Genomic DNA, 144,179 nt, shown 5'->3' with positions numbered 1-144,179 from the left:
TGCGGGATAGAGGGTGCCCACGGGAGGAATGTGCTGGAACTGAAGAGACGATGGAGCATTTCCTGGTGAGGTGCCCATTTACAGTCCAGGTCTCTGACCGGGTTTCCTCGTTGCTGCAGATCCCCAGTTTCCGCAACTACAGCTATGCGGACTGGGTGTATGGCCCAGAGGGTGGAGAGGGACGCGGGGATCCGGTAACACGCTTTCTGATTTCGGTGATATTGCGGTACTGCCTCTGGATGGCGCGCTGCAGGGTGTCCCTGTACCAGGAGGTCCGGCCGGCGGAGGTAGTCAGCTGGGATGTGGTAAGGGCGGTGCAGGAAGCGGCGAAGTGGGAAAGGGTGGAAAAAGGGGTGGGGGTGGCTTCGAGGTGGTGGAGACACGTGAGGCTTAAGCCGCCATGAGGGGACATGCTTCCCAGGGGATTGTGTGCCAGTTGTCTGAAGGGGTTGTGGGGGGTCGGGGGGGGGGGTTGATCCATTGTATTATTGAGGAGGGGGTGTACATAGATAGGCAGACCATGTCTAGCTAGGAGCCTGGGGTTTGATTTGCATGTCCGGTTTTTTTCTTTGGTCTTTCTAATAAACAGTTTCCACTGTACTATTGAGGAGGGGGAGGGGGTGTACATAGATAGGAGGACCGTGTATAGCTAGGGGCTTGGTTTTGATTTGTATGTTATTGTTTTTAGTTTTTTCCAATAAAAGAGTTTTCCAGTCTGCCCAACAAGACAACTCATGTTTGCTACTTTTTGTGTATACCCTACTTTGATTTGTACCTGTGCTCTTCAGGGCACAGACCATGTAAGTCTGCCCAGCACTAGCCCCGCTTCCCAACCACCAGCCCCGCCTCCCAACCACCGGCTCTGGCACAGACCGTATAAGTCTGCCCAGCACTATCCCTGCCTCCCAACCTCCAATCCCGCCTCCCACCACTGGCTCTGGCACAGACCGTATAAGTCTGCCCAGCACTATCCCCGCCTCCCAACCACCAGCCCCTCCTCCCAACCACCGGCTCTGGCACAGACCGTATAAGTCTGCCCAGCACTATCTCCGCCTCCCAACCACCAGTCCCGCTTCCCACCACCGGCTCTATAATGTTTCACCTTCCTAACATTATTGAGGTCGCAAATAAATGAAAGAAAAGTTCTGACAAACCTGTGACGGGAAACGTCACAGTCTCAACTTGGCTCCGGCCGAACGCCGGTGCATGCGCATAAGTTACACCTATCAGCCTTATGCGTTTGAAGTTCAAAAGAATGTTTTATTGACCCACATGTTGAGATAGGGACTCCTGTAGGACACATGGAGGGGCATAATCGAACGAAAACGTCTATCTCCATGGGCGTTTATCTCCGAGAACGGGTCCGTGAAGGGGCGGACCGAACCGTATTTTCGCAAAAAATAGACGTCCGTGTTTTATTCGACAATTTGTGAGCTGGGCGTTTTTGTTTTTCAGCGATAATGGAAAATGAAAGCGCCCAGCTCAAAAACGAATAAATCCAAGGCATTTGTTCGTGGGAGGGGCCAGGATTCGTAGTGCACTGTCCCCCCTCACATGCCAGGACATCAACCAGGCACCCTAGGGGGCACTTTTACAAAAACAAAAAAAAAAAAGGTAAAAGAGCTCCCAGGTGCATAGCACCCTTCCCTTGTGTGTTGAGCCCCCCAAATCCCCCTCAAAACCCACTGCCCACAAGTCTACACCATTACTATAGCCCTAAGGGGTGAAGGGGGGCACCTACATGTGGGTACAGTGGGTTTGGGAGGGTTGGACGACTAATAAGCATTAAGCAGCACAATTGTAACAGGTAGGGGAGGGATGGGCCTGGGTCCACCTGCCTGAAGTCCACTGCACCCCCTAACAACTGCTCCAGGGACCTGCATACTGCTGCCAGGGAGGTGGGTATGACATTTGAGGGTGAAAATAAACAGTTGTGAAACGGCATATTTTGTGGTGGGAGGGGGTTAGTGACCACTGGGGGAGTCAGGGGAGGTCATCCCCGATTCCCTCTGGGGGTAATCTGGTCATTTAGGGCACTTTTTGGGGCCTTATTTGTCAAAAAACAGGGTCCAGGAAAAGTGCCCTAAATTCTAGCTACAAACGCATACTTTTTTTCCATTATCGGCGAAAGGCGCCCATCTCTGTTCAGGTGATAACCATGCCCCAGTCCCGCCTTCACCACGCCTCCGACACGTCCCCGTCAACTTTGTACGCTTCCGCGATGGAGTGCAGTTGAAAACGTCCAAGTTCGGTTTTCGATTATACCGCGTTATTCGTTTTTGTGAGATAAACGTCCATCTCCCGATTTAGGTCGGAACTTGGGCGTTTTTCTCGTTCGATTATAAGCAGGATTGGCAGCACACCAAAAGATAAGTGGAATGTTCTATTGACTTTCTTAGCACTAAAATGCCAATATATTTTTGATGACTCATAGAGAGGGAGGTTGGAGTGCTATGAAGTCACTTTGGGCGATATAACACAGTCCATGTTGTGTATAAGTCCTGCAGGACAGCCCTTTCTCACTGAGCACTATTGCATATTTAAAAAAAGAAAAAAATACAGCACAATAACATCACGGACTAAGAATTTATATAGATTAATGGTTTTCATGAGGTACACTTAGGTAACACAATAAAAATCGAACGAGAAGAGATACCCCAGAGTTTGTTACTTGTATTACATTTTAACTGCCAGACCCTCGACCATTCTTATAACGTTCGGAGATCCCTTCTCATCGTTTCTACTCCCTCCAGGGTATCCACTCTATTGGCTATTTTCGTGTCATCCACAAAAAGGCACACCTTTCCTTCCAACCCTTCAGCAATATCTCCCACAAATATATTAAACAGAATAGGCCCCCAGCACCGACCCCTGAGGAACTCCACTGCTCACCATCCTTTCCTCTGAGCGGATTCCATTTACCACCACCCTCTGCCACCTGTCGGTCAACCAGTTTCTTATCCAGTTCACCACTTGCGGTCCTAAGTTCAACCCTTCCAGCTTATTCAGCTTAGTACACCATAGTAAAACACCCACTAGTGCACAAATGCTAGAACGCAAAACCGCAAGGGGGGGGGCCGTGCATGTGGGAGGGGCGTGGCTGGGTCAGGGGCGTGCCCAGCACTTATGCGCTAAGATTCTAGAATTCTGTCAGTTACTCCCACAACTGCAACATTTAGTAACGGTTATCCTAGCCATTGACATGGCATAAGCGTGAACGCCTAAATGTTGGTGCGTAAGTACCCACTTACACTAGAATTCTCTAGCAACAATTATGTGCGTAATTGACGATACAGAATTCATACTTAATGTGCAGCATCCTAGGGATAAATTCTATAAGTAGCACCTAAAAATTAGCGCTGACAATTTAGCGTGCTTAACATGATTCTATAAGGAGTAAGTGTCCTTTACAGAATCACGCTTAGGCATAAACTGCGCCTAACTGTGGGCACCTGCAATAAGCGTAGTTTGGCCATATTCTATATCAACATGCATAACATTTGGGAATGCCCCCCGGAAATGCCCCTATCCATGCCGCCAACTATGTACGCGCGTTAGGATTTACGTGCACAACATTTTAGAATATGATACGCGTGTACATTCTAATTATTGCCAATTAATGCTGATAATTGGTTGTTATCGCCCAATTATCAGTGCTGATTGGCTTATTACTCAATTTAACACGCGTAACTCATAGCGCCACATATAGAATCCGGCCCCTAGTGTCCAAATTTTGGCGACCTTTTCAGATTTATCCCTTACAATTCTTTCTGTCCATGGGGTAGCTCACCACCTGACTCGGTCCAGCACTGAACAGGCTCACCTGCAATGTAAATCCATATACATCAAAAAGAAATTCTGACGACCGAACTTAATTGGCAAAACCTGAATGATTTGGATACTTAATTCAACAGTAAAGGCTGGGATTCAGTTTGAAACTATTGTACAGATACTGCAAAACCCTAGACAAGAACCGGAGCAAGGATAATAAACTCATTCACCCCTTGGAATATAAGTCAGAATTGAGTTAACCCTACCCAACATTAATCTTCATATTGCCGTGCATATGTTCGACCTTCTAATTTCTTAAAATAATATCAACTGGGCATGGTAAGAGGTCACACATAGCTGTGTCCTGTTACGGTTTGTTTGGAATAATATTAATTTGTCCCCAGGGACCTTTGTGTTTGAAAGATCTAACAGTCTTTTAGAGAAATGCCTACCTCAGATCCAACACCCATTTGTATACATAAAGCAATATCTTTGTAAATGTATGGCCTACATGTTTCTCTAGTGAAAACGCTATGCATTTCGAGAGCGGTGCGCCTTGCATTGAAGTTTCCAATTGTTCTACCAGATATGGGTTACTGAGCTTGCTTCCTGTGTTCCCTGATGTACCTGGGCCTCACCGATTTTCAATTGTTTTAGCTCCCCTGCTGCTAAAGGCAAACACAGGAAGGCCAGAGGGGGAAGTCAGCATGAAGGCTTGAAGCAACAAAACCTTGTGTCAGAGCCCCCCCACCGCCCCTGCCCACATCACAGATCTTGAATGAGAGAAGAACTGGGCTGGCTGCACGTACCAGAACAAGCTGGTGTACTGCAGAGATGCCAAGGGGGCCCCATCTAAAAGCGAGATTTACAAACCTGATGAATGAAACAGTGGTGCAACTAGAATGGATTATTTTTTGGTAGGGACAGTGGTTAACATGAGCGGGCAATAGGCAGTGTGTGTGGATGCTGATGCTGCCTCCCGTTCCCTCATTGGCCTGTGCTGACTCCAAAGTGGATGGGCCATGGCCCACCCGTGCTATGCCACTAGAGTGCGATTTAAGGTCATGAGTGAGAATTTTCCCATGATGTGTTAGCTGTATAAAATGTACATGCTGCAATCTCTTCTGTTTGGCCTCAGTCAATCTCCGTCCTCCAGCAACTCCTCTTGTTCCTTGATCAGTTTGATACTCCGCTTAGTAAGCCTACCTTCACCGCTATCATCCTCACCCTACCAGCAAGCTGCCCCCTCTGCACTCAATCACTCCTCTCCAGGAAACAAAGAGAGGCATTTTCGATATGAAGTCTGACTTTGGACGTTTTGCAAAAAAAAAAACAAAACCCAAAAACATCTGAAATCTAAATAGGAAAGAAGATCATTTTTGAACAAGAAAAACGTTTATCTTTTTTTTCGAAGATGCTGTTTTGTGATTTGGACGTTGTTTTTTATTTTTTTTTTGGTCCATTTTCGAAAAAAAAACAAAAAAAAAAACCAAAACCCCATCCAAGTGCAAAACGCACAAAATCAAGTCATTGGGATGTAAGAGGAGCCAGCATTTTTAGTAGACTGGTCCACCTTACATCCCAGGAAAGCAATAGGGCACCCTGGGGGGCAATGCAGTAGACTTCATAAAATGCTTCCAGATACACAGATAAAGACCTCCATGGTCCATTCAGTCTGCTCAACGAGGTGTCCAGAAATGTATCTGGCTCTCTGCTTAGGTTCCAGTTCTTCAAGATTAAGCGCTGGCATCATAAAAAGGGCAGTCAGCAACTTGCTTGCCAACCTCGTTTGGGCAGTTATATGATACAGCAGTGGCATAGCTACGTGGGGCCAAGGGGGCCTGGGCCCCCATAGATTTGGCCCTGGACCCCCCTGCCAACGACCCTCTCGATCCCCCCCACTCCCGTCGTCGCCTACCTTTGCTGGCAGGGGACCCCAGCCCCCACCAGCCGAGGTCCTCTTCTTCCATCGTATGTACGTCAGACTCAGAAACAGAACAAAGCCGTGCGCTGGAAGAAGACGACGCTTGCTAGCGGGGGCTGGGGTTCCCCGCCATCAAAGGTAGGTGACGGCGACGGTGGGTTGGCAGCGGGAGGGGGGGTCGAGAGGGTTGGCGGCGGGGGGGGGTCAAACTTGTTGGTGGTGGTGGTAGCGGTGCCGGAGGGGGTCGGCAATGGCGGGGGGGGGGGGGGGGGGGCTAAAATGTGCCCCCTCACCTCGGGCTCTGGAACCCCCCTCCCGCCGAAGTCTGGCTACGCCCCTGTGATACAGTCTTGGAAGATAATGAATGTCACAATGCCATTGCTTTCAACCAGAAGAGCGTCTTCCCCTCCCCCACTGCTATCTAGCATCATTTATTCACTATCAATGTTATGATTTTCCCCCTCCCCCCATAGAGGTACACAGCACTCGCAGTCTTAGCATGTGGTGTGAATGTGTGAGCGTATCATATATCTCTTCCTGTCAATTTTGGGGCCCAGACCGTAGACATTTGCCCTGCACCGGTTTTCTTTCCCAACTGCTGGACTTCCTGTCAAAGTTCTATCTAGCCTTGATCTTAATCGGACTTTTTGCCATTTACGGGACTCAGAACATAGAAGTCTTCCTGGCATTAGTCTTACTTCCTAAACTCTAGAGCTACCTTCAAAGATTACTCCAGCTATGATGTCATTTAAGTTTTGTTTTAATTTGATTTCATCCATTTTATATATAAATATATATAGTGATCCCCTGTGTTTATCCCACTCATTCTTGAATTCTGTCATGGTTTTTGTCTTCACAACCTCCCCTGGGAGGGAATTCCAGGCATCCACCACCCTTTCTGTGAAAATGTATTTCCTGACATTTCTCCTAAGTCCCCCACCCTGCAATCTCAACTCATGACCTCTAGTCCTACTGCTTCTCTGTCTCCGAAAAAGATTAATTTGCACATTAATACCTGTCTGTATCATATCATCTCCCTCTGGCCTCAATCACCCCTTCACAGCCTTTAACACCCCCCCGACTCCCCCTCCCCCATATACACATCTATGGTCTGTGCCAGAGCCGGTGATGGGAGGCGGGACTGGTGGTTGGGAGGCGGGAAATACTGCTGGGTAGACTTGTACGGTCTGTGCCCTGAAAAAGGCAGGTACAAATCAAGGTAAGGTATACACATGAGTTTATCTTGTTGGGCAGACTGGATGGACCGTGCAGGTCTTTTTCTGCCGTCATCTACTATGTTACTATGTATGTTCTCTACCGGATTTGTCCAGGAAATCCTGCTGTCCCCCAGTGCTGATGCTCCAGAATCCGTACTACATTCATTGGCTGCAGGGCTTGAAGTATCCTGGGGTCTCAGTGACGCTGCTCCAATCTCCTTCCCATATTCATAGAAACGTAGAATTATGACGGCAGATAATGGCCTAATGGCCCATCCAGTCAGTGGCGTAGTGAGGGCGGCTGCCACCCGGAGCGGTTCTGCACCCCCCCCCCCGTCAGCACATCAAACCCTCCCTCGGCGCATCACCCAAGCCTCCCCCCCTCGGTGCATCAACCCCCCTCCTCGGCGCATCACCCAAGCCCCGCCCCCCTGAGTGCATTCTTGCCTGCCGTGTGCACGCCGCTGGAGAGGTGTCGGTTCCGCTGGTTCCCTGCTCCCTCTGCCCCGGAACAGCGGAACTAGCGGAACCTACACCCCCACCAGCGGCGTGCACCCGGGGCGGACTGTCCCCACCGCCCCGCCCTTGCTACGCCACTGCATCCAGTCAGCCCTTCCTCAGTAACCACTAGCTCCTTCTTTTCCTAAGGGATCCCACGTGCCTGTCCCACGCTTCCTTAAATTCCGACACAGTCCTCGTCTCCACGACCTCCACCGGGAGGCCATTCTACGCATCCACCACCCTTTCTGTGAAATAGTATTTTCTTAGATTCTTCCTAAGCCTGTTTCCTCTTAACTTTATCCTATGCCCTCTCATTCCAGAGTTTTCCTTCATTTGGCAAAGGCTCACTTCCTGTACATTAACGCTACTGAGGTATTTAAATGTCTCTATGATATCCCCACTCTCTCGCCTTTCTTCCAAAGTATACATATGCCTGTGATTGATACTGTTGAGAAAAGCTTGCGCTTTTTAGCTATTTGTCTGCAATCAATGAGGTTTGGATGAATGCTAGTAATTTCAGTTGAATTTCTCTGAATCACAGATTTCATTTTGGTTTCTCCTTCTTTGGTTCCAGAAACCTTTTTAATAGATTCTTTGAAAGTCCCCATTGTGAGGAGTTTGAAGCATCTTGGGGACATTTCGTCCTTTAGATTGTAAGCTCCTTTGAGCAGGGACTGTCCTTCTTTGTTAAACTGTACAGCGCTGCGTAACCCTAGTAGCACTTTAGAAATGTTAAGTAGTAGTAGTAGTAATTTGTCATTTTGAATTCAGGTTAGAACTACAGAAAGTATTTTTTTTTTAAACTGCAATTAATTAGAAGGCTAAAACACTTGCTATCGTTTGTCAATTCTGATTACATTACCTGACGTTACCTGACTCTCCCTCCCCTCTCCCTCTCTAAGTTTCCCCAATTGTACATACCTCATATGTACCTCATTCTTCCAACAAAAATCACTTTGTATTCATTCAAACCATGTATTTGTTCAGACCGAAATCGGCTAACGCCGATAACGGCAATATGTAAGCCACATTGAACGTGCAAAAAGGTGGGAAAATATGGGATACAAATGCAACAAATAAAATAAATAAATTACTGCAATGCTCTGTACCTTGGTTTACCTTTATGTAGGATTTGACCTAGGGGCGTAGCCAGACACCCAATTTTGGGTGGACCTGGGCACAAGATGGGTGGGCAGAAAAAAACCCTTCACGTCCCACAGGTGATTTGGAATCTCCTTCTCTCACCTGCATGCCATATGGAGTCTCAAACACCCCCCCCCCCCCCGCATACCTTTTAAATAGCAGATTTTCACTGGCAGCCAGCAGCAACTAATACACACTGCTCATGTTGACCCCACAGCCTTCCCACTGATGCAATCTCCTGTTTCCGCATAGGCGGGAATACGTCAGAGGGAAGGCTGTGGGGGCCGGTGCGAGTAGTATGTATCAGTCACTGCTCGCTGCAGGCGAAGCTCTGCTATTTTCAAGGTATGTAGGAGAGACAATTGTTGGAAGTTTTCAGCTGGTGGGGCTTGGGAATCCCTGCCAGTCACGTCATAGGTGTGCTGCTACTGGGTGGGCCTGAGACCAAAGTATGTGGGTCTGGGCCCACCCAGGCCCACCCTTGGCTACGCCACTGATTGACCCCTACAAATTGCTCAAAATGCTACTGTTTGCTTACTTACAGATACATCTCATATTACACCAGTACTTAAGGAGTTGCTTTGCTTGCCTATTTAATAGAAGATCAGATTTAAAGTCTAGATGTTCATTTTTAAGGCTCTGAGTAACGATGTTCAAAAGTTTCTGTTGCTAGTTCTTTGAGAATCTATCGACCCTCTTGAACCTTGCGTCCTTCAATAAACTTTTACTTGACATTCCTTCCTTTCATCAAATTAGACTAATTGAATACTGTTCTATTTTTTACTTTGAGGGAGCGAAACAATGGAATTCATTACCTTTCAGTTTATGAAATACGACTTCGCTTCTTCAGTTTCATAAATATTTGAAGGCTTTTTTTTTTTTTTGCTGACGCTTTTTCTTGCTGATCAGAGATAGGGGTTTAAACATGCTTAAGCTTTGTTGACTGATTATTTTTGCATTGGGTAAGAGTCCCCTTGTGGTTTCAATTTAAATGTATTTGAAATACGCTGTTTTTTAAAATTCCATAATTTCCTGTTCCAGTTTTGTCAATTTCAAAGATTCTTGTTTACACTTTTTTATTTATTTATGATTTTTTTTTTTTTTACATTTGATCAAGTAGAACACCTGTACAGAAAAGTAAACCGGCATTATCAACATGTTTTTTTTTTTATAAAAGGAAAAATTCTTAAAGAAATCAATACTTCTGTCAGTTTTTACTGAAGTCCACTACTGTAGATCCAAGATGTGAAACAAATGGAGATATAATATTAAGATACAATAAAGGAATTTGCTACGTCTGAGAGACCTAAAGAGATATCGAAAAATTATATTAGAGAGAGCTATTTATTGGGTCACCGGAGTGATCCTTTTAGATGTTAAGAAAACTGTAAGTTGGGGAGGATCAAAAAAAGACATATTTGGTTAATTGGTATTTAATGACACATTTACACGGGAATCTGAGGAAAAAGGTAGCACCCAGTTGAAGAACAGCTGGCCTCATCAATAAAAATTGTTGGCATCTCTTTTGAGTTTCCTTACAAACTGTCACTTCTGTGGCCGTGACCCCTCTCAGACTCACCGTATTTCCGGCGGTCAGCTTCTGAGCTGGCTCCTGTCTGTTCTTCCGGTGTTAGTTCTGTCTCTGTCTCTGTGTGCTGGCTGCACTGGTTTGTCTGCGTGCTGTTTCCCGTTCCAGACTTCAGCCCAGTCCGGTCCGGATCTTCCGGCCTGCCAGACCTGCTTGTTTTGTTTGAACCTGCTCAGCACCCATAGTTGCCTGGTGATTGCTGCAGCTGAGCCTCAACTGCTGCTGGGCTTATTAGCCATGTTGAAACTCTCTGCTTTGCCTTTGCATTGCCTAAGGCCCTGGTATGTTGGTGCTTGTTGCACTTCTGCCTAGTCCAGTTTGTAGTCTGTATTCTTGCCTGATTCTAGTTTAGTCTTTGTGTAGCTTTGTGTTCTGTACTGCTTGTTTACTGTATTGCTTGTTTCCCAGTCTTGCTCTTGTTTGTATGTCTTTGTCTAGTGCTAGGTTGTCTGTGTTTCTTGTTCAGTGGCTGCCTGGCAGCTTTCAGGTCTGTCTCTTATCTCTCTGTGTTTGTCCCCTGTTTCAGTGGCTGCTTGCAGCTTTCAGATCTGTCCCTTGTCTGTCTGAGAGTCCTAGTCTAGTTTTCTGCCTAGCCTCCCTGCGTGCTCTAGTCCCTGTGTGTATCCTGCTGGTATCCAGTTCCAGCCTTGTCCAGTAAGTCCTGCCGGCCACCTGCACTCAGGGGCTCAACTCCTGAGGAACAGTGGCTAAGTGCAGGTGAAGTCTAGCTGGCCCTGCCAGAGTTCTGCCTTAGCCCTATATGGGGTGGTTTTGCCTGCCACTCCTCGGCAGTGGCCCAAGAGCTCACAATCGTAGTTCCTGCTTTTTGGGAAAGCGTGACACAAACATCTGGAAAAATTTGAATTTGAAATCCCAAAAAGGCTTTATCTTTATTTTTAAAGAAAAGTTTCATTATCCAATCTTTATCTGGTTTCAGAGCAACAGTGGCAAAGTTGATGCCGTCACCATTTCATTATCTGAAAGTTCCAATAATGCGGAAACGTCCAATTCTTGATTATTTTGATCTTGTTGATTCATCTTTAATTTAGTAGGTAAATAGTAGACTTGTGAAAATGGTGGGATAATTCCTTCATCTACTCCCAATATTTCTTTTATATATTTTCTCCTCATGGGGTAATTGTGGGTTGTTTAGGAAAATTAAGAAATCGTAAACTATTACTTCTTATAGAGTTCTCAAGAGCTTGTTTACACTTACAAGATGTGAAACTTATGATTTCACCTCTTAAGGAGGCTTTGTATGTCTCCCGTGGAAGAATGATATTTACTTCCACAGCACAGTTAATCTCTAGAAATTTTTCAGGAAATAAAATCAGCGTCTATTAATAGAGAGTTATTAAGGGAGTCTTTTACAAAGCATCAGCAAGCCTAATGTGGGCTTACCGAACGCTAAATCAGGACTATGGCCGGCCCAACACGGTCACTGCCGGTAGTTCCGCCCCGAGTGCATGCCATTTCCGGGAGAAAAAGAACCCCTCCCCCCCCCCCGAAAATGGCTTGTGCGGCGGTAACCTGGCATAATCAGCCATTGCCGCGCACCGCCCGGTTACCGCCGGGTTACCACGGTAGCCCTTATCACTACCTCAATGGGTGGCGGTAAGGTCTCCTTCCCATATGGCCACAGAGTGAGCATTCTCTTACCACATGGCCATGTTTGTCAGGGGGCTTTTTATCCGCTGTGGTAAAAAGGGCCCTGGCGTGTGGCAAAAATGGCCCCCGCCACTAGTGCAAGGCCCTTCTATCCTGCAGCTTGCTAAATCACAAATGTACATATGGGAACCTGATATTTCACCTGGTCCAAAGCCCCTCGGTTGATGGCTTCATGCCAGAGGTCATGATTATTTCTCACACAAGGCTTTCATAGCAGGAAGAGGTCCTTGAGGGCCAGAGGGTGCAACTCAAAGAAGTTCATATATGCTGTGAACATAGATATACAGAGCTGCCAAGTTACCCAGTTCCAATAGGGAAAGGGAAACGGGACTTGATATACTGCCATTCTGAGGTTTTTGCAACTACATTCAATATTCAGGTACTTATTTTGTACCAGGGGCAATGGAGGGTTAAGTGACTTGCCTAGAGTCACAAGGAGCCGCAGTGGGAACTGAGCCCAGTTCCCCAGAATCAGAGTCTGCTGCACTAACCACTAGGCTACTCCTCCACTAGCAACGTTCCATGTAGAAGCCTGCCCTTGCAGATCACCAATGCGGCCACGCAGGCTTCTGTTTCTCTGAGTCTGATGTCCTGCATGCACGACTCACAGAAACAGAAGCCTGCGTGGCCGTGTTGCTGATCTGCAAGGGCAGGCTTCTACATGGAACGTTGCTAGTGGAATAGCAACATTCCAATCTCAAATAGTAGCAACATTCCATGTAGTATCTCCAATAGGGAAAGGGAAATGGGACTGGATATACCGCCTTTCTGTGGTATTTTGCAACTACATTCAAAGTGGTTTACATATATTCAGGTACTTATTTTGTACCAGGGGCAATGGAGGGTTAAGTGACTTGCCCAGAATCACAAGGAGCTGCAGTGGGAATCAAACCCAGGTCCCTAGGGTCAAAGTCCGCTGCACTAACCGCTAGGCTACTCCTCCACTAACAGCATTCCTTGTAGAAGTCTGCCCTTGCAGATCACCAATGCGGCTGTGCAGGCTTCTGTTTCTGTGAGTCTGACGTCCTGCACATACGTGCAGGACGTCACACTCACAGAAACAGAATCCTGCACGGCCGCGTTGCTGATCTGCAAGGGCAGGCTTCTACATGGAATGTTGCTAGTGGAATAGCAACATTCCATAGAATCTCAATAGTAGCAACATTCCATCTAGAATCTCCAATAGTAGCAACATTCCATGTAGAATCTCAAATAGGGAAAGGGAAATGGGACTTGATATACCGCCTTTCTGCGGTTTTTGCAACTACATTCAAAGCGGTTTACATATATTCAGGTACTTATTTTGTACCAGGGGCAATGGAGGGTTAAGTGACTTGCCCAGAGTCACAAGGAGCTGCAGTGGGAATCGAACTCAGTTCCCCAGGATCAAAGTCCACTGCACTAACCACTAGACTACTTTTGATAAAGCTATCATGATGCATTATGGGACCTGTAGCATGGATTTCAATGGGTGGAATCAGGGTCTATAAAGCCCCCACTGTTTTGGGGAGTAAATTCAAAACTGGGATTGGCCAAAAAGTCTCCCTCCTGGAACTGGTTAACTTGGCAGCTCAGGATAATTCTGAATGTGTGGATTTCTGGGTCAGGCTGCAGCTTTAAAAGGAAGATAAGGAAAAAGTTGCGAAAGCAGAATGTAGCAGAGAAGGGGTGGAACAGGGAAGGGATAGCTGGTAGTTCAAACACTGCTTCTCTGCCCATTACCAGAGGTGAAACCAGGACTGATCAGCTTGTCCCCAAAAAGGGGGATCTGCGTCATACCAAGCTCCCAGCTTACTGTCTCTACTGATTGGCAGGGCACCCGTGGGCGAGTCACACAGTGAGAGCCATCAAGTAACAGTAGGGGAGAGGACACGGGCTGAGAATTTGAAGGGGATCTTTGACCCTGGTCTTGAAAAACTAAAAACTAACCTGTTTAAAAAAGGCATACCCTACCGACCCAACATAAATGCCTGATCTCTGCAACACAACAAAACTAAAGTCCGAGCACTCTACCAAAACCCTCATCCACACCCTTGTCACCTCTCGTTTAGACTACTGCAATCTGCTTCTTGCTGGCCTCCCACTTAGTCACCTCTCCCCTCTCCAGTCGGTTCAAAACTCTGCTGCCCGTCTCGTCTTCTGCCAGGGTCGCTTTACTCATACTACCCCTCTCCTCAAGACCCTTCACTGGCTCCCTATCCGTTTTCACATCCTGTTCAAACTTCTTCTACTAACCTATAAATGTATTCACTCTGCTGCTCCCCAGTATCTCTCCACACTCGTCCTTCCCTACACCCCTTCCCGTGCACTCCGCTCCATGGATAAATCCTTCTTATCTGTTCCCTTCTCCACTACTGCCAACTCCAGACTTCGCGCCTTCTGTCTCGCTGCACCCTATGCCTGGAATAAACTTCCTGAGCCCCTACGTCTTGCCCCATCCTTGGCCACCTTTAAATCTAGACTGAAAGCCCACCTCTTTAACATTGCTTTTGACTCGTAACCACTTGTAACCACTCGCCTCCACCTACCCTCCTCTCTTCCTTCCCGTTCACATTAATTGATTTGATTTGCTTACTTTATTTATTTTTTTGTCTATTAGATTGTAAGCTCTTTGAGCATTGACTGTCTTTCTTCTATGTTTGTGCAGCGCTGCGTATGCCTTGTAGCGCTATAGAAATGCTAAATAGTAGTAGTAGTAGTAAAGTACGTAATGGACATAACACAACTCTTCCATTCTCCGATTCCCTAATGTGGCCACATGAACTTTATCTTACCACAACATCACTTTGTATTTGTTTACACCGCAGTCTGCAAACGCCTCTCCGGTACTATGTAAGCCACATTGAGCCTGCAAATTGGTGGGAAAATGTGGGCTACAAATAAATAAATAAATAAATAATGGACATGGGACTCTATGGTTATCATAGGGCAGGAGTGGGCAACCTCGGTCCTCAAGGGCCACGACTCAGTTGGGTTTTCAGGATTTCCCCCAATGAATACGCATGAGATCTCTTTGCACGCAAGACCTTCATTGTATGCAATTAGATCTCTTGCATATTCATTGGAGCAATCCTGAAAGCCTGACTGGGTTGCGGCCCTCACGGACTGAGGTTGTCTACCCCTATCCTAGGACAGGGTGGGATTGCAGACTCACTCTAGGTCATCTAAACAGGCCAAACCAGTCCTGGTTTCATCCCCACTGCATTGCAATTCCAGTTTCCTTACGAGACAGGCACTACAAGTCTCTATCAGGGGCGTAGCTACGGGTGGGCCTGGCTGGGCCCAGGCCCACCCAATTTCAGCCCAGGCCCGCCCAGCGCCAGCGCCAGCCCCAGCACCCATTGCCGGCCACTGCTGCTTTTCCTGTTGAGCAGCAGGGCCGGCGCTACAAAAAGAAGAAGCGCTAACGGCGCTAAGGACGAGAAATGTTAAAAAAAAAAGCGCGGCACCGGCAGGCACTGTCTCGGCAGCCTTGAGGCATTGGCTGCTGAGGCATTGGCTGCTGGCTCGCAGGCTCCTCCCGTCTGCGGGAGGAGCCTGCGAGCCAGCAGCCAATGCCTCAGCAGCCAATGCCTCAAGGCTGCCGAGACAGTGCCTGCCGGTGCCGCGCTTTTTTTTTTTTAACATTTCTCGTCCTACGGTCCTTAGCGCCATTAGCGCTTCTTCTTTTTGTAGCGCCGGCCCTGCTGCTCAACAGGAAAAGCAGCAGTGGCCGGCAATGGGAGCTGGCGCTGGCATGCAGGGCGGGCCTTGTCGAAGAAAAGAGGGAAAACATGGAAGGATGGGGAGAAAAAGAGGGAAAACAGATGGAAGGATGGGGTGACAGAGGGAAAACATGGAAGGATGGGGAGAAAAGAGGGAAAACAGATGGAAGGATGGCAGAGAATGAGGGAAAACATGGAAGGATGGGGAGAAAGAGGGAAACATGGAAGGATGGGGAGAATGAGGGAAAACATGGAAGGATGGGGAGAAAGAGGGAAAACAGATGGAAGGATGGCAGAGAATGAGGGAAAACATGGAAGGATGGGAAGAAAGAGGGAAAACATGGAAGGATGGGGAGAAAAGAGGGAAAACAGATGGAAGGATGGCAGAGAATGGGGGAAAACATGGAAGGATGGGGAGAAAGAGGGAAAACATGGAAGGATGGGGAGAAAAGATAGAAAACAGATGGAAGGATGGGGAGAGAAAGAGGGAAACATGGAAGGATGGGGAGAAAGAGGGAAAACAGATGGAAGGATGGCAGAGAATGAGGGAAAACATGGAAGGATGGGGAGAAAGAGGGAAAACATGGAAGGATGGGAGAAAAGAGGGAAAACAGATGGAAGGATGGCAGAGAATGAGGGAAAACATGGAAGGATGGGGAGAAAGAGGGAAAACATGGAAGGATGGGGAGAAAAGATAGAAAACAGATGGAAGGATGGGGAGAGAAAGAGGGAAAACGGATGGATGGGGAGAGAGACTCTGGAAGGAAGGATGGGGAGAGAAAGGGGAGAGACTGGAAGGATGGGGAGAGAAAGAGGAGAGCTGCTGGATGGAAAAGGAGAGTAGTGAAAGACTGGAGAATAAGAGGAAGGGGCATGGGGAGAACAAGGGTGAGAAAAAGATGAAAAGCCATAAGTAGATGAAGGAAATTAAAGAATGGATAGTAAGAATGAATTAAATCAGGACAGAGAGAGAGAGAGGCAGAAAAATATTGAAGAAAGCAAAGAAAAAGGAGAGAAAAATGAGAAATGGCCAGGAAACCGTGGCAGAAGAGTTAAGCGAAAACGAAGGAATGCAGAATCTAGAGACTGGGAGCGACACAATGAGAAAAAGTAAATGGCCATACAAGAAAGGTAAAGAAAATAATTTTATTTTTAATTTAGGATAAAGTAATATGGTACCTTTGTTAATAAAGTTTCAGAGACCAATACTTCCTTCCTTAGGTCAGGAGAGGATACCGTAACAGCATTATACTGACCTGAGGCAGGAGGTTTTGGCCTCTGAAAGCTCATTGAAAAGGGTGTTAGGCTATTAAATAAATTTTCTGAAATCTGATGCACTGAAAAGCAGCACTTTACCCTGTGTGACAAATGCATCTGATTAGCGTGACTAAATTTTGCTGGGGGAGGGGGGTAGAGAGAAAATTTTGTGCCCACCCACTTTGGGTTCAGGCCCATCCAAAATTGGCAGTCTGGCTACGCCACTGGTCTCTATACGCAAGGAACAGAAAATCGGAACCAGCTCGGCCTGTTCTTGCAGACATAGGGCTGGTTGTGAGCGGAGGGGGAGGACAGGGGCAAACAGAACAAGTGCCCCGGACCCCCAACACCACGGGCCCATTGGTGAAGCAGAGCAGTATCACTGGGACAGAGTCAGGGAACCAGGTGCCACCAAGAACAATTCTTAGTTTCTGCTGTAGATCCTATGGGTCTTATGCTGGTCCTCGGGACACACCCAGGCAGCTGGGTTTTCAGGATTTCCACAATGAATATCCATGAGAGAAACTGAATGCACTGCCTTCACTGTAAGCAAATCTCTTTCATTCATATTCTATATGGATATCCTGAAAACCCGACTGGCTGGGAATATCCCGAGGACTGGGTTTAAAATTCTGGTGGGCCATGAAGTTGTATGATAACTCAATTTACAAGTTACTAGAAGGATTATGTCAGTGGTTTCCAAATCTGGTCCTGGAAGCACCCCAGCCAGTCAGGTTTTTAGGGTATTCACCATGAATATTCATCAGAGAGATCTGCAGGCAGAGGAGGCAGTGCATGCAAATCTCTCTCATGAATATTCATTGTGGATATCCTGAAAACCTGACTGGCTGGGGTGCCTCCAGGACCAGGTTTGGGAACCACTGGATTTTGTTATTTTATTGTTTACACTTGGGAAGTACAATCTGTTCAAACAAGCCTATCCTAATGACCCAAACTAATCCTATGAACCCTACTACCCAACACGTATCCAGGAGACAACGACAATAACCTAGACTACTTCTCCCAGCAAAATTCCCTTGTTCATCCTGTAACCCATCCCCCTCCCGCCTCCTCCACCCTCTTCCAATGTTCACCTACCCTTGCTCACTCCTCTCCTACTCCCTACTCTACCTACCTATTCTCTTTTATTATTCTGCTATACTTAACTTTATTGTCTTTATCAATATTTTGTAATCCCTATTACTATGTAAGCCGCATTGAACCTGCTTTTAGTGGGAAAGCGCAGGGTACAAATGTAATAAATAAATACATTTATTGATGATTAACATAGAACAGCAGTTCTCAACCCAGCCCTTGGAACACACTTAGCCAATCTATGCAAGAGATAGATTTGCATAGAACAGAGGTTGTGCATGGACATTGATTGCATGCATATTCATTGTGGAAATCGGACTGACTGGGTGTGTCCTGGGAGCTGAGTTGACAACCTTTGACACAGAAGGAAATTGTTAAATAGTGTTGCAAATTATGAGGTATCATGCTTATAAATAAGTGAGAACATTTTTTATTCAGGATACCCACAATGAATATGCATGAGATAAATTTGCATACAATGGAGGTAGGGCATGCAAATCTCTCTCATGCATATTTATTGTGGGTATCCAGAAAACCCGACTGGCAGCTGTGTCTAGAGGACTGGGTTGAGAACACCCTGCCTTAGATTAAAAAACATTCAATAGGTTTCCATACTGAGTAGACCATGTTTTTGCCTACTAAGCATGACTAAGGGAACAAACCTAGTATCGCTCTTAACCAGCACATGCTCTCTTTGGAGACAGTCACAGCAAATAATCTGCTTGCATCATTCTTGCTAAAATGCTTAAAGGACACTATTTCTTTCCTGTGAGATCACTCCCCGGAGTCTGTGCAATATTATTTCCCAAATTCGTTCTTCTGAGGTGTGGTGTTTTCTTATTAAATAGGTCCATTTTTTAAAATCTTTTCCAGCAGCAGTGAAGGTAATAATTATTTTCACCATAAAATCAACCATTCTGCTCACTTTCTGTTAGTTTACTGTAATGCTGTAAAAGGTTTGTAGAACTGGGTTTTCATGCCCTCCGTGTAACGGAATTCAAACATGCGTGGGATAAACATAAAGGAATCCTGTTCCAAGGGAATGGATCCTCAGAAGCTTAGCTGAGATTAGCTGGCAGAGCCGGTGGTGGGAGGCGGGACTGGTGGTTGGGAGGCGGGGATAGTGCTGGGCAGACTTATACGGTCTGTGCTGGAGCCGGTGGTGGGAGGCGGGGCTGGTGGTTGGGAGGCGGGGATAGTGCTGGGCAGACTTATATGGTCTATGCCAGAGCCGGTGGTGGGAGGAGGGGCTGGTGGTTGGGAGGCGGGGATAGTGCTGGGCAGACTTATGCGGTCTGTGCCAGAGCCGGTGGTGGGAGGAGGGGCTGGTGGTTGGGAGGCGGGGATAGTGCTGGGCAGACTTATACGGTCTGTGCCAGAGCCGGTGGTGGGAGGAGGGGCTGGTGGTTGGGAGGCGGGGATAGTGCTGGGCAGACTTATATGGTCTGTGCCAGAGCCAGTGGTGGGAGGCAGGGCTGGTGGTTGGGAGGCGGGGAATACTGCTGGGCAGACTTATACGGTCTGTGCCAGAGCTGGTGGTGGGAGGAGGGGCTGGTGGTTGGGAGGCGGGGATAGTGCTGGGCAGACTTATACGGTCTGTGCCAGAGCCGGTGGTGGGAGGCGGGGCTGGTGGTTGGGAGGCGGGGATAGTGCTGGGCAGACTTATAGGTCTGTGCCCTGAAAAGGACAGGTACAAATCAAGGTAAGGTATACACAAAAAGTAGCACATATGAGTTTATCTTGTTGGGCAGACTGGATGGACCATGCAGATCTTTTTCTGCCGTCATCTTCTATGTTACTATTACTATATCCAAAAAGCAGCATCACAACGGAATTCTTAGAAAGCCAGGGGCGTAACCGCACCACCTCAGATTTAGAGAGTTAGAGGAAAACAAACATTTTGCAAGATTTTGTACCTGTTACTTCAAAAAGTGTAGCTATTTGCAGCGTCATCTTTTTATTAATATGGTGACTGTCCCGTTGGAGATGGTGAGGAACAGGCTATTTTTGTTTTGTATTCTTTTTTCAGTTTCTGTTTCATTCAAGACTTTCTAGATTTGCCCTCAAACACTCCCAGCCAATTGGCTATTCAAAGTATTCACAATGAATGTGCTGGAGATAGTTTTGCATGCACTGTGTCCAGCCTTTGCAAATCTTTCTCATGCATAGTCATTGAGGCTATCCTGAAAACCTGACTGGCTGAATGTGTCCTGAGGACTGGGATCAGAGATACTGCTTTACACTGTATGTTGGAAACCATCCAACTTGGAAGAAGCTTGTTGTGCTAATGAATGAATTTTGTTTATAGTTGTAAACTGTTTAATGCCTAGCTACTGGCATAATATCAAATGAAAAAATCACATGTCAATCGTAAATCACTGGGAATCTTTCAGTTTGAAAAGCCTTGGAAAACTCTGGACCGGTGCACCTGTTCCCTTTGATGCAGACCACAGGGGCGTAGCTACGTGGGGCCACGGGGGCATGGGCCCCTGTAGATTTGGCCCTGGCCCCCCGCTGCCAACCCCTTTGACCCCCCTCCCACTGCCAACCCTCTCCCGCCGCCGCAGTTGGGTACCTTTGCTGGCGGGGGACCCCCCCCCGCCAGCCAAAGTCCTCTTCTCCTGCAGGACGTCAGACTCACAGAAACAGAAGCCTTGCAGATCAGCAACGCGGCCGCGCCGGAGAAGGGGACTCGTCTTCTCCTGCAGGACGTCAGACTCACAGAAACAGAAGCCTTGCAGATCAGCAATGCGGCCGCGCCAGAGAAGAGGACTTTGGCTGGCGAGGGTTGGGGACCCCACCAGCAAAGGTACCCGTCGGTGACGGCGGCGGGGGAAGGTTGGCGGCGGGGGGAAGGGAGGGTCAAAGGTGGTGGTGGCACCGGTGGTGGCGGGGGGGGGGGGGGCAAAAATGGCGGGAGGGGTGGTGGCGTGGGGGGGCTAAAATGTGCCCCCTCACCTCAGGCTCTGGACCCCCCTCTCGCCGAAGTCTGTCTACACCCCTGCTCTAAAGAACGTTAACACTGACGTTGTGTATCTGTTTGATTCCAGGATTGGTGCGACAACAACCCCTTGACAAAGCCGAGTTGTGCGAAACAGGCACCTGTCGGGGAGAGTTGCGCACTTCAAGGATCAAGCTAAGTGAAGCTTTTGCATAAACAAAATTACAGCCTTGTCAGACAGTCAGATAGTTAATTAAGAAGCTCCCGATGAGTATGCAGTATTAAGAACAGTCATACCTCTGGTGTCAGTATAAGAAAAATAGAAAAGATAAAAGATATATCACCATTAAAGAGGAGGGTGGTAGGGTAAGTCGATGATTACAACTCTCGCGAAAGAGGGGTATGCAAGAGACCAGAATTAAACCCCTGTGACCATAGGCGCCCCGTATAAGAGGCTAGGGGAGGCTAAGCCTCCCCAGCCCAATCGTCGACTTCCGCTTGTGGTGCAGCCCACCCTCCCGTCCCATGCATTTTCATCTTTTATTTCCGTGGCAGCAACGTCAATGAAGAAAAAGACTACAGGCTCGCCGCCAGCTTCTCCCTTCTCTCTGCACACAGTGTCCCGCTCTCGCGGAAACAGGAAATGCATCACCGCAGAAGGCGGGACACTGTGTGCAGAGAGAAGGGAGAAGCTGGCGGCGAGCCTGTAGTCTTTTTCTTCATTGACGTCGCTGCCACGGAGCGTATGGAGGTAAGCTCCGCCACCTTTAGCCTCCCCAAACAGTTGGGCTACCGACCGTCTATGCCTGTGACCTATGAGATGTCCCTACTTAGAACAGTGCCTCACTGACTTTTGTTGGATTATTTGTAGTAAATAATTAGCAGATTTTAGTACACACAGCTTCAGCTTTAGAAATGTTAATTTCTTTCTTCATCTCTCTCTCATTCACCCCTGAATAATTCACTGCTGAGTCACTTTAAAGTTGAAGTAACAAAACATCTGTTTACTCACAGTTTGTAGTTAGATTATAATCAGACAGGCTTATATATACATATTACTATACATTTGTATTATCAGCTCCTTCCATGTGCTTAGATGGTAATGGATGCTCACACCACCATAGATCCTCTCAGGTTAGGAGAGATCATGAGCTCCATGTGCTCCATGTGCTGCATGTGCTGCATCTGCCCCCACAGGAAGTTGCATAGCTATGTGACCTCTCTAAGTAATTCACATCAGAGGTCACAGAGTAATCACAGAGAAATAATAGGTGACAGGCAATGCATGCAAAATACAATACATTCCAACAAACCCCTTCTCATGCATAACTGTCATGCAATTATTTATTCATACAAAGTCCAAGCTTTATACGCAGATTCACAAAATGTTCTCTGGGTAACGGTTTGGTCATGATGTCAGCTGTCATCTCACTGGTGTGACAATAGTGTAGACTGATGACCCCTTCTTTCACCAACTCTCGCACGTTGTGGTATTTCGTTGCGATGTGCTTGGTGCGTGACTGAACCTTGTCATTCTGTGACAGTCGGATGCAGCTCTGATTATCTTCCATTATCTGGATTGGTCTCTGTTCAGCTATTCCAAAATCCAGCAAAAGTTTTTTAATCCACATCAGTTCTCTGCACGCTTCCGATACTGCCACATATTCAGCTTCTGTAGAAGACAAACTCACAATACTTTGTTTATGACTGGCCCATGAAATTTGTACATTTCCATACATAAACACATATCCACTTGTGGATTTATAATCAGAATGATCCCCTGCCCAATCTGAATCACAGTAACATATTAGTTTTGGATTACTATTGGCTGAAATCTTTAATTTACAATCAATGGTACCCTTTAAATACCTTACCATCCTTTTAACTGCAGTCCAATCTGATTTGGTAGGTGAGCTGACCCTTCTGCTCAAAATTCCTACTGCATTTGCTATATCAGCCCTGTATGTGGTAGCTAGATATAAAAGCTTACCTATGGCTGATCTATATTGGATGTTATCTGGTAAAGGTTCTCTTACTGTTTCATCCTTCAGAAAATCAGTGATCATGGGAGTGCTTACAACTTGGGCATCTTGCATACCTAAACTTTCAATAAGCTCATTTATTTTCTGCTTCTGGCTTAGAAGATAAGAACCATCATTTTGTTTCTCAATTTCTATACCAAGATAGTATGACACATTTCCAAGTTCTTTTATCTCAACATTGAGGTTTAAACACTTTACAATGTCCTTGTACTCTTGCTCACTTTCGCTTGCAATGAGCAGATCATCAACAAAAGCTAAAATGTATGCATATTGTCCATTTGTGCACCTAGTGTACAAACATTTATCTGCTTCACCTTGCTTAAATCCTAAATTTGTCAATATTTCATGCAATTTATCATTCCAACATTTTGCACTTTGCTTTAATCCATAAAGACCTTTGTTTAATTTACACACTAGCTGTCTTTGTTTTGTATTTATGAAACCTGTTGGCTGTTCCATGTACAAGTCTTCAGTTATATCTCCGTGAAGAAATGCTGTTTTCACATCAATGTGGTTGACTTGCATGCCTTTTGAGACTGCAATGCTCAGAAGTGTTCTTATTGTCGTGTGTTTCACTACAGGTGCAAACACTTCATCAAAATCTTCTCCATAATTTTGAAGATATCCCTTTGCCACTAATCTGGCTTTATACCTTTCCACTTTTCCTTGTGCATTCCTTTTTAACTTGAATACCCATTTGCATCCTATAGCTTTCTTGCCAGGAGGTAATTTTGTAAGAATCCAAGTATTATTTTTTTTCAATGCATCAATTTCTTCTTGTGCAGCTTTATGCCATTCAGCAGCTTCTTCTGCTGGCATTTTCTCAATCTCATCCCATGTTAAGGGCTCTTGAGCTTCTGCTGACTTTGTTAGGTAAGACAGTCTTGGGGGTGGAACACCTTTGTTTTCCCTGGATGAGCGTCTGACTACAGGTTGGTCCGACCTTTCTGCATCCTCTATATCTGAGAGTTCTTCTCCAATTGATTCCCCTTCTCCAACTGTACTGTCTTCTTCAATGATCCTTTCTGTGTCTGTTTCCTCTGCCTGTTCCTCGTTAGATACAGATGAGTTGCTTTCAGACATCTGCCTTGGTATGGCATTTATATACACTGGCATGTCTATTATGGTTCTAGTTTCATATTCTGGATGATAAGGCTCATCTGGGATAATCCAGCCTTTATCAACCCTTTTGTTTTCATCAAAATATGTAACATGTCTTATGCCAACAATGCCAGTTTTCAGATTCAAAATTCTATATCCTTTGTGTCCTGGAGTATAGCCAACTAAAATGCCCCTTTCTGTTGTGGAATCCAGCTTATGCCTTCTTTGCTTTGGTACATGAGCATATGCTGTACTTCCAAATGTTCTTATGTGTGACAGGTTTGGCTTCCTACCATGCCATGTCTCATGTGGTGTGCGCTCCGCGCCTTTAGTTGGCATTCTGTTTTGTAGGTACACTGCTGTGAGAATGGCTTCCCCCCATAGTCTTTTAGGGAGATTGCTATCTGACAGCATACATCTGGTCATTTCCACAATTGACCTAAATTTTCTCTCTGCAACAGAATTTTGCTCTGGTGTATAAGCTACTGTTGTGATATGCTGAATGCCTTCTTGTTCTAGAAATGTGCGCATGCTTTGTGAAGTGAACTCACCACCATTGTCGGTCTGAAGAACCTTTGGTTTTCTTTCAAATTTATTGCTCACCATGGCTACGTATTTCTTCAGCATGTCTGTGACTTGACTTTTCTCTTTCAGCAAATAGGCCACACAATATCTAGAGAAATCATCCAAGAATATTAGCACAAATCTGTTATTTCCCAATGATGGGATATTAAACGGTCCACATAAGTCACTGTGTATTAAGTCCAGCACTTTATTACTCCTATTTCCTGTGTATGCAGGAAATGAGGGTCTCACACCTTTTTGAGTAACACAGTCTATGCATTTCTCCATTTTACCAGCATCTGCACTTATCTGAATGCCGGTGGCCAGTTGCTTACTGTAAAGATCCTGGATCACCTTAGAATCACGATGTCCCAGGCGGCGGTGCCAGATTTCCAGACTACATTTACCATCATTCTTCCTTACTTGCGCCATATGTGAGGCTTCACCTGAAATGTTCAGCTTATAAACATCATTATGCATAAAAGCTTCAGCATACACTTCATCATTTTTAGAGATTGTGCACTTACTTTTTTCAAAATGAATCACAAATCCCTTCTTATCTAATGTAGATACACTAAGCATATTGCAAACTGCTTGGGGAATATACAAGACATCACTTACAGGAATTTCTTTAACTTCATTAGACACTTTGCATTTTAAGAATCCAATACCTTTTGCTTGGATCTTAGCAGTCCCTGCGTTTGCAGTTTTAAGAATACCTTCCTCTGGACACATTTCCTGAAAGAAATCTTTACAATTGGTTAAATGGCATGTGCTCCCTGAATCCAAAATCCAAGTACTTTCATTTGAATTATTATTTACCATAGTCAAAGATTTTTCTGCCATTAGAAAGCCCTTGTGTTTATTATTGTCCTTCATACATTTCCTGGTTTGAAAATTCTTTAGTTCCATTGGCTTAGGTGAGCTAGAGGGAGTGTTTTGTGTTTCCTTACACCATTTAGATACATGTCCCTCCTTTCCACATGAGTAGCAAATCAGCTTGCCCTTGGGTGGAGTTTTACCATAGCTCCGCCTTCCTCTGTTCTTTGCCAAGAAATTTGTTTCATTTCTCTCTGACTTGCTTTGAGAACACATCTCCTCAGAATCATTTATTATGCATTCCTGCCTTAGTTTTGATGTTGCCTGTTCAAAAGATTGCCCTTCAATGGCCTCATTTACAGACCTAAAAACATCAAACTTCTTTGATAGTGAGGTAAAAAGAAATGCTCTTTTCAATGCATCACACATGGGAATTCCAGAAAGTTCTAGCTTTTGAAATGAAGACATAAGATGCATAATGTGATCATTACATTTACTTTTATCCCTTAATTTGGTTTCATTCAACTCTGCCAACCAAATTGGTTGCTGTTTTGCATATGTAGTTGCATACATAGTTCTCAGTTTATATAAAATGTCCTTTGGTGTATCTTTTCCCTCCACTAATATGGCTTGTTTCTCTGAGAGAGCTTCCAAAAGCATGCACTTCACATAATAGTTTGCATTGTCCCATTCAGCCATATTTTCAGCTGTTCTGTCTTGGTCTAAGCATATATCTAATCTTTTTGCTCGAAGGAAACATATGAATCTTAATTCCCATTGCTGATAATTAAACTCAGTTAATTTAGGCACCTTGAGAGAATAGAAAAATGGTGAATTTCCTCCCTCAGCCATTTTCTTAGCCTTCTGTCTGCTGTGTGGGGGGAGAGAGAGACAGACTGAATCTTTCCTTTAAAACTTAAGAGAAAAAAATGTGGCCTTTTTTTTTCTGCCTGGTAATATTTCTCTTCTTTTTCAATTCCTGGACCCTGGGCCCATAACCCTTTTGTTGGATTATTTGTAGTAAATAATTAGCAGATTTTAGTACACACAGCTTCAGCTTTAGAAATGTTAATTTCTTTCTTCATCTCTCTCTCATTCACCCCTGAATAATTCACTGCTGAGTCACTTTAAAGTTGAAGTAACAAAACATCTGTTTACTCACAGTTTGTAGTTAGATTATAATCAGACAGGCTTATATATACATATTACTATACATTTGTATTATCAGCTCCTTCCATGTGCTTAGATGGTAATGGATGCTCACACCACCATAGATCCTCTCAGGTTAGGAGAGATCATGAGCTCCATGTGCTCCATGTGCTGCATGTGCTGCATCTGCCCCCACAGGAAGTTGCATAGCTATGTGACCTCTCTAAGTAATTCACATCAGAGGTCACAGAGTAATCACAGAGAAATAATAGGTGACAGGCAATGCATGCAAAATACAATACATTCCAACAGACTGCACACCTGCATCCGTTCTACTGACTTGAGAAAGGTATCTCTACCCAGTTGTAGTAGAACTGAGCCATTGCAAGTTGAGAGTATTTCTAGGATAAGCAGCATAAAATCAGCTGGGATCTTGCCAGATATCTGTGACCTGGATTGGCCACTGTTGGAAATAGGATACTGGGCTTGTTGGACCTTACGTCTGTCCCAGTATGGCAACGCTTATGTGGAGGAGTGGAGGAGTAGCCTAGTGGTTAGTGCAGTGGACTTTGATCCTGGGGAACTGAGTTTGATTCCCACTGCAGCTCCTTGCGACTCTGGGCAAGTTACTTAACCCTCCATTGCCCCTGGTACAAAATAAGTACCTGAATATATGTATACCGCTTTGAATGTATTTGCAAAAACCTCAGAAAGGTGGTATATCAAGTCCCATTTCCCTTTCCCTATTTGAGATTCTACCTGGAATGTTGCTATTCCACTAGCAACATTCCATGTAGAAGCCTGCCCCTGCAGATCAGCAACACGGCCACGCAGGCTTCTTTTTCTGTGAGTCTGACGTCCTGCACATACGCGGCTGCGTTGCTGATCTGCAAGGGCAAGCTTCTATATGGAATGTTGCAAGTGGAGGAGTAGCCTAGGCTTGTTGGACCTTAGGTCTGTCCCAGTATGGCAACGCTTATGTGGAGGAGTGGAGGAGTAGCCTAGTGGTTAGTGTAGTGGACTTTGATCCTGGGGAACAGAGTTTGATTCCCACTGCAGCTCCTCGTGACTCTGGGCAAGTCACTTAACCCTCCATTGCCCCTGGTACAAAATAAGTACCTGAATGTACTACTACTACTATTTAGCATTTCTATAGCACTACAAAGCGTACGCAGCGCTGCACAAACATAGAAGAAAGACATTCCCTGCTCAAAGAGCTTACAATCTAATGTATGTAAACCGCTTTGAAAGTAGTTGTAAAAACCTCAGAAAGGCGGTATATCAAGTCCCATTTTCCCTTCCCTTCCCTTCTTACATATGGTGTCAAAAGTTTGGCATGAATCCAGGATGTGCACCCAAATTGGTTTACAAGCCATTAACTATCAATTAATTGACCTTAACAATCCATTACTGAAGTTCAGTGGCACTAATTTGGTTTTGCTCATACGCATCTGCTTGCACGCCGTTCTATAACACCGGGTGCTTAAATTCCACAGAGCACAACTCGAAAAGGGGGCGTGGCCAGGGGAGGGGCAGGTCATGGGCGTGCCAAAATGTTATGTACAGTATTACACAAAATAGCTCCATTTACACATCGAAATGCCATTAGTTGGGTGCTGGATTTACACCGGGTTTCAATTGACATAAATTCTGGCACTGGGCACAGGAATGGGGTCTAAGCGCTATTCTGTAAAGGGTGTTACTACTACTACTACTACTATTTAGCATTTCTATAGCGCTACAAGGCATACGCAGCGCTGCACAAACATAGAAGAAAGACAGTCCCTGCTCAAAGAGCTTACAATCTAATAGACAAGAAATAAATAAAGTAAGCAAATCAAATCAATTAATGTGTACAGGAAGGAGGAGAGGAGGGTAGGTGGAGTCGAGTGGTTACAAGTGGTTACGAGTCAAAAGCAATGTTAAAGAGGTGGGCTTTCAGTCTAGCTTTAAAGGTGGCCAAGGATGGGGCAAGATGTAGGGGCTCAGGAAGTTTATTCCAGGCGTAGGGTGCAACGAGACAGAAGGCACAAAGTCTGGAGTTGGCAGTAGTGGAGAAGGGAACAGATAAGAAGGATTTATCCATGGAGCGGAGTGCACGGGAAGGGGTGTAGGGAAGGAAGAGTGTGGAGAGATACTGGGGAGCAGCAGAGTGAGTACATTTATAGGTTAGTAGAAGAAGTTTGAACAGGATGCGAAAACGGATAGGGAGCCAGTGAAGCGACTTGAGGAGAGGGGTAGTATGAGTAAAGCGACCCTGGCGGAAGACGAGACGGGCCGCAGTGTTCATCCCATTGTGCTCTCTATAGAATTCTGCCTAGCGTGGATTTTTCTGGCACCCATTTTTGAGCACCATTTATAGAATTTCCCCTGCTATGTGCAAAATATGCATCTATTTTAAGAAGAACGCGCAGTGCGCACGGTGGGCTGGATTCTATAAATAGCACTGCAAATTAGGTACTAAGGGCCAGATTCTATATTGGACTAAAAGGTCCGCGCAGAAAACATTTCCACTTAAGCGCATTCTATAAGATTTAAGCACGGTATACAGAATACGCTTAGTTGATATCCCAGCGCCTAAAACTACGCGGCTCCATTTACACCAATGAAAATGTGGCATAAATCCCTGCACGTGGATTTATGTGGACTGGACCATATTCTATAACAGTGATGGCGAACCTTTCAGAGACCGAGTGCCCAAACAGCAACCCAAAATCGAATTATTTATCGCAAAGTGCCAACAGGGCAATTTAACCTGAATCACAGAACTTTAAAAACATTTGGCATGCTTTTGAGTAATGTGATTTTTGCTGTTGCCTCCCTTCCCCTCCATCCATGTGCATCTCCTTCCTGTCTTCCCTTCCCTCCCCTCCATCCGTCCGACAATTGCCCTCCCCTCCATCCACCCATGTCCAGCAACTCTCCTCTCCCCTGCCCTCCAACCATCCATCCATACCTAGCAATTCTCTTCTCTCCCCTGCCCCCCTCCATCCATCCATACCCAGCGATTCTCTTCTCTCCCCTGCCCTCCCCTCCTGCTCTCATCCATGCCCTGCATGTAACTCTTTTTTATTACCTCCGTCGAAGCGGCAGCATCTTTGAAATCCCTGCCCGTCTCTAGCCTTCCCTTCATGAGTTTGTTCCCTCAGAGTCAGTCCCTCCCTCGCGGGAATGATGTCAGAAGATGGGACTGACTCTGAGAGAACGAACTCACGAAGGGAAGGCTAGAGACGGGCAGGGATTTCAAAGACGCGGTCGCTTTGACAGAGATAATCAGCGCCGGCGGGGAGGACATGCGAGGAGATGTTGGGTGGGCGGACCTGGAGGGAAAGTGGCTGGGCCTGGGCCCATCCAGGCCCGCCCGTGGCTACGCCCCTGGCGACGGCGCGCATGTCAACAGAGAGGGCTCTGCGTGCCCTCTCTGGCACGCGTGCCAGAGGTTCGCCATCACTGTTCTATAACAATGTGCGTGAATTTGGGAACACCGACAAAATGCCCATTTCCCCGCCTATGGCCATGCCCCTTTTGAACTGCATGCTTTTGAATTTACGCGCAGTTCATTACAGAATATGCTTAGCAAGTTATGTGTGTAAATTCTAATTATTGCCAATTAGTGCTCATTATTGCTTGTTAAGTGCTGTTAAAAATGCTGATTGGCTTGTTAAGCCAATTGTTATGGAATACGCTTAGATTTCAGCACAGAACGCTAGGCGCGATATATAGAATCCGGCAGTGCCCTTATTAGAGCTTAAGCGTAGATCTTGCGCCTATGGGCACAACAAAGTGGAGGAACACTCAATCCCTACGAACGTCAACAGAAAGAGTCCAGAGTAGGCATAGGCGTAGACTGGGGGGGGGGGGGGGGGGGGCAGTGCCCCCCCAAACGACGCGAGGCGCTGCCGCGCCATTAGTTAAAAAAAAAAAAAAAAGTTAAAAAAAAAAAAAAAACACATGCAGGCACGCGCTCCTCTCCGTCCGCTTGGCTTCCCTGCCCTCTCTATCTGCGTCCCGCCTTCCTCTGACGTCATTTCCTTTCGGGCGGGACGCAGACAGAGAGGGCAGGGAAGCCAAGCGGACGGAGAGGAGCGTCTCCGTCTACTCCTCTCTCTTCCTCCCTCCCTTCGGCGCAGGCAGCAGTCTTTTCCAGCGTTCCTGGCAGCGGTAGCGTTGTACACGCTGCCTTTGGCTCTGCCCCGAAGCCTTCTCTTCAAGTTCCTGTTCCCGCATAGGTGGGAACAGGAACTTGAAGAGAAGGCTTCCGGGGCAGACCGAAGGCAGCGTGTATATCGCTACAGCTGCCAGGAACGCTGGAAAAGACTGCTGCCTGCGCCGGAGGGAGGGAGGGAGGAAGAGAGGGGGTAAACGGAGTCACCATCTTGGACCTCGCGCGGGGGGGAGGGGTGGGGAGATGGATAGTACTGGGAGGGGTGGGGAGCAGAGGGAAGGAGCAAGAGATGGATGGGACTGGGAGGGTGGGAAGCAGTGGGAAGGAGCAGGAGATGGATGGGACTGGGAGGGTGGGAAGGAGCAGGAGATGGATGGGACTGGGAGGGTGGGAAGCAGTGGGAAGGAGCAGGAGATGGATGGGACTGGGAGGGTGGGAAGGAGCAGGAGATGGTTGGGACTGGGAGGGGTGGGGAGCAGAGGGAAGGAGCAAGAGATGGATGGGACTGCGAGGGGTGGGGAGCAGAGGGATGGACCAGGAGATGGATGGGATTTGGAGAGGTCAGGCACAGCAGAGGGAAGGAGCAAGAGATGGATGGGACGGAGGGATGGTGAGCAGAGGGAAGGAACAGAAGATGGATGGGACTGGGAAGGGTGGGGAGCAGAGGGAAGCCTACTGGAAAGAAGACACTGCATAAAACAGAAGACACTGGGATCAAAGCGAATAGAAAAACTACATGATCAGACAACAAAGGTAAATAATAGTTTATTTTATTCATAATTTATTAATTGAAATGTCAGCTTTTTGAAATGTGCATCTGTGATATTTTGCCTGTAAATTTCATTTCCTTCCTCCATATTAGCATATTCATTTGCATATGTATATATGCAAATGATATGCTAATATGCTCCGCCCATTTTTTGCCCCCCCAAATGAAACAGTCAAACTACGCCTATGAGAGTAGGGTAGGCTGACTCTTCCAAAAAACAGCAAGGGAGACGCTTGCTCAAAAATATGATCTTTATTAAAAGTCACCGAATGACTCGACACAGCTGCCGTGTTTTGGTGCCAAAGTGCCTGCTTCAGAAGTCTTAGCGTGTAGGTTATGCAATGGTAAATGGTATTTCTAAAACCAAATGCAACAGTAAGCAGATTCCTTTTGGCTTATGCTGACATGTGTTGAAAGTGTTTGCTTTATACCTCCGACAACCATAATTTGCTTACTGTAGTATTTACTGTTAATGCCAAGATGCCATTATAGAATCAGCATTAGGTGAATGGTATTGGGGGAACAGAGAGCAGACTGCTGATGGTGCTGGCACATAGTGGAGAAGTGGCCTAGTGGTTAGAGCACAGAGGTGGCTGGTTCAAATCCCACTGCTGCTCCTTGTGACCTTGGGCAGGTCACTTAACCCTCCATTGCCTCAGGTACAAACTTAGATTGTGAGCCCTCCTGGGTCAGAGAAATATCCAGAGTACCTGAATGTAACTCACCTTGAGCTACTACTGAAAAAGGTGTGAGCAAAATCCAAATAAATCATAAGCAGATATTTAGTGGCTGTAATTAACAGCAGATAGCACTGATAACTGATCATTAGCACCTAATAATCACTGCTAATGGGCTCATTTGAAAATTAAATTGCACATTCCCAAATGCGAGCACCATATAGAATGAGTGTGTAAAAATATTTTACTCATTTAATTTTTATGTTGTATTCGCATATTTTATTGTTAACCACCTAGAATTGTAGATAGTGCGTCTCCACACAATTGCACTCCAGATTGGTTAAAAAAAAAAAAAAACCTTTGAGAAATGGATGTGGAAGCTCAGGATGTGTTCTTTGTACAGCACTGTCCGCTCTGCTTCACTCCACTGCTTTTCTGATGACAGCGGCTCCAGGAAGGATGCTGCCCTTTCCTATTGCGCCCTCCACGATGCACTTGAATGCATGTTATAAATAGATTCTCACTCACTACAGACAGAACAGCAGACACACACGAGCTGTAAATCACTAGTGGGGGACAGTAATTCCCTGCTCAGAATATTCTTCTTTCTTTGCAAACTGATTCCAGTTTGTCGTTTCATATAAATATATGGAATGTTGCTACTATTGAAGATTCTACATGGAATGTTGCCACTTTTGGAGATTCTGGAATGTTGCTACTATTTGAGATTCTAGACAGAATGTTGCTAGTGGGGGAGTGGCCTAGTTGTTAGAGCAGCAGTCTTGCAATCCAGAGATGGCCAGTTCAAATCCCACTGTTGCTCCTTGTGATCTTGGGCAAGTCACCTAACCGTCCATTGCCTCAGGTACAAACTTAGATTGTGAGCCCTCCTGGGACAGAGAAATATCCAGTGTACCTGAATGTAACTCACCTTGAGCTACTACTGAAAAAGGTGTGAGCAAAATCTTGGAATGTTGCTACTGTTGAAGATTCTACATGGAATGTTGCCACTTTTTGAGATTCTGAAATGTTGCTACTATTTGAGATTCTAGATGGAATGTTGCCAGTGGAGGAGTGGCCTAGTGGTTAGAGCACCGGTCTTGCAATCCAGAGGTGGCCAGTTCAAATCCCACTGCTGCTCCTTGTGATCTTGGGCAAGTCACTTAACCCTCCATTGCCTCAGGTACAAACTTAGATTGTGAGCCCTCCTGGGACAGAGAAATATCCAGAGTACCTGAATGTAACTCACCTTGAGCTACTACTGAAAAAGGTGTGAGCAAAATCTAAATAAATACATATCTTAAACACTGTTTAGAGGAGAGGCCACCTCTGTCTGCTCAAAGACCAGCTGTGCTGAATCAATCTAGTCTGACGAAAGTGTTGGAAAAGACAGTCTTGTGGGCTGACTAATGCAAATTGTATTTATTTATTCCAGATTATGTGGTATTCCGATCCTAACAGTAAGTAACAGAGAGGTTTACAATTTATTCAGAATCAAACCAATACAACATTGACATCATAATCATATGTATAAAACAAATAATATTGCAACTTTAAGGTGGGAAAGTGCAAAAGCACAACATATTCAGCCCAGCCTCTTTATATTTAACTGAACAGACATCAGGAATACTATAAACTGGCAAGAAGGAAACTGAGACACGGAGAGAGTGGTGGATGCTTGGAATGCCCTCCCGCGGGAGGTGGTGGAAATGAAAACGGTAACGGAATTCAAACGTGCGTGGGATAAGCATAAAGGAATCCTGTGCCGAAGGAATGGATCCTCAGGAGCTTAGTCAAGATCGGGAGGCGGGGCTGGAGGTTGGGAGGCGGGGATAGGGCTGGGCAGACTTATGCGGTCTGTGCCAGAGCCGGTGGTGGGAAGCGGGACTGGTGGTTGGGAGGTGGGGATAGTGCTGGACAGACTTGTACGGTCTGTGCCAGAGCCGGGGTTGGGAGGCAGGGATAGTGCTGGGCAGACTTATACGGTCTGTGCCAGAGCCGGGGTTGGGAGGCAGGGCTGGGGAGGTGAGGATAGTGCTGGGCAGACTTATACGGTCTGTGCCTGTGCCAGAGCCGGTGGTTGGGAGGCGGGGCTGGAGGTTGGGAGGCGGGGATAGTGCTGGACAGACTTGTACGGTCTGTGCCAGAGCCGGGGTTGGGAGGCAGGGCTGGGGAGGTGAGGATAGTGCTGGGCAGACTTATACGGTCTGTGCCTGTGCCAGAGCCGGTGGTTGGGAGGTGGGGCTGGTGGTTGGGAGGCGGGGATAGTGCGGGGCAGACTTATACGGTCTGTGCCATGAAGAGCATAAGTACAAATCAAAGTAGGGTATACACAAAAAGCAGCAAATATGAGTTATCTTGTTGGGCAGACTGGATGGACCGTGCAGGTCTTTTTCTGCCGTCATCTACTATGTTACTATTGAGGCTTATTTTCAAAGCACTTAGCCTCCCAAAGTTCCATAGAAACCTATGGAACTTAGCCTCCCAAAGTGCTTTGAAAATATGCCTCTATGAGACATAGAGGGACCCCATAAAAGAGGGTAATAAATTAGAATCAACATTTGCCATACCTTTTTGTGAGTGTGTGTGAATGTTCCTGCCTAACTTTGTAATGAAATTCAGTCACGCCATCCTGCGCAGGCAGGGTTCCGGGCAGACCACGGTATGGAAACTGTTTTGCTGACTTTGATGGACAGTATCAGAAAAAAGGCAGATTGCGGGGGTGGGGGGTGGGTGGGTGGGATGAAGGGATTTGGACCTAGTCCATCCTCTTGTAGGCACTAGCTCTGTGGGTGCTTGAGCACCCCCAATATTACGAAATGTCTTCTTCTTTGTCCAAGGAGGGGTAACGCAATGGGTTTATTACTACTACTACTAATCATTTCTATAGCTCTACTAGACGTACGTAGCACTGTACAGTTGAACATGAAGAGACAGTCCCTGCTCCACAGAGCTTACAATCTAATCAGGACAGACAAACAGAACAAATAAGGGATAAGGACAAAGAGTAGAAAGATTCTGGAATCCTAAAGAGTAGCAACATTCCGTGCAGAATCCCAAAGAGTAGCAAGATTCCGGAATCCCAAGACTACTACTACTTCTTATCATTTCTATAGCGCTACTAGACGTACGCAGTGCTGTACACTTGAACATGAAGAGACAGTCCCTGCTCCACAGAGCTTACAATCTAATCAGAGATTCTGTAAAGTTGGATCCTATGTCTCTGCTGCCTTTGACATTGTCCATCAAAGCTTACTATTCACAACTAAAGAACGGAGGACTACAGGATTTGCTGCTGAAGTGGTCTGGCTCTTTTTTTGGCAGGTAGACCTCAGTGTGCGGCCTTAAAGGGGAAGTCTTGGAGTGTCCCCTTTACATTGAGGAATCCCATTGTCTCCAAACTTGTTCGATTTATTTATTTATTATTTATGTATCACATTTGTATCCCACCTTTTCCCACTGATAGCAGGCTCAAAGTCCCTTACAAAAATATTGTAGTAAGTTAGAATGCAGGAAGTACAATTTTTCAAATTTAGCAGAATAAGAAAACTAACAGTTAAACAACGATGGGTATCGAAGTAGGATATAAACAACAATTAATCAGTAGTAAATATGAAAGATAAGATGTAATTAGAGTCTATTGGATCTTATAATAGTAAGGGATCATTCTGATTATGTTGAACCTGGGGGATAAGCCTTCTTGAACAATACTGTTTTCAATTCAACCCCCCCCCCCCCCACCCCGTGTGGACATTAAGTATTGTCAACTGTACGTATAATGTGTCTTCAGTTAAGCCATCCATCTCGGTTCCCGGCGCCATTTAGTATAGTAGTAGATGACGTTTTGCTTTGCATCCGTCAGTGCTTTTTGTTATTTGCACGGTAGCAAATCGTGCTGCATCGCACCGTGTTCTGCCTTCTTTGCACGCCAGTAAACGCGTTATGTTGTTGCATCCCTCGATGCCCCGCGTGACCGTCATTTGCATTGCGGTAAATCGTGTTGCATTGCGTCGTGCCCTGCATTTTTTGGGGGGAAGTAGAGACGGTTTGCGTTGCACCCCCCCCCCCCCTCAGTTCACCGCACTATTTGCACGCAAGGAGATGCCCCGTGCTGCATCCCTCGGCGCTCTGTGATTTGCACGGCGGTAGATGATGTCGCGTCGCATCACGCCGGGCCCTGCATTGATCGCCTGACAGTAGCCGCTTTGTGTCTTATATATTGCAACCCCTGGGCGCCGTTCCCGCATGGCCCGACCTCCTTCCGGGGCGGACCGCGCAGACTCCCTGCCCCCAGGCAGATAAGCTGCACAGTCCACACACAACACCGGGAAAGTTTCGGAGGCAGTGAGGAGGTGCGCGAGCCCGGCACAGAATCCGGGGAGGTGGGGGGAAGCCGCAGTGCTGCACCCACGTGAGTACCGGGGACGTGCGCCCCCCGATTGCCGCAGCGCACCCCTCCCCCCCCACGTGAGTCCAAGGCACCGGTGCGGGGAGCAGCCGGGGTACGTCCAGAGGTCTGGGTGGGATCGGTGCCGGGGAGCGGGCGGCTGTGCCTGCACGTGGTCCTGATACCCGCCTGTCTTTGGTGGTGGGTGGCCGAGGGCCAGGGGTACACTGGGGTCGGGGGGGGGTGTTGTTGTAATGTTGTAGCTTGTGCCCTGCCCGATCTCACCAGTAACATGCTGCTGCTGGGATGGACTGGGAGCCGCTGCAGGGGGTGATCAAAGGGTTTTTTTTTTATGCGCACAAGTACTTTGTCAAGTATTTCATCAACATTTAAAAAAAAGGCTACAGTTCCTAATTCTGTCTGATGATCATCATTTTATTTCTGGAACTTTGAGAACTTTTTGAATGGTAGATTTAGGGATGTCCGTTTTCTGCACGTATTTAAAAAAAAAAACAACCCTGGGAGGAATGACTTTAAATTGTGAGCAGTGAATCTATGGATTTTGACCTTCAGACTGTCCCCATATCTGTTAATTTTGTGTTTGCCACGTTTTTTTTTTCTTTTTCTGGATCTGTGCTGTGTGTGGTTTTCTGCTCTGTTATTTTGAGTTATTTTTTGCTGGGCCAGGAAAAGTGCCCAGGCTACAAACAAGCAGGCAGCGTTAACAAGCACCAGTTTGTGGCTACAGGAACCAGAGAGTGTAAGTCACCCACACAAGCACGTACTTTTATGACACAGCGTTGTCCTTTAGTCATGCTTGTTTTTGTCACTTATCTTCTAGCTAAATTCCTGCTACTCTCTTATCTGTCTAGTCTCAACCAGTGTGTCAGGACACACTGGTGTGCCCCCCCCCCCCCCAAGAGGTGGGAGGTGTGTCCCTTGAAATAAAATGGTAACTGGTCCCTATTTCTGGTTCTTGACTACCCGGCTGCCATCAGTCCCAAATAGAAATGGTGCAGGTCTGTTGTCCAGATGTTCTGTTTGCTACCTGGTTTGTGAGCGTTTGCAGGGTTTTGTGTTACTTCACAGCATCTGGCAGAAGAGGGATTTCTTGTTGCTGTTACTGAGGTGACACCAGAATTTGAAAATATATATTTGTTTTGTATGATAAGCCTTATAGACTCAAGAAAGTATAAAGGTTTCTTGCAATAAGGTTATTATGAATTTGCCTACTATACAGTCCCATATGGAAAAACGGCCTGCAAATTATCATGTCTAGATTTCTCACTGATAAAGTGAAGATCAAAACTTAAAACATTAATAACTATTTGTTTTATGAACAATTGTTAAAATTAAGTTCTGAAATATTTAATATTAAAATTTAGCATTTCTTCCCAAAAAGCATGGGAAGAAGATGTTGGTAAATATTTGTCAAACAAACGATGGTCTCTCTTCTGACCCCCTCCCTCTCCTCTTCTATCACTCAATCTTTATATTTCTTACAACAGAGCTCATTGGACGCCTATTAAATCATTTAATTAGCACCCAATGATTTATGTTAGTCTTGCTCCAATCAGAAGGGTACACTGGAACATATAGGGAGGGCCCTGTTTACTGAGCAGTATCATAGGCGCGTTAACTTTTTTTTAACGCGTGTTAACCATGTATGTGCCTACAATAACCCTCTAGGTGCCTACATGGTTAGTGTAGGCGTGCTAAAAGCATTAATGCACCTTAGTAAACAGGGCCTATATTGTTTGAATGTAATAATGTCTATACATTTTGTCTGGATATTTGGCCCAGTGGCGTAGCCACAGGTGGGCCTGGGTGGGCCAAGGCCCACCCACCTAGGGCTCAGGCCCACCCAACAGTAGCACACGTTTAGTGGTAGCTATTGAGGATCCCGAGCTCTATCAGCTGAAGACTTCCCCCTGATGGTAACAAAAATGCTGCTCTCCACGATACTGGTACCTGCACATGCTCAGTTTTCAGTGCATGCCTGCTGCAGACTGCCAAGGTAGAGAGAAGCATTTTCCCGCCAGCTAAGATATTTTTTTTGCTGTGTGGGGTGGGGAAGGACACTTGGTGCCCACCCACTTCTTGCCTAGGCCCACCCAAAATCTGCTGTCTGGCTACGCCCCTGATTTGGCCTAAAATATTAGCCATCTTTTTCAACTTTCTATTGGAAATCTATTGCCCTTTCAAACTCTTTCTGGTGAAGATGCTTCTTTGATTTTTTTTTAATTGCATTGTTCTTCTATTGATCAACATAGGATAATTCCAGTTTATCTAGTTTCATGTGCGTGTAATTGGACTGTGGAACTCGTTGCAGGAGAATGTAGTGACAGCAGCTGGCCTTACGGAGTTTAAGGGGGGGTTTGGACAGATTCCTGAGTGAAAAGTCCATTGAACATTATTAAAAATATATATATAATTTTTTGGGGGGTTTTGCCGGGTTCTTGAAGCCTGGATTGGCCGCTGTCGGAGACAGGATGCTGGGCTTGATGGACCCTTGGTCTTTTCTCAGTATGGCGGTGCTTATGTGTTGGAATACTGTTTCATTATTTAAGATATAGGATATTTTATTAAAATTTCTTCCTGCTACATGTAAATGTAAACGCAAGTGGGGTAAATTAGATTGATATTTATCCATTAATGAATCTTTGTAATTGATGCTAAAACATTCTGCTCGTATGTTTTGGCACAAAAAGTAGCACATATGAGTTTGTCTTGTTGGGCAGACTGGATGGACCATGCAGGTCTTTTTCTGCCGTCATCTACTATGTTACTATGTTCTGTTCATTGTGTTTCACATTTGAAGCCTATCATACCTGTGTTTATTGATGTTTACAATTCGGCTTACCTTATTACACTGTTTCTGTACAAAAACTAAATAAAAATGATTTAAAAAGAAAAAAGATAATTCTATTTCTCTTACATTTATTTTTAACATTGAAATATTTACTTTTCTTGTCCTTTTGCTAAGATGCATTAATGGATTTAGCGGTATAAAATGGGCTTCTATTAGTGTCAGCATTAGCGTGCGGCATAGTAAACAGGGGGGGGGGGGTTAAATCTGTTAGTGCACCTTGGTAAAAGGATCCCTTAGTGTTCAGAGTCGGCTGAGGGGGATACGATTGAGGTTTATAAAATCTTGAGTGGTGTAGAACGAGTAGAAGTAAATCGATTTATTTATTTATTTATTTTTTTTACTTGTTCCAAAAGTACAAAGACTAGGGGACACTCGAAGTTGCATGGAAATATTTTTTCACTCAACGAATAGTTAAGCTCTTGAACTCATTGCCGGAGGATGTGGTAAGAGCGTTAGAGTACCTGTGTTTAAAAAAAGGTTTGGACAAGTTCCTGGAGGAAAAGTCCATAGTTGCTATTGAGACAGACATGGGGAAGCCACTGCTTGCCCTGGGACTGGTAGCATGGCATGTTGCTACTCTTTAGGATTCTAGAATCTTGCTGTTCTTTAGGGTTCTATATGGAATGTTGCTACTCTTTGAGATTCTGGAACCTTGTTACTCTTTAGGATTCCAGAATCTTGCTATTCTTTAGGGTTCTACATGGAATGTTGCTACTGTCGGTTTCTGCCAGCTACTTGTGACCTGGATTGGCCACTGTTGGAAGCAGGATACTGGGCTAGACGGACCATTGAGCTGATCCAGTATGGCTGTTCTTATATTTAACTAGTAAAAAAGGCCCATTTCTGAAAGAAGTGAAACGGGCGCTAGCAAGGTTTTCCTCGGAGTGTGTATGTTTGAGAGAGTGTGTGTGAGAGTGACTGTGAGAGAGAGAGTGAATGTGCGAGTGTGAGTGTGTCTGAGAGAGTGAGAGTGTGTGTGTGAGATTGAGAGTGTGTGCCAGGGGCGTCCCCCCTTCCTCCGAGTTCCAGGGTCATCCCCTCCTTCCCTCTGTCAGTTCCAGGCCCCCTCCCTACGAAGTTTAAAAAAGTCATCTTGACTTACCTCGTTGGGGTTACTGTGGGCGCCAGCAGCGGTAAAAGGCGTGCAGACTCGGCCCTTCTCTCTCAGCTGTGGTCCTGCCCTCATTTCCTGTTTCCGTAAGGGCGGGACCACAGCTGAGAGAGAGAAAAGGGCCGAGGCTGCACGCGTTTTACCGCTATCGTGTGGTTGGTCAGTGCTGCTTGTGACGAACCAGGAAGCACGCTAACGCCAGGACAGGAGATGGATACAGTGTTACAGGCAGCACGAACCCTACAAACCTTTCACTGCCATGGAGTCAGCTTCAGAACGTTGGAGGTGCTTTTTATTATAGTAGATGTGTTGACATTAGTAATGGCTTTATCATGTTACAGTCTGTGCTATTATTAGAATGCTTTTTACTGCATTAATCACATACACCTGGATTCTATAAATGGCTCCCAAGAAGCGTGTTCAAATTAATTGAATAACGAATGCTGAACCATCAGTAATTGGATACTAACAGCCAATTATTGAATTAATTGCTACCCATTAGAATTTGCATGTACGTCTGGTTGCGTACTATTCTATAAGGCAGTGCGCCCAACTCCCATAGTGTGTATCTCAAAAGTGGGCATGGCCATAAGAGGGCATGGGAGTGTCAGAGGCAGTGATGTAGCTACAGGGGGCCCAGGCCCCCCCCCCCATGCTGGTGGCCAAGGAGGTGCCCGAGTTTTAGAAACCAACCTCTGTGTTACCAGTTCTGCAGTTTTCCAGCCCATTTGGGCTGCTTTTGAAAGTTGGTTGCAGGAAAATTTGAGCAGTTAGGGTACTTGGAGTGTGTGCAATATTCAGGGAGTGCTGTTCTGACTGTCTCTATGTGCATTTCAAGCCTCATTCTGGGGCTTCAGAAGCTTCTCGTGTTTTATTTCAAGCTTCATTCTGGTACCGTATTTACCAAGGGAGCGGGAGCAAAACTTTTTACTGGCTTGTGGGAGCGGTAAAATGTCTTCTCCCGCGGTAAAAAAACCCAAAAACCCTCTACTGTGGGTCCGGCGTCTCTTCTTTCCCTTCCTTACCTCCTTTCCCATCCCCTGATTCCCCTTGAAGATCCCCCACAGGCCTGCTCCAGGGCCTTCCCTACTCTGCCAACTCCCACCTTCTGATGTAACTTCCTGTTTCTCGAAACAGAAAGTTACAGTCGAAGGCGGGAGCCGGAGGAGGGAAGGCCTTTGAGCAGGCCTGTGGGGGATCTTTGCAGTGAAAAGAATGCTGGATCTGTCCGGGGGAAGGGGTTAGTGCTGGACTTGTAAAGGGGAGGGGGAAGGGGGCAGTGCTGGAGAGAAGGAGGGCTGGAACAGAGGGGGCAGTGCTGGAGGGAGGGCTGGAACTGAGGGGGGGGGACAGTGCTGGAGGGATGGCTGAAACTGAAGGGGACATGGAGGCAGTGCTGGAGGGAGGAAGGACTGGAACTGAGAGAGGGGCGGCGCTGAAGAGAGGACTATACTAGACAGTTGTACGGAATATTTTCTTTTTTTAATAAAATGATTTAAATATAAAATCATAACTGTTCGAGGCTTCTGCGGATGGGATGGGGACAAACTTTGTTCCCACTTCATTCTCTAGTAGTTACCCTCTTCTTTCTGGTTGATCAAGCTGAGGTTTGATGTCTCTAACCCTCTTTTTTTTTTTTTTTTCTGGTAGTTGATCGCTCCTCTTTAACGACACGAGGTCTGACGTCTCTACCTACTTACTTTCTGCACATTAGAGAGTTTTGGTTGTGAAAAAAAACACATGATGGCGAAATAACGCCGGTTTGTCATTTTGACGGGTTTTACACTTTTAGACGGTCGTTTGTTTGCACAGTGAAGAAAACGGAAAACTGACAGTTGCTTAGTGAGCTGCGGTTCTTAATCTGTGTTAACCGTAGGCTTGCGCTTGGGCAACCTGTATCGGTAGCCACCGGCGGCGTCTCTGAGGGGTCTGTTGTATTTTGATGGTGTTCTTGAGAGCAGAAGCAATTGCCTCTCGCATCTGAGAAGTTCTGCTTGGGTTTTGTGTGCTGTGAATAGAGCCAGAAGGGCAGGGCCGTGCCTAGGGTCTCTGGCGCCCCCCTGCAGACTATCAGTTGGCGGCCGCCCTCCCCCCCCCCCCCCCCCCCGTGAAAATGATCGCTCACCACTTGCCACACTGACAGGAATTGTCAGCAATATTCTTAGAAACAAATTGCTATACATTGCAAAATAAGATAGCAGATGTAAATTCTCAAAGTGGACATATTCCAAACACTAAAATGAAAATAAAATGATTTTTTTCTACCTTTATTGTCTGGTGACTTTCTTTTTCTGATCGTGCTGGCCCAGTATCTGATTCTGCTGCTATCTGTCCTCTTAACTCCGTTTCCAGGGCTTCCTTTCCATTTATTTCTTTCCTTTCCTCCTTTCTTCTTCATTTCTGGTCCTCAGCTTCTGCCTGTTTTCTTCATCCATGTGCAGTTTTTCTCCTCTCTTCCTTTTCCCTCATTTCATCTCCTTCATCTCTCTTCCCTCCCCTCTATGTCCAGCAATTTCTCCTCTCTCCCTGAACCCTGCCCTCCCATCCATGCTCCTCTGTCCCCTGCCCCCTCCATTCATCCTTTTCCAGCAATTCCCCTCTCTCCCTGAGCCCTGCCCCCTCCATTCATCCTTTTCCAGCAATTCCCCTCTCTCCCTTCCATGACCCCCCCCCTCGCATCCATGCTCCTCTCTCTCCTCTCGCTCCCATGTCCCAGTTGGCCTGGCCTGCCCTCTTCTCCCTTCCCCCTTCGCATCCATGTTCTCATCTCTCCCCTGCCCTCCCGCTCCCATTGTTCAACTGCCCATCCTCTTCTCTCCCCCCAACATCCCTTTTCTTTTTTTTTCTTTTAAATTTACCTCCTTGGCGGTTCCAGCAGCGCAGCGTCAGTGAAGGAGGCGGCGCTCCCGACGTCTCTAGCCTTCCCTTCGCTGTGTTCCGCCTTCTTCTGACGTCAAGGAAATGACGTCAGAAGAAGGCGGAACACAGCGAAGGGAAGGCTAGAGACGTCGGGAGCGCCGCCTCCTTCACTGACGCTGCGCTGCCGTAACCGCCACGGAGGTAAATTTAAAAAGGAAAAAAAAAAAGAAAAGGGATGTTGGGGGGGGGGGGGGGGAGAAGAGGGCGGGAAGTTGAACAATGGGAGCGGGAGGGCGAGCGAGGTGAGCATGGTGCGGAAGCGCCCCCCTGCCATGCTTACCTCGCTTACCGTGTTGGCACGGCCCTGCAGAAGGGAACCAAGGAACATAAACACACACACATATACAGTATATATTTTTTAAACGGTGTTGTGGGTTTGGCACATTCTTTTAACATTGTAGAATGTACTCAGGCGCTTCTTAAGATTTATTCTTAAATGGAATGCGTATTGCTTGACTATTAGAAATAATGTCATATACCATTGTTTGCCGTTTTATTTTACCCCCGATCTGAATTATTGGTCCTGTTGTAACGGCTGTGGATTATGCGGTCTATTAGTAGTATTTTCATGCTAAAGTACAAGCAATGAACGGGAGCTGGGCAGACTTCTACGGTCTACGCCCTGATCGTGACTGAATAGATAGGAATGGGCTGAGTGTAAATTTTAAGGGGCTTCGATGTTGGCTTCAGAACTTAGTACAGGTACAGTGCTGGGCAGACTTCTACGGTCTGTGTCCTGAGAATGGCAAGGACAAATCAAACTCAGGTTTACATATAAAGTATCACATACCATGTAAAATGAGTTTATCTTGCTGGGCAGACTGGTTGGACCGTTCAGGTCTTTATCTGCCATAATTTACTATGTTACTCTTTGGGGTTCTATTCTACATGGAATGTTGCTACTAATTGGGATTCCGGAATCTTGTAACTCTTTAGGATTCCAGAATCTTCAGAACTTAGTACAAGAACATTGCTGGGCAGACTTCTACAGTCTGTGCCCTGAGAAAGGCAGGGACAAATCAAACTCGGGTATACTAGGACAAGGGGGCATGTGATGAAGCTGCAGTGTGGTAAATTTAAAACGAATCGGAGGAAATGTTTCTTCACTCAATGCGTAGTTAAACTCTGGAATTCGCTGCCGGAAAAGGTGGTTAAGGCGGTTACCTTAGCGGACTTCAAAAAAGGGTTGGACGGCTTCCTGGAGGAAAAAGCCATAGAATGTTATTGAATGGATGAGGGAATAATACAGTATTTCTAGGATGGGCGGGACAAATTGCTTGTTCTTTTGGCTGCTGTCGGTGACAGGGTGCTGGGCTTGATGAACCCTTGGTCTGTCCCAGCATGGCGATGCTTATGTACTTATACACATAAAGTATCACATACCATGTAAAATGAGTTTATCTTGTTGGGCAGACTGGATGGGCTGTACTGGTCTTTATCAGCCATCATTTACTATGTTACTATGTTGTTTTAAGTTACCCTTTCAACGGTAGGATAAATTCTGAAATGTGTTTTGATGGGCAGTATAATTTGAATGCAAAATTTTGCTTCAAAATCTTAAAAAGACAAAAAATAGAACCTTCAGTGTTCCATTAGCACACATTTACATCTGAGCAAGGTTGTTAAGTTCTGGCTTATAATTTCAGGGTATGTCAGCTGAATCTGTGAAATATATTTCCGATAAAATGAAAATTTTTATCATTACAATTAAGTATGATTTTCATTTTGCAGTATGGTGTATATTTATCATATTTTTCAATATTTTGGTCTTTGTCTATACATGTAGGCCATATGATTTTGATGTATTCATATATGTGAATCATTTGTTGTTTTATAGACATGATTGCATGCCCCTGATACAGGTGATTGCTGAAAATGTGCCACATCGAGCTGCACTTCATTAAAGTATTATCCACTATATATTGCCTTGTTTTCTATTGCTTTCCAGCTTAAGAACATAAACGTTTGCCATACCGGGACAGACCGAAGATCCATCAAGCCCAGTATCCTGTTTCCAATAGTAGCCAACCCAGATCACAACTTCCTGGCAAGATCCCAAAACAGTAGAATACATTTTATGGTGCTTATCCTAGAAATAAGCAGTGGATTTTCCCCAAGGCCATGTTAATAATGGCTTTTGAACTTTCCTTTTAGGAAGTTATCCAATCCTTTTTTTTTTTTTTAAACCCTTCTAAGCTAACTGCTTTTACAACATTCTCTGGCAACGCATTCCAGAGTTTAATTACACAGTTGTGAGTTTAATTACACGTGTTGCCGATTTGTTTTAAAATGACTACTTTGTAGCTTCATTGTGTGCCCCCTAGTCCTAGTATTTTTGGAAAGAGTAAACAAGCTATTTTGTGGCCAGTGACGACTACAAAATGAGCAGAGCGGAAGACATGAGTGGGACTAACGGCGAAAAATAATAAAGGAGAGAGTAAGGCTTGTGAACGTCAGACTAGGGAGATAGGGATGAAGGAGGGGGGGCGGATGAAGTTGGAGCTGTTTTTTGTACGTGCACGGGTGTTCTGTTTTCCAAGCCTAATCGTTCAGAGTAGCAAACAGGAATCCTGCCCTCACACACTTCTTCCAGCTTGGGGGAGGGCTGTACCTGTCACCATTGCTGCCTCTAAAAAATAAATAAGTGACACATTCTGGCCTTCAGCAGTGAGCAAGTGGGATGATTCTAAGCATCGAAAGGCAGAGGCAAATTAAAACATCAGAAAATTCAATGTGCTGCATACTTGTCTGCTGAAAAGTACCAAAAGAAGTTTTTTAAAAACATAATAGTGACCGCTGGAAAGGTTACAAAACACAAGTGTTTAGACAAATTCAGCTTCGGAAGTTGGAGAACAGGGCCAGAGCACTGGGCAGGCGTCTTAAGTTCTGTGCCCGATCGTGGCTGAATAGATTTGGACGGGATGGAGTGGAGCTGTTCAGGGGCTTCGACGTTAACTTAAGAAATTTTAGAACAAGGGCAAACTTCTACAGTCTATGCCCTGAAAATGGCAAGGGCAAATCAAGATCAGGTATACATATTGTAAGGAGGTTGGAGGGTCTAAGCAGGTCAGGAGGAGGTATGGGGCCAGACTACATTCCCCACAAGGCCATGAGAGAAGGGATCGGGGTGGTAGGTCCCAAAACCCGGTATGGCCCCCACGTGGAAGGGAGGGGAAAAGGACTGGAAAGAGCAGCTGCTATAGCAGGCAAGGGCCAGAAGGGGGAGCAGGGATGACAAAGCTCAATACCCTTGGGTTAGACATCAGTACAAGATTCCTTCCACCTGGGAGGGGGTCTCCAACCAACAGCCTAGCAGAGAGGCAGAGTTAATGGAGTGCTTGGAGGAAGGAGAGGCTGGAGAGACCAACACACCAGGTTTGGAGGAACCAGTGGACATTGACTGTAATTGTACTTTGGGGCAGAGTTGCAGGGACTGAAGGCGGTGGGTGGTGGGCGGTGTACTGCCATTCTGCAACCACCTAAGCGGAAAGACTTTTAAAACTGAAACCCAGGCTGTTGAACTGGGGGAGAACTTGGATTTAAAGGGAAGTTTTTTTCTTGTTGCTTTATTTTTGGAAACTGAATGGGACTTTAACCCCCTTGAACTGAGATTTTGTGGAGGAGGGGAAATAAACTGTTTGGAACTAAAAGCTGTGTTGTCAGGAAGGACTTTGTTTGTGGACTGCTGAAGGGAGCCTACCACCCCTGAAGGTTTGCTACCGGGATTACAGATATTACAATATGACGTATCATAGAGGCATATTTTCAAAGCACTTAGCCTTCCAAAGTTCCATAGGTTTCTGTGGAACTTTGGAAGGCTAAGTGCTTTGAAAATATGCCTCTAGTAACATAGTAGATGACGGCAGAAAAAGACCTGCACGGTCCATCCAGTCTGCCCAACAAGATAACTCATATGTGCTACTTTTTGTGTATACCCTACTTTGATTTGTACCTGTCCTCTTCAGGGCACAGACCGTATAAGTCTGCCCAGCACTAGCCCCGCCTCCCAACCACCGGCTCTGGCACAGACCGTATAAGTCTGCCCAGCACTATCCCCGCCTCCCAACCACCAGCCCCGCCTCCCAACCACCGGCTCTGGCACTGACCATATAAGTCTGCCCAGCACTATCCTCACCTCCCAACTACCAGCCCCACCAGCCCTACCTCCCAACCACCGGCTCTGGCACAGACCGTACAAGTCTGCCCAGCACTATCCCCGCCTCCCAACCACCAGCCCCGCCTCCCAACCACCGGCTCTGGCACAGACCATATAAGTCTGCCCAGCACTATCCTCACCTCCCAACCACCAGCCCCACCAGCCCTGCCTCCCAACCACCGGCTCTGGCACAGACCGTACAAGTCTGCCCAGCACTATCCCCGCCTCCCAACCACCAGCCCCGCCTCCCACCACTGGCTCTGGCACAGACCGTATAAGTCTGCCCAGCACTATCTCCGCCTCCAAACCACCAGTCCTGCCTCCCACCACCGGCTCTGCCCCCCGATCTCGACAATGAGTTTATGTTGTTGGGCAGACTGGGTGGACCGTACAGGTCTTTATCTTCCGTTATCTACTATGTAAGTGTTTATAGAACTTCTCATTAGCTTTACAATTTATTTACTTATTTATTAGGATATATTTACTGCCTTTTTGAAGGAATTCACTCAAGGCGGTGTGCAGTAAGAATAGATAAAACATGAGCAATAGGCAATTATGGCATAGTATACTACTTACTATGTCATCACAATACGTAATAGAACATTTTAATTGATAGTGAAGGGTAAAGCAAATATGTAACACTAGTAAAAGAGGCCCGTTTCAGAGCAAATGAAACGGGGCTAGCAAGGTGTTCGTCGCCAACACCCCTCCCTGGCCAACCCCTTCGTTATTCTTCCATTGCTCCGCCCCAACGTCATGACGTTTGACACGAGGGCGGGGCCCGGAGCGATTTCCCACCCCCCCCCGCCTTTTTCCCTGCCAACCCCTTCATTGTTCTGCCATTGCTCTGCCCTCGAGGGCGGGGCCCGGAGCGATTTCCGACCCCCCCCCCTCCACGCCTCCCTGCCAACCCCTTCGTTGTTCTGCCATAGCTCCGCCCTCGAGGGCGGGGCCCAGACGATTTTGGTGGCTTCACCACCACGAACCTTCGAACCTTTTTGAATGAAGTCAGGGCTTGGCTTCACTGACGTCGGTGTCCTCAGAACGTTGAGGGTGAGTTTTATTATAGTAGATATAGATAGGTAAGAAAGTAAGTAAGAGGAGTTAGAAAATAAGGTGACTAATTTAAAGAAAGTTGCACATGAGATCAGAGAGATGGTTAATTATTATCTCAGCTAGGGTAGGAGTGGATAAACATGTCCCGCTGCGGTATGTGCAGCCCAAGTCACTCCTTGTGTGTGAGAGTGAGACTAAGAAGTTAGTTACTTCCTTCGTTAAAGGCTTGGTTGAAGATCCAAGTTTTTCACCTGCTTCCTGAAGTAGAGATAGTCTTGTGTTAAGCGCAGCCTTTCAGGCAATGCATTCCAGAATGTGGGGGCTACTCTGGAGAAGGCTCACTTGCAGGTATCACATCGTGTAATGTCTTTTGGAGAGGGTGGTGGTTAGGGATAGTCCTTGAGAGGTCCTTAATGCGCTTCACCACATTGCAGCCTTGAGGTGCATTGCTTCATTAATGTGACAATCTCATGTCTTCCTTAGCGTCGGCAGCAAATGAATTCAGACATTTGTGCACCAAAATTACCTCAGACCAGTGTGTCTTGGAAATTAAAGCAGGGTTACAAACTGGAGGTCTCCCTTTCTACCAGTGGCGTAGCTACGTGGGGCCTGAGGGGGCCGGGGCCCCCGCAGATTTACCCCAGGACCCCCCTCCCGGCGAACCCGCCCCCGCCGCCGCCTACCTTTACTTTTGCTGGTGGGGGATCCCACTCCCCGCCAGCCGACGTCTTCTCAGTCCTTCCTGCTCTTCAATTTGTTTGCTGACGTCCTGCACGTAATTGTACGTGCAGGACGTCAGACTCAGAGAACAGTTCTGTTCTCTGAGTCTGATGTCCTGTACGTACAACGTGCAGGACGTCAGCAAAGAAATTGAAGAACAGGAAGCGACTAAGAAGAAGACGTCGGCTGGCGGGGAGTGGGATCCCCCGCCAGCAAAAGTAAAGGTAGGCTGCAGCGGCGGCGGGTTCGCGGCGGGAGGGGGGGGCGGCAATGTCGGCGGTGGGGGGGCGGCGCCGGGGGGAGGGCTAAAATGTGCCCCCTCCCCCCGGGCTCTGGACCCCTCTCCCACGGAAGGCTGGCTACGCCCCTGCTTTCTACTACAGATTTTTTCTTGAATTTTCTTTGCAAAGTCCAACCGGAATATCGAGCAGTTCAAGCCACTTTGCAAATACTTCATCATTTAGGCACAGTCCAGACTGTCCCTGGTTGCAGTTGGGAACAGGAAGTTATTCCATTTACTTTGTAGTTCCAAAGAAGGAAACTTCCTTCCACCTCTGTTTGCACTTCAAAAGAGTCAGCTTGTTAAAGGTTTAACATTTCACAATGGGAACATTGCAGTCTGTAAGAGTTTCAATCCAGCAGGGAGTGTTTCTAACCTCCCTGGATCTCCAGGAAGCTGCTTTCATGTTCCCATTTCACCTTCCCCGCAGAAGATTTGTGATTTGAAATCATGGGAGAACATTATCAATTTATGACCATATCGTTCAGCCTTTCCACAGCACCAAGGACATTTTTTCAAGGTCTTTATTTATTTACTAGTAAAAAAAGGCCCGTTTCTGACACAAATGAAACGGGCGCTAGCAAGGTTTTCCTCGGAGTGTGTGTGTTTGAGAGAGTGTATGTTATAAGGGACTTCTGGGGACCATAAAAAAATGGTCCGTTATATCCAAACAAGGAACTTTAACACTCAATGAAAGCTTACTTTTTTTTTTTAAGCCTAGGTTTATTGTAAACAACAACATGTAAAGTACAGTACTGGGTATGTAACTGGCCAAAACACTGCAGCCAGGCTCATATTTGGAAAAGCGAAATACAAAAGCACCAAACCCCTAAGAGAAAAACTACACTGGCTCCCACTGAAAGAACGAACTGCGTTCAAAATCTGTACCCTGGTTCATAAAATCATTCATGGTGAGGCCCCGACATATATGTCAGACCTCATAGACTTACCAACCAGGAACACAGTAAGATCATCACGCACATTCTTGAACCTCCACTACCCCAGTTGTAAAGGACTTAAATATAAATCAATACATTCATCTTGCTTCTCCTACATCAGCACGCAACTGTGGAATTTTGGCAACAATTCTATAATGACGAATGGACGGCCCCAACAGATTCATACCAGTTTCTTCCTGAATGGGATAACAGATGCAGAATCGTGCTGGACAATATAGCCCCGCTTCAAACTAGAACCTCACACAGAAAAAAATTCAATACCAAATCTCGGCTAAGGAATGGATCCTAAGGAGCTTAGCCGAGATTGGGTGGCAGAGCCAGCCGGTGGTGGGAGGCGAGGATAGTGCTGGGCAGACTTATATGGTCTGTGCCAGAGCCAGTGGTGGGAGGCGGGACTAGAGGTTGGGAGGAAGGGATAGTGCTGGGGAGACTTATACGGTCTGTGCCAGAGCCAGTGGTGGGAGGCGGGACTGGAGGTTGGGAGGCAGGGATAGTGCTGGGGAGACTTATACGGTCTGTGCCAGAGCCAGTGGTGGGAGGCGGGGCTGGAGGTTGGGAGGGAGGGATAATGCGGGGCAGACTTATACGGTCTGTGCCAGAGCCGGTGGTGGGAGGTGGGGCTGGTGGTTGGGAGGCGGGGATAGTGCTGGACAGACTTATACGGTCTGTGCCCTGAAGAGGACAGGTACAAATCAAAGTAGGGTATACACAAAAAGTAGCACACATGAGTTTGTCTTGTTGGGCAGACTGGATGGACCATGCAGGTCTTTTTCTGCCGTCATTTACTATGTTACCATGGTCCAATGAAGAACTAAAAGAACTTAAGACACAAGTTAGAAGATTAGAGAGAGCATGGAATAAGAAACAAGATACCTCCACACTCAACAACTGGAAACAACTACAAAGAAAATACAAATATACCATTAGACAAACAAAGAACATATTATAAAACTAAAATTGGACCAAACTACAAAGATACACATAAACTCTTCCTACTCGTAAACAAACTACTAAATACCACACCGGTTACTACTAACAACACAGACACTCCATCAGCAACCAAACTTGCAAACCACTTCAAAGAGAAAATTATAAAGCTTCGACTCGTGATTCCTATCAACACAACAGATTATGTAGACCTCCTTGTAGACCCGTGGAATTTCCAGCAGACCGATCATGGACCAATTTTGACATACTTTTGATCGACAACATCTCCCAAGCGCTTGGGAGATACGCTAAGTCGCAATGCAAACTAGATACCTGCCCTATCACCCTTATAAAATCGGCTCCCCAGCAATTTAAAACAGACCTTACGGAGCACCTAAACTACATGCTACAAAACGGATTCTTCCCTAAGGATAAAGGAAACATTCTACTCACTCCTCTACCTAAAGACACAAAGAAAAGCACAAATGACCTAACCAACTATCGCCCAGTGGCGTCTATCCCATTGATAACCAAAATCATGGAAGGTGCAGTGACGAAACAACTCACGGACTACCTAAATAAATACTCAGTTCTACACGACTCACAATCAGGATTCCGCTCGAACCACAGTACTGAAACTGTACTGGTGTCCTTAATGAATTCATTCAAACAAACAATTGCAACTGGCAAAAACATACTCCGACTGCAATTCGACATGTCCAGCGCCTTCGACATGGTCAACCATGGAATATTACTAAACATTCTTGAATACTTTGGAATCTGAGGCAACGTTCTCAACTGGTTCAGAGGATTCTTAACCACAAGATCATACCAAGTAATAGCGAACGAAGATATCTCAACCCCATGGACACCGGAATGTGGAGGCCCCCAAGGATCCCCCCCTATCACCAACCCTCTTCAACCTAATGATGATACCCTTGGCCAAGTTACCAGTTATAACCTCAACCCCTATATATATGCAGGTGACGTCACGATTTACATCCCGTTTAAACATGATTTAAAGGAAATCACCAACGAGATTAATCAAAGCCTCCAAATCATGCACTCATGGGCCGATGCATTCCTGTTAAAACTTAACGCAGATAAAACACAATGCCTTATACTGACCTCACAACATAACACAAATAACTTCACCACCATAACCACACCAAACCTATCTCTTCCAGTCTCAAACAATCTGAAAATTCTGAGAGTGACCATAGACCGAAACCTCACACTCGTCACCCATGTGAAGAACACAACGAAAAAGATGTTCCACTCCATGTGGAAACTCAAAAGAGTAAAACCTTTCTTTCCAAGATCCATCTTCTGTACCCTGGTACAGTCAATGGTGATAAGTCACCTGGACTACTGCAACGCACTATATGCTGGCTGCAAAGAACAGACTATCAAGAAACTTCAAACAGCCCAGAATACCGCATCCAGAATCATATTTGGCAAAACAAAATATGAAAGTGCGAAACCTCTACGAAAAAAACTTCACTGGCTCCCACTCAAAGAGCGTATCACGTTCAAGATCTGCACGATTGTTCATAAAATCATCCATGGAGAAGCCCCGAGCTACATGTTAAACCTCGTAGACCTGCCTCCCAGAAATGCTAGAAGATCAGCCCGCAAATTCCTCAATCTGCACTTCCCCAATTGCAAAGGACTAAAATACAAGCTATCACATGCAACCAGCTTCTCTTACATGAGTACGCGACTATGGAATGCACTACCAACTGACTTGAAAACGATTAACGACATAACTACCTTTCATAAATCTTTGAAAACCTATTTCTTCAACAAGGCCTACAATGGGAACCCATAGCTAATCACAACACCTCACCACTTCACCCTATTCCGATATTTATCTTTCTATAACTTTACTCAGACCTTTTTTTCTTCACCCAGAATCTTCTTGTAACACCAATTGTATCTATCTCCTGGAATGGCGATGCAATAACAGGTGCTTGTAAGCCACATTGAGCCTGCAAATAGGTGGGAAAATGTGGGGTACAAATGCAATAAATAAATAAAATGCACTCCCAATGGTCCTGACAACAACACATGATTTAGCAGCCTTCAGGAAGTTACTAAAGACTTACCTGTTCAAGAAGACTTACCAGAATGAGCCATTATAAATGAGCCATCATAAATGACCTAACATCAAAAATATACATTCGGATTTAACTGGTTCTGCTGGAGTTTATTTTATATACATATACATATATACATATTTTGATGTGGAGTGGAGGAGTGGCCTAGTGGTTAGGGTGGTGGACTTTGGTCCTGAGGAACTGAGTTCGATTCCCACTTCAGGCACAGGCAGCTCCTTGTGACTCTGGGCAAGTCACTTAACCCTCCATTGCCCCATGTAAGCCACATTGAGCCTGCCATGAGTGGGAAAGAGCAGGGTACAAATGTAACAAAAATAAAATAGATACTATTGGAGATTCTACATGGAATGTTGCTATTCCACTAGCAACATTCCATGTAGAAGGCTGCGCAGGCTTCTGTTTCTGTGAGTCTGACATCCTGCACGTACGTGCAGGACGTCAGACTCACAGAAGCAGAAGCCTGCGCGGCCACATTGGTGATCTGCAAGGGCCGACTTCTACATGGAATGTAGAATCTCAAATAGTAGCAACAGTGGAGGCGTGGCCTAGTGGTTAGGGTGGTGGACCTTGGTCCTGGGGAACTGAGCTCGATTCCCACTTCAGGCACAGGCAGCTCCTTGTGACTCTGGGCAAGTCACTTAACCCTCCATTGCCTCAGGTACAAATAAGTACCTGTATACAATATGTAAGCCGCATTGAGCCTGCCATGAGTGGGAAAGCGCGGGGTACAAATGTAACTAAAATAAAATAAACTCCAGCAGAACCAGTTAAATCCGAATTCTCTACACCTGACTGTTTCAATCAATTTGTTACCAATGAACATTAATGCGTTACCCCCCCCCCTATCTCTTATGCCTGAAATGTGACTGTTTATCCAAATTGCTTTATTTTTTTGAAAATATTTTTATTGAACTGAGAGACACGCCGGCAAGCACAATAAATCACCTTTATTTTACAGCGAACGTATATCATAGACCATCAAAGAAAATCCAGGCTTTACTTATACATGTGTTTCTCACTTTTTTTTTGTACTTTTTCCCCCCAACTCCGTTAGCCTCTAAGCATCCCCCTTCCCCCGCTCTATAATTTAATTCTCTACACCTGACTGCTTCAATCAATGTGTTACTAATGAACACTAACGCATCTCCCCCTTATCTCTTATGCCTGAAATAAACTGTTTATCTAAATTAATTTATAGCTTACTTTTGTATCTGTGATCTTTAATGTAACACTACTTGGTATTTCTTAGTCCGGAAATGGCAATCGCCGTTACGACATAATGTAAGCCACATTGAGCCTGCAAAAAGGTGGGAAAATGTGGGATACAAATACAACAAATAAATAAATGCACTAATTACTACTACTACTATTTAGCATTTCTATAGCGCTACAAGGCGTACGCAGCGCTGCACAAACATAGAAGAAAGACAGTCCCTGCTCAAAGAGCTATGTAATAAAAGTGAGCCAAGTATAGGACAATCAAGCCATTGTGACATCACTGATGAGGTTGGCTCTTATTGGTGACCTGAGGCATTATGACATCACATTAGCTCTGTTTACAAGAGACTACTACTACTACTATTTAGCATTTCTATAGCGCTACAAGGCATACACAGTGCTGCACAAACATAGAAGAAAGGCAGTCCCTGCTCAAAGAGCTTACAATCTAATAGACAAAAATAAAGTGAGCAAATCAAATCAATTAATGTGTGTGCCAGAGCCAGTGGTTGGTAGGCGGGGCTGGTGGTTGGGAGGCGGGGATAGTGCTGGGCAGACTTATACGGTCTGTGCCAGAGCCGGTGGTTGGGAGGCAGGGCTGGTGGTTGGGAGGCGAGGATAGTGCTGGGCAGACTTATACGGTCTGTGCCAGAGCTGGTGGTTGGGAGGTGGGGCTGGTGGTTGGGAGGCGGGGATAGTGCTGGGCAGACTTATACAGTCTGTGCCAGAGCCAGTGGTTGGGAGGTGGGGCTGGTGGTTGGGAGGCGGGGATAGTGCTGGGCAGACTTGTACGGTCTGGTCTGTGCCAGAGCCGGTGGTTGGGAGGCGAGGATAGTGCTGGGCAGACTTATACGGTCTGTGCCCTGAAGAGCACAGGTACAAATCAAAGTAGGGTATACACAAAAAGCAGCAAATATGAGTTATCTTGTTGGGCAGACTGGATGGACCGTGCAGGTCTTTTTCTGCCGTCATCTACTATGTTACTATGTGTACCGGAAGGAGGAGAGGAGGGTAGGTGGAGGCGAGTGATTACGAGTCAAAAGCAATGTTAAAGAGGTGGGATTTCAGTCTAGATTTAAAGGTGGCCAAGGATGGGGCAAGACGTAGGGGCTCAGGAAGTTTATTCCAGGCGTAGGGTGCAGCGAGACAGAAGGCGCGAAGTCTGGAGTTGGCAGTAGTGGGGAAGGCAACAGATAAGAAGGATTTATCCATGGAGCGGAGTGCACGGGAAGGGGTGTAGGGAAGGACGAGTGTGGAGAGATACTGGGGAGCAGCAGAGTGAGTACATTTATAGGTTAGTAGAAGAAGTTTGAACAGGATGCGAAAACGGATAGGGAGCCTGAGAAGCGACTTGAGGAGAGGGGTAGTATGAGTAAAGCGACCCTGGCGGAAGACGAGACAGGCAGCAGAATTTTGAACCGATTGGAGGGGGGAGAGGTGACTAAGTGGGAGGCCAGCAAGAAGCAGATTGCAGTAGTCTAAACAAGAGGTGACAAGGGTGTGGATGAGGGTTTTGGTAGAGTGCTCGGAAAGAAAGGGGCGGGTATTGATATTCAATGAAATTGTGCATGCAAATTGGGAACACGCCTAAATTTGTGTGCATACTTTTTGGCGATCTTTATAGATTCAGGGGGTATACACGCCACGTTTACAGAATAGTGTTTAGCCCTGCGCGTGTAACTGCCAATCATGCCCATAAGTGCAGCTATTCTATAAACGTGGCGCATAATTGGCGCTTTACATTAGGCGTAACTTATAGAATTTCCTTTTATATATTGAACTCCTTTGTGTGTGTGTGTACGCAGAAAGAATTGGGTAAGTCCTTTCCAGCTGTGCACAGCTGTGGCCTGTTGAGGCACAGTACACTGCCAAATTAAGAGATGGGCGCCAGACATCCTTATGGGCCCTGTGGTGAGCCCAAGGTAAATGAATGGCCTTCAGGAGACTTTTTCAGCCTCATGAAACTAGTTTGTCACAGTACCCGTCTGAGATTCATTTTCCTCTTGCCTGCATACACTCCTCGCCCCATTTAGTGATTGTATCTTCCTTTTTCCTGTTTTCTTGGAGCAGCGTTTCCCAGATTGTGTGTCATGACCCCAGATGAGTACACAAAATCCTCATCTGGGATCACAACCATGTCTGCACTAAAAAGAAAAGACAGAACAGCAACATCATTGACTCATACAGGGCGGCAGAATGATGCCATAACTCGGCCTGCGTAGGTTGAACAGTAGCTGGGGGCTAGTCTGGAGCAGAGGCACCGTAGGAAAGAAACTTGATGCCAGAACTGAGGTAGGCCATGGGGGTCGCTGCTCCAACAGGGTCACACTGGGAAGGCCTGGCTTGGATGATCTGTGCACAGTCAATTGCCCCCGCCCTGGCTACCATCGGAAGCAGATGAAAAGGGGTTAAGGATGGGGGCTGGGCCTCTTCCTTAGTTTTAATTCACCTGCCCCCCGCCCCCCCCTTAGGAAAGAAGTTCAGGGGTTGCTGCCTTCAGACTAAGTTGAGTTCACCCAATAGAGCAGGAAGTAAAGAGCTAAGGGCCAATAAATATTTATTCCAGCTGGTTCACCGAGTCCCTTAAAAGCCAGAGTGGTCAGAGGTGAGTAGAATGCTTGAAAGTGAAAATGTGTGGTTTTTCTCTAATTTGAAGAGCCTGGGGCTTTCAATATTTATTGTACACTGTATCTGTCTTCAGCTGTTTTGAATCTGTGCCAGGTTTAAAAGGTTGCGTCGTCGTCCTGTTATCTGAGGAACGTCCAATCAGCAGATTTACCTGGACAAGATAGGGGGAAAAATTCTACACATGGCCTTGAAATGTCACTGTAGGATGAGAGAATATATTTTTTGACCAAAGTGGAGCAGGAACAAGCAATTAGCGTGGTACCGAATAAACTAAGCTCTCACCTGAGGAATTAAATGGAATGACAAGTTCTGATTTGCTGCCAGGGGCCGTGTACATATCGGTGAAATATTTTCTCCCAAAAAGCCAGTGTGCTGCGGGATGTGCTAACCCAGTGATTCTCAGGCTTCTTACAATGGCGGAATCCCTAAAATATTTTTTCATACACCGATGAACCCTCAATGAATGTAAACATATATATTCATACAAACAGATTCTACAATGTAATTTCTTGAGGAACCCCTGAAGAGAGTTTGAGTAACCCAGTCTTGGAATTGCTGCAGTAACCCCCTCTGCCTTAGAAATTGGCTGGTTCTGGTACAGTAGGCTGTTGTATCCTAACCTGTCTGCTGTTTATCTCTGGACCTAGTCGGTGCTAAAGATAGTCTGATCGATTTAATGCCCACAGAAACACACTTACTCCGCTTTTAAGTATTTGTAATGAGCTGAACCTGTTTTTCTGCATTTTTACATCCCTGTTGGAAGTTGCTCACTTTCCTTTGTAGATGACTTTAGACTTTGCTGTGGATTGTCTGAACTTGTGTACTTCAAATCCCTTTGACTGAGTGCTCTGTGTTTGGCTTGGAGAAGGTTTTAAAAAACATTTTGTGCAGTCATGGGCGGATGCATTCCAACGGAAGCTTAATGCAGAGAAGACACAGTGCCTTATCCTTGTTGACCTGAACATGTATACCCTGGAGGAAAGGAGAAACAGGGGTGATATGATACAGACATTCAAATATTTGAAAGGTATTAATCCGCAAACGAACCTTTTCCGGAGAGGGGAAGGCGGTAGAACGAGAGGACATGAAATGAGATTGAAGGGGGGCAGACTCAAGAAAAATGTCAGGAAGTATTTTTTCACGGAGAGAGTGGTGGATGCTTGGAATGCCCTCCCGCGGGAGGTGGTGGAGAGGAAAACGGTAACGGAATTCAAACATGCGTGGGATAAACATACAGGAATCCTCCTCAGAAGGAAGGGATCCCTAGAAGCTTAGCCGGTGGTGGGAGGCAGGGCTGGTGGTTCGGAGGTGGGGATAGTGCTGGGCAGACTTATACGGTCTGTGCCAGAGCCGGTGGTGGGAGGCGGGGTTGGTGGTTTGGAGGCGGGGATAGTGCTGGGCAGACTTATACGGTCTGTGCCCTGAAAAAGACAGGTACAAATCAAGGTAAGGTATACACAAAAAATGGCACATGTGAGTTTATCTTGTTGGGCAGACTGGGTGGACCGTGCAGGCCTTTTTCTGCTGTCATCTACTATGTTACTATGTTATTGCAATATAACAAGATCAACTATACCAATATAAATACCCCAAATTATACTCTTCCTGTTTCGGACCCCAAATTATACTCTTCCTGTTTCGGACACCTTGAAACTTCTGGGAGTCACAATTGATAGCAATCTTACACTAGAAAGGCCTGCGAAAAATGTTACAAAGAAAATGTTCCACGCAATGTGGAAACTCAAAAGAATAAAACCTTTCTTCCCAAGGGAGGTATTCCGCAATCTGGTGCAATCAATGGTGCTAAGCCATTTGGATTACTGTAATTCCGTATAGCCGGATGCAAAGCACAAATTATTAAGAAACTCCAAATAGCCCAAAACACTGCAGCCAGACTCGTATTTGGAAAGATGAAATACGAAAGAGCCAAACCCCTCAGAGAAAAATTACATTGGCTCCCACTAAAAGATCGACTTGCTTTCAAAACATGTACCCTGGTTCATAAAATTATCCATGGCGAATCCCCGATATATATGTCAGACCTCATACACCTACCAGCAAGGAACACAAAAAAAAAATCATCACGCACATTCCTGAACCTCCATTACCTCAACTGTAAAGGACTTAAATATAAATCAATAAATACATCCAACTTCTCCTACATCTGCACGCAACTATGGAATGTATTACCAAGTACCATAAAAACAACACATGATTTGGCAGCCTTCCGGAAATTATTAAAGACTAACCTGTTCAAAGAGACTTATCATTCTGTCCCTTCTTAAATGAACTGACTTCACAACTTTACAAGAACAAGTTAACATTAAACTCTTTTTTTTTTTAATTTTTTTTATTTGCTTACTTTAATCTCGTTGACATTATTGAATGTTTTAATGAATTGAATATCTATTCATGTCTAACTTATATTATATTTTCTGTACTTTAAATGCATAATACTCTGTATTTTTCATTCCGGTAGTGGCGATCGCCATTACTACATAATGTAAGCCAAGTGGTACCTAGAACCCGGAGGCTCAAGGAGAAGCCGTTGGACAGCACCCTGTGCCACCAAACTACTCCTTCACCTGTAATTTTCTGGGGCTGACATTTGGCTCAGATGGACTTGGCAGGAACATGTGCTGGAGGCGAGCATCGGTAATGTAGTTTCTGAGGTTGGACTTCCAAATATGCCTCTGATACTGGGAATGGGATGGATAGATCGTCTCGCTTGGGTTTCTGGCCCGCATTGTCCCATGTAATTCCACTCCAGAGCTGCAGTCTTAACTCATGCTTTGGTACATCCTGCTAACTGGTTTTAATAGCTGAACACATTTCCTACCAAAGAAACGGAGAATTTGACTTCAGATACGGAGTGTAAGGTTCACCTTGTTGGCCCAGTTGACTTCGGTTGCAGTACCACATGGATCCCTCCCCCACCTCCACTTGGTCCCAGTGAATGTTGGCTCTGACACCGCTTACTGCGTTACATTTCATACCTCGTTCATTGCAGTACAATGAAAAGTGCGCTTGGTTGCAGGCAGAGAAACCGCTACTGGTGCTTTCACACGGCGATTGGAACGTTCACATCCGTGGATACCTCATAAACTGGATCGTGCAGGGCTTATTCTGGCCTTTAAGGCAAGGGTGCAATTCCCTTTCCCCAAGGAAACTAAATTAAGAGCAGATGAAATTTCTCTGGGTTGGGTGCAGACCGAGGCTATTGGTTGGTAGAGTTGGAAAGGGAAGAGCATTTATCTGCTTAATCCTTGGCCACCTTTAAATCTAGACTGAAAGCCCACCTCTTTAACATTGCTTTTGACTTGTAACCACTCGCCTCCACCTACCCTCCTCTCCTCCTTCCTGTACACATTAATTGATTTGATTTGCTTACTTTATTTTTTTGTCTATTAGATTGTAAGCTCTTTGAGCAGGGACTGTCTTTCTTCTATGTTTGTGCAGCGCTGCGTACGCCTTGTAGCGCTATAGAAATGCTAAATAGTAGTAGTAGTAGTAGTAGTAATAATGAATACAGTGAAGGCTGTAGTTGGAATCTTATTGTTAACTTTTGATTGTATCGCTGTTTACTCTTAAAAATGCAGTTTAAGGGGTTTTTGTTTTCCTGCTTCGCCTTTTCTTTTTAAGAGATTGCTGGCTTCAGCTTCTCTCTTACTCCGGACACCACCATCTCTCTGCGGACTGTGGCAGCGCATTGCTGCCACGGGTCACCACCTATTCACGTAAATGCCTGAGTAGGTACAGCATACAGCAATCAAGGACATTTTGCCCAGCTAAAAGATTTGGTCATTACATCACTGGCTCTCAATTAAATGCAGAATCCAGCTTAAGTTGTTAATAATTGTCGTACAGCGTTTTGACTAACTCGCTTGCAGCTTGCACTTGTTTACTCATCTAATCCCATGTTCACCCTCGCAGGCTCCGAGGCCTGCTAATTTGAACCTTCTGACGATTTCCCTTTCTGCTTAGAATGTGTCTGGAAGCCACATGTAACCTGCTTTTAGTTTATAGGCCCTTCTGATTTGAATCTAATTACATTTAAGAGCGGGTGTATCCTGACCTGTTCAGCCTTTGATTTCCTGGTAAATCACTGCACTACCTGATAGTTATTGGAGTTGCAGTTACTCTGGCATTTAGTTAAGTGCTATGTTGGTATTTTAATATGTATTTTGTATTATTTTATATGGTTGTTTCCCGGCAGGTCAGAGCCAAATGGCCCATCCAATCTGCCCACCCACAGCAACCATTATCTCCTCCTTTCCCTAAGAGATCCCGTGTGCCTGTCCCATCCCACGCTTTCTTAAATTCAGACATGTCTGTTAGTGACTACTGACAGCTGCACATGCCACTGTTAGCTGCTAACCTGTCACTAAAATTACACAGTACACAATTTACTATCCAGGAAATCACACTTCAGTGCTACTCAAATTGTACATATTGTTGATGAATAATGTACCTGGGTGAAATTCTAAGTGACATTTTTAGCACGAGGAATTTACCCAGCTAACTATTAAGTTACTTGGTCAAATTCCTTTGAAACTGTCCTAATGACTGCCTTCAGTCTATCTAGAAGTGGGGTGGGCAACCTTTATATACACAGGGCCGCATGAATGTCTGTGCTGGCCGCATGCAAGAAGTTAAGAAATGCAGGACCTGCCGGGCCTCTTGCATTCAGTGGGAAACTCTCGCTTTTGCAGGTCATTTGCAGTTCCGCTGGGGAGCAATCTCCTGCTGAGCAGTCTCCCCCTCCATCGCAGCTGGAGGTGCGTTAAATAAGACATCATCTCCCGCTGCTTCAGGACCAGTCTTGCGACAACGACTGCAAAATCTCACAGCTCTTATGAGGCTGGTCTTGGCGGTAGCAGGAGGTGGCGTTTTATTAAGCCATCTGCTGCTGCTCAAGGGGGGAGGTGGCTTGTTGTTGGCTGAGGTCTGTCAGGAGGTGGAGCCAGGAGGTGGGTGGATCTGGAGAGCGCGACTGGGTGGGCTGGGGCGGGGCTTAAATTCTCTCAAAGGTCGGGCCCCCCTTGGCAGCTCTGCAAATGTGCCATATAATTCAATGTGATGACTGAATAAACATAAATTATTACCAGAAGGGTCCGTTGCTGTAATACTTCTTTCCAGACAGTTGCTAACAGGGACAGCAAAACACTGGTTAATAAAGATTGTATGGTCCGTTTTCTATGTATAATTCCCATGAATTATGTGAGCCACATAAAATTCAGTGGTGGGCTTTTCAAGACTGCTGCAGGTTGTTTAACATTGGTCTAGAAAGGTTTAGTACATTGCCTCAGATTTCAGGACCCTTCTCCGCACCTTGTTTGACCTTCTGGGTATGGTCACCGGGGCCACCAAGAGAGGGGAGGGGGCAAGATTGCCCCGGACCCGGCCTCCAAGGGGGCTCTGTCTCTCTCCCGCTCCTGACGGGACCGGGTGATCGCTTCCCGAAAGAAGCAGGAGAGAGAGAACTCCGGTGCCGGGCCTCCCTTAGAGGCTGGGGAGGAGCAGACACAGGAGCTTCGGGGCCTCTGGTTTGTCTGGCAGGGATTCCCAAGCCCTGCCAGCTTAAGCCTTCCTCCCTCCAGCACTGTTCTCCGCCGCATTGCCTGCCCTGCGGCTGCTTTTCCGAGCGTATGCGATGTGAGGGGAAAAGCAGGCAATGCAGCGGAGAACAGCGATGGAGGAAGTCTGCTGGCAGGACGGGGACCCCTGCCAGCCAAGGTATGTGGATTTGCGGCGGGGGGCAGGGAATTGGGGCAAAAGGTGTCCCCCACTTTGGTAGTGGCAGCCCTATCCCGGGCCCGGCTCAGTCTCTTGGTGGCCCTGATGGGCACCAGTGGTTAAGAACCTCTGCCATATTTAAATTCCTAGTTTAGTTTCATTGTCATGGCAAATAGCTACCAAACAGGTATACATCTTCTTTTCTTCTTTATATTTCTAACCAGAGCAGCGAGCCTCTCGTTTGCAATAATCCATATATCCTACCTTTTTATTATAAACCACTGATCAAACAACTTTAAAACTGCTCAAAACACAATTGGTGTGATGTCACGAAATACGACCACCTTACACCTTTGATGATTCGTTACCCTTGGCTTTCTGTTCGACAGGGAACACAAGTCAAAAGTTTCACCTTAACCCACAACACGTTGCATGCAGGATCTCCCTCCTACCTGCTTTCTTTAATCACTCCCTGTTCTCCTGCCCATCTCCTGCGCCTACAGCACGATTCCCCTGTCTCGTGAGCAGGAGTCGACGCCACTCACCGCTGTGCATTTCGTTGCACTGTACCGCTGCTCTGGGTTGCCCTCCCGCTCCGCTGCGCCTGGAATCCTAAAGAAATTTTAAGACTGCACTAAAACCCATCTTTTCACTCAGGCCTTTGGGATTTTGGCAGAGAGTGGAGCAGACTTCATTGTTTGTGGTTTGCTACATTGCTTCTAACTTTCTAGGCAGAGCAGAGCGGTGTTCAGGCTAAAAATGAGGTTAAGAAAATTAGAAAAAGAAAGAGAACACCATTAAAAATAGGAAAGATATTCATTCATTCGCAGAGGAAAGAAACATCCAGGAAGGCTAATATACATAAATACATAAGTTAATGCCACACTGGGTTAGCAATAGAAATCAAACAAAATAAAACATGGAAAAGAAAATAAGATGATACCTTTTTTATTGGACATAACTTAATACATTTCTTGATTAGCTTTCGAAGGTTGCCCTTCTTCCTCAGATCGGTTCCTAGCCCATTATAAACCATAAAGCTGTATTTCTCTGTTGATCACCCCACCCCTCACCTATCCACACCCATCCTGTTAGAATATCAATGATATGCTTTGATGTCCCCATGCATACCTCCGACCCACCCCCATCCTCCCACCCTGTCAGACTGTCATAGTAATGCTTGAATGTTTTCACTTATATACACTGTCAGCTAGCACATTTGCTTATTTCCGATCTGAGGAAGAAGGGCAACCTTCGAAAGCTAATCAAGAAATGTATTAAGTTATGTCCAATAAAAAAGGTATCATCTTATTTTCTTTTCCATGTTTTATTTTGTTTGATTTCTATTGATAACCTTAAGAGTGGACTAACACGGCTACCACACTCCTCTGCCACACTGGGAAAAGACCAAGGGTCCATCGAGCCCAGCATCCTGTCCACGACAGCGGCCAATCCAGGCCAAGGGCACCCAGCAAGCTTCCCAAACGTACAAACATTCTACACATGTTATTCCTGGAATTGTGGATTTTTCCCCAAGTCCATTTAGTAGTGGTTTTTGGACTTGGGAAAAGAATATATACTTGACCAGTCAGCAATTTCTGTTAAGAGCAAGCTTTAACCTTTGCATGCCTAAATCCACCCCAATATCAAATCCAGAGAAAATCTGATCATCTGCATATCGGGCTGATGCCAGTGTCTGTGTCTCCTCCCATGCTACAAAATGTCTTTGATGATAGATCTTATGAGCTTTTTTTATGCTTTGAGTTGTCTACAGTGACCTTCTGGTCTCCTTTCTCTCTCTCTCGTCTTTTCTGTCATTATGCTGTTATTCCTTTCAGTCTAAGAAAGCACGAAGGCAGATGGTCTGCAAACTCCAAGATGGAATGCAAAAAGAAGCAGATTGTGTAGAAATGAAATGTAATTTATTTAAACAATACAGCAATATTTATATGAATATTTATATGGGCTGTTTGTATTCATATAAATATTGCTGTATTGTTTAAATAAATTACATTTCATTTCTACACGATCTGCTTCTTTTTGCATTCCTTTCAGTCTGCCGTAGGATATAAACCACTTTGCTGTACATGGAACAGAGGAGGGAGAGAGGAGATATGACAGAGATGTTTACCTCATTAATGAGCCCTTTTCAACTGAAGGAAAACGATGAAATTAAGAGGGTATAAGCTTAGGAGTAATGTAAGAAAATATTATTTCACAGAAAGAGTGGTGGAAGCGTGGAATGGCCTCCTGATGGAGGTTGTGGAGTCGACGACTGTGTCAGAATTTAAGAAGGCGTGGGATCAGCACGTGGGATCGCTTAGGAAAAGGAAGAGTTAAGGGTTACAGAGGACGGGCAGACTGGATGGGCTATATGGCCTTTATCTGCCATCATGTTTCTACTGTACCTCGGAGGGACGGAAGGGGGGCCTGGAACTCGGAGGGAAGGAGGGGGTCATGGAACTCGGAGCCCCACACACACTCACTCTCTGTCTCTCACATTCACTCTCACACTCACACACACTCTCACACACACATACTCTGTATCACTCATTTTCTCTCTCTCTCACATACACACTCTGAGGAAAACTTTGCTACGCCCGTTTCATTTGTGTTAGAAACGGGCCTTTTTTTACTAGTGTTTCTGTGTCAGGAAAGGCAACATATACTAAAGGCAGTACATGGAGTCAATCAAACATATAAACAGTGAGTGACCGAACTCACTCGCAAATGCGCAGTAAAGACCCTCTCTGTCCCGCCCCCGCGTCAATACGTGATGACGGGGCGGGACAGAGAGGGTCTCTACTGCGCAAGGGGAGGGACAAAACTGCCGTCGCTACCGCTCCCCCCCAAGGTCGCCGCCACCACTCCCCGCACCCGGCGGTGGCGGGGGAGGGGGGCCTTGCAGCGGCGAGGAGAAGGGGCCTTTCAAACCCCCCCCCCCCCGTCCTATACTAGCCTGTTTTTACGGGCTGAATGGCTAGTCAAACATATAAACGGCGAGTGACCGAACTCACTCGCAAGTGCGCAGTAAAGATCCTCTTTGTCCCGCCCCCGCGTCAATACGTGATGACGGGGCGGGACAGAGAGGGTCTGTACTGCGCAAGGGGAGGGACGAAACCGCCGTCGCTACCGCTCCCCCCCCAAGGTCGCCGCCACCACTCCCCCCACCCGGCGGCGGTGGGGGAGGGGGGACTTGCGGCGGGCGGGGGAGGGGGGCCTTTCAACCCCCCCCCCCCCGTCCTATACTAGCCCGTTTTTACGGGCTCAACGGCTAGTAAACCATAAAACAGCAGCAGGGACTGAAAAATGTTATATTTAATTATTTTTACATTAGAGGGAGGAAGAGGGTTGGCAGAAAACGGTTTTAGGCTTGGCCTTGTGAGATGCCGCAGGGGTAGGATTGCCTGAGGAAAGCCAGGAGCAGAAGTGCAGTGAATTCTGCCCGATAGATAAATCCACGGGTGACCGACAAGATGACCCTTCCACGCCCACCCTCTGTACTGAAGCTGTTACAGAAGGTTAAAAAAATACAGAGAAGTTTAGGAAGTGTTCTAACAACTTCTCTCAAGAGTCTCTGGTGTATTTTTTTTGTTTCACATGATAAAATGCAGAGTCAGCTGCAAAACGATATTCTTCCGAGTAATGTGCTTGCCTGAGTTTATTGGAAGGAGAGGAAAATAGATTTCTTGGCTTGTTTAAAGCTCTCTTCGTGCCAGCTACTGAGATCCAAGACATCAGGCCCTTGTGGGTCAAAATCTAACAGCACTTAAGTCACTTATTAATGTTCAAGTTGTTTCCATCTCACTAGCTGTGGTTTCCCGTCTTTTTGTCTCTGCCTTTTTAGCAAACTGTACTGCAGTGTCTTCCAGCAATGAATGGAAAGTTTGTATGGTGTCTGCTGCCGCTGGTGAAACCCGGCTTTTATGAGAAATCGGTTCCCTCTACTGGAATGTAGAGACTCCCAGAAGGAAATCTGGAGGCCTGAGCGCCATTTAACATTTTAGAATGGTTAACGCTTGGCAACAGAAGTTCCTGGGTAGGCCGTTGGACTGCCCTGCGGGTCTTCACTGATCTGAACTGGGATATTTCTGCCATTTTCGTCTTCCAGGCCTGTTGAGTTTGAGATCATGGTGGTGTTTGCAATTCAAGTCCTGTTTTTGTCTGGTGGTAGGAGGTGGAAAAAATGCTTAGTGGGGTTTAAAAAAAAAAAAAAAAAAAAACAGGACTCAGATGATCCTCCAGGGCCACAAGGAGCTCCTTCCTCATTCTCTTCATTTTAACCTTGGCTCTGTTCCATAGTAGGGATTTGAGATTGTACTGATGTCTTTATGTGTCTGTGTCCCACCCCCTCCAACCCCCACCTTCAGCTCAGAAACAGCTTTGGGTACAGGCATAGGAGCCAAATTTTCAAAATGATTGGGGGTGCTGAAATTTTTTTTTTTTTACAGGTGGTGCATTCCCCCCTCCCTCTCCTCCCTTCGAGTTCCAGGCCCCTTCCCTCCGAATTTTAAAAGTAATCTTACCTCGTCGGGGTTACGGCGGCAGCAGCAGCAGTGAAAAGCGTGCAGGCTTGGCGCTTCAGCCTTCCCTTCTCTCACCTCTGGTCCCGCCCTCATTTCCTGTTTCCTGGAAGACAGTTGGGCTGTTAAGACAATCCCTGAAAGTGGGGAGGGGGGGGGGGGGGGGGAGGTTCCTAAGTGATTCTGATAGCCGTGTGAGAGGCCTGACTTAGCAAGAGGAAGCTCTGTAGGTCCACTCCAATATTATTCCCCTCCCCCCACCCCGTGATCCAAGATCATGCCAGAAGGGGGAGTGGAGACCTGACTCTTTAAGTGTGCTGTCCCTACATTGCATCCATGCTCTGACATATTGAACATCCTTGCTCAAATGCAGTTCTGTTTTTTTAGTGCTTTGGGTGCATTCTGGCGCTCGGAGGAGGCATGTTGGCAGAGTTACAGTTTGTGGTGTTAGACTGTTGGTGATCTTACAGTCTTAGGATGAGGGTTTGTGATAGCTGGAAACGCATTGTTCCCTTATTAATCTGCCCATAAATTACACACTGATCCTGCTGTGGGGGAGCTAGATTTGTGGAAAGCCAGTCTTCTAAGTAGGAGAGAGAATTGAATGAGGGTTGGCGAGGAGGCTGTCTCACCTGCATGTGAACAGGGGGGGGGGGGGGGGAGGGAGGTACTCATGTTTGCTTTTCATTGTGAAATGTACTGCTTTTGGCTGGGTTCAGCCTTCCTCCACACTTCACCTTCTGACCCAGTTGGAACCTGGCCCCTAGCTCTGATCACTTTCGTTTATATTGGGGGGGGGGGGGGGTGTTCCTTAAACAGAGGGACTGTGGCTGCCACGGGTTTAGCTGTACTCTACAGCCACTCTGAGCGGTGGTTCCTGGCATGGTACATGTGTACCCTTATTCCCACCTCTAGATTTTACTGTTTCACAATGGCAGGGATGCCATCCTCACCACCCCCTACCCACTGCTGCAGGGATCTCTCTCATGTGACATTTGTTACGGCTGTTAAGGGTGCAAAAGTCCCAGGTGCAGAGAAAAGACGCTGAAGGCCACTTTGCTTCTATCCGCCTGCCTGGTTTACCTGACCTTTTTAAATATTTAATTTTAACTTCACAATGAGGGTTGGAATTTCCAAGGTCTAAGTTACCCTGGCAGCAGTGACCTCGTTGTAGCCCAGTGTTAAAATAATGGTCAGTGTCTAGTGAATCCAGGTCTGTGAGGCCTTTGTGTCCTGAAGGGAAGGCCGGGACCAAGGATGCGCTCAGATTTTTGGCTGTTTTTGGTAAAAGTGTGTTTTACTCTTTTGCTTTAATCTTAGTTTTGCTTTTCAGGTTCTCTGCTTGAGGGGGGGGGGAGGGAAGTAGGGGCCTTGCGTTTAACAGCTTCTGTGTACATCTTTATCACAGTCACAATCCCCCCCCCTACTAAAAGGCATTGTTATTGGGTTTAACGAGCTATAGTGTAGGATTTTAACGCACGGCAAGCCTAAAACTTAACGTTGCATCAAGAAAGGGCGTCCCTTTATTTTTTATTGCAGGTCTTTCATTAACATTCGGATTAACATGTGGTACCTGCTTGTAGTTAATGCAGAAATAATTCCTGCCTCTTATTTAGGAGGTGGTCTCGCTTTGACTCTCTGCATTAGCCAGTTAGCATGTGGTAAGTGTACCATGCTAGTTGGTCCACTCTCCACCCATGCCACGCCCCTTGAGGGAAAAACCACTCTCCACCCATGCCACGCCCCTTGAGGGAAAAATGTGAAAAATGCAGTAACATAGTAGATGGCAGCAGATAAAGACCTGTCCAACAAGATAAACTCATAAGGTATGATGTAATACTACATATGTATTCTTACTACTACTACTACTTAGCATTTCTATAGCGCTACAAGGCGTACGCAGCGCTGCACAAACATAGAAGAAAGACAGACCCTGCTCAAAGAGCTTACAATCTAATAGACAAAAAATAAAGTAATCAAATCAATTGATGTGTACAGGATGGAGGAGAGGAGGGTAGGTGGAGGCTCAGTCCACCAATAAGAGCCAACCTCATCAGTGATGTCACAATGGCTTGATTGCCTGATACTTGGCTCACTTCTGATATTGTGATGTCATAAGGGAAAGGGAAATGGGACTTGATATACCGTCTTTCTGAGGTTTTTTCAACTACATTCAAAGCGGTTTACATATATTCAGGTACTTATTTTGTACCAGGGGCAATGGAGGGTTTAGTGACTTACCCAGAGTCACAAGGAGCTGCACTGCACTAACCAATAGGCTACTCCTCTACTACTACTATTATTTAGCATTTCTATAGCGCTACAAGGCGTACGCAGCGCTGCACAAACATAGAAGAAAGACAGTCCCTGCTCAAAGAGCTTACAATCTAATAGACAAAAAATAAAGTAAGCAAATCAAATCAATTAATGTGAACGGGAAGGAGGAGAGGAGGGTAGGTGGAGGCGAGTGGTTACAAGTGGTTATGAGTCAAAAGCAATGTTAAAGAGGTGGGATTTCAGTCTAGATTTAAAGATGGCCAAGGATGGGGCAAGACGTAGGGGCTAAGGAAGTTTATTCCAGGCTTAGGGTGCAGCGAGACAGAAGGCGCGGAGTCTGGAGTTGGCAGTAGTGGAGAAGGGAACAGATAAGAAGGATTTATCCATGGAGCGGAGTGCACGGGAAGGGGTGTAGGGATGGACGAGTGTGGAGAGATACTGGGGAGCAGCAGAGTGAGTACATTTATAGGTTAGTAGAAGAAGTTTGAACAGGATGCGAAAACGGATAGGGAGCCAGTGAAGCGAATTCTTGATCTTGATTTGTCCTTGTCATTTTCAGGGCACAGACTGTAGAAGTCTGCCCAGCACTTGCCTATCTGTCCATCCATGATCAGGGCACGGACTGAAGTCTGCCCAGCATTGACTTAACTGTCTAGCCATGATAGGGGTATGGACCGTAGAGGTCTGCCCCTGGCACTGGCCTTGTTCTCCAGCTAAGCCCTTTCTTGGGCCTAATCTGTGCAAAATATTTTGTGAATATTTATGCTGTGTATCCTGAAAAGCAGTCTAGTTGTGGTGATCAGTGCGGACTGGATTTAAACCTAAGAATACCAGATGTGCCTTGCTGGATCAGATCAAAGGTTCATCGAGCCCAGCATCCTGTGTCCGACAGTGACCAGTCTGGGTTGTTCAGAACTGCCTCACGGATCCTAGATCCATGCTGTGCAGTACCTGATAGGTCTGAAGGACTAATAATGTTTATGGACGTCTATGTTTAAACGTAGGTCTGTTGCTGTATCATTTTTTTTAAAGTTAAAAGGGGGGGGGGGGGTAGGTGGAATTTCCACTTCCTTTTGAAGGGTTTGAACAGCAGTGACGCACTAGATGGAGAGCCAAAGCCTGAAGGATTCTGATTCTCCCCCCCCCCCCCCCCCAAAAAAAAAAAAAAAATCCTTGGAACCCTAACTGGACTGTGGGAGTTTTCACAGTTGTAAGCGTTTTCTGTGGCCCCACCCCTCAGATTACCAGGAGGTATCGCAGTGAGTTGGCAGTTAGCCAGTGTTTATTACAAATTTCGATCTTTCTTGTCTGATCAGAGAGGAGCAGGCTTGAATTTTTTATTTATTTTTTTTATTGGGGGAGGGGGGATCCTTGTCATGGTTTTTTTTATAAGTGCAGTTCTCTCCCCATCCTCCTCTGCCCTTCAGTCTTCAAGGGCCGCAACCTGGGCTGCATTTCAGGAGTTTGACAAATGAATATATTTATTTATTTATTATTACATTTGTATCCCGCACAATTCCCACTCATCGCAAGCTCCGTGCGGCTTACATAGTAACAAATCACAAAATCATGACGTTAACAATGATTTAAAGTATTATATAAAACATAATTAGACTAAGGTAGGTAATAAGGAGTGGAGAGATAGTGAGGCAGGGAAGAACAGGGGAGAGAAGCAGGGAAAAGGGAAGGAGGGAGGGGATTATGGTGAGAGAGAGAGAGAGAGAGAGAGAGAGAGAGAGGGAAAGAGAGGGAAAGAGTGAGAGAGAGAGAGAGAGAGAGAGAGAGAGAGAGAGAGAGTGAGAGAGTGAGAGAGAGTGAGAGAGGGAGAGAGGGAGAGAGGGGAGAGAGGGAGAGAGGGAGAGAGAGTGAGAGAGTGAGGGGGAGAGAGAGAGAGAGAGAGTGAGAGAGAGAGAGGGAAAGAGTGAGAGAGAGAGAGGGAAAGAGTGAGAGAGAGAGAGAGGGAGAGGGAAAGAGAGGGAGAGAGAGAGAGAGAGGGAGAGAGAGTGAGAGAGGGAGAGAGAGTGAGAGAGTGAGAGAGAGTGAGAGAGTGAGGGGGAGAGGGGGAGAGGGAGAGAGAGAGAGAGTGAGAGAGTGAGAGAGAGAGGGAGAGAGGGGGAGAGGGAGAGAGAGTGAGAGAGTGAGAGAGAGTGAGAGAGTGAGAGAGAGGGAAAGAGTGAGAGAGAGGGAAAGAGGGGGGGAGAGAGAGAGAGAGTGTTTAATTTCTCTGTAAGATGTTTTGTAGCCTTGCCAGTTCTTGGAAAGGGTGAGCAGCTGACTGCAAGTGGTGCACATGGAAGACTGGAGGAATTTTAAAGTTCTGGCACTTTAAATTTAAAATGAATCGGAGGAAAATTTTCTTCACTCAACGCGTAGTTAAACTCTGGAATTTGCTGCCGGAAAAGGTGGTTAAGGCGGTTAACGTAGCGGTCTTCAAAAAAAAGGGTTGGACGGCTTCCTGGAGGAAAAAGCCATAGAATGTTATTGAATGGACGAGGGAATAATACAGTATTTCTAGGATGGGCGGGACAAATTGCTTGTTCTTTTGGCCGCTGTCGGTGACAGGGTGCTGGGCTCGATGGACCCTTGGTCTGTCCCAGCATGGCAATACTTATTTACTTATGTACTTACGCACTTTCTGTATCTTCTCCCTCATTTGTTAACCGTTTTGTATTTTGTCTGTTTCTTGATTTTTTCTGTTTAAAGATGTTATGTATGTTTTTTTTTATTGTCCTCCGCCTAGGATTTTAGATAATGTGGTTTATAAAATCTTAAATACTTTAATTAATTGAAGGGAAATGGACTTCTCGATTTCTGATTATGGCCAATGATAGTCTGTAGCTTGGGGGCGGCTGTTTTATCGTCTTGGCGCTGTCTCCACTCTCAGAAGGGTTCTGAGAAGCGTCGAGGTCTAATTAATAAGGAAGTATCATCTCTGAATCAAGTTTTGGTTCTTTAAGCCGAGGAGGACAGACACTGTGGTGGTTTGGTTTCAAAGGGAGCGGCACTTCATGCCAGGTTGGGGGAAAGAGGGCAACACATCGGTTGAGAAGTAGCGTATAGGACTTGATTCTGTATATGGCACCCGAAAAATCGGCACAGAAAATATCTCCGCCTAGGCGTATTCTGTAAACTGTGCCTAGATTTAAGCATGGTTTATTGAATATGCCTAGCGGCCATGCCTATGCCCAACTATAGGTCTGTTCATTTACCCAAGTAAAACTTGGGTGTAAATACTGGCGCCTAAGTTAGACACATAACTTGCACGTAGATTTTCAGAAAGCCCACAGTCTGCCCATTCCACGCCCAGTTTTTGGCAGCATGCATTAGAATTTACATGCACCATTTTACAGAATATGCCTAGTGGAGTTGAACAGGTAGATGTGAAGCGTCTGCTCATGCTTTCCAAAAATACTAGGACTAGGGGGCATGCGGTGAAGCTACAATGTAGTAAATTTAAAACAAATCGGAGAAAATCTTTCTTCACTCAACGTGTAATTAAACTCTGGAATTTGTTGCCAGAGAATGTGGTAAAGGCGGTTAGCTTAGCGGAGTTTAAAAAAGGTTTGGACGGCTTCCTAAAGGAAAAGTCCATAGACCATTATGTACTTGGGGAAAATCCACTGTTTCTGGGATAAGCAGTATAAAATGTTTTGAACATTTTGGGGATTTTGCTGGGTATTTGTGACCTGGATTGGCCACTGTTGGAAACAGGATGCTGGGCTCGATGGACCTTTGGTCTTTCCCAGTATGGCAATACTTATGTACAAGTTGTGCACGTAAATTCTAATTACTGCCAATTAGTGTCGGTAACTGCTTGTTGAGTGGCAATTATCGGCGCCCATTGGCTTGTTAAGTAATTTAAATTGCGTGCGCAAATCCAGACTATGACCGGTTGGGAAATTAGACCAGTGGTGCACAGTGTGAAGCTTTCTGGACTGCAACTAGAATTCGACTCATTAGATGAACTTAAAAGTCCAGATCAACGCGGAGGGCGCTTAAAAATGGTTTCATACTGTTCAAGCTGGTCATATGGTGGGATTTCTGTTTTTCTTGGCTGGTATTTGCTACTGCTAAACGCTGTGACATGAGAGAGGAGGCAGTAATGATTTATTTTCTCCATCTCCCCTCCCTGCCGCCTGCCAAAGTTCAGGATTCCTGTGGGAGGACGGACTGGAGGTGTTTTAAACCAGGCTGAGGTTTGACATTGAGCAGTTCTCGGTTTTCTGCTCTGGTTGCTGGTCCAGTGTGAGATCTGTTGTACTTGAATACTCCGACCGGGTAATTTTTCCCATTGATTTTTGGTTACCTTTACAAGCCGGGCCCAGTTATGCTGTGAATGGGATTGCAAACCACTTCCATAACTTGTCTGTAATATTTACTGAAGGAGATTCCTGCTGATTGATAGCTTTGGCTGGTGTTTTGAATGTGTTTTATTGTTATGCATTTGGTTTTATAACAAACTGCTCTGTCTCGCCTTGAGCTATTTTGGAAAGATGAGTTATATAAATTGAAATCAATAATTCAGATCCCTGCAGCCTGTGCCATTTGAAATGTTCCCAGGATGACAGCTGACAGCGGTGTCTTCCGAGTCCTGTCTGGGGTATCACCGGACAGGTCACACAGTTTTGGCCGAAGAGGGAGGGGGCAGATGATGGGGAGCGGGACCTCTTCGCATTATAGATATGGAATGGTGAGGGGGGGGGAGAGGGAATGAGGGAAACTGAACTCTTGTCACAGTCCCATCATCTGTTATATTTTTCTCTCTAAAACATCTGTAAATCTTGTGGTTTTTTTGGAAGGGGGGTTTGGGACAGGAAACGTATATTTTATCTGGGGGCTCTTGCAGCTGTGAGAGAAGCTTTTGGCATTCTGAGGGGTTTCTTCCTTTTTTTCATTACATTCTGGACGCCAGAACATGCCGGAGACGTGAATCCCCGGGAAAAGCTGCAGTGGGGGCAGCTGCCGTCACCCTTAACCCTGCAGGAGCCTGGCGCGTGACTTACCCGTGCTCCGGCTGTCATTGGTACATGAACCTGCCTTGGAATAGGAGGCATGCATGATAGGAGCAGAACATGCATTTCAGAGTCCTGCTTGACCTTCCTTTGACCACGCGGGAGGGGTATAGCTCATCCGTTCTAAAGTTCTGAACGGTGCGCTGTCTAGTGGCTGGCCCTTATGTGTTAATTTATTGGCCTGGGTAACAGATGGTTTTATGTTCAGCTGGTGGCTGGAAAGAGAAATCCTTAGAGAATGGACCTTACTTTTTAGGAACTGCTAAGCTGCCGTGCTGGGGGATTCCAGCAGCCCCTCTCATTTTGGATAGCGGTCAACATTTTCTCTAGACAGGAAGATTATTTTCATTTGCTTGTGGGGAAAAGCAGAACAAGGCAGCTGGCAGTTTTGGGATGCAGATTCAGATTGCTTCTCCTCTCGCCAAGGTGGCGTGCGTAATCTGGAAGCCGTTGCCTTATTTCCCCCTCTCCGTCACTTTCACCTCTATCTGTTCTTTGGTATTGTTGGTAACATTTAATTTCTTCTCCTTGTGCTCAAAGTACTACTACTGGTTCATCCACACCAGAGGTGGCTGCGTGTATGTTTCTAAAATGTAGCTGATTGGCATTGGGCGTGCAAATCTGAATTGGGCTTTATCAAAGTGTTACTGTAATGTGTGGGTTTTTGTGGGGGGGGGGGGGAGGAGGGGAGCAGAGGGGGTAGTTATTACATGTTTCCTAATGTTCTGCCGTGGACATTAATAATTCATGCTGGACATGGAAACATTGCTAGAAGCCATGAATTCAAGCCAGTCTCAGTGAGACTGATAAAATGTCCTAATGCTTCAGGGTGTCCGAAAAGGAGCTAGATCATATATAAACACCTCGGAGTAGTATGTCAAATAAAAATATTTATTGAAGATCTGAATTCACTCGATGTGGCCTTCTAAGGAGAAGCTAATGCCTTCTGTTTGATGAGTCTCTGTCCCTGCGATGCAGGCATAGGACTGAGTGTGTTGTATCCAAATTAGGTGCAATTAATTCATGCTGTTTTTGCAGCAACACTGCTGCCATTGGTTCTTGAAGATTTACATACTTCTGATGCAGGCGAAAACTGAAATGCAGCCGCGTTGGGTGATTTTAGTTCTGCAATAAATACTACTGCGTGCCATAGTTCTCCGGAGTGCTCGTGTGTGATCCAGTTCCTCTTATTCTGAGCTTGCTAGGGTAGGCCTCTCATATCCTAAACTTGCTGGGGTAGGCCTCTCTCATATTCTTGGGGTAGACCTCTCTCATAACTTGAGCTTGCTGGGGTAGGCCTCTCTCATATTCTTGGGGTAGACCTCTCTCATAACATGAACTTGCTGGGGTAGGCCTCTCTCATATTCTTGGGGTAGACCTCTCTCATAACGAGTTTGCTGGGGTAGGCCTCTCATATTCTTGGGGTAGACCTCTCTCATAACGAGTTTGCTGGGGTAGGCCTCTCTCATATTCTTGGGGTAGACCTCTCTCATAACCTGCACTTGCTGGGGTAGGCCTCTCTCATATTCTTGGGGTAGACCTCTCTCATAACCTGAACTTGCTGGGGTAGGCCTCTCTCATATTCTATAACCTGAACTTGCTGGGGTAGGCCTCTCTCATTCTTGGGGTAGACCTCTCTCATAACCTGAGCTTGCTGGGGTAGGCCTCTCTCATATTCTTGGGGTAGGCCTCATATCCTGAGATTGCTTTGGTAGGTTTCTTCTTGTTTCTGCCTGATTCTGGTTAGTAGACTGAAGATTGGATTTTAATACCATTGTCGTTTCTGCTTGCTGTCTCGGACTGGTTCTGTTTTTAGGTTTGTGAGGTTCTTGATTATCTGTTCGGGTCGGCCCTTCGTCCTTAAGGACACTTGGCCTTTTTGTGAGCCTCAGCCATGATGTGAGACATGAGTAGTGATCTCTGTGTTGTGGTGCTGCTGCAGGTTTATGCAGATGAGCAGAGTGGGACAGTATATTATCACGTTGTAGGTTTTAGTTTATGTTGAGAGGACCAAGGGCTCTGTGGGACAGACACAGAGGGTGGGGTGGGGGGGGGGGGGGGGGAAGAAGAGGCCTAGCTGCACAGATGGATAGAAGGGTTGGACCGGGTGGTATTTAGTGCCTTACCTCCTCAGTATTTCTGCCTCTGCTGTCACCCCAAGATCATAAATAATGCTATTTCTTATTAGGTGAGATTAATGGGAGGAGGGGAAGGGTCCCATTCTTTAATGTCCTCTGCTCCTTGGAGGGTGTCCTTGGAGCCTTTTAGGAGCAGTGCTGCAGGAGGGAACAAGGGTTTCTCTGACTCGAGTGGCATCTCTCGCTATCTTGGTGGAGGGCAGGGGGCACTGTCTGTGTGGATTTTCCAGAAATTTGGTAGGAGTATGCCTTCATGAGGTTCCAGTGGTGGTGCCAAATTTCAGCCAGATCTGTCCAAGGAGAGGACCCTCTTCCAGAGGTGCCAGCAGCAGCATTTCAGACCCCAGCCCTTGAGACACAAGGCTGCATTTTGTTTAGTGTTAGAAGGGAGCACATCCCGGCCTTGTGTACTTTTGTTTAGCATCTGGGTTCTGCCAGCATCTTTCTCTATCTTTCTTTAGCTCCCCTGGGTACGGGGCTGTTCCCTGGTTTGCCACAGAGCTGCCGCAGCCTTAAATCTGAAGGATAATGTTTGACTTTTGTCTTGTGTTTATTCAGATTTTGTTTGCAGGTGTGAAAGGCACAGTTGGGCCCTTTTGATATGAAACAGGATTAAACAAGGCCTCACGGTCTTATCTGCTCTCCTTTCCTCCACCCTGAGAACAGGCTTCGCATGTGACCTGTCTGGGTATTTTTGTAGCAGCACTGAACCAGGGCTTTACCTAACACATTCACTACAGACCAGCAAGTTCCTGTTCCAGAGAGCTTACCATTTAAGCGGGCTTGCGAGACAGGTCACAGTGTGTGACTTTGACAGACAGCAGCATTTGATGCCCCCCCCGCCCCCATCAGCTCCTGTAATGTGCACAGAGCTTCACTTTTGTTTGCAGAAAGTCTGGGTATAGTTTCACCCTCGGGGGGGGGGGGGGGGGGTGCAGCTAATTCCCCAGGGCTGTCCAGGTCCTTCCACGACAGGCAGCCCTGCTGCAGAGGATCACTGTTCTGAGAGCAGCAATCCTTGGGGACGTCCGCTGGAGGGAAGAACCAGTTCCTGAGCAGATCATGTGAGACCAGTTGCTGGCAAAGTGTCACTCAGGGACGTTTTCCACTCATCACTGGCTCCAAATTTGGTAGCTTTGTTCTGACCTTCAGAGTACTTTACTGTACGCTCAAACACATTGTGCTCCGAGGAACTTTAGATCCTGTGCTGGCCTTTCCCATTAATATGTAAGTTGCTTTTTTCTGTGTATAATGAGGACAACTTTGGTCCCTCTCTCTGTAGAAATAGAAACTTGGGTTTAAGACATCTGTGCTGTCTGTTTTATCATGTATCGTTTGCAGTGTGTTTCCTCTGTAAAAGTTTCTGAAACTTCCTCATCTACATTTTTTACTTTTTTTTTTTTTTAAGTAGATTTTGGAAGGCTGCATATTATCTCACCTTTAGGCTGCCCAGTATTTTGAGCATGTTTTTATGGCGTAGATAAGTGTGCACAAGTTTAAAAGACCATGAACGTGGGGTGGTCTAGTTGAGGGAATATTTTGTAGATGGCATCTTCCTTTGGGTTCATGATGTTACTATCTTTCTAAAGCAGTTTTCTTCCTTGCAAGGCCTGAGGGCCAATGGCGGCCTCCCCGTTATGTTTCTGGGATTTTTTTTTTCTGCTACTCTGCCTCTCTACCCAGGCTCAGGACAGAAAGTGGAAAGTGAATGGGGGGAGTGTGGGGGGAAGAGCCACATGCTTGAAGGACAAGACATATCTCTCAGTTGGCAAAAGAAGAATACATTTGGAAATGCTCATAACCTTGAGGATGCCCCCTCAAGGTTGAAGGTGGGATGGAGGGGATGGATGTCATTGGCACACACTGGTCAGCAGTGCTGTAGCCCCGCATGGGACGATATTTGGTGGCTCTCCTTCAGCTCGTTAGAATCCAAAGTGGCCCCAACTTAAAAATGAATGAAGACCACTGATCTATGAAATGCTGAAACTTTGCCTTAGATCTTGACGGCCGCTCATCATGTGACGTCTCGTGGGTAGTGGAATCGCCAGGCGTGGCAGTCCTTGACCAGTGCAGGTTGTACTGTGATGTGAGGTTTTGGACTGGTCGCTGCGCAAACCGTGATGAAGGGCCCCGATTCGATTCCTGAGTCAGCTTAGGGAGGAGGAGGAGGCTGATTTTCACAGCACCTAGGATGGGGGTGGGAAGAATGGCATCATGGTCTTCGTTAAGGGGGACGCTTGGCACCTTGATTGAGAGAGTCCATGGGACAGTGTTCTGGAGCCCTGGTCCATGATTCCTGGACTTGGGAGCGTTGCTGTAATGACCAGACAGGAAGAGTGAGAGACTGTGCTATATCTGTACTTCAGGAAGCAGGTGAAAGCTTGGCTCTTCAACCAGGCCTTTAATGGAAGAAGTAACTAACTTGTTAGTCTCTACAACCCACAAGGAATGACACGGGCTGCACATACTGCAGCGGGACATGTTTATCCACTCCTACCCTAGCTGAGATGATATTTAACCATCTCTCTGACCTCATGTGCAACTTTCTTCAAATCAGTCACCTTACTTTCTAATTCTTCCTACTTTCTTACTCATCTATATGTTACAACTTTACCTTACCCTTCGCTATCAATTATAATGTTCTAGTACATATTGTGTTGTCATTGCAAGAGGCATACCATGCCATACTTTGTATTGTTGTTCGAATATTTTTACTGCTCTAATTGCCTCCTGCTCATGTTTGATCTATTCTTACTGTACTCCGCCTTGAGTGAATTCCTTCAAAAAGGCGGTAAATAAATCCTAATAAATAAATAAGGAGGGATAACCCCCAGAGAGGGCAAATGAAGGGTCTGGATACCAGATTCCAGCATCGGTTGTACGTAGTAACATAGTAAATGACGACAGAGAAAGATCCATATGTTCCATCCAGTCTGCTGCACCTGCTGAGCTGATTGAGCTGGGTATAAAATGAGATAGGAAGAGTTACCAGACCAGAAAGAAAAAAAGAAATGTTTTTTTTTTTTTTTTTTTAATCTATTTGCATTCCACTTTCTGAGATGTATTAACTTGGGTTTCGCTCACACCTCTTCTCAGTAGTAGCTGAAAGCGAGTTATATTTAGGTACAGTAAGTAGTTCAATTTATTTGATATATTTTTATTTTTATTACATTTGTACCCCGCGCTTTCCCACTCATGGCAGACTCAATGCGGCTTACATGGGGCAATGGAGGGTTAAGTGACTTGCCCAGAGTCACAAGGAGCTGCCTGTGCCTGAAGTGGGAATCGAACTCAGTTCCTCAGTTCCCCAGGACCAAAGTCCACCACCCTAACCACTAGGCCACTCCTCCACTGTTGCTACTATTGGAGATTCTACATGGAATGTTGCTATTCCACTAGCAACACTCCATGTAGAAGTCGGCCCTTGCAGATCACCAATGTGGCCGCGCAGGCTTCTGCTTCTGTGAGTCTGACGTCCTGCACGTACGTGCAGGACGTCAGACTCACAGAAACAGAAGCCTGCGCAGCCTTCTACATGGAATGTTGCTAGTGGAATAGCAACATTCCATGTAGAATCTCCAATAGTAGCAACATTCCATGTAGAATCTCCAATAGTATCTATTTTATTTTTGTTACATTTGTACCCTGCACTTTCCCACTCATGGCAGGCTCAATATGGCTTACATGGGGCAATGGAGGGTTAAGTGACTTGCCCAGAGTCACAAGGAGCTGCCTGTGCCGGGAATCAAACTCAGTTCCTCAGGACCAAAGTCCACCACCCTAAGATAAGGAGGGCAAAAAAGGACTTTGAGAAGAAATTAGCTTTGGAAGCAAAAATACATAGTAAAAATTTTTTTAGATACATTAAAAGCAGGAAACCGGCCAAAGAGTCGGTTGGGCCGCTGGACGAAAATGGTGTTAAAGGGGCGATCAGGGAGGACAAAGCCGTAGCGGAGAAATTAAATGAATTCTTTGCTTCGGTCTTCACCGAGGAGGATTTGGGGGGGACACCGGTGCCGGAAAGAATATTTGAAGCGGGGGAGTCGGAGAAACTAAACAAATTCTCTGTAACCTTGGAGGATGTAATGGGTCAGTTCAGCAAGCTGAAGAGTAGTAAATCACCGGGACCTGATGGTATTCATCCCAGAGTATTAATAGAACTAAAAAATGAACTTGCGGAGCTACTGTTAGAAATATGCAATCTGTCCCTAAAATCGAGTGTAGTACCGGAAGACTGGAGGGTAGCCAATGTTACTCCGATTTTTAAGAAGGGTTCCAGAGGAGATCCGGGAAATTATAGACCGGTGAGTCTGACGTCGGTGCCGGGCAAGATGGTGGAGGCTATTATTAAGAATAAAATTGCAGAGCATATACAAAAACATGGACTGATGAGACAAAGTCAGCACGGATTTAGTGAAGGGAAGTCTTGCCTCACCAATCTAATGCATTTTTTTGAGGGGGTAAGCAAACATGTGGACAATGGGGAGCCGGTTGATATTGTATATCTGGATTTTCAGAAGGCGTTTGACAAAGTGCCGCACGAAAGACTCCTGAAGAAATTGCAGAGTCATGGAATCGGAGGTAGGGTATTATTATGGATTAAGAACTGGTTGAAAGATAGGAAGCAGAGAGTAGGATTGCGTGGCCAGTATTCTCAGTGGAGGAGGGTAGTTAGTGGGGTCCCGCAGGGGTCTGTGCTGGGTCCGTTGCTTTTTAATGTATTTATAAATGACCTAGAGATGGGAATAACTAGTGAGGTAATTAAATTCGCCGATGACACAAAATTATTCAGGGTCGTCAAGTCGCAGGAGGAATGTGAACGATTACAGGAGGACCTTGCGAGACTGGGAGATTGGGCGTGCAAGTGGCAGATGAAGTTCAATGTTGACAAGTGCAAAGTAATGCATGTGGGTAAGAGGAACCCGAATTATAGCTACGTCTTGCAAGGTTCCGCGTTAGGAGTTACGGATCAAGAAAGGGATCTGGGTGTCGTCGTCGATGATACGCTGAAACCTTCTGCTCAGTGTGCTGCTGCGGCTAGGAAAGCGAATAGAATGTTGGGTGTTATTAGGAAGGGTATGGAGTCCAGGTGTGCGGATGTTATAATGCCGTTGTATCGCTCCATGGTGCGACCGCACCTGGAGTATTGTGTTCAGTACTGGTCTCCGTATCTCAAAAAAGATATAGTAGAATTGGAAAAGGTACAGCGAAGGGCGACGAAAATGATAGTGGGGATGGGACGACTTTCCTATGAAGAGAGGCTGAGAAGGCTAGGGCTTTTCAGCTTGGAGAAGAGACGGCTGAGGGGAGATATGATAGAAGTGTATAAAATAATGAGTGGAATGGATCGGGTGGATGTGAAGCGACTGTTCACGCTATCCAAAAATACTAGGACTAGAGGGCATGAGTTGAAGCTACAGTGTGGTAAATTTAAAACGAATCGGAGAAAATGTTTCTTCACCCAACGTGTAATTAGACTCTGGAATTCGTTGCCGGAGAACGTGGTACGGGCGGTTAGCTTGACGGAGTTTAAAAAGGGGTTAGATAGATTCCTAAAGGACAAGTCCATAGACCGCTATTAAATGGACTTGGAAAAATTCCGCATTTTTAGGTATAACTTGTCTGGAATGTTTTTACGTTTGGGGAGCGTGCCAGGTGCCCTTGACCTGGATTGGCCACTGTCGGTGACAGGATGCTGGGCTAGATGGACCTTTGGTCTTTCCCAGTATGGCACTACTTATGTACTTATGTACTAGGCCACTCCTCCACTGTTGCTACTATTTGAGATTCTACATGGAATGTTGCTATTCCAGTAGCAACATTCCATGTAGAAGTCGGCCCTTGCAGATCACCAATGTGGCCGCGCAGGCTTCTGCTTCTGTGAGTCTGACGTCCTGCACGTACGTGCAGGATGTCAGACTCACAGAAACAGAAGCCTGCGCAGCCTTCTACATGGAATGTTGCTAGTGGAATAGCAACATTCCATGTAGAATCTCCAGTAATAGCAACATTCCATGTAGAATCTCCAATAGTATCTATTTTATTTTTGTTACATTTGTACCCTGCGCTTTCCCACTCATGGCAGGCTCAATGCGGCTTACATGGGGCAATGGAGGGTTAAGTGACTTGCCCAGAGTCACAAGGAGCTGCATGTGCCTGAAGTGGGAATTGAACTCAGTTCCTCAGGACCAAAGTCCACCACCCTAACCACCACTCCTCCACTGTTGCTACTATGTGGCCGCGCAGGCTTCTGCTTCTGTGAGTCTGACGTCCTGCACGTACGTGCAGGACGTCAGACTCACAGAAGCAGAAGCCTGTGCGGCCACATTGGTGATCTGCAAGGGCCGACTTTTACATTGAATGTTGCTAGTGGAATAGCAACATTCCATGTAGAATCTCCAATAGTAGCAACATTCCATGTAGAATCTCCAATAGTATCTATTTTATTTTTGTTACATTTGTACCCTGCGCTTTCCCACTCATGGCAGGCTCAATGCGGCAGGCAATGGAGGGTTAAGTGACTTGCCCAGAGTCACAAGGAGCTGCCTGTGCCGGGAATTGAACTCAGTTCCTCAGTTCCCCAGGACCAAAGTCCACCACCCTAACCACTAGGCCACTCCTCCACTCGCAAATCTATATTAAAAAAATCTAAGCAGTTTGTAAAGTTAAATGATGGGGGGGGGGGGGGGGGGAACAAGCAATTGAGAAACGAGACATTTCACAGTAAGACAGGACCAATAAAAATGCAGCTAAACAAAACAACATAGAAATTTTACACGGGAGAGAAAAAGCTACAGAGTAGAAATAGGGGAAGGGCATCATCGGCTCCGAATTTCCTTGTCCCCCAAGGATTTACAGTCTAATGGGGTCAACTGTATAAATTGACACCTCAGTCTAGGTGCCCCAGTGCCGTGTACTTAGTGCCCATTCTGTAGGGGGCATCTCGGCGCTAAGGTTCTGTTATAGAATGCGGGCATAAAAGTCAACATTTTGTGCACCTGCTTCCTCTTGTGCCATGTCCGTGGCGGGCTTAAGTTGGTGTGCCAAGTGACGTGTGTCATTTTATAATCTAATATAATAATTCGCACCTCCAACGTTCTGAAGCTGACTCCGTGGCAGGGTGGCAGTGAAGCCCTGTAGTGTCCGTAGGGTTCGTAATCGCCCCGCCCTCGAGGGAACTCTGTATAGTTGCCAGGTAAACACACACACACACACTGATGCAGGACATGGGGGAGGCTACGAAGGAAAAGAGACACCAGATTGGCGGGGAGAGGGGAGGAGCTGCGAAGACAGGAGTGGCGAATTCGGATGCATCAGGGCCGGAGGGAGGAGACGAGGGAAAGGAGACACCAGATTGGCTAGCAGAGGGAAGAGGGGAGGAGCCGCAATGACAGGAGCGGCGAATCCGGATGAGTCGGGGCTGAGCCAGTGTGAGGCCAGCTGTGACACTGAGCGCCAAAGAAAATAGCAAAACAGCCCAGCCTGTGTGTGCTGGAGGTGCGTGGCTACGGCAGCCCAGGCTCCGTGTTCCCCAATGACGCCACCTGGACAGGGGTAGGACGGAGGGAGGGACAGAGGGAGGGGGCCCTGGATCCTTGCTAGCGCCTTTTTCCTTTCTGTTCGAAACGGGTCTCTTTTACTAGTTTTCTATAAACTACACGGTTGATATTTAAAGTGATTTAACCAGCCGTAAATGGCTCCTGGCTGGTTGAATCACCTGTTTGGTGCTAACTGCTTATTTTCAGTAGCACTTAAATGTGCCGTTGAAAATAACCGGTTAGCACCAAACTGAAAACAGGCTGTTTTGAGGGTGTTCCAGTGGCCGATGTTCAGCACTTAACTGACCAGGTTAACCACATAAATAGGATGGACTTTTATGTGGGCCTATCTTTGTGGTGAACATTGCACTTAACCAGCTCCGCAAACCTGGAAATTCAATGCCGATGCCTGGACATGGACCTGGCGTTGAATTTCTGGGTTGCAATGCCAGCAGCATTCGGCAAAATGCTGATCGTCACTGGCTGAGTATCGGGCACTATGTTTGTAACTGAGAGAGACGCTCATGGGCCGCTCACACGTACGTCTTCCTTGCAGTTACTCACTGTGGTGCTTAGATCAGTGCTTCCCAATCTTTTTGTGGCCAAATAAAATTGTGATTCTCCCCCCCCCCCACCCCCACCACCCGGAGGTGCAAAGTATTGATGCATCTATGGAGAGCCCACCTCCCAAAGACAGGTTTTGACTCCATTTGGGGTCCCAACCCACAGTTTGGGAAGCTCTGATTATTTTGGGATTTTGCTCAAACCTTTTTCAATAGTAGCTCAAGGTGAATTACGTTCAGGTACACTGGGTATTTCTCACAGTCTAAGTTTGTACCTGAGGCAGTGGAGGGTTAAGTGACTTGCCCAAGATCACAAGGAGCAGCAGCGGGATTTAAAACCTGAGCTTCCCTGGTTGTCAGCCAGATTGTTCTAAGCGCTAGGCTCATATTTCATTGTTGTTCTGATTTTTTTTTTCTTCCTGAAATTACATTTTGTAGTTACGATCTAATACTGTAGTAACCTGGTTCAAATAGTCCTGTGTTTAATACGCCCTGCTTTTCCTCTCCCTTCCAGATATTTGAGTCTCAGCTGAGTTACCACCATCACCGAAGATGCCAGCAGCGGTTGGTGGTCCTCAGGGATATACCCCCCCAGAAGGAGGCTGGGGGTGGGCCGTGGTGGTGGGTGCATTCATCTCCATTGGATTCTCCTATGCCTTCGCCAAGTCCATCACTGTCTTCTTTAAGGACATTGAAGTCATCTTCAACGCCACAAGCAGCGAGGTGTCCTGGATCTCATCCATCATGCTGGCTGTCATGTATGGAGGAGGTAGGAAATGAGTCTGGTGCCTCAGGGGTGTAGCCGGAACTTGTTTTGAGGGGTGTGTGAGTGGGGGGGGGGGGGCTTAGCATTTCCTCTGTCTCCCCCCACCCTTGCTGCTGACGAATCATACCTTTGGTGGTAGGGATGCTTAAGCCCCACCAGCTGGGGGTTCTCTGCCGGAGCCCCCGCCCATGTTGCAGAAGCTGTGAGAAAGCCAGCAGAATGCTCCAACCTTCGAGGCCAGCATTTTCGCACATCGTCAGCTCAAATGAACTGAGCACGCGCGGAAGTGCCGGTATCGGTGGCTGGAAGCACCCCACCGACTTCCTGCTGCTGAGGCAGCATAGATGGGGGGGCTTGGGCCACAAATCCCGTCTTTGGCTGGCAGAGCTTGAGCATCCCTGCCAGACGATGAATCTGGTGCTGCAGTTTTTTTGAAGGTGGTCAGAGCCCAAACTGAGAGGATCGCCTAGGCCCCCAGGACCCTGCCCTGGCTAATGCCACTGTCGTGCGTACGTTGATCTGCTTACTGCAGAATCTTCACCGTTTTTTATGTGAGGGCTAGTCCGTCAAAAAAAAAAAAAAAAAGTACAGTGTGAGAACCAAGACCATCACCAGACAAAGTGACAGACACCCCTTTCAACCTCCAGTATCCTGTCGCCACCCCCATCCCCTTCAAGCTAGCTCTCCTCTTCCCCCTCCAGTTTTTTTTTTTAATTTTCATGAAGTCTTTATTAGTAAATAGTACACAAATCCTGAAACATAACGTATCATGCGTATCATGGCACAATCCGATAAGACAGTACACAACTTTCTAACACTGTGGCAAACAAGTAATAATAACATGGCTTTGCTCTCATTACAGATCACATGAGTATCTCTTAGTGCACTACTCCATCTATTGAACTGTTCAGAATAACCATTCCGGTACTTCAACCTTTTTCAGTTTTATGACATACCCCAAATTCCGTCCCCCTCTTACCTCTCAAAACCCCCACCCATCCCACCCCTCCTATCCCCCCCCCCCCCCCCAACACCACCGTAACTTATGGGATCAATCGAGTTATACATGAAGAATAAAAGAGTCCCAGATCATGTGCCATCAATACTACTACTACTACTACTATTTAGCATTTCTATAGCGCTACAAGGCGTACGCAGTGCTGCACAAACATAGAAGAAAGACAGTCCCTGCTCAAAGAGCCTACAATCTAATAGACAAAAAAAATAAATAAAGTAAGCAAATCAAATCAATTAATGTGAACGGGAAGGAAGAGAGGAGGGTAGGTGGAGGCGAGTGGTTACGAGTCAAAAGCAATGTTAAAGAGGTGGGCTTTCAGTCTAGATTTAAAGGTGGCCAAGGATGGGGCAAGACGTAGGGGCAAGTACCTGGCAGAAACCCAAATAGTAGCAACATTCCATGTAGAACCCCAAAGAGTAGCAAGATTCTAGAATTCTAAAGAATAACCAGATTCCATGCAGAATTTCAAAGTGTAGCAACATTCTATATAGAATCCCAAAGAGTAGCAAGATTCCATTCAGAATCCTAAGTACATAAGTATTGCCATACTGGGACAGACCGAAGGTCCATCAAGCCCAGCATCCTGTTTCCAACAGTGGCCAATCCAGGTCACAAGTACTACTACTACTATTTAGCATTTCTAAAGCGCTACAAGGCGTATGCAGCGCTGCACAAACATAGAAGAAAGACAGTCCCTGCTCAAAGAGCTTACAATCTAATAGACAAAAAATAAATAAAGTAAGCAAATCAATTAATGTGAACAGGAAGGAAGAGAGGAGGGTAGGTGGAGGCGAGTGGTTACGAGTCAAAAGCAATGTTAGAGGTGGGCTTTCAGTCTAGATTTAAAGGTGGCCAAGGATGGGGCAAGACGTAGGGGCTCAGGAAGTTTATTCCAGGCGTAGGGTGCAGCGAGACAGAAGGCGCGAAGTCTGGAGTTGGCAGTAGTGGAGAAGGCAACAGATAAGAAGGATTTATCCATGGAGCGGAGTGCACGGGAAGGGGTGTAGGGAAGGACGAGTGTGGAGAGATACTGGGGAGCAGCAGAGTGAGTACATTTATAGGTTAGTAGAAGAAGCTAGCAATCTTTCCATCTCACAGATATGCTTCAGTTTTTGGATCCACCGATATATCGGAGGGGTTGTGGGCCTGCTTCCAATGGGCAGCAAGTACAACTCTGGCGGCGCTTGTAGCCTGCTTCAAAAAAATTTGCTGGGTGTGAGGTCGACCCGCAACACCCGCAGAGAATAAGAAAAAGACTGGGCTCCACGGTATCGGACCCATCCCGTTCCCTCTCCAGTTTTTAATTCCCCCCCCCCCCCCACTGTACTATCTCCGGAGGCTTGTTACTGGTGCTACTTTTTCAAACAGCTATCATGTTTTGTCCAGCACCACATAGCTCACAGTAAGTTTGAGCTGTGTGGTGCTTTCTCAGTTTTATGAGAACAGAGTGGGATTTTGGGCAGCAATAGGTCAAACACGCCAAAAGCTGCAGTACAGGAACTAAACATAGTAGTGGTCGATATTTAAAGTGATTTCAACGGCCAGAAATGGTAACTCACCGTTTAAATTGTAAGCATATTTCAGTGCCACTGAAAATGCCCCTTAAGCCGAAACTAATTATGGGGGCGGAGTCAGGACTTAGCCAGTTACGTGCCGATATTCCACATAACCACAACAGAATTTGACTGGTCAACCTATTGGTCTAAAACTTGACGCCCAGCAAAATCAGCAGCTATATCTCGGTCATCCTTTTTCATAATCCTTTCTTGCCTACTTGGACCCCAATAAGACTGGCTAAGCTCTCCAATCAAATCTCCCTAACCTCCTGCTGGTCTTGTTCTTCCACTGAAGGTTCCCCATCTCGTACCATCTTCTATTGTCCAAATGTACATGCGTATTCGGAACTATATTTGGTCCAGAATTTCCAACATATTTCATCTACCTCCAGATTTACATATCTCCTACAACAATGTCGTCCTTCGCTCCTTCAGTTCAGAAATTTCCCTACCTCAATCCTCTGGTAAACTTTTCAACATTCTACTGGCAATTGCCTTGCATGTAATAATATGGAAATGAAAAGAGAACTCACTTCTGAACTTTTCTGAATATCTGCACTATAAAGGGGGAAATGGGACTTGATATACCGCCTTTCTGAGGTTTTTGCAACTACATTCAAAGCGGTTTACATATATTCAGGTACTTATTTTGTACCAGGGGCAATGGAGGGTTAAGTGACTTGCCCAGAGTCACAAGGAGCTGCAGTGGGAATCGAACCCAGTTCCCCAGAATCAGAGTCCGCTGCACTAACCACTAGGCTACTCCTCCACTAGCAGCATTCCATGTAGAAGCCTGGACATGCAGGACGTCAGACTCACAGAAACAGAAGCCTGCGTGGCCGCATTGCTGATCTGCAAGGGCAGGCTTCTACATGGAATGTTGCTAGTGGAATAGCAACATTCCATGTAGAATCTCAAATAGTAGCAACAGAATCTCAATAGTAGCAACATTCCATGTAGACTCTCAAATAGTAGCAACATTCCATGTAGAATCTCAAATAGGGAAAGGGAAATGGGACTTGATATACCGCCTTTCTGAGGTTTTTGCAACTACATTCAAAGCGGTTTACATATATTCAGGTACTTATTTTGTACCAGGGGCAATGGAGGGTTAAGTGACTTGCCCAGAGTCACAAGGAGTTGTAGTGGGAATCGAACCCAGTTCCCCAGAATCACAGTCCGCTGCACTAACCACTAGGCTACTCCTCCACTCCTAAGAAATATGAACTAATACTTGCTTACAAATGTCATTCATTTAAGTCCGTAATGGCCACCTGGCCACCTACAGACTTGTTTTGCTGTAAATGACCACAGAATTGACAACTGTCCTTACCTACTATAATGTTTATTGTAACGATGCGTTATTGATATTTTACGTATGCTATGTAGCTGACCTATTGTTTATTTATTTGTATCCCACATTTTCCCACCTATTTGCAGGCTTACATTGTTCGGTCATGGCGATCGCCATTTCCGGAGTGAGAGATACAAGTGGTATTACATTAAAGATCATGATTGACATAGTAGATTAAACAGTCAAGTGTAAAGAGTTCATATTCGGAATAAGAGATCAAGTGGTATTGCATTGAAGTTCATTCGTGGTAGAGTAGACCTTGGTAGTCGAGTATAGAGAGTTAGGTTTTATCCAGTTCAGGCTTGAGTTTCGTTGTCTGGTAATTAGAATGGATCATTGTGGTGTGCCTTGTTGAACAGGCTGGTCTTCAGTGATCTCCGAAAGTTAGTTAGGCCGCGCATTTTTTTACATCTGTTTGTTTATCTTGTTAGCTTAGATAAATCTAAGAAAATTTTCAACAAAAATATTGAAACAGAAGAATAACCACATAAACAGAACCACATAAAACACAGTCCTATCTTTATGTGGTTCATCATAACTGGTTATCTTCTGAATATCGCTGTGTTTTATTTGGCAACATATGCCTGAATGCTCCGTGCCGGTGCCCGGCATGGCCCAGCGTTGACTATCTGTGCGTAAAGTCAGTGGCAGACAAAAAAAAAACACTGATCACTGCCAAATGAATCTCTACCCCTCCTCTCAGTACCCTTCTCCACCACCGCCAACTCCAGACTCCGCCCTTTCTGCCTCGCCTCACCCTATGCTTGGAATAAACTCCCTGAGCCCATACGCCAAGCCCCCTCCCTACCCATCTTCCAATCCTTGCTCAAAGCCCACCTCTTCAATGTCGCTTTCGGCACCTAACCATTGTACCTCTAGCCAGGAAATCTAGACTGCCTCAATCTTGATTGACTGCACTTTTTGGTCCTTTAGATTGTAAGCTCCTTTGAGCAGGGACTGTCCTTCTTTGTTAGATTGTACAGCACTGCGCAACCCTGGTAGCGCTTTAGAAATGTTAAATAGTAGTAGTAGTGTACTACATCATGGAAACTAGTTAATAAAGTTTATGTGGTGTTGGCAGTTTTAACAAGCCTGACGGTATCCTGCTCGTCACTTGATGTCTGCCCTTTTCAGCTGTGTCCCAGCATGCGGGATAGCGTCTTTCCCTACCTCTTTCCCTCTGCTACGACCTTGACATTTGCTGGGCAAGAGAGCAGGAGAAAGAACAGAGTAAAAGCCGTAATGCATTGTTAGCCATCCAGGATTTTTGTTGGCAGGGTTTGCACGTGTGGCTGTCACCCAGGTGCTGGGCACAGTGGTATATGGGAGGCTATCACGTCTGTACGAAGGGTACAGCTAGCTGCATCAGAAATACAGAATCGGAGAGAATGACGGCAGGTAAAGATCACATGGCCTATCCACATTGCCTACTATCCCTGCCTCCCCTGTGAAGATCCGACGGGCTGGTCTTTTGCTTTCCTGGATTTAGATATAGTCATGTTTGTCTGTTTAGTGACCCAGCCAGCACCTCTTTTTGGGGTGAGGTTTCCGATGATGGCTTCCGCTGTGCGGTTCACATTTTATTTAGGTTTTATAATGGTGGAGATGGAGCCTTTTTGAAACCATTAAAGATTGATTTTTGCCTCTGGCAGGAAGAAGGAGGGAGGCCTTAATGTTTTCATCTGTCAGCTGAAAAAGAATTTTGCAGGTGCTGCGGTTTCGAATGCCTATTTTACACGTCTCTGCTCAAGGCATCGTTGTTGTTTACCCTGCATTTGGAGAAGTCTGGACCGTTTGCTTGTCGCAAGAAAATAGGACGGGAGACCCCCTTTTGAGAATAGGGACGGTGCTGGCACTCGGGTCGAGAGCCCTTTTCATGGATAAAGCAGGCAGACGTCTGTGTGTTTGAAAGAGAGGCCACAGTTGCAAAGATACCTAACATCACACTGCTGAGGTTTCCAACATAATGCCCTAGCTAAAAATACCCCCCCCCCCCCCCAAAAAAAAATCCCTTTTGGGTGCGTTGCTCCTGATGTCTCAAGAGACTAGCTGACCACATTAGAAAGCAGCTTTTCCTGGTGGTGGTGTTTGAACCGTATAATGCCTCGAGGTGCCCATTAATATCAGGGGCTCAGGGTTGCGGCGTATAACGGTTTCCCTGTAGCTAAAGTCAAGTTGCTGCAGCTGTTGGTGGGATTCTTTCTTCACTTCAACCTTTCTCACTAGTGTTTATGTGTGTACACACACACACACACACACACACATAAACAGACATAGCACCTGCTGCAGTAAGCCAATGATATTTTTATTTATTTTATTTTTGTTACATTTGTACCCCGCACTTTCCCACTCATGGCAGGCTCAATGCAGCTTACATGGGGCAATGAAGGGTTAAGTGACTTGCCCAGAGTCACAAGGAGCTGCCTGTGCCTGAAGTGGGAATCAAAGTCAGTTCCCCAGGACCAAAGTCCGCCACCCTAACCACTAGGCCACTCCTCCACTGTTGCTACTATTGGAGATTCTACATGGAATGTTGCTATTCCACTAGCAACATTCCATGTAGAAGTCGGCCCTTGCAGATCACCAATGTGTCCACGCAGGCTTCTACACGAAATGTTGCTAGTGGAATAGCAACATTCCATGTAGAATCTCCAATAGTAGCAACATTCCTTGTAGAATCTCCAATAGTATCTATTTTATTTTTGTTACATTTGTACCCTGCGCTTTCCCACTCATGGCAGGCTCAATGCGGCTTACATGGGGCAATGGAGGGTTAAGTGACTTGCCCAGAGTCACAAGGAGCTGCCTGTGCCTGAAGTGGGAATCGAACCCAGTTCCCCAGGACCAAAGTCCACCACTCTAACCACTAGGCCACTCCTCCACTCCTATGGTAATGCATCGCTTGTTATAAACTGGGGCTGCGGCTGGGGGGAAGTGTGCGCTTTAAAAATTATTTGCCGGCCCTTCTGGAGACAGGATGTTGGGCTCGCGGACCTTCTCCTGACTCAGCAGGGCTTCTGTTACGTTTCTCCTAAGAGCCATTTTCCGCATGTAAATGTGCTTTAGATGTGGGGAATGATGTATACGATTACTCCCCAAGTGAGCGTTTAAGGGGTAATTCTATAAGGGCCACCTAAATTTAGATGGCAAGAATGTGCAGAAATGACCATATTCTGACCACGTACTGTTCTGTAAGCACAGGCCACTTTTTGATAATAGTGTATGGAATAAAAGTGGAGGTGTTTTGGCCTGGAACCAGAGAAGACCCTAACCTCAACTCGCTCGCCTGCCCCTCTTCCCCATCTACTCTACAGGCTCTCTCTCACACTGAGGGTCCCCTCACAACCTCACCAAAGACACTGAATGCGGCCCCCTCATTCCTAGGTCGCTGTTACTTTGGTCAGCAGGGGCTTAGAGGGGGGTCCAAAGCCCGAGGTGAGGGGGCACGTTTTAGCCCCCTCCCTGTGCCGCCACCCCTCCCCCACCACTGCTGACCCTCCCCCGCCACCGCCAGGTACCTTTGCTGGCGGGGGTCCCCAACCCCCGCCAGCCGAAGTCCTCTTCAGCACGTTCGGTGATCTGTTTCTGTGAGTCTGCGAACGGCACGCGCCGGAGACCGGCGCTGAAGAGGAGTTCGGCTGGCGGGGTGGGGGACCCCTGGTGGTGGCAGCGGTGGGAGGGGGGGTGGGTCGAAAGTGGTGGGGGAGGGTCGGTGGTGGGGGGGTGAAAGTAGAGGGGGCCAGGACTAATTCTGTGGGGGCCCATGCCCTCATGGCCCCACCTGGCTACGCCCCTGGGGGTCAGTCCCTGTTAATGGTAATCAGTGACCTTGGCAGAAACACTACCATCTTGAAAATGGTGGCAGGCCCCAATAACGGACACCAGAAGGAGTGATTCAGCATCATTGGCAAGTTGGTGGAGACCACTGGTGGGGATGCCCCTGTAGTGTGTATGTGTGGGGTCCCAGCCCAGGGGTCTCTCTGGCATGGGTCTTCCAGCATTGGGTCCTCTGGGACCTGAGATCCTTAATTACAGATGCTGTTTCCAGGGCTCACCAACTTGAGAAGCCCAGGAGTCGAGATCTGTCTTTTTAATTTTCTTTTACTTTCCATTAAAGCAAGTTAAAGTTCAATCTTACATCACCTGTAGGACTGGCATTTAAAACTGGCACTAAATGGTGAAGTAAAGAAGTGGTTTAAGGTTAATGCCTGTCCCTGGGCTTTTATTTCTTTCTTTCAGACATTTAGAAATCGCTTCCCTGAATAATCGTCCACAGATTGCAGTGCAGCAGAGAGAGAGGCAGGGGCCACATCAGTACAGAGCACTTATCTGATGAAATATAATTGTTAACAGACGACCAGCCCAAAGAAATATGGACAATGCACAAACCTTAAAGGGATAAATTCAGAACAGTGAAATGTCTAAAGAGGGGTCTGTTTATGTGCCTTTATCAACCAGACTCCTACATTGTCCCTCTTGTAATGTGCACACTTACACCTGGTCCGAAGAAGCTGCAGATCAGTGGCATAGCTAGGTGGGGCCACAGGGGCCTGGGCCCCTCCAAATTTCATCTGGTCCCCTGGTTTTGCTGGCGGGGATCCCCAACCTTGTCCAGTGCCGGTGTCCAGCGCCACCCGCATTCTCTGCCCTGCTCTCCCTTCCTCCTCACGTCCTGCACGCTCCTTTCAGTGAAATTGAGCATGCTCAGTTTCACTTAAAGGAGCGTGCAGGACATCAGGAAGGAAGAGAGATCAGGGCAGGGAACGTGGTGGTGGCGGAGACCGGCGCTGGAGAAGGATTCTGCTGGCGGGGCTGGGGACCCCCGCCAGCCAAGGTATTTGCTGCTGTGGGGTACGGCGGGGGGGGGGGGGGGTAGCAGCAGGGCGGCAGACTAAAATGTGCCCCCCCCCCCACCGCGAGGTCTGGCTACGCCCCTGGTACAGATGTGGATGCGTTCATCTTAAACTAGTACTGATGTGTAAAACTTGTGCCTGTATCATTGAAAAAGTCCAAAGAGCAGGGGACACTCAACGAAGTTGCGTGGTAATACTTCTAAAACAAATTAGGAGGAAATATTTTGTTCACTCCGTGATTAGTTAAGCTCTGGAACTCGTTGCCGGAGGATGTGGTAACGGTGGTTAGCATATCTGGGTTTAAAAAAAAAAAAGGTTTGGACAAGTTAATTTCTAGCTATTCCTTGCTCGTAAAATGAAGAATCTGGCTTTCCTTGGCTGTTCATGATACATTCCTGCTTTGCTTGTGTCCCTGTGGTGGCAGCCTGGAGCTCTTGCCAAGGGCTGGCACAGCAGAGCCTTGATCCCTTCGGTCCCGTGAGGATAGAGAAAAGGGGGGGGAGGTGAGTTGCCTAATACCGGAACCACTGATGCTTCTGGAACAAACTCTGACTCATCCTTAACGTCTTGCCAGGGAGCAGGTGGCCTGTGGAAGGAAGTGACGATAAAAACGAACTGAAAATGTCGTTTCCCTCTGCTCGGTTTTATGTTTATTTTAATTGTAGGCATCATTATATATGCTTTATGTGGTAGCTCGCTTAGATTTGTGATGAGTGGGCTGTAAATGTACATAAATTGTGTTGCGGGGGTTTAATCGTTTTAGAATCCGTCTCCCTCTCCTCCCCTGCAGTTTCTCTTCCGTATTCGCTTGGACCTTTCACCTCCTGCAAGGACTCCGCGGGCTGTTAGGAATAGTAAATTGCTTTGGCCGAGAGCCTGTGTAGCTCGGACAATGTTCGCTTTGTCCCCTCTGGATTGGAGGACGTTTCGCAAATTGTTCCTGTAAGAGGCTGCCTTTGTTCTTCACTTAGATAGTTTCTTTTGCCTGTTGGTCCGAGATGTTTTCTTTACTCTTTAGAAATTCTGTACACCTTTTCCCGATATTTAGAGCGACTTGGAGCAGAGGTGCACAGCTGGAAATACATACCTTTATCTTCTTTATATATCTTTTATTTATTTCATTTCAACTTACAATACTAAATCTTTGGAGGAGGTGTGGCTTAATGGTTAGTACACTGGGCTTTAATCCTGGCAATCTGGGTTCAATTCCCGCTGCAGCTCCTTGTGACCTTGGGCAAGTCATTTAACCCTCTGTTGCCCCAGGTACAAAATCTTAGACTGTGAGCCTTTTAGGGACTGAGAAATGAGCTGTATATAATCTGTACAGTGCTGCCTACGTCTAGTAGCGCTATAGAAATGATGATTATTATTATTATTACTACTATTATAAATCATTTCTGTAGCACTACCAGTCGTACGCAGCGCTTCACAATTGAACATGAAGAAAAGACAGTCCCTGCTTAGTAGTCTTTAAATGATCTCGTAGCTGGACTGAGCTTTTGACAATAGCTTCAGAGGTTAGGAAGTAAGACAGATGCAGGGCGGATTCTACAGTCTGTCCCCCAAAATTGGCAGGGAGAGACGGAGATTAAGTTTACCAGGGTTTATTCATGAAGAAGTGGAGGAGTGGCCTAGTGGTTAGGGTGGTGGACTTTGGTCCTGGGGAACTGAGGAACTGAGTTGGATTCCCACTTCAGGCACAGGCAGCTCCTTGTGACTCTGGGCAAGTCACTTAACCCTCCATTGCCCCATGTAAGCCGCATTGAGCCTGCCATGAGTGGGAAAGCGCAGGGTACAAATGTAACAAAAATAAAATAGATACTATTGGAGATTCTGCATGGAATGTTGCTACTATTGGAGATTCTACATGGAATGTTGCTATTCCACTAGCAACATTCCATGTAGAAGGCTGCGCAGGCTTCTGTTTCTGCGAGTCTGACGTCCTGCACGTACGTGCAGGACGTCAGACTCACAGAAGCAGAAGCCTGCGCGGCCACATTGGTGATCTGCAAGGGCCGACTTCTACATGGAATGCTGCTAGTGGAATAGCAACATTCCATGTAGAATCTCAAATAGTAGCAACAGTGGAGGAGTGGCCTAGTGGTTAGGGTGGTGGACTTTGGTCCTGGGGAACTGAGGAACTGAGTTGGATTCCCACTTCAGGCACAGGCAGCTCCTTGTGACTCTGGGCAAGTCACTTAACCCTCCATTGCCCCATGTAAGCCGCATTGAGCCTGCCATGAGTGGGAAAGCGCAGGGTACAAATGTAACAAAAATAAAATAGATACTATTGGAGATTCTGCATGGAATGTTGCTACTATTGGAGATTCTACATAGAATGTTGCTACTATTGGAGATTCTACATGGAATGTTGCTATTCCACTAGCAACATTCCATGTAGAAGGCTGCGCAGGCTTCTGTTTCTGCGAGTCTGACGCAGGACGTCAGACTCACAGAAGCAGAAGCCTGCGCAGCCACATTGGTGATCTGCAAGGGCCGACTTCTACATGGAATGCTGCTAGTGGAATAGCAACATTCCATGTAGAATCTCAAATAGTAGCAACAGTGGAGGAGTGGCCTAGTGGTTAGGGTGGTGGACTTTGGTCCTGGGGAACTGAGGAACTGAGTTCGATTCCCACTTCAGGCACAGGCAGCTCCTTGTGACTCTGGGCAAGTCACTTAACCCTCCATTGCCCCATGTAAGCTGCATTGCGCCTGCCATGAGTGGGAAAGCGCGGGGTACAAATATAACAAACAAACCTGTGCAGAGCACTAGATTCAACTCTGGCCGCCTTAATGGGTAGACTGGATAGACCGTGCAGGTCTTTATCTGCCGACATTTACTATGTTACTGTGTTCAGTTAGAGCTACTTCAGGATGGTAGGAATTATTAGGAAAGGGATGCAAAATTAAGACCTAGAATATTATAATGCCTCTGTGTCACTCCATGGTGCGACCTCGCCTTGAGTATTTTGTTAAATTCTGGTCGCTATATCTCAAAAAAAGATATATATCGGAATTAGAAAAGGTTCTAAGAAGAGCGACCAAAATGATAAAGGGGGTGGAACTCTTCCCTTGGCCACCTTTAAATCTAGACTGAAAACCCACCTCTTTAACATTGCTTTTGACTCGTAACCACTCGCCTCCACCTACCCTCCTCTCTTCCTTCCCGTTCACATTAATTGATTTGATTTGCTTACTTTATTTATTTTTTGTCTATTAGATTGTAAGCTCTTTGAGCAGGGACTGTCTTTCTTCTATGTTTGTGCAGCGCTGCGTATGCCTTGTAGCGCTATGGAAATGCTAAATAGTAGTAGTAGTAGTAGTAGAAAGGCTAAAGAGGTTAGGGCTCTTCAGTTTGGGAAACAGGCGGCTGAAGTGGGGGGGAGATATATACATAGTAACATAGTAAATGACGGCAGAAAAAGACCTGCATGGTCCATCCAGTCTGCCCAACAAGACAAACTCATATGTGCTACTTTTTGTGTATACCTTACCTTGATTTGTACCTGTCCACAGACCGTGTAAGTCTGCCCAGCACTATCCCCGCCTCCCAACCACCAGCCCCGCCTCCCACCATCGGCTCTGGCACAGACCGTATAAGTCTGCCCAGCACTATCCCCGCCTCCCAACCACCAGCCCCGCCTCTCACCACCGGCTCTGGCACAGACTGTATAAGTCTACCCAGCACTATCCCCGCCTCCCAACCACCAGCCCCGCCTCTCACCACCGGCTCTGGCACAGACCGTATAAGTCTGCCCAGCACTATCCCCGCCTCCCAACCACCAGCCCCGCCTCTCACCACCGGCTCTGGCACAGACCGTATAAGTCTGCCCAGCACTAGCCCCGCCTCCCAACCACCAGCCCCGCCTCCCACCACCGGCTCTGGCACAGACCGTATAAGTCTGCTCAGAACTATCCCCGCCTCCCGCCACCAGCTCTGCCACCCAATCTTTTGAGGTCTATAAAATTCTGAATGGTGTAGAATGGGTGGAAGTGAATTTTTCATTTTTTCAAAAAATACAAAGACCAGGGGACACTCAATGAAATTACATGTAAATACTTGTAAACCAAATAGGAGGAAATATTTTTCACTCAAAGAATAGTCTGGGACTCGCTGCCAGAGGATGAGAGTTAGTCGGTCTAAATATCAGCACCATAATATCTAAAACGTGCACACGCACAGAACAACATAACATAGTACAGTACATATAGGGTTAAATATGTCCGGATTTCTCTGGACCTGTCCTCCTTTTCAGGAGACTGTCATGGGGGGGGGGGGGGGGGGGTCCGGGTGTTTTTTTCAGTCCTCCTGTTTGTCCGGGTTTCTGGACCGGCTGGCCTTCTCCTGCCCCCCCCCCCCCCCCCCCCCCCCCCCCGAACCTACTGTAATGCACCCTGGTGGTCTGGTGGCCTCTTCGGGACAGGAAGGAACCCCACTCTTTCGTGCCCTCTGCCGCCGCTTCTTCAAAATGGCTGCCGAGACTTCAAGCGGAATTGTTATGATGTTTTAATCTGTGGATGAATAATAAGTCGTCAACAATCTCGGGAATCAGTCTAGCTCTCCTGCCTTCTACAGTCCTTCCTGCAATAGAAAATGTCATCTCAGAAGTTGTGCTGGTAGCAGGAAAGCACAGGATCCCCCCCGTGCAAATTTTGGCAGTTGTGGCCAGCACTTTTGCTCGTGTTTCCAAGAAATGAAAACATTGTCGTCTGCATCACTCGAACATAAATAGCTGCAGCCTTCAAAGTAGAGAATGACACGGGGACAAAGTTTGTCCCTGTCCCTGCTGGGCTCTGTTCCCCATCCCCGCAGGCTCTGTTAACCACGTGTCCCCGACCCCATGGCATTCTCTACCGAGGACATAAGATAGGAAGTGGGGGCACCCACTTGTTTCCAACATGTGAGAAACTGGATCTGGTTGAAACGTCAGTTACTGATCTTTCCTTCCTTGTCAAAGCATGCCGATTGCCTCCGTGTTTGTGATGTGAGCTGAGGCACGTAGCTCCAAAGTGTCCGTAGCTGAGTCAGTCTGGGAGGAAGTGTCCTCCTCTTGACTAATTCAGGGCAGTCAGTTCACCTGGTTCTGCTTGCCTGAGAGATGGTCCTGGTTTCAGGTAGCCAGAACCTAATTCTGTCACTCTCCAGCCCTTCAGTGGACAGTGGGTGGGGTGAGGGGTGAATTAATTTGCTCTTGAGACAGACAAATGGAGCCTTGTGGTTGGGTTGTGAAAATATTTTGCAGAGAGGAGGAGTGAGACATTATCAGGTCTGAAACTCTTCCACCCCCCCCCCCCCCCCCCCCCCACTCCTTCCCTGCATCGATTTTCAGAGATGGCTAACCTCATGCATTTTATTTGAAACTCAGAACTGAAGTAGTATCCACATTTTTATGAGCAAAATAACTTTCAGGTGATCTGTCTGCAGCTAAAATAAGCCACCCTTCCCCCACCTCCACACCCAGCTCTAATTTTTCTGTTTCTCCTCTGAAGCGATGCCTGTGTGTAGAACTTAATGGAAGTTTCTGCTTAACCTGACCAACATTATAACTATATCAATGGGGGGAGGGGGAGGCGCTGCTGTGTTATATCTTTTGAGTCCCATGCAGTGCTGCACTTAGGCACGTAAAGCATGAAGACAGCACAGAGGGCTGAAGAGCAGATCTCTGATTCCCATGCAGACATCACACCGACACACACAAAGCATGAAGACAGCACAGAGGGCTGAAGAGCAGATCTCGGAATCCCATGCAGACATCACACCGACACACACAAAGCATGAAGACAGCATAGAGGGCTGAAGAGCAGATCTCAGAATCCCATGCAGACATCACAACGACACAAAGCATGAAGACAGCACAGAGGGCTGAAGAGCAGATCTCAGAATCCCATGCAGACATCACAACGACACAAAGCATGAAGACAGCACAGAGGGCTGAAGAGCAGATCTCAGAATCTCATGCAGACATCACACCAACACACACAAAGCATGAAGACAGCACAGAGGGCTGAAGAGCAGATCTCAGAATCCCATGCAGGCATCACAACGACACAAAGCATGAAGACAGCACAGAGGGCTGAAGAGCAGATCTCAGAATCCCATGCAGACATCACAACGACACAAAGCATGAAGACAGCACAGAGGGCTGAAGAGCAGATCTCGGAATCCCATGCAGACATCACACCGACACACACAAAGCATGAAGACAGCATAGAGGGCTGAAGAGCAGATCTCGGAATCCCATGCAGACATCACACCGACACACACAAAGCATGAAGACAGCATAGAGGGCTGAAGAGCAGATCTCAGAATCCCATGCAGACATCACAACGACACAAAGCATGAAGACAGCACAGAGGGCTGAAGAGCAGATCTCAGAATCTCATGCAGACATCACACCAACACACACAAAGCATGAAGACAGCACAGAGGGCTGAAGAGCAGATCTCAGAATCCCATGCAGGCATCACAACGACACAAAGCATGAAGACAGCACAGAGGGCTGAAGAGCAGATCTCAGAATCCCATGCAGACATCACAACGACACAAAGCATGAAGACAGCACAGAGGGCTGAAGAGCAGATCTCAGAATCCCATGCAGACATCACACCGACACACACAAAGCATGAAGACTGCACAGAGGGCTGAAGAGCAGAGATCTTCCTCAGAATCCTATAATAGTGACCCACGCAAAGCATGAAGAAAGAATGGACATCTGAGGAGTGGACCTGGCAACCTCAAAATAAGATTCTTAAAAAAGAAAAAGAAAAGTAAAAAGAAGGAAAAAGCCAAGATGAAGCAAAGGACAGGCTAGCTTTTCGGAGCACGGGCCTCACGTGATGATTTTAAGCAGCACAAGTCAGCATCATGCATAGCAGAAAGGTGGTTGCTCAGCGCTGTTTCTCTGCCAAGGATTAAACAGTGACTTCTGAGACTTGTTTCTTGGGAAAGCAGTGTGAAGGATAACATGGGTGGAGATCACTTTCTTTTTTTTTTCTCTCTCTCTCTCTCCACCTTGCCCTTTCTGAGGTCCTTGCTCTTCATTGCAAAACGCTGCTGTCTTGCTGTTTCAACAGCTCTCTAGTGGGACTCTGAGGAAATATGTCTGTTCTCTGCAGCTAGTATTAACGTGTGGCTGGTCCTATTTTAGGGGTTAATTATGGGGAACGTTTCGCGCTGGTTCTGCAGTTCCTTTACTGGCTTCCAGTTGAGCAGCTTGCTTATTAGGACTTACTTTGCCATCTTTTTGAAGGAATTCACTCAAGGCGGTGTACAGTAAGAATCTCAGCGGATTACAGTAAAAAAAAAAGAACTAGCTAATTTATCTAGAAGTACTCATTCAGTGTAATTCTCTCTTGTTTTAAAATGTGGGTTCTGGATATCCTTACAGAAGGTTACAAGTTGGAGTTCTTCTTGTTGAAAGGGAACGAAGGTGATTGAGGTTCAGGCCACTGCAGATTCCTTGCTGGTGTTCCAGTTCCCCAGGCCAAACAGGGACAAGACAGATATTCCATCGACTTCATTGTCCCAAAGAAGGGAAGGCACCTTTCATCTGGTCTTAGATCTCAAAGGTCTAAATCACTACCTCCCGAGTGTCCCGCTTTCCAATGGAAGCACCAAGAGCAGTCATAGCCTCTGTTCAAACAGGAGAATTTCTTACCGCAGTTGATCTCAAGGAGGCGTACTTGCATATACCCATATGGCCACCACATCAAAGATTTCTTCATTGTGCAGTTCTGGGCTGTCGCCTCCAGTTCTGGGCTTTGCCATGGTTATGGTGGTGGATGGTGGTGGGGGGGTGGGGGGCCCTTCCTTCAGTGCCTGGGAATCAGAGTTCACCTGTATCTCAACAACTGGCTCGTTTTGTACATCATTCGATTCGGACAGCATGGCAGCAACAAAGTTGTCCATCTTCTGCAGTCATTGGGTTGGGTGATCAATTTCGAGAAGAGCAGACTACCTGCCGTCATAGACGCTGGAGTATCTAGGCTTTCTATTTGACACGGCAAGGGAGAGGATCTGGGACTACGTCTTGGTTCTGGGATCAATGTCAGCATTGGAAATGGGTGCCAAGGGCAAAAGCTCATATGCAGCCATTACAGGAGTGTCTTCTCAGCTGCTGGTCTCCAGTGTCGCAGAAGTATGACCGTCGTCTTCCTCGGATGCTGGTTGCCAGACGGAGTATGCAGTGGTGGTGGTTGCCTAGGAATTTGACCGTTGGAGCTCCCTTTCTGATAACACAATGGGAGGTGGTTGACAACTGATGCCAGCAAGTCAGGTAGGGAGCTTATTATCTGGAACAAGGCACCTGGGTAGAACAAGATTCTCAGTTGTCCCTAAATCACTTGGCTCAGGGCAGTGTGGAATGCCTTATGTGACTTTGCTCCTTTTCTGGTGTTGGCCCCGGTCCGAGTTTTCTCCAATAATGCGACCGTGGTGTTGGGTGAAGAAAAGTATTCTCTGCTTTTTGTCAGCTCACATCGCTGGGTCCTGGAATGAGGAGGCAGAATTTCTTAGCAGGCACTCCTTGGACTCGGAACTGCCCAGCCAGGCTTTTCAGCTGATAGTGAGCTAACAGGATTCTCCAATTCTGGACTTAATGGTGATGGAAGGGAATGCCAAGGTGCCCAAGTTCTTCTGCCGTTGGAAAGAACTGGACTCGATGGGGATCGATGCCCTACTGTAGCCCTGGCCGGAGACGGATCTAATATGTCTTCCCTCCTTGGCACGTGGTAGGCTGTGTGATGAAAAGGATCGCATTGCGCCAGGGTTGAACAATTCTCTTAGCCCCGGATTGACCATGGAGGCCATGGTACGTGGACCTAATTCAAGTGGCAGTCATGAATGAGTTTCATAAATCGGACAGACTGTTTGTGCTTCTTGGTCAACAGAGGCTTAGCCTCATGGCTTCCAAGCCCACAATTGCTAGATGGCTGACGGAGACTATCACATCAAATTATTTGCTTGTGGGGAAGCCGGCTTCTTAGGCCTTCGGGCTCATTCTACAAGTCATACAGTGACATCCTGGGGAGATATTACTTTACTGTTCCCAGCGGATATTTGCAAGGCGGTGATGTGATTGGAGCTGCGTACCTTTGCCAAGCACTACAGGGTGGATGGTGCGGCATTCTCAGAAGCCAGAGTTTTGGGGCTTCTGTCCTCAGGGTGGCGGTGCCAGGATACCACCCACTCTAGGGATTGCTTTTAAACATTCCACAGGTTCTGGTATAGTGGGAAACTACGTAATAGAAGGAGAAATTAGGTCTTACTTGATAATTTTCTTTCCATTAGTCCTTCCCACTATTCAGAGGTGTACCTGAGGTTTCGGAGATATTTAATTAGTGCAAAGTAATGGGTTAAATAATGACTTGTCACCTTACATGGTGCTTCCTGTATATCTTTTGTTCTCTACAAGTTGTCCAGATATGAGAGAGGCCCACACGTTTGGTCCCGGTCAGTGTTAGGTTAGCGAGTTGTTTAAGGTTGTGTTGGTTTTGAGTTTCTCCTTACTGCTTGTCTACGTAAATACTGATGAGCTGGATTGGATGCCAAGAGAAATATGGCTCAGCTCAATTTTCAGTTCTCTATCGCCACCTGCAGGTTGATGGGACCCAACTAATCACATAGGTTCTGGAATCGTGGGAGGGACTAATGGAAAGAAAATGACCAGGTAAAACCTAGTTTCTTTATTTCACATGTTGTGCTAGTATTCTGTACAGGAAAGTAGATTCCTAAATATAGAGTTAACCCCATGGTGACCAGTACACACACATGTGGCAAATTTATTCATGGAGTATCGGAAGATGAACCAGGTATCATTTTAAATGCTTTATTGCGTGGTTTAGCAACAGGTGTTCACCCGTAACTAATTTTTTTTTTTTGCATTTTCTTGCAGGACCAGTGAGCAGTATCTTGGTGAACAAATATGGTAGCCGGCCCATCATGATGGCTGGTGGCCTCTTGTCTGGCTGTGGGCTGATAGCTGCATCCTTCTGTAACACTGTGGCTGAGCTCTATGTCTGTATAGGGGTTATTGGAGGTGAGTTATTGGGAACCATTCAGTAATTTACATGGAGTTCATATTTGGTACCACTTACCTGGGTGGGAGTGGCTCCTTTCCAGATTATTAGCGGGCCCCAGTGAGTGGCACTTAGGGGCATAGCTATGTGGGTAACCATTAAGATGTGTTATTTTATCACTAACTCCTGCTTTTTTAGCTTGGGTCCCATTTTTATGCAGTGAGACCTAGTCCTATATAATAATTCTGACCTCCAACGTTCTGTGCCTGGGACCGTGGCTTCCTAGGCTGGAGGTGGTCTGCTAGGCAGACACGCACTGACGTCACTGACGTCATGACAGCTGATTCCGAGGCAAGGGTAGGAATAGGGAAACATGCGCAGCGTGTTTCCCTACTCCTCCCCCTGCCTCGGAATCAGCTGTCACCCCCGTGCTATGGCCCCCTCGCCCCCCCCAGACTGCCGAAAACCCCCCCCCCCCCCCCGGCCGCCGTTGTGTACTATCTGTGCTGACGGGGGACCCAAACCCCCGACAACTGAAGTGTTGTTGTGCCCTTCGCGTTCCTTCCTCATCTTCTCTGGAAGTTCCTCTGCGTGCGTCTGACATCAGATGCACGCAGAGGAACTTCCAGAGAAGATGAGGAAGGAACGCGAAGGGCACAACAACACTTCGGCTGACAGGGGGTTTGGGTCCCCCGTCAGCACAGGTGGTACAGAACGGCGGGGGGGGGGGGGCGGTTTTAGGCGGTCCGGGGGGGGCGACAGGTTCGCCGAAGGGGGGGGCGAGGGGGCCGTAGCACGGGGGGAGGGGAGGAAGTGCCTGCCTAGGGTCTGTTTCCTTGCCTTCAGAAACGGGCCTTTTTTACTACTTACTAATAACTGGGGCTAACAGTAAAATAACACATCTTAACGGTAGCCCACGTTGATAACTTCCCCCCTTAATTTAAGAAAAAAGAAATATCTGTACACATCGAAATAATATGTAAAGAAAGTGAGCCAAGTATAAGACGGTCAAGCCATTGTGACATCACTGATGAGGCTGCCTCTTAGGCATTGGTGGAGTGAGGCATTGTGACATCACAATATCGGCTCTGGTTACCAGAGACTGAAATTCTTCACATTAAGAGGGAAAGTTATTAACGTGGGCTACAGTTAAAACCAGGTAACAGTAAAATAATGGGGGTTATTAGAAGTTCTATTTGTGTTTTGGACTTCTGAAAACCAGCATTTAGACATCCATATTGCATGGACATCCATATCCCAATTTTAAAAAGCCGAGATATGGCCGTCTGAGGCTGCAGTATATCTATATGGTAAGGGGGTGTGGTCTGGGCTTGTTTGGGGTAGCACTAGGGAGGGGCCAAAATATGAACGTTCGACTGCAGAAGGGGAAAGGACATCCGTCTCCAAAAAGATGGATGTCTCTATTTAGACCTGGTACTTAGGACGTTCCAGGATACAGAAAAGTGCTCCGAGTAAGCAGTTCTCAAGTGGAGTGGAGGAAGGTATTTTTCTGTCCCTGGAGGGCTCACAGTTTAAAAAAAAAAAAAAAACAACAGAGATGCAGTGGGATTTGAGCTGGCAACCTCTGGTTCTCTGCCTTGGTTTTCAACTGTCTGCTTAAACCATTACTCTTCCACACAGATGTCTCTGTGGCCGTTGTATTATGCCACCGAGATGTTCACTTTTCTTCTTTTGCCCCTTTCGTAATTTGGACCTTTCAGTTTGTAAAAGGGACGTTCATGCTGGACATCACCAGATGCGTGTCGGCACATCCTGTTCTAAAATACATGTGACATGGACATCCATATTCTGAGTTGAATGTCCCAACGGTAGCCCATGTTGATAACTTCCTCCTTGCTCTGGATATTAACGGTACCCAGGTAACTTCCTGTGGCTGCTTTTATACTGGGATAGTCGGCATTGGCATCCTGGTATGGCCCAGCACCGAGGGCCTCTTTTACAAAGCCGCACTGCCGATTCTCGATGCGGGAAATGAGTGGAACCCCATTCAGTTCCTATGGGCTTCCTCTCATTTACCGCGCAGACCTTATAATGGGGAAATTCTGAGCAAAGAAATTTATCACGGCAGCAGGAGAAAGGCAGAACAAAACGAGTAGTAGTTAAAAGTAAAGCGTTTATTGATACTGTGACAAAATTTGAGGGGTTAAAAACATGTGTCCGACATGGCTACGTTTCGCCCTACTGAGGACTGCATCAGGGGCAAGTGATGCCTGATAGGTTTGTGAATCAGCTATCGCCAATCTGATTGAAGCAGACGCTCCCTCAATCTCAACTGTTTTTAGTTCTGTGCTCCATTCTCAGTGCTATAGTGGGATTGTGTGGGCCATGTGGCATTGCAGAAGGATGGGGGGCATGGCAAGTCTAACTGGGTCCTACAGAGGTTTAATGGACACGCCATGAAGCTAGAAAGTAGTAAATTTAAAATGAATCAGAGAAAATATTTCTTCACTCAACGTGTAATTAAACTCTGGAAATCGTTGCCAGAGAATGTTGTAAAAGCAGTTAGCTTAGCAAGGTTTAAAAAAAGGTTTGGATGGCTCCCTAAAGGAAAAGTCCATAGACCATTATTAAAATGGACTTGGGGAAAATCCACTGCTTATTTGTAGAATACTGTCAAAACAAGAACTGAGCCAACACTCTGTCGAGTGTGCAATATCACAAAATATTCAAACAAATGTGAATGCAGGTTATTTATATATAAAGTGGAGTGAAGTCTCATATAAACAACACGAATAGAGTAATTTTATCACTCAATTGCTGAATGTAAAATTCGTGTGTATGATCTAATCATTGACTTGACCTCCACCAACCTTTACTTTTAACCAACTTATAACTTATATTAATGAATCTCTCACAATCTCATCGTAGTCAACAAAATATATGCAGCACTTAACTTAGGCAGGTTGGTGCAGGAAGGGGTTCTTGAGTGCACCAACCTGCCTAAGTTAAGTGCTGCATATATTTTGTTGACTACGATGAGATTGTGAGAGATTCATTAATATAAGTTATAAGTTGGTTAAAAGTAAAGGTTGGTGGAGGTCAAGTCAATGATTAGATCATACACACAAATTTTACATTCATCAATTGAGTGATAAAATTACTCTATTCGTGTTGTTTATATGAGACTTCACTCCACTTTATATATAAATAACCTGCATTCACATTTGTTTGAATATTTGTAGAATAAGCAGCATCAAATGTACTGTTTTGGAATCTTGCCGTGTACTTGTGTCCTGGATTGGCCACTGTTGAAAACAGGATGCTGGGCTTGATGGACCTTCGGTCTGTCCCAGTATGGCAATACTTATGTACTTACGTTATGGGTCATAGGGTCATGGATTTGATATACTGCCCTTCTGTGGTACATCCAAAAGAGTTTACATTTATTATTTATGCAGGTACTTTTTCTGTCTCTAGTGGGTTTGTGTACCTGGGGCCACAAATGTTCTGTCCATGTAAATGTTCTTGAACATAAGCAGTTGAGAATTTGGTAAGCAGTAAACAACCACTCTGAAAACAAAAGCAAAAGTTTCCTTTCAGACAGTCACGTTCTGTAAAATACAGAAATTGTGGCTAGATGAAAGTTGAAAAACACAGCATCATGGCCAGTTTTGTTCCTGTGGGCTGCCATTCTGCAGTAGTGTAGCTTCATCTTATGTGAATTAACATTGCGCCTAATTATTTTGTTGTTTACAAAATACTTCCTTTTAAAATGTAGACACTAACCTTTTATTTATTTTCTCGTTGAAGGTCTTGGACTTGCATTTAACTTGAACCCAGCCTTGACCATGATTGGTCGATACTTCTACAAGAAGCGACCGCTGGCCAACGGACTTGCCATGGCGGGGAGCCCTGTTTTCTTGTCGACATTGGCGCCCTTGAACCAGAAGTTCTACAGCATTTTTGGCTGGAGAGGCAGTTTCTTAATTTTGGGTGGCCTTCTCTTGAACTGTTGTGTGGCGGGCTCTTTGATGCGGCCTATAGGTCTTAAGCCTGGGGCTGCGAAGAAGGAGGTGGCCCTGGAAGAGGCAGGCAAGAAATCGAAGGAGGAAGGTGGTGGAGATGCCAATACGGACCTTCTTGGAGGAAAGCCAAAGACCAAACCAACCGTTTTCCAGAAAATCAACCAATTCTTGGATTTAACTTTGTTCACTCACAGAGGCTTTTTACTCTATCTTTCTGGCCATATGATAATGTTTTTTGGACTCTTTGCTCCACTTGTGTTTCTCAGTAACTATGGCAAGAGCAAGGGTCATTCCAGTGAAGCGTCTGCTTTCCTTCTTTCCATTCTGGCCTTTGTAGACATGGTGGCAAGACCATCCATGGGACTCGTAGCCAATACCAAGTGGGTGAGGCCAAGGATTCAATATTTCTTTGCCGTCGCTGTCCTCTATAACGGACTGTGCCATCTCTTAGTGCCTTTATCCTCCAGTTATGCCGGCTTCTGTATCTACGCCGGCTTCTTTGGGTTTGCTTTTGGTTGGCTGAGCTCGGTGCTTTTCGAGACACTGATGGACCTGGTTGGCGCACAGAGGTTCTCTAGTGCAGTTGGCCTGGTGACCATTATGGAGTGTTGTCCGGTGCTGCTGGGTCCACCACTTCTAGGTACAGTAAAATTCTTTTGTACCATTTAAAAATATTATCACTGTGACACTGCAATATTCATTGAAAGCCCAGAGAGGCAAACCTGTCCCGGGGGACGAACATCAAGTTGGGTTTCAGGATAATCCCTATTGATGTGCACGAAAGAACTTAGCATATAATGGAAGTGGTACGAAGGCAAATCTATCTCGTGTGTATGTTTATTGGGATTTATTGTGTCACCTTTCATTCTAGGGTTATTAATGTAGTTTGCAGTCCGAGTACAAAAGTAGATTAAAGGAAACTTGAAAATGTTTGATTACAGGGGCGTAGCCAGACTTCGACGGGAGGGGGGTCCAGAGCCCGAAGTGAGGGGGCACATTTTAGCCCCCCCCCCCCGGCGCCGCCACCCTCTCGACCCCCTCCTCCTTTCTGCCGCCAACCCTCTCCCGCCGCGTACCTTTGCTGGCGGGGGACCCCAACCGCCAGCCGAGGTCCTCTTCTCGGCCGCGCGGCGTTGTTGACCCCCCCCTCCTGCCGCCGCAACCCTCTCGACCCCCCCCTTCCCACTGCCAACCCTCTCCTGCCGCGTACCTTTGCTGGCGGTGGACCCCAACCCCCGCCAGCCGAAGTCCTCTTCTCGGCCGCGCAGCGTTGCCGAATGAGCTGATCAAGTTTGAATCTTTCTGTGCATGCGTCTGACGTCCTGCACGTACAACGTACAGGACGTCAGATGCATGCACAGAAACTTGATCAGATCATTCAGCAAGCAACGCCGTGCGGCCGTGGAGAGAACTTCGGCTGGCGGTGGTTGGGGTCCCCCGCCAGCAAAGGTACACGACGGCGGCGGGGGAGGGTTGGCGGCGGGAAGGGGGGGTCAAGAGGGTCGCAGCAGGGGGGTCCAGGGCCAGATCTACGGGGGCCCATGCCCCCGTGCCCCATGATAGCTACGCCCCTGGTTTGATAGGACAGGAAAGAAAATAAGCGAACTTAGAAGCTTGGTAGAAGCTGCAGAATGGAAGAGAAATACAGACAGACGACTCCAAGATCGCCACACCCCGCATCACCTATGACCTGCCAAATGCCTGAGCGAAGAAACAGGTTTTCAGAGCAGCTCCGTGTAGAAGGTGGCATGATACCTAGTAGATTCCAGAGACTGGAAAAGATTGCTAACCTATAATCTTTGGAGGAGCAGAGCATGTGGGAAGACTTGTAAGGGTGATAAGGAACCTAGATAATGTAGGTAACTTGTATAAAAAGCTCTGTGCATTAAAAGTCAGAATCTTAAACGGAGTCCTGAATTGGTCTAAGCATATTCATTTTGTATAGTCTGAAAACTGGACTGGTCTAGAAAGGAGCCTCCCCTGAGCACCCCTCCCCCTTTGCAAAAAAAAAAAAAAAAAAAAACCCAAAAAGCATACTACATTTCTGTCCACCAGGAGCTCTTCAGTCACTTAAAATATATCAATAAGATAGAATTTTCAGAGGTCGGTATGCAATGTGATTTAGCCGTTTAACCAGCCACACACTGTTCCTGGCTGGTTAAATCATCAGTTTGAAGCTCACTGGTCATTGAAAATAACCGGTTAACGCCAAACTCAGAACCGAACTGTTTTGGGGGCATTCCAGGGGCAGAGTGAGCACTTGGCTGGTTAAGTGCCGACATTCAGCACTTAACCCCATAGATAGGACTGACTTCTCTGTGGTCCTATATTTTTGCGGTAACCCATAGCTAGTTAAGTCCTGAATAGCGCAATTCATTGGCTATGTGTTAGTTCCACAAACTCGGAAATTCAGTGCTGATGCCCGGACATGGCCTGGCGTTGAATTTCCGGGTTCAGTGCCAGCGGCGGTCAGCAAAATGCTGATCGCCGCCGACTGAATATCGGGCCCTCAAGAGTTCGGCTCTGCTCCTGTCCTTACGGGAGGATGTTCTAGGTGGTGTTTCCTAGTGATGTTCTAGAGTCTGTTCTAAAGCTCAGATTCAGAGTGTAGAATTATCTTTCTAGAAACAAAGGGGTCAATACCTTCCTGTTCTGAGCTCTGGTATCTGTGGAAAAAGGGAAGCTGCAGTCAAAAGTAATGACATTTTGCTGTGTTCAGCAGTATTCCCCCCCCCCCCCCCCCTCATATGCCTGAGGAGGACCAGCAGGATCCAATAAAAGTCATAAGCAGAACACTGAAGTTAATCAACAAAGTGGGCGTGCCCATGCCAAAATCTCAGTCAAATGAAGAGTCATCTGATTGGACGAAGTTTGCAGGTGGCAAGTTTTCTGAGAAGCAGTGCCAGCCCGTCCTGTCTCCCTACTGGGAATTGGGGTTCAGTAGGACATGATGTACCTGCTCTCCCCATCACCCTTCCTCTCCCCCCCCCCCAACAACCTCAGAAAGTCCCCTTCAGTGAACATTAATCCATGACCACCATGGCCATAAGGCTCAAGTTTAAAAAAAAAACCAGCTTTGAATTTTGGGTGCAGGGACCCTGAGATCCAGTCCCTGAGGTTTGCAAGCTACTCTGATTTTTCAGGATTTCCACCATGAATATGCGTGATAGATGTTTACGTACAATGGAAGCTGTGCATGTAGGTTTATCTCATACATATTCATGGTAGAAGTCCTGAAAACCAGCCTGATTTATGGCCCTGCAGGGCTGGACTTAGGGACTCCTTACATAAGTATTGCCGTACTGGGAAAGACCAAAGGTCCATCAAGCCCAGCATCCTGTTTCCAACAGTGGCCAATCCAGATCACAAATACCTGGCAAGATGCCAAAAAAGTACAAAACATTTTATACTGCTTATCCCAGAAATAGTGGATTTTCCCCAAGTCCATTTAATAATGGTCTATGGACTTTTCCTTTAGGAAGTCGTCCAAACCTTTTTAAAACTCCGCTAAGCCAACCGCCTTTACCACATTCTCTGGCAACGAATTCCAGAGTTTAATTACACGTTGAGTGAAGAAACATTTTCTCCGATTCGTTTTAAATTTACTACATTGTAGCTTCATCGCATGCCCCCTAGTCCTAGTATTTTTGGAAAGCGTGAACAGACGCTTCACATCTACCCGTTCAACTCCACTCATTATTTTATAGACCTGTATCATATCTCCCCTCAGCCGCCTTTTCTCCAAGCTGAAGAGCCCTAGCCGCTTTAGCCTTTCCTCATAGGGAAGTCGTCCCATCCCCTTTATCATTTTCGTCGCCCTTCTCTGCACCTTTTCTAATTCCACTGTATCTTTTTTGAGATACGGCGACCAGAATTGAACACAATATTCGAGGTGCGGTCGCACCATGGAGCGATACAAAGGCATTATAACATCCTCCTTGTCCACTGTAAGCAGCAAACTAATAGAAGACATATTCACTGAGATGGACTAATACATTTTCCTGCCCAATGAAAAGTGAACTTAGCAGCTCTGGAGATGGTACCTGACAGTCACATTTCCCTGTCTGACAGTACTCTATGGCAGTGGTCCCCTGACCTGGTCCTGGAGGCATCCCAGCCAGTCAGGTTTTTGGAATATCCACAATGAATATCCATGAGAGAAGATGTGCATGGACTGCCTTTACTGCATGCAAATCTCTCATGAATATTCATTGTGGCTAGCCTGAAAACCTGACTGGCTGAGGTGCCTCCAGGACCAGGTTTGGGAACCACTGCTTTATGACCTGACTAGTAAAAAAGGCCCGTTTCTGACACAAATGAAACGGGCTCTAGCAAGGTTTTCCTCGGAGTGTGTATGTTTGAGAGAGTGTATGTGAGAGTGACTGTGTGTGAGAGAGAGTGTGTATGTGAGAGTGACTGTGTGTGTGTGAGAGAGAGAGTGAGTGTGTGTGTGTGTGTGTGTGTGAGAAAGAGTGTGTGCAAGTGCGTATGTGAGACACAGTGTGAGAGAGAGAGTGTGTTTCACACAGATACAGTGTGTGCGAGAGAGAGAGTGGGTGTGAGACACAGACTCTCTGTGAGACTGAGTATATGAGACCAAGAGAGTGTGTGAGTGACTGTGTGACACATAGAGAGTGAATGTGATACAGTGTGAGACATAGAGTGTGTGAGAGACAGTGTGTGAGAACTGAGAGAGAGAGTGTGTGTGTGTGTGACAGAGATACCTCCCCCCCCCCCCCCCCTCTGGTGTCAGGTCCCCCCCTCTCTGTCTCTGGTGTCTGAGCGTTACTGTGCAGGACGCTGAGCTCTGGCTGTGCTACAAGGAGCTGACCAATCCTATTTAATAGAATGCACCTCCAACATTCTGAAGCCGAGAAACCTCGTGTGGTTGGTCACTTCTGCGTGTGACGAACCCGGAAGTACGTGATGTCAATTCAGGAGATGGATACAGAGAGCAGGAATGCCTCAGCCATGCAGTCAGCTTCAGAATGTTGGAGGTGCCTTTTATTATATAGGATTCGTGCATATGAACTTCGGCACCTGGGAATGACCTACCCAGTCTCTGTTCTTCCATCTGAAGTTTATAATGCTGCCTTATGGAAGGGATCTTGCTTCTACGGCTGCCAAAAGCCAGTACTTGTTAGCATTGTGCGAGGTATGGTACTTGCCCAAAGTTGTGTGCTGTATACGACAACTGTATTTAGTGTTTGTAGAAGGGTTTTGGGCCAATGAATCTCCTCCAGTCTTTCTATGTGGTGGGAATGTTGAAGGAGATGTGGTTGGCCAAGGTTCTCAATCCAGTCCTCAGGACACACATAACTAGTCAGATTTTCCGGATTCCCACAATGAATATGCATGAGTATATAAGTATTGCCACACTGGGACAGACCAAAGGCCCATCAAGCCCAGCATCCTGTTGCCAGCAGTGGCCAATCCAGGTCACAAATACCTGGTAAGATCTCGAAAAAGTTCAATACATTTTATGCTGCTTATCCCAGAAATAAGCAGTGGATTTTCCCCAAGTCAATTTAATAATGGTCTATGGACTTTTCCTTTTAGGAAGCCGTCCAGACCTTTTTTAAACCCTGCTAAGCTAACCACCTTTACCACATTCTCTGGCAATGAATTCCAGAGTTTAATTACACGTTGAGTGAAGAAACATTTTCTCCGATTTGTTTTAAATTTACTACTTTGTAGCTTCATCGCATGCCCCCTAGTCCTAGTATTTTTGGACAGAGTAAACAAACGATTCACGTCTACCCGTTCCACGCCACTCAATATTTTTTAGACCTCTATCATATCCCCCCTCAGCCGTCTTTTCTCCAAGCTGAACAGTCCTAGCCGCTTCAGCCTTTCCTGATAGGGAAGTCGTCCCATCCCCTTTATCGTTTTCATCGCAAATCTCTCTCATTCGTATTTTACTGTGGGTATCCTGAAAACCTGACTGGTTGAGTGTGTCCTGAGGACTGGATTTGAGAACCCCTGGGTTAGGTCTTGATTTGTTGGTGTTACCAATACTTTTCAGTACCAATGAGATATAGATCTTGGGATGGGGAGAGTGAAGAAACAGTGCAGACTATTTATTTCTTTTTGAGTCCTTTTTTTTTTACCAACAGCTGAACTTAACCAGAAATTTCACTCGTATGCTGGCCCTGAAGTGGAATGGATGGGAAAGGGAAGATTTTATATGGAAATGTTTTTGAGCACTTGATGATGGTGCTGGGCAGGGAATAGAAGCCCGGTCTCTAATGTGTTTTCTTTGCTGTTCTAGGTAAACTGCAGGTCATGTACGGGGATTATAAGTACACGTACATAGGGTGCGGCATTATCCTTCTCTTCGCTGGCGTCTACCTCTTCATCGGCATGGGTATCAACTACCGGCTGACGGCGAAAGAGCAGAAGGAAGAGGAGAGGAAACAAAGCCAGCAGAAGGCGGAAGAAGCTAGCAAGGAGCACGAGGACAAGCGGGACACGTTGAATAGCGATGCTGCCGTCATACCTCTGAAACCCGTGGAAGATGGGGTGAAGGAGGAAGAAAGTCAAATATGAGATTTTTGCTAGAGAGAGGGAGGGATTTTTTTTTTTTAATTTTAAATAGGATTTGTGGGTGCAGTAAACTATATCGGCACCCCCGAGAATGTGTATGTGTGTTCGGCCTCCTGTGCCACAGCCCCGAAGACAGTATTTTAGTCGTCGTAATATCGAGCAGGTAATATTTCCTGCTGGTCTTCCGTCTTCTCCTCCCCACTTCTCTCCTTTTAACCTCCACTCCCCCCCCCCCCCCGCTTCATTTTGAGTCTCATTTCCCTTCCACAGACCTATCAGCTACACCAGGCCATCCACCCCCTTCTGTTATTTAATTTCATATGTGAAGGGAAGGAGTGGGGAGAAGGTTTTGGGCTCATTACCGTGGTATGACTTTTCTAAGCTGTGCCTTGGGTGAGATGCTCTTTCTTTGCAACGAGAAGAAATGTTTGATCAAATTTTATTGTAAATGTACTTACCTAGGGGCTGAAATAGCAGCCTGTCTTCTGGCTTTTATTTTTTTAAAAAACAAAAGAAACTGATCAAATAAAATTTGAAAAACGTGGAGAGAGAAAATGCAAGAGAGGACCCCTAAAATTGCAAACTCAGTTGCAATAAATCCAAGAAAAGAGATAAGGCGATTGAAGGTTCAAACTTGTGAGCATTGAGAGGTCTTAGGATCCTCTGACCCTGTATCCCGAACAAGGAGACCCCCCCAAAGCTTCCAGCTTCATTAGCCTGACCTGGGTATTGTCTCTATTATTCTGTTTTATTGGTTCTGTTTTAAACAAGTGTCATATATATATATATTTTTTATAATCTTGCTGGGAGGAGTTGGCTGCAATCATTGCGTTCCTGGAGGTGGGAAGGGGGGGGGGCAGGGGTGTCATGCCAACTTCCACTATCCTCCGTTCCTTGACCAGATGGTGAGCACTCTGCTGGAACCAGCCCACCATGGCCGTTGGATTGAGCTCAGCAAAGCAACGGGCTAAAATCCATAACGGATTTGTTGTTTTGGAAGCGAAGAATGAAGATTAACAGGTTTACTAAAAAAAAATGCCTGAATTCCCAGCTTGTACAAGTCTGTACCCCTGCACCCTACCCCCCAGAAGAAACTTGGCATGATTTGTGATGGCAAGATAAGAAGGGGCCAACCCTTATTCTAGGAATGTTGATAGCAAAGTGAGGATGGATTACAGTTCATGACACTCTTATACCGATCCCTGGCAGACTTCCTGTTTTAAAGAATAATTGTATTTTTTTTCATTCCATGTTTTTAATACCTACATATTTTGCATAGAGCTGTAGAATCCTGAGCACCTGTGGGGCCGATGACACCCTCTACACGAGAGGCTTGTTCGTATCTCCATGGTCTGTCAAATCCTTCTTGGTGACCCCACTTCCCAGATGCCAGTGGGGGTTTTAGGGGGCCCACCGCAGTGGATAAGCATGATACAAATTTGCATAAAATAGCTCTGTCAGTGTATGCAAAGTTGATCTGATGTATATTCATTGCAAATATTTTGAAAAAACTGCCAAAGGAAGCCCTACTGTCTTTGGGGCCCTTGTACTAAGCCGCGCAGGCACCTGTGCGCACCCAATGCACGCCAATTCAGTACTGGCTACCATGTGGGCCGGGCCGGTAATTTCATTTTTTACGTGCGCCGGAAACTTTCCGGCATGCGACGCTAACCGGCATTGTATGCGCGCTGACTGTTACCGCCCGGTTAACGCGTGAGACCTTACCGCTAAGTGAATGGGTGGCGGTAAGGCCTCGGGCCCAAAATGGACGTGTGCCAGTTTTCATTTTGCTGCATGTCCATTTTTGGCCCCCCCCCCCCCCCAAAAAAAAAGAAAGGGGTTTTTTTTTGCAGGTGCGCTGAAAAATGGACCGGCGTGCGCGTCCAATACACGCATCCACACCGGCACGGGCCACCTTTCGGCGCGCCTTAGTAAAAGGTCCCCTTTGCCTCTTTGAATCCTGTTGCGCTCACTGGAGTACAGCTGCAGTACAGATGTTGGGGTTGAGAGAACTCCGGCACTCTGTAGCTGATGTTTTTCTGATAAATGGGCTGCATTCTTCTCGCATGGACTGTGGTTTCCAAATGTGTTTTTGGGGGACCCCCCCCCCAGCCGGTCGGGCTTTCATGATATCTTCAATGAATAGGCATGAGAAAGATTTGCATTCGTGGTCTCCATTGCATGCAAATCGTTACAGGGGAAATTTTAGTGGCCTGAAATCACTATGGGGGTGCGTTTACTGAACATTAACTGTTTGGGACATTGCCAACATGTTCCTGTACACTTAACGGCCCAGAAGAAGTACCACACCATAAGCGTATTGACGGCTCAGATGTGCTTAGCATGGTAGGTGATAGTATCTCTAGCTGTAACAGAGGAAGGTAAGCTACCGTGCATTGACTGTGGTGAACAGTCCACGTTCTCATCACAGGGTATGCAGCTAATGTATGAATTAGTGCATGCTGTCATGCCAGCGATCTAATTGTTAGCGTGACTGCGTGCTAGCTGTTACTGTGTGCTCATTCACATGCTAATTGCTTAGCCCCTACCCTGTTTCCCCGAAAATAAGGCCTAGTAGAGGTTTTCCTGAATTGGTAGATATAAGGCCTCCCCCGAAAGTAAGACCTAGCAAATTTTTGTTTGAAAGCAGGGCCGCCGAGAGCCGGACAAGGCCGCCCCCGGGCCGTCCCCCACCCACCCTCCGTCACTCTCGGAACTAACCTTAAACGCCTCCTTTCACCTTCGCAGCAAGCAGCAGCAGGGCAGACCTCTCCTTCCTTCCATGCCCCGCCCTCGCGGACGTTACATCAGGCGAGGGCGGGACACGGAAGGAAGGAGTGGCCTGCCGTGCAGCTGCTTGCTGAGAAGGTGAAAGGAGGCGTTTAAGGTTAGTTCCGAGAGCGACGGAGGGCGGGCGGGCCAACCCCGATGTTTTCCCGAAAAATAAGACAGTCCCTGAAAATAAGACCTAGTGCATTTTTGGGGGCAAAAATTAATATAAGACAGTGTCTTATTTTCAGGGAAACACGGTATGTATTAATAGATGGGAAAACCTCTTCAGTAACAAATATTTTTTTAACTAGTTGAGCTATGTTGTACAAAATAGCTGTATGTTTTTCTTGGAGACAAACAGACAAACATATTTTTACTTTTTATAGAGAAAATGTGAAGAATACCAGTTTTCATGTTGGTGAAAGTAGCCATTGACCGACTCATCTTGAGCTGACCTAGAGGCGTATTTTCAAAGCACTTAGCCGTACAAAGTTACATAGAGGGGCATTTTCGATATGATGTCTAAGTCCGACTCTGGACGTTTTGCAAAATCGTCCAAACTCTGAATAGGAAAGGTGGTCATTTTCAAAGCAGAAAAACATATTTATGTATTTATTTTCCCCAAAAATACTGTTTTGGACAAGGTTTCGGATTTGGACGTTTTGTTTTTTGATCCATTAAAAAAAAAAAAAAGTCCAGTTCTGAACGCACAAAATTAAGCCATGGGGATATAGGAGGAGCCAGCATTTTTGGTAGACGTGTTCCCCAGACATCACAGGACAGCAGTAGGGCACCCTAGGGGGCACCGCAGTGGACTTCATAAAATGCTCCCAGGTACACATCTCACCATTGCTCTCTTACCTTGTCTGCTGAGACCCCCAAAACCCACTACTCCCAACTGTACACCACTACAACAGCCCTTAAGGGTGAAGAGGGCACCTATATATGGGTACAGTGGGTTTCTGCTGAGTTTTGGAGGGCTCAAAGTTTCCTTCACAAGTGTAACAAGTAGGGGGAGGTATGGGCCTGGGTTCACCTGTCTGCTGTGCACTGCACCCACCACTAGACTACTCCAGCGACCTGCATGGTGTTCTAATGGACCTGAGTATAATATCTGAGGCTTAGAGGCTGGCAAGTAATGATTTTAATCACAATTTTGGGGTGGGTGGGTGGGAGGGGTTAGTGACCACTGGGGGAGTAAGGGGAGGTCATCCCTGATTCCCTCCAGCGGTCATGTGGTCATTTAGGGCACCTTTTTGTGCCTTATTCGTTATAAAAACAGGTCTAGCTTAAAACGTTTTAGTTTTAGTGCTGGCCGTTTTTTTTTTTTTCCCCCCATTATAGCTCAAAAACGTCCAAGTGTCAGGAACGTCCAGATCCTACCCTTAACACACCCCGCCTTGTGATTTGAATGCGCTTCTGACGGACTTCATAGAAAAACGTCTAAAAATTGGTTTTGAAAATACCAATTTGGATGTTTTTGTGAGAGAAACGTCCAAATGCAGATGTATGCCACTTCTGGGGTGTTTTTTTTTTCTCTTTTGAAAATGAGCTCCATAGTAACCTATGGAACTTTGTAAGTCTAAATGCTTTGAAAAACGAGCCCCTTGGTCTGATATTATTGTTGGTGGATGAACTGGTTGAGTGTTCAACTGGTTCCCGCTAGAGAAATGGGCACGTGCTGACCTGTTGACTCGTGTTCAGCTGAAATTTCTGAAATGAGTTCAATCCAGCATTTAAACTATGTACAACTGCCTCTGGGCTAGGTGGTCCATCTTGTCAACCTTGATGCCTATGTGATGGATCAATGAGGGTGTTAACCCTAATGCAACTGGTGCAGCTTTGATACAGGTAGTTAACATTTTGCCCAAGGTTAGATATGGTCTTTGAGAGAGAACTTGAGCTGACGAGTCCATACACATTGCTTAGTGTTGCATTCATTGCAGAGTCCCGTAGCTTGGAAGCCTTTCAAACTGCGGATTAAAATCTGTTTGTGGGTCTCTAGACCGGAGCGTGCTGTAGGGTTTTGTTAGAAAGAATGAATGCCATGACTTAGAGTGGAGGAGTAACCTAGGGCTTAGTGCAGCAGCCTGAGAACCTGGGGAACTGGGTTCAGTTCCCACTCGGGTCCTTGCGACTCTGGGCAAGTCACTTAACCCTCCATTGCCCCTGGTACAAAATAAGTACCTGTATATAATATGTAAACTGCTTTGAATGTAACCAGAGAAAGGCAGTATATCACTTTTGCAAGTGTCATCTCAGTAGCGTTGACGTGATGTAAGGAGGGTGAATGAGATCACACCTCTGTGAAAGCATATTCCAGTATTACTGATCTACACGCTCTCCAGGTGTCTTCTACTCGATGGCAGACTGCAGTGAACGTTCTAGCTTTTTGTAAAATTTGCCATAGTTCTAGGTCATCTGAAAGGAATTGAGTTCCTGCTTGAAGGCGTGAAATGGAAAATGACGGATCTGCTGGCATGAGCTCCCTCACCCCCCCCCCCTTTTTTTTTCTTTTTGTTAAACCTTAAGCTAAAATGTAATTTTAGGATTCCTGGGTTTCCTGGCTCCTGAACTCTCTCAGGAAGAACAAAAATGGATTTACTATAGTAATGAATAGTTGTGTTACAGTATATTTACATACCATCTTGCGTATTAATACATTTACGTCTTGCTCAACCTAATGAGGTTTACATCAAATGCTGTAACAGACTAAACCAAATACTTGTGTGTGTTTTCACTGTAAATCAGCAATCAATTATTAGTGTCAAGGAGATCTGGAAAACTCCAGGTTTTGTATGTTGCATTGATGAGTTGATTTTTTTTTTTCTAATACAGTGTTTGTTTTATTTCCTGGGTTGTCATTTCTGCTGGTTTTTATTTCTCACCTGAGGACTCCGGTTGTTTTTTTAAATTTAAAAACGTAACAAAAACACAAAACCCCCTCACAATAGTACGTATACGCGTTGGACTAGTATTGCTTCTGGAGTGGATTCTGGCCTTTTATTTTCCAAAGAAAAGAGGGAAAACCAGAGGCCGGCTGCTGCCAGCGCCATAGCTGCAAGAAACGTTCCTCTCTAACCGGGAATATGGGAGACGAGCCAAGTCCCTGGATCACCAGTTGTGTTTATGATTTGCTTTACGCCTCTTTAGTCTAACTCAAGGCGCGTTTACGTTCAGTGACCGCAGCCCAACGCTGATCAGGTCTTCCTGTGCAGTTGAACAAATGCTGAGAAATAATTCCAGATGTTGAAAGCGTCCAGTGGTGGTTGGTGATTTTCTGGTATTGTTAACCTGCGCCGCTGTGGCCAGTGAAACAGTGGTGTGAGTTCATAGGTCTTTTAAAAACATATATCTGAATTATCCCTGTAAGGAAAGTATTGATATACAATCTGGGTGTTGAATTATCTGGACATTATAGTGTTCCTTGCATGGTTGCTTCCTGAGCTCAAGTCAGTCCGTAACAACAGATTCAGTTGGGCTCAAACACTGGACTGTGCACATTGTAATGGACAAAGAATACACCTTTATCATCTTGTGTAAATTCATAGTCAATGGGAAATATATAAATATCTATTGATATTATGTAGATGAATAATGATTTTGTAAAGGAACATTTACCTCACGGGAGTTCTGGAATGTTCTAAGATGCCACTGGGAAGCCCGGCTCCGTCCTAGGGTCACGTGGCACCATGAGCCATGCATTCTGCCACCCTGCTTTTTTTATTGTTTTATATAGCCCTCCCGCATTTTACTTTGTTTAATTTATTAAAAAAGGGAGCGCTTCAAAGATTAATGCAACCTCCCCCCCCCCCCCCCCCCCCATCAAAAAAATGTCTATTTTGAAGGATTTCCCCCTGTGGGGTGTAGTTTTTAATTATTCACACTTAATGAAATGTGGACAGGGGAGAGCATAGCAGTGTCTCCCCTGGGCTAATCGCTCCTCCATCCCCAGATTTCTTTTCTTTTACGCTCATGGCGGGGAGTGTGACCAATTTGCAGGAGCTCTTTTAAAAATCAGTGCGCACTCATTTCCTCATTAGATGGGGAGGGGGAGATATATTCTGATAAAATTCTCTTTTATTGCGCAAATGAGTTGAAAGCAGAGTGAGCATTTCATGAAGGAAACAAATTAACTTTAAAATATTTGATTGAGGTGTTTTGTGATAGCTTTGACCTAGCTAGCATATTTCAGCCAGATACATGCTCTGAATACTTTATGATTTTACCTGCCTCCACATAGCTGTGGCGTAAACCTTCACTCAGCAACTCTTGGTGCCTGTTACCTAAGGTAGATGCACTCATACCCAGCCATAGTTATGCAGACTGAAAATTGGGGAGGGGAGGGGAGGGTTATACCATGTCTACCTTCTCCTCTCCAAAATAAAAAAACACTAATACAAATGTCTATTTTTTTAAACCTTAGTCTGTGTGTTCTGGATACAAGTTTAGCCCTCAAAACAAACTTATATTTTCTAATCTTTGGTGCTTTAGTTCCTCTCCCTCGTAGGTGAATATACTTCAGTATCTCTCCTCTTCCCTCTAGAATGTTATTTCCCTCATCAATCATTTCAACTGTGGCGACTTTGCTTGAGGAGGTGTCCATATGTCAGTATCCCATGTCCACGGTACCCCTGTTTATGTCTGTCACAGTTGCCTTTGAAGAGCAGCAGGAATGAGAATGGGTAGTAGTCTTGATGAGGGGGGGGGGGGGAGAACAGCTTTTATTTTCTAAAGGTAGTGGAATATTTTTGTTCGTCATTTTACTGTACTGTGCTGAGTTGTGACATTGTAAAGGAAAACGTATTTTTTAAGTACCCGGTGTCTGCTATGGCACTGGGTCAGATTTCAATAAACTAACAAGTAAACACATTGTGGTGTGGTCTGTACTTTGAAAGACTTTTCTGACTGTCGAGATTGTCTTTTTAACTTTGACCATAGAGTATGAAGAATTCATAAGAACATGGAATAGCAATACTGGGTCAGACCGATGGTCCGTCTAGCCTAATAACCTGTTCAAACTGTGGCCAGTCCTAAAGAGGAACAGGATTCTGGAATCCCAAAGAGTAACAACATTCCGGAATCCCAAAGAGTAGCAACATTCCGGAATCTCAGAGTAACAAGGTTCTGGAATCCCAGAGAGTAGCAACATTCCGGAATCCCAGAGAGTACCAAGATTTTGGAATCCCAAAGAGTAGCAACATTCTGGAATCCCAAAGAGTAACAAGATTCCAGAATCCAAAAGAGTAGTAAGATTCCATGCTACCAATTCCAGGGAAAAGTATTCTTGCTCAGCTGAAGAAGATTTGGATTTAAAAAGCTATTCATTCCTTTAACCCCAAAGAGCTCAATAACAGTGGCACTTGGAAGGATGGGGTTGGGTGGGGGAATGATGCTGTTGTGTCTAGGATGGATAGGTTAGTGCAGTGGTTCTCAACCTAGTTCTTGAGACATATTTCCGTAGTCAGGCCTTCAGGATACCCACAAAGAATATGCAAGAGGTAAATTTGCATAGGAGGGAGATAACTGCATGCAAATTTATCTCATGCATATTCATTGTGGATATCCTGAAGACCTGACTGGCTGGGTATGTCCCGAAGACTGGGTTGAGAAATATTGGGCTTTTGAGATGCAGGGAACACAGTCCATGGGAACGCTACCCTTCAGCATGGATAGTGCAACAGAAGAGGCCTGTTTTTGAAGGGGCGATTGGTCAGACCACCGGACAGATGGCACGATGGGGGTTGAACTGAGAATTTAGCTCATACCTTTTCTCCAGGAACTCAAGGTGTGTTACATTCAGATACAATTATTCCCTGTCCACAGAGGGCTCACCATCTAAGTTTGCACCTGAGGTAGGAGAAGGTTAAATGATTGTCTTAAGTTGCAAGGAGCAGCAGTGGGATTTAAATCCTGGGTTCCTTGGTTCTTATCCAGGCACGATAACCACTAGGCTACTCCCCACTCTGCCCAGTTAGATTACATTGTGTAATGCCCACTAGGCCATGCCCTTATTTTATGTAAAACACTGGCATCACTGCCATATTACCTGTGGTTTTCGATGAGAAGATCTATACTGTGCCATTCAACGTTCAGTCTGCACAGCAGGGGGAGCGGAGCACTGGAGATGGTGCTGGTGGAACAGGTTCAATCTTTGTGGGCCATCGTCCCCAACAACACAAGCCTATGATGTATTGGTGTAGAGAGTTAATGATCCACATGCAAACTGGCCCAGTTATCTTTTGCATTGTCACATGGCCTGGACCATAAACCATGTGGCCAGTTCATTCCTAACAAGAGGTCTATGGAACATTCATGGTAACAAACTGACTTGAACTGGTAAAAACCAGGGCATGAAAAGAAGGGTATATCATATGTTCCCTAATGAGATCACTGAACTTCTTGGAACGCATCGGCTGTTTTAATGCGGGGGCAACCACACTTGAGAAATAAAGTTGCATGCTGGTTGTTCTCTATGCCAGGGGTGTGCATTACTTTCACGTTGCATCTGGGCCCAATCCGACCCTCTTTCAGGAAGAAAGGTCACCTGTTGCCGCTTACGGGTAAAGTTTTCTTCCGCAGTCAAGGTGCTGTGACCTGAAAGTTTGTGTGAGGTTTGTGGTCTGGAATTAGCAGTTCTTTTGGAACCTCCTCCTTTCTAAATATGTAACCAGGCAACAAATTCCTTCCTTGTGTAACCTGCGTTATGGAAAGGTCACTGGAACGCGTGGATGCTCTTAGGTGTCATTTGCAGCATGCCTCTAGAGTTCACAAATTCTGGGGTTGGCTTTGTTGTTTCAGTATATAAAAAGGAATGTTTTCCATTTAGCCCTCATTATTGTAAATGAAATCCAGGTTTCCAGGACAGAGCTGGGTTGTGGTTTTTCACATGCTTTGTTCCAGCTGTAATTTGTACTACTAATTTATATTCGTGCTGTGTGGCTGTACAGCAAGAAAAAGCTGGACGTAGACAATAAGTGATTAGTAAAAAAATAATAAGAATAAGAAGGGTCCAATATTTAACCTATGGCAATAAACAGCTTGTAAGCTGCTGACAGCCATGGGCTGAATTAACCCTGGACCTTCAATGCCAGAGCATGTCCAGCCTCCGGAATTAAGTATCTGGATTAATGTGGCAATCCTGAAGTTAACTGGTTACCAACTGATACTGAAACTGGTGCCCAGTTAATTCGGCAGATAGAGTAAGGCAGTGGTGTGCTGGTAAATGTTTAACAACAGGCTCTCTCCCCGGTCCACATCTGCGCCCCCCCCCCCCCCTCAATTGCAGAGCTGGCTATAGCTGGGGAGAGACTCTGAGGAAAAAAAATTAAATGATCCCAGGTTCCAATCTAATTCATGTTTAATGTGGGATAAAATGCCATAAATAAGTAAAAAATATAAACTTTTAATGTTGAGCACCTGATTCTCAAAGTGGACATATTCCAAACACTATAATGAAAATAAAATGATTTTTTTCTACCTTTGTTGTCTGGTGACTTTGTTTTTCTGATCATGCTGGCCCAGTATCCGATTCTGCTGCTATCTGTCCTCTTAACTCCGTTTCCAGGGCTTCCTTTCCATTTATTTCTTTACTTTCCGCCTTTCTTCTTCATTTCTTGCCCTACATCCACCCCCCTCTCCAGCCACCCCCTCTCCCCTCCATCTACCCATGTCCAGCAACCCTCCTCTCCCCCTGCTGTCCCCTCCCCTCCAGCCACTCATACCCAGCGATTCTCTTTGCTCCCCTGCCCCCCTCCAGCCACCCATACCCAGTGATTGCCCTCTCTCCCCTGCCCCTCTCCAGCCACCCATGCCATCAATTGTCTTCTCTCCCCTGCCGCTCCTCCAGCCACCCATGTCCAGCAACTCCCTTCTCTCCCCTGCCACCCCCTCCAGCTACCGAGGTTGTTCAGCTAATTCTTCGGGGCAGGCAATCTTGCCTGCCCGCTGCCGGATCGCTATTCAAAATGGCCACCGAGACTTACAAGGGCGGCCTCCAAGACTTCAGCAGAAGTCTCGCGAGGCCGCTGATGGAAGTCTCGGCTGCCATTTTTAAAGGGCAATCTGGCAGTGGGGGAAGGTCGGCAGTGGGCAGGCAAGACTGCCTGCCCCGAAGAATTCACTTGACAAGGAGGACCACTGGACCCTGTAGGAGGGAGGGAGGGAGGAAGGAAGGAAGGAGCCGGCTCGCTCTTAGGAACAACCGGCTCGCAAGTTGGTAAAAAATTTAACAACCGGCTCTTGTGAGCCGGTGTGAGCCAGCTCCAGCACACCACTGGAGTAAGGGCAGCCTTCCAGTTGTCCTAACTTTATCTGCTTGCTTAACTGGTTAGCAGACTGAATATTGCTGCTAATCATTCCAAGTGCTGGCTATGCCCAGGCTTTGTCCCCAGACCACTCCTAACCTAGGCAAATAGTGCTGTGGTGGTCAAAGAGGATATTCAGTGGCATAAGAACAGCCATACTGGGTCAGACCAACGGTCCATATAGCCCAGTATCCTGCTTTCAACAGTGGCCAATCCAGGTCACAAGTACCTGACAGAATCTGAAAGAGTATCAAGATTCCAGATTCCCAAAGAGTAGCAAAGATTCCTGATTCCCAAAGAGTAACAAGATTCCGGAATCCCAAAGAGTAGCACAGAATTCATGCTACCAATCCCAGGGCAAGCAGAGGCTTCCACCATGTCTATCTTGTTTACAGTTTTATTAAATTTAATATACCACATTACATAATACTATAACCAAAGCAGTTTACATTAAAATTATATATGAAAACAAAACAAAAATACAGAAAAGGAACTACAATAGTATAGGAAAGCCCACAGCCCTCAAGACACACACAGAGGAAGCACTAATAAAATCAGCTACACCCTCAAGCTAAGACCCCGGAAATGCAGTAGAAAACAAGTATGCTTTCAATAGATGCTTAAAACGCTGTAAACTATGTTCCATCCTCAAAGCTAAAGAAATCTTATTCCATAAATCAATGGCAACCACAGAAAATGCCCATTTACGCGTTGTAGGTCGGATGAACTTCCTTAAGCCCAGGTACCACTAGATTAAAAGACTCCCTGGAATGCAATTCCCTATTTGGGGCACAGGCTTGTATGAGCTACCAAAGCGGCAATGGCACGTGCTTGTAATATGCCTTATCAGTCAGGACTAAAATTTTAAATTGTACTCTATAAGGAGTGAAGGAGTGACCTAGTGGTTAGAGCACCAGTCTTGCAATCCACAGGTGGCCAGTTCAAATCCCACTGCTGTTCCGTGTGATCTTGGGCAAGTCACTTACTACTACTACTAACTAACATTTCTAAAGCGCTACTAGGGTTACGCAGCGCTGTACAATTTAAACATAGAAGGACAGTCCCTGCTCAAAGAGCTTACAATCTAAAAGACAAGAGAACAATTTAAAGACAAGTGAACAATCTAGAGGATGAGTGAACAGTTAATCTGATAGGGTGGATAGATTGGAGGACGAGTGAACAGTTAATCTGATAGGGTGGATAGATTGGGCCATTTCATATTTCTAGAGCGGTTAGGCGCCGAAGGCAGCATTGAAAAGGTGAGTTTTAAGCAGAGATTTGAAGATGGGTAGGGAGGGGGCATGGCGTATGGGTAAAGGAAGATTGTTCCAGGCATAGGGTGAGGCAAGGCAGAATGAGCGGAGCCTGGAGTTGGCAGTAGTGGAGAAGGGTACTGAGAGAAGGGCTTTGTCCTGTGAGCGGAGGTTGTGGGCGGGAACATAGGGGGAGATGAGGGTGGAGAGGTAGTGAGGAGCCGCAGACTGAGTGCATTTGTAGGTAAGGAGGAGGAGCTTGAATTGTATGCGATATCTGATCGGAAGCCAATGAAGTGATTTGAGGAGAGGGATGATATGAGTATATCGGTTTTGGCGGAATATAAGACGTGCAGCAGCGTTCTGAACGGATTGAAGGGGGGATAGGTGGCCGAGTGGTAGGCCGGTGAGGAGTAAGTTGCAGTAATCAAGGCGAGAGGTAATGAGAGCGTGGACGAGAGTTCTGGTGGTATGCTCAGAGAGGAAAGGGCGAATTTTGCTGATGTTGAAGAGGAAGAAGCGACAGGTCTTGGCAGTTTGTTGGATATGCGCAGAGAAGGAGAGGGAGGAGTCGAAGATGACTCCGAGGTTGCGGGCAGATGGGACGGGAAGGATGAGGGTGTTATCAACAGAGATAGAGAGTGGAGGAAGAGGAGAGGTGGGTTTAGGAGGAAAGACGAGGAGCTCGGTCTTGGACATGTTCAGCTTCAGGTGGCGGTTGGACATCCATGCCGCAATGTCGGATAAACAGGCCGATACCTTGGCCTGGGTCTCCGCGGTGATGTCAGGTGTGGAGAGGTATAGCTGGGTGTCATCAGCATAAAGATGATACTGAAAACCATGAGACGAGATCAGCGAGCCCAGGGAAGAGGTGTAGATTGAGAAGAGAAGGGGTCCAAGGACAGATCCCTGGGGAACTCCAACAGATAGTGGGATGGGAGTGGAGGAAGATCCATGGGAGTGTACCCTGAAGGTGCGGTGGGAGAGATAAGAGGAGAACCAGGAGAGGACAGGGCCTTGGAACCCAAAAGAGGACAGCGTGGCAAGAAGTAAATCATGATTGACAGTGTCAAACGCGGCGGAAAGATCGAGGAGGATGAGGATGGAGTAGTGACCTCTGGATTTGGCCAGGAGCAGGTCATTGCAAACTTTAGAGAGTGCCGTTTCAGTCAAGTGCAGGGGGCAAAAACCGGATTGAAGTGGATCGAGGATGGCATGAGAGGAGAGAAAATCAAGGCAGCGGCTATGAACGGCACGCTCAAGTAATTTGGAAAGGAAGGGTAAAAGAGAGATGGGGCGGTAGTTGGAGGGGCAGGTAGGGTCAAGTGAAGGTTTTTTGAGGAGAGGTGTGACAACGGCGTGCTTGAAGGTGTCAGGGACAGTTGCAGTGGAGAGAGAGAGGTTGAGGATGCGACAGATGGCGGGGGTGACAGCATGGGAGATGGTGTTGAGTAGGTTGGTGGGGATGGGATCAGAGGAACAGGTGGTGCATTTCGAGGAGGAAAGAAGGCGGGAAGTTTCATCCTCGGTGATCTCAGGAAAAGAGGAGAAAGAGACCTGGGTAGGTTGGTTGAGGGAGAGGGTTAAAGGATGAGGAGGTGGTGGTGGCTTGGTCGTGAACTCAAGGTTGATCTTATGCACTTTGTCGCGGAAATAGTCGGCCAGTGATTGAGGAGAGAGAGAAGGGGGAGTAGGAGCGGGGGGCACTTTTAGGAGGGAGTTAAGGGTGGTGAAGAGACGACGAGGGTTGGAGCTGAGAGAATTGGTCAATTGGGTGTAATAGTCCTGTTTTGCACGGAATAGGGAGGAGTGGAGGGAGGATAGCATGAATTTGTAGTGGAGGAAGTCTGAAAGGGTACGAGATTTCCTCCAGAGGCGCTCAGCGGATCGGGTGCAGGAGCGAAGGTAACGGATGCAAGGAGTCAGCCAGGGCTGGGGATTGGTGTGTTTTGTGGGACGGGAGATGGATGGCGCGAGGGTGTCCAAAGCAGAGGAGAGAGTGGTATTGTAAGCGGAGACCGCTTTGTCGACAGTTGCGGAGGACGTGATGGAGGGGAGGAGATTAGAGATAGTAGATGATAAGGTGGAGGGGTCAATAGCCTGGAGGTTCCTGGAGGTGGTGGTTAAAGTTGGACGGGGTGGAGGGGGGGGGGGTGAAGAAGTGTGAATGTGATCAGGTGATGGTCGGAGAGAGGAAGAGCTGAGATGTGGAAATTGGAGGGTGAGCCGGAGGAGGAGAGGATGAGGTCAAGACAATGGCCGTCACGGTGAGTAGGGGTGGTGGAGCACAGCTGGAGGTTGAAGGAGGATGCCTGGGACAGAGACATACCCAAAATACCTGAATGTAACTCGCCTTGAGCCACCACTGAAAAAGGTGTGAGCAAAATCTAAATAAATAAATAAACAAACTTACAGGCACCTAGTGGTAATGGACATAAAGCAGAGTCACATGATCCTGACTTGTTTTACCTAATACCCACATTGCAACATTTTGTATTGTCTGAAGATACTTCGGATGATACTGAGCCAATCCACCTGACACTGCATTTGTACAATCTAATTGTGACATAAACAAGGCATAAAACAATAAAAAGCTTTCGCATCCATATACCCTCATATTGCACGTAATTTACCTAAAGTCATAAAACCACGACCAATCTATCTGCCTTGAGAAGTCCAATCAGTAGTCCAGCCAAACTCCTAAATATTTAAATTCATCTCTGGTAAAGTTTCCCTACCCAGCTGCACTGTAGTACTCTGTATAAGACGTTGATGAGGCCCCACCTGGAGTATTGTGTTCAGTTTTGGAGGCCGTACCTTGCGAAGGATGTCAAAAAAATGGAAGCGGTGCAAAGAAAAGCTACGAGATTGGTATGGGATTTGCGTTCCAAGACGTATGAAGAGAGACTTGCTGACCTGAACATGTATACCCTGGAGGAAAGGAGGAACAGGGGTGATATGATACAGACGTTTAAATATTTGAAAGGTATTAATCCGCAAACGAATCTTTTCCGGAGATGGGAAGGCGGTAGAACGAGAGGACATGAAATGAGATTGAAGGGGGGCAGACTCAGGAAAGATGTCAGGAAGTATTTTTTCACGGAGAGGGTGGTGGATGCTTGGAATGCCCTCCCGCGGGAGGTGGTGGAGATGAAAACGGTAACGGAATTCAAACATGCGTGGGATAGGCATAAAGGAATCCTGTGCAGTAGGAATGGATCCTCAGAAGCTTAGCCAAAATTGGGTGGCGGAGCAGGTGGGGGGAAGAGGGGTTGGTGGTTCGGAGGCGAGAATAGGGGAGGGCAGACTTATATGGTCTGTGCCAGAGCCGGTGATGGGAGGCGGGACAGGTGGTTGGGAGGCGGGAAAAACTGCTGGGCAGACTTATACGGTCTGTGCCCTGAGAAAGACAGGTACAAATCAAGGTAAGGTATACACATGAGTTTATCTTGGGCAGACTGGATGGACCATGCAGGTCTTTTTATTTATTTATTTATTTTTATTTTTGTTACATTTGTACCCCGCGATTTCCCACTCATGGCAGGCTCAATGCGGCGGGCAATGGAGGGTTAAGTGACTTGCCCAGAGTCACAAGGAGCTGCCTGTGCCGGGAATTGAACTCAGTTCCTCAGTTCCCCAGGACCAAAGTCCACCACCCTAACCACTTTTCTGCCGTCATTACTATGTATGTTACTGGTCTCTCAAAGCCGCGTTGTTACCCAGCAGGCCACTGTCTTCTTCACATTCAAAACCATTTTATTACTCCCTAACCAATGACAAATCTCTTGAAAGCCATCTTGAATGGGGCCAAATTAACAGCTACCAGTGAAACCCTTACCACCAACAAGATGTCATCTGGTTAAATGCCACTGAATATCCAAACATGGCCAGCTCAGTGCGGCTTAATGGTTAAAGCCTTTTGAATATTGACCCCTTAAAAAAAAACCCCAAAACATAATGTGCTACACACAATGTTGACACAATACACATTAAAAAATCTTAATAGCACAGGGGGGGTAATTTCTTTTGATTTTATTATTGTCATTGTATTTTTGAAGTTGGTAGTAGGAGTTTGTTCTGGATGGATTCTCTGCAGCAAGGGCGTAGCCTGACTTCGGCGGGAGGGGGGTCCAGAGCCCGAGGTGAGGGGGCACATTTTAGCCCCCCCCCGATGCCGCTAACCCCCCTGTCATTGCCGACCCCCCCCACCACCAACTTTGACCCCCCCTGCCAACGACCCTCTCGACCCCCCCCTCCACTGATGACCCTCTCGACCCCCCCCTCCTGCTGCCAACCCTCCCCCGCCATCACCTACCTTTGCTGGCGGGGGACCCCAACCCCCGCCAGCCGAGGTCCTCTTCTTCCTTCGTTCTGTTTCTGAGTCTGACGTCCTGCGGCCGCTGGCTGATCTGCAAGGCTTCGTTCTGTTTCTGACGTACGTGCAGGATGTCAGACTCACAGAAACAGAACGAAGCCTTGCGCCGGAAGAAGAGGACCTCGGCTGGCGGGGGTTGGGGTCCCCCGCCAGCAAAGGTAGCAGTAGGTTTATCGTTTGACCAACTGTTTCACTACTGCTGACTTTCTGTGATCAGGCAGAGGGCTTGAGGTTTCATTGCTGCCCACCCAGAATCTTTCCAAAAAGCATCATTTTAAATACTAAAGCCCCACATTTCCTAGGAATAACTAAACCAGGCAAAACACAAAAAATGACTTTCTGAATGGGAAAGCGTAAACTCTAATAAAAAAAAAAAAGGTAAAGAGGCAAACGCCACCGATGTAGCTATGAATGATTTGCGTTTTCTTGTTTTAAATGATGTGTTTTGCGCGTTCCTTTATTTTAACGGAGTTCTTTTATGTTGCCTGTTTTTATATATTACATAGTAACATAGTAAATGACGGCAGCTAAAGACCTGAACGGTCCATCCAGTCTGCCCAAAAAGATAAATTCATTTTACATGGTATGTGATACTTTATATGTATACCTGAGTTTGATTTGTCCTTGCCTTTCTCAGGGCACAGACCGTAGAAGTCTGCCCAGCACTGTTCTTGTACTAAAAGTTCTGAAGATTCTGGAATCCTAAAGATTTACAAGATTCTGGAATCCCAATTAGCAGCAACATTCCATGTAGAACCCCAAAGAGTAACATAGTAAATGACAGCAGATAAAGACCTGAGCGGACCATCCAGTCTGCCCAACAAGATAAACTCATTTTACATGGTATGTGATACTTTATACCCGAGTTTGATTTGTCCCTGCCTTTCTCAGGGCACAGACCGTAGAAGTCTGCCCAGCACTGTTCTTGTACTAAAAGTTCTGAAGCTAACGTCGAAGCCCCTTAAAATTTACACTCAGCCCATCCCTATCTATTCAGTCACGATCAGGGCGTAGACCGTAGAAGTCTGCCCAGCTCCCGTTCATTGCTTGCACTTTAGCATGAAAATACTACTAATAGACCGCATAATCCACAGCCGTTATAACAGGACCAATAATTCAGATTGGGAGTAAAATAAAACGGCAAACAATGGTATATGACATTATTTCTAATAGTCAAGCAATACGCATTCCATTTAAGAATAAATCTTAAGAAGCGCCTGGGTACATTCTACAATGTTAAAAGAATGTGCCAAACCCACAACACCGTTTAAAAAATATATACCGTATATGTGTGTGTGTTTATGTTCCTTGGTTCCCTTCTGGCTCTATTCACAGCACACAAAACCCAAGCAGAACTTCTCAGATGCGAGAGGCGATTGCTTCTGCTCTCAAGAACACCATCAAAATACAACAGACCCCTCAGAGACGCCGCCGGTGGCTACCGATACAGGTTGCCCAAGCGCAAGCCTACGGTTAACACAGATTAAGAACCGCAGCTCACTAAGCAACTGTCACTTTACCGTTTTCTTCAATGTCTTGTAAAGCGATTAATGTCGGTAGAGAAAAAAATCTAATAAAAGATAAATGATAATTGTGGAGTTACACTCCATATTGAACTGCCATTATAGAATTCATGATTATTTGGTGCCTAATTTTAGGTGACCTTTCTTGAATTTACCCCCATTCAAACGATTGTTGACAATTTGCAATCTCAGTAAAACACTAGGAGACACAGAGCAGATGGACACAACCATGACCTGGGCCATGGAGACCCTCTAATATGTCTACCTTAAGAATTGGCTTGTCTGTGATTGGCTGTTCCCGTGAGTGTTTGGTATAAAAGCTGGCGGCCATTTTGGACAATCTTTTAAGCTCTCTGGTTCTACTTGGTGAAGCAGCGGGTTTGTGGGTTTTTGGACAGCTGGAATTTGTTCATGTTCTGCAGCATTTGAAGAGAGTTGCTCTTGTGTGCTGGAATAGCAGCAACTTGAGGAGCTAATATTGGGAAAAGATACCTCTTCAGTCAAGGTAAGTACTTGTGGGACTTTATTTTGATATAAATCATGAACTACCCAGTGGTGTGTGTTGGAGCTTTGGAGATCTGATCTGGATAGTTTTGTTTTTTGATGACTAAAACTGACAGGGTGGGTTTTGGCTATTGTTCTCTGGTTTTTTAGTTAGCAACTTTTTTTCTCCATTTCTGGAGTTTTTTTGTTGCTCTCTTTTTCCCTGGCGATAGATAATTTAGTGGGGCCAAAGATAATATCTCGGAACCCCTTTGCGGATACACTGGCACGTTTGATCAGACCATTGTTCTTTGAGGCCTTGTTTGTTTAAATTGTGAGATTTTTTATAGCTCCCACAGTCTGGGTTAGCCATCCTGTTAGCAAAGTGTAGGCCCTGTTTACTAAGCTGCGCCAAGGGCACGCTAGCATTTTTAGAATGTGCTAAATACTGAAGACATCCATATGGGTGTCTCTAGCATTTAGCATGCGCTAAAAACGCTTGCGCACCTCAGGGGCATAGCCAGACCGGCTGGAGGGGGGGTCCAGAGCCCGAGGTGAGGGGCACATTTCAGTCCCCCCTGGTGCCGTCGACCCCCCCCCCCCCCCGCTGCCGCCATTGCCGCCACCCGCCACCGCCAGCACCACCAACAACAACTTTGACCCCCGCCCGCCATCGCCTACCTTTGCTGGCAGGGGACCCCAACCCCCGCCAGCCGAAGTCGTCTTCCTTCGTTTTGTTTCCGAGTCTGACGTCCTGCATGTACAGCATGCATTACGTCAGACTCGGAAATAAAACGAAGGAAGAAGACTTCGGTTGGCGGGGATTGGGGTCCCCCACCAGTAAAGGTAGGAGACGGCGACGGCGGGTTGGCGGCGGGAGGGGGGGTTGAGAGGGTCATCGGCAGAGGGTCCAGGGCCAAATCTATGGGGGCCCAGGCCCCCGTGGCCCCTTAGTAGCTACGCCCCTGGCGCACCTTAGTGAACAGGGCCCTGCATGTTTCATGCTCTTTTTGGGATCCTCCTATTGGTACATAGGAGAAGAATGCATAGGACAACAGCATCTTCCAGGAAACAAGCGTTACAGAGCCCGTCACAACCAGCCCTAGTGGTGCTCCAATTGCCACCTGCTCTGAAGATATAAATTTGTGTGTGTACATTGGTGTTCCAGGGACACAGTTTATAACTCTGCCCCCTGCTCCAACCAATGTGCAGATTGAGTAAAAGTGGGCATGGTTTTTTCCATTTCCTTTTTACATACATGTACCTCTGCACAGCTTTATAAGAGTTTTTTCTCTCACCTGAAAACTAGGCTTTATATGCATAATAAACATTAGAAAAATTACCCCTAGACTGCTAGAAATAGATTTGGGGGGAATTGGTCAAGCCGCGTTATAGCCTTAATGCGCGTTAAAGGAATTAGCGTGTGCTAAATGTTAAAAGTCCATTCTATACCTAGTGCACGCTAATTCTTGTAACATGCATTAAGGCCATAGCGCAATTCCCCCCCCCCCTTAGTACCTCGGGTCCCCAGTATAGTAATTAGAATCTGAATCTTTGGCTCAGAATCTGCCGTAACAGCCTTATAAAATGAGATTTAAGAAACAAATATTTTATTTCAAAGGAGGGAATGCTTTAGAACGAGCCCCAAGGTGCTAAACTCCGGAGAAACCTCCAGGAGATATTTCCAGGGAAGTGGCTGAGGCAGAAACCGTAAGGAATTGAGGAAAACGGGGGGATGGGCGCAGAGGATCCCCAGTTGCGAAGAGGTGAACAGCAAGTCGAAGACTAAGTCATGCTATTGCAACAGGAGTGGGGTAACGATCCTTCCCTGCCATCAGTTTCTACCAGCGTCCACGCCTTGCGAAGGACTTCGACCACCTCTGCGGTCATGTGGGAAGTCTTCCAGAAAGTTCTTGCATGCTAACACTCAGGGCAGTGTTAAAGGTTTGGCTCAGGCCTTTATTATGACACTGGCTGCGCTCTCTCTGTATCACAAGAATGGGTGTAAAGTAAGGTTACCTTGAGAAGGGTAGAGTGTCTGGACAGCCTGTGTGGGACTGACCACTGCTGTCCTTGCAACGCTCCACATTTATTAATAGAACAATTGTGAAAGTGTTGATGGTTAATTTTTCAGGATGTGACACTTCTTTCGGCAGTGACTCGTCTTTCTGTGCATTCTCTGTCCTCACAGACCCGGAGCTGTTAACTTTGCGCCAATTGCAGGGTAGGAAAAGTCAGAGAGAGGTAGTGGTTCTTTCAAATACGCACAGGATGCTGTGGTTGCATGTCTTCCTTATCAACTGGTTCATTGTGGAACGTCATTGCATCTCTTGGAGTTTCTAGGAGGGGGGGGGGGGACTTGTTAATGAGCTCCCAGGAGAGACATAATGCTGCATCCATCCAGCGGATGTGTTGATGTGTTCTGTCTGATTCTTATCTAAGAATGTGGCAATGTGAGACATCACAAAAAAAAATCTCTAGTGATTGAGAACCAGAGAAATCGGGTTCAAATCCCACTGCAGCTCCTTGTGATCTTGGGCAAGTCACTTAACCCTCCACTGTCTCAGGTACAAAGTTAAATTGTGAGCCCTCCAAGAACAGGGAAATACCTTGTGTGCTTCAATGTAACTCATGTAGAGCTACAACCAAAAGAGGCATGAGCTAAATCCCAATCACAATTCCATTTCATTGAATTAAAACTCAAAATAGCAGTTTACCTGTTTCTCGGCTTTGTTGCTTTGTTCTTCAACCCCCCCTCCCCTTTCCTCGTTTGCCTTTCTTATACTGTAACGTTGTTTTAGGGGTTTAAGTTGATCCCTTGGCTCTTTCAAAACCACTTCCTGGAAACCACTCTTCCGCCATCCTTTTTATCTGTGTGGGGGTGGGGGGGGGGGGGGGAGAGGGGGGTGGCAGCTTTGGGGGCTCTGCTGATGATCAGATTTAGTTCATTCAGGGCTTTTTCAGTTGTAGCTCAAGGTGGTTTACTTACATTCAGGTCCATTGATTGATTTGATTTTGCTCACACCTTTTCAGTAGTAGCTCAAGGTGAGTTACGTTCAGGTACGCTGGGTATTTGTCACAATCTAAGTTTGTACCTGAGGCAATGGAGGGTTAAGTGACTTGCCCAAGATCACAAGGAGCAGCAGTGGGATTTGAACTGGCCACCTCTGGATTGCAAGACCGGTGCTCTAACCATTAGGCCACTCCCTACAGGTATTTTCCTATTTCCAGAGGGTTTACACTCTAAGGATCATGTTTATTGTACAGATATCCCGGATTTTACCACATTAGATGTTAATGTCTCCCATACCAACTGTACTAATTGCTTACCATGACTAGGGGCAGTGTCCAGGTGTGATAGGAGTGGAGCAGAGGAGTGGCCCGTGTGTCAGCACATGGGTCAGCTCCGTGCACTACTGTTAGCAGGGCTGCTTTTAATGCCACCTCTGTGCAAAATATGAGGCCACTGTGGCAGCTGTTCTCCTGATACGATCCCCCCCCAGAAGCCCCTCCCACCGGAACTCACACCTTAGTTGAAGCCTCATCCCTTTTGCAAAGCCCTTACCCTCATACCAACCTGACCCTACTCCCACCTGCCCGGTTAAATCATGCTGAGCTGGTCAGGAAGGGACATTGTGGCACTTAGCTCAGCAGTTCCGGTTGAGCATCTGACCCCTGTGGCATTATCAGAGCAGTGATGGGCAGTCTGGGGGTGGAGTCTGGGCAGAACCAGCTAGCTGGACAAGTAGGACCACATAAAGGGCAGTTAGTTATGCAGATATGGCATTGAACACTAGCTGTGCCCGCATAACTTCCCGGTGCCACTGCTCACCCAGGCATTCGCTGTTGCCCAGATCTGGCCTGGCACTGAATATCTGGGTCTGTATTAGTACAGTAATAGTAGTATAGTAAATGATGGCAGATAAAGACCTGAATGCTTCATCCAGTCTGCCCAACAAGATAAACTCATTTTACATGGTATGTGATACTTTATACCCGAGTTTGATTTGTCCTTGCCATTCTCAGGGCACAGACTGTAGAAGTCTGCCCAGCACTGTTCTTGTACTAAAAGTTCTGAAGATTCTGGAATCCTAAAGAGTTACAAGATTCCGGAATCCCAATTAGTAGCAACATTCCATGTAGAACCCCAAAGAGTAACATAGTAACATAGTAAATGACAGCAGATAAAGACCTGAACGGTCCATCCAGTCTGCCCAACAAGATAAACTCATTTTACATGGTATGTGATACTTTATACTCGAGTTTGATTTGTCCCTGCCTTTCTCAGGGCACAGAACGTAGAAGTCTGCCCAGCACTGTTCCTGTACTAAAAGTTCTGAAGCTAACGTCAAAGCCCCTTAAAATTTACACTCCAACCCATCTATATCTATTCAGTTACGATCAGGGCGTAGACCATAGAAGTCTGCCCAGCACCGGTTTTGCTTCCCAATTACTGGCGTCGCCACCCAATCTCCGCTAAGATTCCGTGGATCCATTCCTTCTAAACAGGATTCCTTTGTGTTTATCCCACGCATGTTTGAATTCCATGACCGTTTTCATCTCCACCACCTCCTGTGGGAGAGCATTCCACATATCCACCACCCTTTCCGTGAAAACAATACTTCCTGATATTACTCCTGAGTCTGCCCCCCTTCAACCTCATTCATGTCCTCTAGTTCTTCCTCCTTCCCGTCTCCAGAAAAGGTTCATTTGCCGATTAATACCTTTCAAATATTTGGAACGTCTGTATCATGTCACCCCTGTTTCTCCTTTCCTCCAAGGTATACATGTTCAAGTCTGCAAGTATTAGCTGATGGTGATCACTGACCACTGCGGGCTCAATATCGAGCCGTAAACATTTTTCTGGTATAACCTTTGCATGCTTTTCTGTTCATTGAATGTTTCTCTTGTCTGTAAGAGGTTTTTCCCCTTAACTTTTTTTTACCACTGGCTGCCTCCGGTACCTGGTTAGCCATTCGCTTATTTTGCTGTGTTTCATCAATGCTTTATGTCCTTTTTTTCTTTTTTTTATTCCTGGACATCTTTAACTGTACCATGTAATTATAATTAATGATTAGTGATGAGCTTTTAAAAAGTGCCTTAATAAATAATGATTATTAGAGCAGGTTAGTGATTTTTTCCTGATCAGCAGCTCACTGTATATAACACAGTGTTAAATCTCTCCAGAGCAGTATAATACTTCCTCGACCAGCTCCAATTGTGCAATACTGTATTGAATTGTTCAGGGAGGGGGGTGGATAGAGACATAAGTACATAAGTAATGCCATACTGGGAAAAGACCAAAGGTCCATCGAGTCCAGCATCCTGTCCATGACAGTTGCCAATCCAGGCCAAGGACACCTGGCAAGTTTCCCAAACGTACAAACATTCTATACATGTTATTCCTGGAATTGTGGATTTTTCCCAAGTCCATTTAGTAGCGGTTTATGGACTTGTCCTTTAGGAAACCGATAAGTACATAAGTAATGTACATGACCCCCCATAATACAGCATTATGGCGACTGGCTCATAGGGGACGGGAGAGGGGTGGTATAATGATTGAAGCATTACAAACTTTGGCTCCTTTACTCAATCATACACTAATTATTGGTGGGAGCGCCTGATAATCTCATTCATATTTGAGGAGGCAGTAACAAGGGGGTCTCTCTATTTCTTGTGAATCCGAGTTTAGCCCTTTAACAGAGATTTATAGTTACTTGTAGGATGAAAGTTTTAGCACAAGCAGGTTCTCCGGATTTGTTTCTTCTCTGTCTCTTGTCAAGAATCTCTTGGAAGTGGTTAGACCACACAGAAGAGAGAGAGCAAAACCTCGAAAGCAAAGTCCAGTCCCATAAAGTTTGAGAAGGGCGTGTGCTGGGTTGCAGTACCCACCCCTAGCCAGCTGTAAACCTTTTACTGTGAGTTGCTGGGTGCTGAAATTCCTCAGGGTTATAGTGGTATGATCCTATGGAGGAGGCATGCTTGGAACTGAGTCAAAATTAAACCGCATTTCTGCCTGGCTCGTGATATATCATTTATTAGGTGATCTGCAGAGTACTTTTATCCAGTGTGAGGACTGTTTCAGTGCATTAAGCCTATGCACTTCCAAAACGGGGCAGGGAGTTTTTCTAAACCAACTATTTGGGGGTCTTGCTTCAGGGACTGAATGCTGCGACTCGAGGCACCATTTAGCCATGACTAGAAGCTTCGTATCCCGGCCTTCCTAGTTTTGGTTTTCAGGTTAATTTCTCATGAATATGCATAAGATGTAGGCTAAGTCTCTAATTAAAGAATGACGTAGGGATGGGGACAGAGCCCGTGAGGACAGAGTCAAACATTTTCCCTGTGTCACTTTCTACTTTGAAGCCCGTTAATGAACTGGACTGTTAATGTTTGATGCAGGCAACAATATTTTGATTTTTTGGAAAAAAAACAAGCCAACATGGTGGCCACAGCTAATAAAATTTGCATGGGGGATCCTGTCCATCCTACTACTACTACTATTTAGCATTTCTATAGCGCTACAAGGCGTACGCAGCGCTGCACAAACATAGAAGAAAGACAGTCCCTGCTCAAAGAGCTTACAATCTAATAGACAAAAAAATAAAGTAATCAAATCAATTAATGTTGCTACCAGCACATCTTCTGAGAAGACATCTTCTATTGCAGGAGGGACTATGGAAGACAGGAGAGCTAGACTGAATCCTGAGATTGTTGATGACTTATTCATCCACCGATTAAAAAATCATAACAGTGTTTTATAGGGCATATTTCTCCCCTCTAGGGCATACAGAACGGGTTATACTTTGTACCCCTGGCCATTTTAATAGGCTGAATTAGGATTCCTTAGGGTAGAAGTCATTTATTGGGGTTGGAAGGGTAGAGGGTGGTGGTGGTGGGAGGGTTATTATAGCTGCTCGTTGTTGTTATTGTTTTCTATTTGTAATTTATACACAACAGTTGCACAGCATATTCCTTTTTATACTTTAATAAAAAGGTTTAAATATAAAATCATAAGTGTTCAAGGCTTCTGCAGATGAGAACAGAGCCGATGGGGACAGGGCCTGCGGGGACGGAACGGTGATGGAGATGGGGACGATGGGAATGGGGTGGGGACAGAGACAGAACCCATGGAGACGGGGCGGGGATGGAGACAAATTTTGTCCCCATGTCATTCTCGATCTCTGTGGATGTACCTGGTTCGTGGTCATTATGAAATGTCTGGAGAACATCGAGGCCCAGTAGCTGACTAGCTCATTTGAAAGAAAGGAGCAGCAATGCCGCCATCACACTAATTGAGAGGGAGGAGACCCCCTGATCCCCATTCTGAACTGGCATGCTGATAAGCTGTTATACCTTGTTGAAATGCCAAACAAAACTGGAAGTAGTAGAAGACCCTAAGCTTTTGAGAACCTGGCCCGTTCAGCTTTTTCCAGAATCAATTTGTCCTCTCAACCTGCTTTCTCTACAACACCCACCATTTCCTATACAACCCACTCTTCATTGCAGATCGAACCATGTCCCTGTCCCGCTTCACCCACCAAAGTCAAAGTTATTTTTTATTTTAGTTACATTTGTACCCCGCGCTTTCCCACTCATGGCAGGCTCAATGCGGCTTACATGGGGCAATGGAGGGTTAAGTGACTTGCCCAGAGTCACAAGGAGCTGCCTGTGCCTGAAGTGGGAATCCAACTCAGTTCCTCAGTTCCCCAGGACCAAAGTCCACCACTCTAACCACTAGGCCACTCCTCCACTGTTGCTACTATTTGAGATTCTACATGGAATGTTGCTCACTAGCAACATTCCATGTAGAAGTCGGCCCTTGCAGATCACCAATGTGGCCGCGCAGGCTTCTGCTTCTGTGAGTCTGACGTCCTGCACGTTCGTGCAGGACGTCAGACTCACAGAAACAGAAGCCTGCGCAGCCTTCTACATGGAATGTTGCTAGTGGAATAGCAACATTCCATGTAGAATCTCCAATAGTATCTATTTTATTTTTGTTACATTTGTACCCTGCGCTTTCCCACTCATGGCAGACTCAATGCGGCTTACATGGGGCAATGGAGGGTTAAGTGGCTTGCCCAGAGTCACAAGGAGCTGCCTGTGCCTGAAGTGGGAATCGAACTCAGTTCCTCAGTTCCCCAGGACCAAAGTCCACCACCCTAACCACTAGGCCACTCCTGCACTCCTCCACTCCTTAACATAGCTGAAGGCCATTTTATAACCTCATGGCCAATATCAACGAATCAGATCCAGTGTGGATGTGGTAAGCCATGTTGCCCTTTCATGCACACCTGCTTTCTGGGGTTGCTGAACTGCAAACCCCGTCCTGTGCCCTGCTGGTGAGGTTCTCTCTTAAATTCTTTCTCCTCACAAATGAGAAGTTTGCAGGACAGGGAATCTGGAAGAGATGGACCAGTAGGCATGCTGTTAGTTTTCCCGCCGACACCATCAAGATTGCAAGAGAAGTCTTGGCGCTTTTGGTAAACTGGACTCTAACCAGCATATTTATATAGTTTGGTTAAAGTCTTACAGGACCCCTGACGAAGGCCTGCATGCCAAAACACAGCCTGTGTTGGCTGCTTTCTGTCAGCAGCCCCTGTGCATTGCAATTGATGAATAAAGTGAGCCCTTGGCCATTTTGGAACCTGTTTGTGGTGTCTTCCACTCCATGTTAAGCAACACCACTGTAAAACACCCCCCCACCACTTACAGAGCCCCAGGATTCATGAGCCCTTGATAAAAGAAAAGCATTTCAGGTTTCAAGGTAACCTTGGCAGGTTGATAACTTTCAAGTTTGATGGCAAGGGATGTTTACTTTAATTGCTCTCTTTTGTAGACATAAAACTTTTGAACTGATAAGAGACAGGCAGGGCTGGGTTGGGCTACAGTTAGGGACAGCAGAAACTTGTATCCTGTAAACATACCTTAAAGATCTTTGGTCTCCTCAGAGACCTCCTGGCTTCAGCCCAGGGCCCCAAAGTAATGTCCAACCAAGTAGAAACTGGGGGCTAGAAATATAAGATCTTATGCCTCCAAAGTGGCTGATAAGCTAACATGGTGACATAGTAAATGACTGCAGATAAAGACCTGTATGGTCCATCCAGTCTGCCCAACAAGATAAACTCCGGCGATGAGTTCCAGAGCTTAACTATTCCTTGAGTGAAAAAATATTTCCTCCTATTTGTTTTAAAAGTATTTCCATGTAATTTCATTGAGTGTCCCCTGGTCTTTATACTTTTTGAAAGAGTGAAAAATCAATTCACTTCTACTCATTCTACAGCACTCAGGATTTTGTAGACCTCAATCATATCCCCCCCTCAGCTGTCTCTCTTACAAAGCAAAGAGCCTTAATCTCTTTAGCTTTTCCCCTTTATCATTTTGGTTTACTATTCTTTAAACCTTTTCTAATTCTTCTATATCTTTTTTGAGATACGGTGACCAGAATCGAACGCAGTACTCAAGGTGAGGTCGCACTATGGAGTGATACAGAGACATTATAGTATTCTTGGTCTTATTTATTTTTTTTTTTTTTGGATTTCAAAATCTTTTATTGAAAATAAAAGCCATTACGACAGCAATAAGTACACATATGCCAACAGAACATCTAATAGCATGGACAAATAGTTCCAAATCTAGTCAACATAAACATCCTCAGCTTAAACCCTAACATCCCAATCCCCGCCCCCCCCCCCCCCCCCCCCCCCCCGCTATTATAGAAGTCCAAGAGCGGGGTCCGGACAGGAGGACCAGGTCACATAGGTGTCCCATATTTTCTGATACGATATGAGATGGCCAGTACGTTTCGCTGTCAGTTTAGACATCAGATGAATACGATCCAATTTGCGGACCACAACCTCCAAACCTGGTAGTGTACTCTGCCGCCATGCCGTCGTCAGAACCAGCTTACTAGCTACAATGTAGCTAAATGATGAATATGTGGCTTGACACCTCTGGGCTTGACGTGGAGAAGGCAATGTTCCATTTTCAAAGGATAGGAGAGCTTAGTGATACTCTGCACCAATCGTATTACATCAGTCCAATATTTCCGAACCTTAGGACACGTCCACCAAATATGGTACATATCCCCCACCCCAGTACATTGGCGCCAGCACAAAGCTGACACCGAGGGA

General features: G+C 46.3%; 1 protein-coding gene across 2 annotated transcripts; it reads left to right on the top strand.

Annotated features, from left to right (window-relative positions):
* The first annotated feature begins 36,433 nt into the window (after positions 1 to 36,433).
* SLC16A1 (solute carrier family 16 member 1) lies at positions 36,434 to 117,088 on the top strand. 2 transcript variants are annotated; one of them, XM_030221692.1, is made up of 5 exons: positions 36,434 to 36,506; positions 85,750 to 86,004; positions 104,679 to 104,822; positions 108,574 to 109,428; positions 115,060 to 117,088. In XM_030221692.1, exons 2-5 carry the CDS (start codon positions 85,788 to 85,790, stop codon positions 115,335 to 115,337), a joined length of 1,494 nt encoding a protein of 497 aa, XP_030077552.1. In that variant the 5' UTR covers positions 36,434 to 36,506; positions 85,750 to 85,787; the 3' UTR covers positions 115,338 to 117,088. The 2 variants fall into 2 exon arrangements, with proteins under 2 accessions (XP_030077552.1, XP_030077553.1); XM_030221693.1 differs by lacking the exon at positions 36,434 to 36,506 and adding an exon at positions 74,195 to 74,262.
* The last annotated feature ends 27,091 nt before the right edge of the window (positions 117,089 to 144,179 follow it).

Source organism: Microcaecilia unicolor, chromosome 12 (assembly GCF_901765095.1).
Source record: "Microcaecilia unicolor chromosome 12, aMicUni1.1, whole genome shotgun sequence".
Taxonomy (NCBI): Eukaryota; Metazoa; Chordata; class Amphibia; order Gymnophiona; family Siphonopidae; genus Microcaecilia; species Microcaecilia unicolor.
Note: the sequence above shows the minus strand (reverse complement) of the source record. Positions and strands in the feature narration are given on the sequence as shown.

What these genes read in the sequence shown, in the direction of transcription:
- SLC16A1 (XM_030221692.1), top strand. Translation starts at nt 85,788, where the DNA reads ATGCCAGCAGCGGTTGGTGGTCCTCAGGGATATACCCCCCCAGAAGGA. An exon ending in GGCTGTCATGTATGGAGGAG is followed by an intron (nt 86,005 to 104,678) that starts GTAGGAAATGAG and finishes ATTTTCTTGCAG; the next exon opens with GACCAGTGAGCAGTATCTTG. An exon ending in GCTGGGTCCACCACTTCTAG is followed by an intron (nt 109,429 to 115,059) that starts GTACAGTAAAAT and finishes TTGCTGTTCTAG; the next exon opens with GTAAACTGCAGGTCATGTAC.